The sequence below is a fragment of the Manis pentadactyla genome, chromosome 6, assembly GCF_030020395.1.
Source record: "Manis pentadactyla isolate mManPen7 chromosome 6, mManPen7.hap1, whole genome shotgun sequence".
NCBI classification, from domain to species: domain Eukaryota; kingdom Metazoa; phylum Chordata; class Mammalia; order Pholidota; family Manidae; genus Manis; species Manis pentadactyla.
Window position 1 is genome coordinate 154,137,889 of NC_080024.1, and position 144,179 is coordinate 154,282,067.

The window sequence follows — 144,179 nt, forward strand, 5'->3', positions numbered from 1 at the left end:
TTATGCTATGAAATCTTTTTTCATACACTGCGCTCTGCATACAAATCACTGCTGTTATCTTCTCCCGCTGCCCTTGTCCATGGTCATGATTTGAGTCCCGCTTCGTCCTGTCCTGTGACTGTTTACACATGTGAAAGGACAGCAGGCGCCTGGTCTCAGCAGCAGGAGTTGGGGCGGAAGCATGTGTGGGGAGAGCCGAGGCGTCCAGCTCGCAGCAGAAAGCTGCTGCTCTGTGCAGCTCCTGGTCTGTGCATAGCTGCAGGGACAGCACGGAAGTCAGTTATCACACAGCCTGCATTTCCACTCTTCCGAGAAGGAAGTCTGGGATCCTGAGGCACTGTACACATGAAGGGGGTCTTACACTATGATTTGAGCATGATTAATTATGGTCAGGTAGTTAGGGGCGCAGCTGTAGAGCTAGATAGAGCCAAGAATGATATCTTGGTTCTGCTCTTGACTTGGCTGGGTGACGTGGGTAATTCTACTTAACTTCTCTGAGCTTCCCTTTGTCTCCAGGTGACATGGAGATCAGGAAGTGGGAAGGCCACAGGGAACATATATTTCTAGCTGAGCGTGCTGGCTGGAACACAAGAAGCTCGTCTTCTTGCTAATTCTGTCTACTTGCTTTTGCTCAAAAATAATTATTTTTGTCAACAACATTGTAACACAACACATTTGTAACACATGTAACAACACATGTAAGACTAGAAGTTCTGGAATTAAATGCCATGTTTTCCTATATTGTGGAAATGCGTGACCACAAGAATTCAATTTTACTTTCCAGGGACAGTCTAATGCATGAAACTCAAGTAGGTAGTGTCAAAATGCAGAATAATAATGTGGAAATCAGAAACTGGGAAAAATCTTAGCAACACTACAACAGTATGTAACTTATTAAAGAAAAAGTGGGCCCTTCATCTCCCTCCTACTTTATCAGACAGCCTATGTTTTTAAATCTTGTTTTCTTATCATTTGCCTTCTATAAATGACCTTCCCACTAGTTAGTGAAAGCCATTTGTCCTGGTTTCTACTTGGAGACTAAAAAAAAAAAAAAACTTTTAATTATTTTTAATTGAAACTGTGAGCAAAATACTAATTTACAATAAGACACTATTTAGCAACCCTAAGCTCACTTCATAATTTACCCAAAGGGAATATACCATATAAGGGAAGCAACCCCATAATTTCCTTCCTCAATCAGCCAACAGCAGGACCCGGTGCTTCTCTTTCATTGCCATAAATTCTCAAATCACCATATTACAATATGGTAGAGAATTTTAGTCTGGACACTTACAAGAAGACCCTCTGACACAATGGAGTTGCTGGGAAGTGGGCCTGAATGGTGGTGGACAGACAGAGGGACAGAATGCAAGTGAGTTCCTACCAGACATGCGGGACTTAAGGGTCAGGCACGCTGGCATGCGGGGCAGGCCGCTGAATGTCCTGGACTTTGGCACCACTCGGGTCTGGAGACTTGCACCGTATGCCATTTGCTTGCACGCTCCAGGCGCCCAACGAGCTGAGAGAGCAGGAAGGGACGTCACAGTCTTACTCAGGGTGTGACTCTGGGTGCCAGGAATAGAGGCAAGCCTCCACACTGATCCTGCAGTGAGTTAAAACAGATTTTCTATGAAACCCCAACATTATGTTCACATGGAACCCCAAAATTCATGCTCATGTGGAACCTCAGAATGTGACCTTACTTGGAAAGAGGGGTTTTGTGGGCATAACTAAGGTCAGGCTAGATGAGATCGTGCTGGGTTTGGGGTAGGCCTGACACCCAGTGAGGGCATCCTTAGGAGAGACAGACTAACCCAGAGGCAGAGGGTAGGGGACACAGCCCCAAGCCACGGAAGGCCAAGGATCACCTGGAGCCCCCAGAGACTGCAAGAGGCATGGAAGGGCTGGGGTACAACCCTGCCATCACCTTGGTTGTGACTTCTGGTGTCCAGACCATGAGAGCATACTGCTCTGTTGTACAAGCCACCCAGTTTGCAGTAACGGGTTACGGGGGCTGCAGGCAACTGACCCAGACCCAAAGCAGGAGCAATCTCCAGGACGTGAAGGGAGCATGGCAGGTGCCTCGGGGCTGTGAGGGAGAAAACTGAGAGCAAGGACACTGGTGACCTTCACAGAAGGCTTCCACGGGCACAGGGGTTTATCAAGGGAACAGTGGATGCGACATTCACATCAAGAGAGGCGAGACTCCGCGCCCAGCAAGCAAGGCAACAGAAAGGAGGAACTGGGACGGACGGAACGGACTGGTTGGGGGAGTCAAGAAAGGCATCTTCGGGTAGAGAAGGCCTGTATTTAAAGCTGGAAAGGACACATGTTGACTCTGAGTTTTCGCAATCACGGAATTGGGGGTGAGACCACATCTCACTGAAGCAAAGATCGACTTTCCCTTGACCACTGTAACACAAATTCTGTGCTTCATGGGACCAAGAACTCAGCCGCCGAAGGGGCACATGTAGTCCAGGTTCCTGAAGAGTCCTTTATAAGCTGCTGACTCTCACACCGGGGTACGCTTCCCAGCAAGTGTGAGTGGTCCTTTTCCACCTGTGGTTGATGGCATTTAATGCAGCATTGTTCCTGCAAGTTTCAGGATGTCTTCTAACACAGTCATGTGACCCTAGATGCTCCCGTTTTGAATAAGACATGACAAGGTGAAATTCCATGAGCTAGCACATGATTCTGATTCAAGGAAATACGGTCCCGTTATTGCAAAATCAAATCAGTGTGGAGAAAGAAAAGCCATTCATTGTGACCTGACAAGGTAGGCATCTCCTCAAGTGGGTGTAGAGGGGAAGAACGGGGGCCAGAGCTGGTGACTAGGAGGCCTCCAGGGGGGCTGCAGCCTGGCCGGGGTCAGAGCCTGAGTGAGAGAAGGGTGCCACGGGAGTGAGGGGGCGCAGGGATGTGAGAGCCCCGGGGGGAGGTGGGTACAGGGCTGTGCAGCCTGGTTGGGTGAGGAAGGAGGGCCACTCGAACAGGCCTGTGGGAGAGAAACAGGAGCTCATGTGGGCAAGGAAGGGTCACGTGAGGGGACCGAGGGGAGTGTGGCACAGCTGGGGACAGTGATCCAATAGGCAGCCCACACCTGGTTCTAGCTACCCGGTCCCACTAAGAGGAACCAGGGTTCTCTGGAGAAATGGGAGACCCAGGCAAGGAACGAAGTAAGCCTAGAACATCCACCCAACCAGGGAAGCGCGTGAAGACGAGGTGCCCAGACGCCAGGCCGAGGGCCGCCCACCACCCCACCGACCTGGGACAGTTTGCACATCACAGTCACTAGCGGTAGGGTGCAGCCCCCCGAGTACAATGGGGAAACTGATGCACACTGAAATGCAGAGAGGAACGGAGAGCTCCATGAGTGGGTGCTTCTGTCGTCTTGAAATGCCCCCCCACAGAACACAGGATTTATTCATTGCAAAGTAGGAAAGAGCCACTCTCCAGGGGAGGAGCCTGGCAGACACCTCCTCACGGGACGGCTGCAGGGACAGTGCCAGGAAAGGGCCACACCCGTCCTCTGTGACAGCCCTGCAGCAAGGCCTTACGCACACCCAGACTGAGGGGCGTTCTCCCAGTCAACTGCCTTGTGATGGCCAAAGGTATCGAGGTCACGAAAGCCAAGGAAAAAATTAAACCTGAGACACTGACTCAGACTGAAAGAGACTAAAGAGGCGAGCCAGAAGCAGCCCACGACCCCGAGCTCACGGCTCCGTGTCCACAGACAACGGCAGGTGGTGGCTGGACGGAAGGGGTCTGGGGGTCAGAGGGTGCTTCCTGCTTCTCGCGCCACACCATGCTTGTCCCTGTGGCGGGGCAGGTGTGCGGTGGCTGGGGACACAGCAAAGAGAAGGTATTGTCTCAGTCCTGGAGCCTAGCAGCCCCCTTCGAGGCGTCAGCAGGATCGGTTCCTTCTGAGGCCCCCTCCTGGGCTGTGATGGCCACCTTCCACCTGTCCTCACCTGCACTTCCTGCCGTGTGTCCGTCCGGATCCCCTCTTCTGATAGGGACACCAGACAGACCAGATTAGGCCCCACTCACATGAACTCACTTAAACTTCATTACCTCTTTAAGGACCTTCTCTCCCAATAAGGTCCCATTCTGAGGTTCTGGGGGTTAGGACTTCAACTATGAATTTTAAGGGGACACAATTCAGTCCATAAAAGCAGAAGAATATCCTCATCTCTAGGAAATGTACACTCAAGGACCTAGAAGTGATGTGCCATCTGTCAGCAGCTTATTCTCTGATGGTGTAAGAATAAAAGAGGTCTTTTACTATACTTCCTTGCAACTGCTCAGTAAGGTGAAGATTGTTTTTAAGAAACTGCTGAAGAAAAATGATCAGGAGGGACATTGAAAGTTTTGTTAATAGGCATGTAGTCCACCAGAATGAATTAAATGACGCCATGACACCTCTAAACCCCAGCTCGGAATGTATTCAAGCTTCCCTCCTATCCCTTGCCAAGATAAATGTTTGACTAACCGAAGTGTTCTTCAGATAACCCATTATCCAATGTTGGCATGAACTCTTAATATTCGGAAAGAAAATGATCCTGGAAAGTATAAAATATTTACAACCTTCTGTTCTTCCTCACTTGAGGACATTTCTCATCTGTATACAAATGCTCTTCAGCTTTTAGGAACAGATGGTTCAGAGTCATAAAAAGACTGAAAAAATGAGAAAGCAGGAATTGGAATGTGCCGCCCGGCAGAGAGAGGCTGTCCCCGCGGGGTGAGGATGTCTCTGTGCTGATAAAGGACTTGAGCTGGCACTGAGGTTTTAGGCCATCAGACTCTGCCCGTTACTCCTCTTAGCTTTATCAAATCTCCCCTCTGCCCTCTAAAGGTGTGTTATGCCTCAGCAGAAACGCCTGGCCTCACACCGGCAGTACCATTCCCGGGGCCGCCAGGCAGGACTGTTCCACCGCATCATCCCCTCGCCTCTGCAGGACGGCCGACTTCAGTGAAGAGACCACACATGCATCCCCCCGTCGGTGGTCCATCCAAGTCACTGCCACCTCCTTCCCTCACCTTCCCTCTTCTAGGAATAACCAGCGGTCCCCACACCAAAGCCTTCTCCCTGTGACTTCCTTTAGGTCCACCTGACCCAGTAACAATATTGTAATCTCGATCAAAATATGCTGTCAAGAGACTCCAGCCTGACATACTAAGCCTCACATCCATTCCCCAGGGCTACGCTGTGCAACAGGAATTCATCGGTGCTGCACAGATATGGACCTAAAGGGAATACCCGCACACATGCACATACGATGTCCCCTCCTTTTCAATGTCTTGCCAGAGGGTTTCAGCCCCGGACAAGTTCACTATGGATTCAATGAGACCAGAGAAATGACAATGGAACATTCTTGGGGTGAAAGGGTTTATACCCAATTTTATTCCCATGGTGGCAGGTCAATCACTAGAATCCTGTCCACTCAGAGCCAGTCTGAGTGCAGCAAGCCGGTCTCTGCCTCTGGGCTTCTCCACCCCCACAGCCGTCTCTGTCTCTGTCCTGGGCGCTGCCCCCACTCCAGCCTCTGCTCTCCTGCAGCCATGCAGCCGTGCAGCAGCCCTGTGGCCATGCCATTGCATCATCCAGAGCACTGGGCAGAGCTCTTTATATAGTCAAACAACGTATTGCCCACAGGTGTGCAGTGAGCTAGCCAGCCAGGGCCAGGTGGGAATCCCGGCCGCAGGAGCCTTCCCTTTATCCACACCCCACCCCTCCAGGATTCTCGCCTCCCAATCTGTGAGCCCTCAGTCCTCTGCCCTGGTCCCTGTGTGAGGAAGCTGGGACATCATAACCAAATTCCATAATAACATAGTACAATATACAAATAACAAATTACGACAAATTAAAATAACCCTCAAGCCTGAGGAGATCCATTGCCACCAAGTGGTCATCCCGGCTGTATTCAAACCAGTTCTGCTCACATGAGTTAACCAAAAGGACCACGGGTGGGCATCACAGTACCCACCTTCTCCAGCCTCTCCAGCAGAAAGTCCTGCAGACGCACAGGCCCATCTTGTTGCTTTGTCTCTGCCTCTGCGTCGTCCTCAGCAGCTGGAACTGCGGCTCCAGTCTCAGTTGCTGCCGCAGCTCCAGTGAAATTCTGTTTGATTTTCCATCCACCTGCTCTGTCACTCCTGCCTTGATCAGATCAGCCTACACCTGGGTCCTCGTAACCTTCACGGGGCCCTTTAAATTCCTCCTTCGAGAAGCAGACCTATTTCCTTTTGTACTCTGATTGCTTGAGCCTGAGGACAGGAGCAGAGCACAGGGTGCTCCATGACCTGGGGAGGAGGCGCACCCCTCCTGGAGGAGCCGCGGTGGCCGAGTCCTTCCGGCTCTCCACCAGCTTTCAACCAGGCGCGGTTTCAACCGAGGAGGGCTTATGCCTGCGGCACCTGCAGGGCCTCCACCCCCACCTGTTCTTCGTCAAACCTCTGCTCCTCCACTTCTGGTACTGACGGCTCCACTGCACCCTCCACCTGCCCCACGGCACCTGGTGCCCTGTGCTCTCGGGCTGCTCCTTCTCAGGCTGCTTCCTCTCGGGCTACCATGACACCCTTTACCATTTCCACAGCACCTCGTAGTGACACCATTTCAGTCACCAACATTTTTACCTCCTCAACAAAACCTCGCTGTTCATCTTCTCATGCTGCCTCTTCTCGTGTTTCTGGCAGGAGGGCGTCTCTCTCCCTGACAGCCTTTCTCAATATTGTGAGAGGAAACTGACTATCACCAATTGTCAGCCCCAGACAAGTTCACTATGGATTCAATGAGACCAAAGAAATGACAGTGGAACATTCTTCGGGTGAAAGGGTTTATACCCAACTTTATTTCCACGGTGGCAGGTCAGTCACTAGAATCCCGTCCACTTAGAGTGGGGCTGCAGGCAGCAAGTCGGTCTCTGCCTCTGGGCACCCAAGACGAGTACAAGTCAAATGTGCCCAGTGACATCCCCAATACTTTTTGCTGCATTTGATACTAACTTTTCTTTCCTGAGCATCATTACAAATTCACAGACCTTCAAAAACCTATTTTGTTTGAATTTACGGTATTATTTTCTCTCGGATGCCCACATTGTTAGAACTAGATTAGTAGAAAGTGCCCTTGTCCTGATGTCACTGAGACCCCACAGATGGACTGCATCACCTTTGAAGGAGCCCTGGCTTGTGTGGGGACATATCAGAGGCTGTACTCTGGGCCGTGGGTGCACGCGTGGAAGTGGGTGGGCAGAAGTGGTGCTCCTAAGACCCTTATGGGCCACTTTTATGATGAAACTGAAGGAAATATTTCAAGGTCATAATTTTAGATTAAACTAATCGAAATTTATTCTAAATTTAATCAATTATCTATAGGTCAGAACCACAACTGACAATCTTCAAGAAGGAAAATCTGGTTATATGTACCAAAGCCCTTAACAATGTGATTTTTAATATTTATAATCATTTTCTGGCAGATGGCAGTAAAATGTCTTATTTTAACAAAAATGAATGCACTATGACAACTTTTAAGGATAGAAATGAAGTATATTACTCTAACAAGATATACATATAGGTAATGAATTTTACTTCAATTTACAAAAGAGGACTACATTTGATCAATGAAATTAGACTGTTGTTCTAGCTGATCAACTGATTAGTAAATACTTTAAAGTTTAAAAAGAACCCCCTATTGGTATGATATTGGTGGGTAGCTATAATGTTTCACATCACACTGACAAGTATCTACTCTGCCCAAATGGTATTGCTGAGTTGCCAACTTAAGACTTCTAATACTTTCCTTGTGACATGTTCTTAAGCAGTAACACACCCACTTGCTATGACAGCCCACAAGGCAAGGATTACATATAAATAAGTTAGATATATTATATGATATGCACTAATTATGGCAGTTATTTATTGTTGTGAATTTTTATCAATATAATTAAATGCTGTTAAAATTTAGAAGCATGTGACATATTGTTATAATGTGACCACTTCTGGGATAAAAATACTTCTCAGGATCAGGAAATAAAACTTAGGATCAGAAAAACAGAAAACCAAACACCATTAGAGAAGAAAATGAAAATATGGTACTACTGAATATTTGGAGATAATACATGAAAAGTCAGAAAAAGCTCATGTCATATAGTTATCACAACAAAGCACGAGGTTGAACTTAGTATCATCTACTTGGTCACTATAATCAACAAATTTCACAAAATGTTAGAAAAGGGAAAATAGATAAGGATACATACATTAAGCTAATAGCATACTCTGCTGACTGAGTTCCTAATTATTTTGACTCATTTGTTATTCATAACTGGGTTCTACAACTTGATTTCTATCATTTGCATAGAACAACTTCACATTTTTAAATTGTTATTGTTTAGAAAAAACAGTCTCCCAATTTAAGCTTTTTAATTGAAAAAGGGTCTCTTCTAATTCTCATGTGCTTTGTGGGCTGGCTAGGGGGTGGCCAGGAGCGATGGCAGGGGGCAAGCTGTGGTGGCTCTCGGGCTCTCATCACAGATGCATACATCAGGTGCATACTACTGTTAGTTTGGCTTCTAATGGGCACGTAAGATAAACTGAAGGCTCTATTTTCTTCAGCTTTTCACAAAAAGAAATCTTAGCACCTGGGGATAGCAAAATAAAGAGCAACAGCTGTTCATTACATGAATATTACATACCCACATCAGGCATGGTGTTCTATGCCAAATTTATATGTAATAAAAATGTGAAAAGCAGAGAGTATTGTTTTAAAAACTTTGAAGTTTTCAGCGACTTAGAATCTCCTGCTGCCTTGGTAGACATTTAAAGGACATATGAGGATCTAGAGCAAGGACCCCCAAATCGGGTGAGGGGATGGGGTGGGAACAGAGCAGAGCAAATGTCCCTCGGGTGCAAAGGCCACAGGAGTGTGCAGTGTGCAGGAAGTCCTCGCTTACCGCGCGGCCCCCTTACCGGCCCCACCCCACTTCTCTTCATCCTTATGGTGTTTTATGAAATGCGAGCATGCATGTATTCCATCTTGTCCTTCACCCACGGGTTTGCCCTTTTTATTATGTTTCTCTTGATTGTCATAGGGGGCTGTCCACCTGAGTACCCATGGGCCCTTTTGTTCTGCTCACCAGCCACATACGAGTCCTCTGTCCGAATAGTTCAGTGTGTGCACACGGAGGTTCCCATCAGAGTCCTTGTCAGCCCAGGAGTGGGTCAGGCTTCAGCTCGAGTGGATCCGAGAGTCCAACCTCAACAGAGACCCAGTGTTTTTCCTGTCTCTCCACTCAGCTCCACAAGGTGTCAGCTTGATGTCAGGTCTGGTCTTCCTACACTGAAAGACGCTTCCCACAGCACCAGAGGTGCCTGCCACCTCGTTTCCATCTCTTTCCTCAACCATAGCTTCATTCCCACTGCGTCCACTTAGGTCATGCAATCTCCTGAATCACTGTGGCTGGAGCAAGCACGGCCCTGAATGGTTTAGGGAGACATTGGGGCTGCTTCCTGAGCCAATCACTGTGTCATCAGTGCCCACGACCCAGGTGGGTTTGGGTCTCTATGGACCCAAAGAGCATGAACAGCATGGCTACTGGGTCATGGATCTTAGGGAGGCAACTACGATTTGCCAATTTTCCCATCCAGTCGTTTTTCCACTGAGTCCTGGGGACAGATGTGGGGTCTACAGTCTTTTATCTTGACTTTGTGGGCCGCGATCAAAAAGTTTAAGAACCATGCAAGGCTTGGAGATATGACAGGTTCCAAGACCACCAGGTTCCACCATTTGGAAACTGTAGCATTTTTTTATGGCTACCATGACCTTAATAGCTTAAAACAACATAAATTTGTTATCTTACAGCTCTGTAGGCCTTTAGCCTGACACGGGTCTCACCAGATTAAAATCAAGGGGTCAGCAGGGCTGTGCTCCCTCTGTGGGCCCTGGAGGAGGGTGTTTCCTGCTCGTTTGGGTCCCTGGCGGGTGAGGGACCAAAGTTCAATGCGTTCTTGCCCTCTGGGCACCACGCCCCTTTCTCCATCTTCAAAGCCAGCAACGGTGAGCCAAGCCCTCCTCCTCCTTCCCTCTCTCACCTGGCCCAGCTGGGAACGAGTCCCTACTTTTAAGGGCTCACATGATGAACTCTGCCTGGGGTCAGGGCCTAGTGGCAGCACCAGGTTTGCAACAGGCATTTCGGCTGCAAGGCTGGGCCTTCACGGCTCCAAGATCCTGCTTTCCCAGCAAGACTCACTTCGGGTCAGGAGACCACAGCACCGTGTTGGGCCACAGAAGACCTGGGGCAAAAAGAAAACTCAGTTCTACTGATCCTGTCTTTACTTCAAATGACAGTGTTTTGTGTATCATGGCTATTTTGCATTCATTTTGATTTTTAATGACATTTCATCAAGCTGTCACTTACCTGGAGGGCGGTGTTTTGGCAGACCCTCAGGTGTGTTCCTGCAGTGGAGGGCCCGCTGGCCTTACCCCGGGGCCCTGAGGGACGAGAGCACAGGGCTGACCGGCCCTTTGTGGAATCCAGGTGCACAGACAACTTCCCTGGATGCAGATCTGCAGCTGCTTAAAACACAGCGATTCCGCAGGATGGAAAACGGGATCCCAACCTGTGCACGCTGTTCTTAGCTTTATATTCTCCGCTGATCCTAAGGCGAGACGAGCAGTGGAGGCAAAGACAGGACTCGTTCTGCTCCTCACGGCCTGCGCCCAATGCGCGGGAGGCGGCCCTGGACACCGTCTGCACACCGTAGTCACAGGACGGGTCTAGTGTTCACTTCCCCAGACTAAGGCTGTAGGGTTTCCTCTTCGTTTTGTAAACAGAAGACCAGCATTAAAGACTCTCTATAAAAGGCCAGGTAACCATTTGAGTTGATCACACCGTTGCTGTCTGAAACACGTCATCTGCCTTCTGCCCGTCTCTGAATGCTGCAGCCACCCTGAGGTCGGGATTTGCCGAGCCTAGAACTAATGCTTTAACCCCCTGGGGCCACCAGAGGGCCCCTGACATCCACTGCCATGAATTTCAGATTCATAAAGTTTAGCAAATTGGCAATCATTTACCCTATGAAGTCACCGTTTTAGGAGAACCCTTTCTTTAGGATAGTCTTTCAAAGATATGCATTTCTAAGGTATTTATTTGCTATAGTATTCATTTAAATTTCAAGATCCCCTAGTAAATGCAGTTATATTTAAGGCGAGACATTATTCACATAGCCTCCATGTAGTCCAGATATTTACATGTTGCAGCCCACTTTCTATGCTGTAAGAGTCTGCTGGACACTGAGGCCACAAAATTGAGATTCAACCGTGTGATCAAGAACAGACGCATGAGAGGCAACAATAAATCATTCACTACTGGACGCAACATCAGCATCCCTCTGCACAGGAAGGCAGTGCCAGTGAGACGGGGCTCAGCTCCTGGGGAGCGAGGCTCAGCTACACACAGGCACAAAAGGAGGGGACCAGGATGTAACCGCCACAACCTCTATGTTCTTCATGGCTTTATCAGACTTAGGAAGTCCGAAATCACCCCACGCTCTCCCAAGAGATCACGTCCACCACTGGGTGCACCAGAGAACACAAACCGGAATGGGGCATAGTCAGAATAGGAGGCATGTGTCACGGTTCTGCGCTCGAGGACGATGGAGGCGGCCCCGGAGGGAGGCCAGCTGGGGAGACCTCCAGGCCCAGCACTTAGGCCTAAACCCTGGGGTCCAAGGGAGAGGGCCTGGGGGGGTGTTTTCTCAGACAAGCTGGCAGTGTGAGACAGCAGGTCAGGCAGACAGAAAGGACACCTGCCCGCCTCCACTGAGCCAGCCCAGCAGCCCTGCAGGGAGCACCAGCCGCAGCCCAGGGGGCCTGGGGGCAGTGAGAGCTTAGCCCCTCCCAGTGGGGAGACAACCTGGCAGGAAGTGGCTCCCTGCAGACAGGGGCTGGAGATGCAGGTGACATTCCACCAACAGACAGTCAGGAGGACATGGACTGGAGAGGAGGTCAGCAGTGGGCCCCCCATGAAGTACCACCGGCTGAGAGATGGCCTTGGCCTTGACCACCAGAGCCTGCAGCCTGACTCCAGGCTCTGGTGGGGGCGGGGACACATTAGAGGGGGCAGGGGCAGGGGCAGGAAGGGGGCCAGGACGCCTGGGCGACTGAATCCTAGGGACAGAAACTGAAGGCTCCTTGAGGCGGGCTCCCAGCGCTGCCTTTGTGCCCCTTCGGTGCTTTCACAGCTAGCCGGCCACGTGCTCTTCTGCAGGCAGGTCCTGGCAGGAGGCCCGTGGGCCTGGCAGCCATGGGCCAGGGAGATGGCTGGGACAGCAGACGGTGGGAGGTCTGCCACCAAGCAAAGACGCGCTCAGGGAGTAAAGTCAACAAGATTTGGTTTCTGAATGACCACGAGGGTTGAAGTGAAAGTAGATTTGAAAATGTCAGCAAGGTTTTGAATTTGGATAACAAGGGACAAGCTGTCAATGAAGAGTTCAATTTGGAAGATATTGAATACAAGGGGTAGGAAATGAGCTGATATGAAGAGTTTAGGTAGAAAATAATCTATGGCAAGTACATATCAAATGTGACCACTGTCAATGACATGTAAGTAAAATTGGTCTATGCTTCCCAGTAAAGTCCCAGGGGGCTCGAGCTGATGACTATGTAAGACTGATCAGCCAGTGGCATGCCAGTGATGAATCATGCTCCTGACACACTTCAGGGCACTTAGAAACTTGCATTGGTCACATCAGTGTTCAGACACCTTCGGAAGTGTGTTGATACCATTAACCTGCTCTGTTATGCGCAGAAGGGTCCAGAGGAAAGTTCAGTTTAGCTCGCCTACATCTGACTGGGCTCCCAAACGCTGACTTTACTGTCTCATGGAAATGTGAAGGCCACCAGAGAATAAAACGGTCGTGGAACTGGAGGCTGAAAGGGATGTTTGGATTTTACTTTCCAAGTTTAAGGTTTCCTTATTCCTCTAAACATAGGATCTTTGTTCTTGTGGTATTTTTAAATTTTGGATTTCATCTATTTCTTCTCCATTTTGGTGCAATTGAGTCCCAAGAAAAGGTTCATAACATCCAAATATTTCAGAGTACAACTGGACCGGCCTTGTGTCAAGTGTGGGGCACCTTTCAGAAGGCTTTCCAGTCTCCTGCTGAGCACCACTGATCCACTGGCCATGGCCCTTCCTAAATAGCCCCTCCCTCTGGATTGTTCCTTCAGCTGTCCATGCTGAAGATTTTGTCTGGGGCAAGGATCAGAGGACAGAAGGAAACACATTTTCAAAGCCTGGGGTGTCCTGGAGACGGCAGACTCGTCTGGTACACCATTCTGGGAAGTTACGGAAATGTCCTAAAACTTCACTTGTGGTTATTTTACCTTGGATGATAGGAAAAAGAGACAAGTTGTCACCTTGCATGCTGGGAAATTTCCTACCTAAGCAGCCTTGTGGCTGTTAGAAGCATGGAGCCTGGAGTTACTGGAGGCTTGGAATGAGTTCCTCAATCTCTTGGTAGCTGTTTCCTTGTCTATAAACCAGGCATATTTCTGGCCCTGTCCTCAAAATCTGAGTGGGAGGATAAAAATGAGCTGATCCACAGCACTCGAACGGTGCCTGGCACACAGCAACTGTTACCAACAATGGTAAGTCATTTTCTTCACATTGGAAAGAAAAGAGAGTCATACCAGCCACATGTTGTGTGCAATGAATGACTTTACAACAGCCAGCATATTTAGACAAGAAAAGTAGCGTTGGGATAATAATCTTACTTTATGACAATCACATTTTGTGCCAATAGTCCTGAGGTTGAGATGAGCCCCTGCCCTGGGAGAGATGTGAGCATCAGATCCTGCTCTGTGGACGGAGGAGGCGGCGGCGGCGGCAGCCCCGTAAAAAGGCGGAGAGTCAGCAGTGGGGAGGAGCCTGCCTGGTCCAGCGGGAGCCGCGGGCCATCAGCCGCCTTCCACCGGGCACGTGGCCCCTGGCACAGGGGCCCGTTTCTACCCATGTTCACAAAATTCAAATGCATAGACCTCTTTATTTTTCTTCCTAAACACCTGGCATAAAAAGTGCTCAATTTAGCCAAAAACCACAGGAAAATAATTAAAAAAAATTTTTAAACTTGAAATGCAGAGTCTGTAAATGACTCAGATTACCAACAGGAGGACCGGGCAAGGCAGGGGGAGCTGCAGCTGAAAAGCTCCGCTTCTTTTTGAGAGTGAGGACCTGCTCCACTGGCCACCTTTCCGGGGGGCCCAGCCAGAAAAACTCAGGGCATCTGTTTGCTGAGGTTATTCGTTAAGTAAGTCAAATCAATTACCCTTCTTCGTGTTCCTCTCCTCGTTTCCCTTTTATTCCTTCTCACAGTTTGTGTTTCAAGAAACTAAAATGGTCCTGAAAGGCTGGGTGAGGGGACCGGACGATGCTGGTGCAGACCAGGGTCCCGTTTATTCTCTGCTCCCGAAGGTGGGTCCCAAGTCCCCCGCCCACAAGCCCTTGGCCAGGGTCCCCAGCATGCGGCCAGGGCTGCTCCCACCCACCGCCGCTCACTGCATTCGCACTTGGGTTTTGCGTTCCCCCAGAGCCCGCTTACGTACTTTCCATTAAAAGCAAAACACTGTGCATATGACCCTAACCACTTGGAGAACCACTGATGCACGCCCCACAGGGGTGCAGGGGGATGGGTGCGCACCTAGGACAGAATTGGCTTTGAATCCTGGCTCTGCCTTAAAACGTGTAAATGGACTTAGCTGCCCTGAACCTGGGCTTCATCACCTGTAAAATTAGCTGTTGGAGGTCAGTTGTGTTCCCAAAAGACTTGTGAACGTGGCCTTATTTGGAAAGTGTCTTTGCAGAGATAACTACTATCTAAGTTACAGTAGACATACAGGGTTAGGTAAGACCCTGTGTCCGTACGAGGACACAGGAGCCTCAGGAAGGACGGCGAGGCGACGACGCCTCCTCCACCAGCCAACAGGCGCCGAGGACGGCTGGTGACACCCGTTGCCAGAAGAGGCAGGAGGGAACCCTGAGCCCTCAACGGAGGCATGGCCCGCTGACACCTCGGTTTGGGACATGCAGCCTCCAGAACAGTGAGAGGACAGATCTCTTGTTTTAAGCCACCCAGCCTGGGACACCTTAATACGCCCACCCGGAGAAACCCGTAGGGTAAGGAGACCTGGCTCACAGCTGTTTGTGAGGATTAGAGCTTATGTAAGTAAATGCTCGTGAAGTGTTAGATAATCATCCTCTTTCCTCTTCCAGGGGGATTGGGAGTAGAAGGAATTCAGGAAGGTTTTGCAAGCCCTCCTGTCACCTGAGAACTCAAAGTTGAGCTGCACTGGGCTTGATGAATCTGACGTAAAATTCACAGCCGGTTTACACACAGCCGCGGCCTGGCGGCCCCTGCATCTTGCCTTCCGGGAACGATTCTGAGCTGGTGACTGGATGCTTCAGCTGGCCACGTCTCGGCCAGCTTGGCCCCGGATGTTTGCTGATGAGCAGAAAGCAGCTGCCATGCTGACTGCCCACATCTGTGGCGGCAGAGGGACCTCGGCCTGCCCCCTCCCAGGTCTGCAGTGACTGGCACAGGCCGGGTGATCTCTAAGTCCCTTCAAGCTCTGGCTGCCCAAATTTCAAGACCCGAGGGGCCAGGTCCCTAGAGACCAACCCCCAAAATGGTGGCACCTTCAAGCTGTGCTATTCCAACCGCAAGATCTCAAAACCCTGTGTGTGTTTGACACCCACTTACAGCAAATCCTCTCACTTGTGAGAGCTTTTCATTTGCTGAAATCCATTCACTGTGGAAGATTCACTAGCCTTGAGGCTCTGGTCCACCAGAAAAAAGTCAAACGTTTGAATCCGATAGAGGGACACAGCCTTGATAAAGCCCCCGCTTCCCTCCTGCAGCCTGGAAGCCGAGCAAGAGACTGGCCAGTTGCCAGGCCGACCCAGCCTGAGCACGACCCTGGACTGACATGGGGTCTGGCCATGGGAGGAAAGGAGATGCCCCCTGAGGAAGGACCCCTGAGAGGGAAGAGCAGGGGCAGCAAAATCAGTCCAAAGGCAACAGGCCACCGTGGAGTTGGGCTGGGGTGCCTGGCACCAGTTGCAGGTTCAACTGTGTCCCCCTGCCCCTAAAATTCAATAAAGGAGGATGTTACACTAAGAAATGTGTACAGGAGGGCAGTGAGCTGCAGACTCCAGAGAACCAAATTGGAAAAAATTTGTCAGCTTGTGCTCTGCAGGCACGAGTGACCCCAGGGTCAGAAGGTGCACTTGAGGGTAGGCACGGCTTCAGCACCCGTGCAGCACCGAGAACTCTTCTCCTGGACATCTGCTCCCCTTCTAACCGCTGATTCAGTGTCTCTGGTCAAACACAACAGATAGGTATGTCTGGATGCTGTGCAGGAATAAGCTGACATTGTGCCTAACAACTAATCTCTTGGAAGTCAGGCCTTCTTAGCTTCAAGTGTCAGAAACCAGCTCGAGCAAGTTAGGCATAAAAGAAACTTAACAGCTCCTAGAATCCCAAACAGCCAAACGTTACGAAGGTCACAGAGGCACTTGGGCCTTGGGGACATCTGGAGCCACTGCCGTCTCCGTTCTTAGGCTTCATCACGCCCAGCACAGCTGGCTTCCTTCGCTGCCCAGAAACAGCTCCAAGGCTCTGGCCTCATGGCCCACAGCCTTCTGCAAATCCTCTCACTTGCAGATACCACTCCTGACCACCCACTGTGCTCTTGGTGGGAGCCCGGCAGGTCCCCCAGTTCCCCCAGAGCCATGCGGCTGCAATCAGCAGCGCAAGGGAAGAGGAGCCATGCCCCAAAGAGACAAGTTGTTGGTGGGGGCCAGAGAGGAGAGGGGATGGTTCTCACCCAGCAGCACACAGACATCCCTCTCGGAAGGTGCAGGGGGCAGGTGCCACTTCCCCAAGGCCTTGTCAGCTCCCAAGAAGCCAACTAGTGAAGTGCCTTAGGTGCTAAAAATCTAGACCCTGATAAGGGTAAAACAGGCAGGGAATTTTGTCACAAGTCTGTCTAAAACAGCTTTGAGTCTTGCCGGACACATTATACCCAAAATAGGATCATGTCCTACCCGTTTCACTTCAGCAGCAAAAACATGAGAAGCTCTGCTTTTATTCAGTGACCAAGTGACGAGTCAGTAAGCTGATCTGGGATGTTCTTGGGGTCTGAACAGCCATAACACAGTCTTCTACACCTTTTTAATGAAGACTAGTCTATGCTGAGATGGGCTATTCAGACACATCTTCGCTCCAGCACTGACTGAAGGCACACCAAGCATCTCTCAGGTGTTAGCATAAGGGCTAAGGGTCGAGGTCAACCTGGTCCTTCTCAAACTGTCATCAAGCCAGGCACACGGCCTCTTAGAACCTCAGTTTCATCATCAGTAAATTGCCACCCACCATCCCCGCAGTGTGATGAGGAGACAGAGCTCCACCACCCTCTAAGGCATCCAAGATAGGTTATGCTCTACTCACTTGATATTAAACATATGATTTATTTTCATTTTGGGAATCCAATTATGGCAAATATTTTTACCTTCAATTTTCCACCATGCTAGATTTATAATTGTTATAAATTCAAATAATGTTGGTAATGTGGCTGATAGTTTGGGATGATTTCTAATTAATTGTTCCTCAAAAATATGTGTCGATTATCTTGAAAAAATTAGAGCTTATAGTAATAGCAGACAAGAAAAATTAAGTCTTGGGAAATGAAGTTAAAGAGTTTTAAAATAGTAAAATATTTTCAAGTTTTTTAATATGAATAATGTCACTCAAGAATAAGAAACTCTAAGGTGCAATGAGGTAGACTTGGACCTTATCGATATATTTGTGTGAAAACTTAATTTGTCATGGTCATAAGGTCTTTAGAATATTTTCTTAATGTCTTGGAGATTAAAAGCTGCCGCGCTTAAATGGCCTGGGAGTAAGCAACTCACTTTCCCTTAGAGCCATGAGATTAGGAGGAATTTTGTCTTTCACTGGCTCTGACTGAGCACCAGGGAATTCCTGCTAGAATATTCTACTGTATGGGGAGCAGCAGTGGTGGACAGGGGTTGGGGACGAGAGTAGCAGGCAGCGGACAGCAGTGTGTCACGCAGACATTTATACCAGGGTAATGCCAGCAGGAGTCAAGTTGTAAGACATTTAGTTCCTCTTCCAAAGGGCAAATGTTGTAAGATCTTGAGGACTGTCAACCAAACATGAATCAGTAGAGAAGAATGAGAAGTTCTTCTACCAAAAAAACCAATTGTATTATTTGTGTGACATGCGAATGTGGTTCCCAAGTCCAGGACACAGTCAAGAGAGGACACCACGGCGCTCTAACAGCAGAAAGCAAGAAGCCTGGAGGAGACAAGGCCCGTCAGTGTTTGGTTCGGTGAACAGCAGGCACTGGAATTGCTCCCGCTCATGCCGCTCCAACCAACCCGGTGCACAAGCAGCTTAAGAAAATGAATGCCCACATTTGATAATAAAAGTGCCGAGTGTTTACCAATAATTTTACTTGGTCTCTTGTGAATGTTCATCAGTAAAGTAATATAATTTTATTATGCTGCATGCACTCAAAATTAAAGATCTTCATGGGAGAGACATAAGCCAAAATAACAGAATTACAAAATGTTTACTCTGAGCTACTGCCTGTTGTGCACCTCATATTATATATGAAAATGCAATTGTATATCAAAATAACCAGACATAATTTTAACTGTGGGAAATGACATAAAAGAAACCCTATTTTTAGATCTGCATGTCCAATAATTGTCTTACATTTCAATTTTGGACAGTATTCCAAATTTAGAATATTTTCCATTCTCAAAATAGAGCATGTATTGGTATGTGAATTATATACCTCAATAAAGCTCTTAAAAAAATAGGCCATGTACAGTCCCAGGTAGCGCACGCATACCTTCCAGGAGTGTTAACTATGACTCACTATTTAGGTCTCATCAGTCCAAACACAGTACGATTCTGGCAGTGGTCTCCAAATGCAGCACTCAGCAGCGCAGCCCCGGAACTGGGCACCACATGCCTGAGCTTATGGAGGCCCGCTGGTGGACCTCTGGCCACGTGCCACATAAAGATGCCATGGAAAGGCGCAGAACTGGAAGTCAGGTTAAAAGACCCTGGAATAACATAGCTGTAAAATATCGTGGCTGTCCCACAGGGCCACGGGGACACCTTCCCACACTCCCATCACTGACATCTATGGCGAAGGGCACTCCACGGACTTCCAGGGCCGACACAGGTCAGGGCCCCTCGCAGAGTGATTTCAGACCAGGGACTCAGGAGCCATGTGGAGCAAGGCGGGGCTGGGGCCAGGTAGGCCCAAGCACAGGCAGGCGGGGCCAGAGGGCTCCGGCTGCACCGCCCCCCTCCAGGGCTGCCCGGGCCTTTCCCAGTCTGTCCCCAGTCCCAGCAAGTGGAGTCACCAAGTCACTCCACACATCCTCGGCATCACAGTTCTCCCCAAAGATGGGGCCGGCTCCCACGTCCTGCTGTGTGGCTGTCCTGGATGGAAACTTTGCCTAGAGAGGTGACCTGCTAGGACCCTGAGAGATCCCTAACCAGCCCCAAGCCTCCCTCAGAATCGTAACAAAGAACATGAATCAATGCAACGGCTTCCTCCCCCTTCTGCCCCAATGTCCTATGGCACCTGAACTATTGCTTTCTCTTTCAACATTCAAATATTTTCATGCTGAGATTTATTAAGTTTACCTAATTTTAACCCTTCCCCGAAGTGGTCAAAACGTGGTGTTACCCTACCTTCAAAGCTTCTTGGTTGCCAAAAAGGTAGATTAGAAAGTTTGACGTAACTGCTTATGCAATAAAAGGTTCAAGAGGGCAGCAAAATGAACTCCCAAAGCCTGAGTTTGGGGATTCGTCCAATGTGGCTGTGATCTCAGCCGTCCGCACAGGAATTATCCCATTGGCAATCCGGAAGACTACATATCACAGACAGACCACAAAAATCAGCTGTCTGGCCAGCGGAATTTAACAAAGTGCTCTTTTTGCTACTTCTACAGATTTGATTTAAAACACACATCAACAAAAAGGAAACCCCTTTTCTTCTAGGTTTACTTCTGATCTCTTGCTCGGACGCTTTGATTTAGTAACTCTCTTTCCTCTTTTATAAACAGTGATGCAATTGTAAATACTTAACTATTTTTGGCCCTTAAATTGATTTCTCGTATCTTAACCAAACAGAGAGCAAAAAGAAATAAAAAGATAGACTTCTAAGGAGCATCATAGTTTTTGTTAGAGCCATTGCTGAATGGTCTGTTCAGTGAAGGAGTAATTTCAAAAAACGTTAAGTTGGAATGATTTGTTTAAATTAGGGATAACATACAGGATGCTCAGCTTAATTTGAATTTCAGGTAGACAACATATTTTAGTCAAAGCATGTCCAGTGAGTAATACCCTCAGAATCTATCCCCACAGGAATCTCCCTGGGTTAGAAATCAGTAAACTCTGCTGTAGAAGTTGTCTGCTCAGGAAGCAAACCTGAACTCCCTCACACCCTGCCTTAACCCTGTGGAAAATGCCAGACGCCGCTCTGGTTAGGTCTGGAGGCAAAGGCAGATGGTCATGACAGCCCCAAGGGCACAGGACCCGCTTCCCTCAGACGGAGACATCTACCCAGGCAGGCTCAGGCCTGGGGGCAGGGTCACCAAGGCCCTGGGCCGGTCCACTCGAGCATCTCCTGCCCAAGCCCCTGGGTCCCACCTCCTCCCCACTAACGCTGGGAACTACAATCAGGGACCGGAGTGCTGTCCCTTCTGCCTCCCACACAGTTACATGCTGGGCCTGACCCTCAGCCACACCTGCCTCCTGGCTATGAGAAATGAACAGCTCCAAGGCTGACCTCTGGAGGTATCTGTGCTTGATCCAAGATTTCCACCTTGGGTCTGACCTCCACGGTCCTTTTGAAAACTCACTGGCACCGTCCTGTGACCACTACTGACGCTCAGCAGGACGCAGCCTTCGTTCACTGTCCCAGAGCCTTGAACCCAACCAGCTCTCCAACTCAAAGGTAATGGCTTAGGCAATTGTGACACAACTCCATGTCACAGGTGAGCGATTCCCCTCCTCCCTCCGCAGGAAGGGCACCCTCTGCACTCAGACAGGTACGCAGCCCAGGATCCTGTCCTGAAGATCTGATTCCTGCACCCCTTCAGGGACCAAGAATTCGTCGGTCAGGGCCAACGGGAAAAACAGAGCTCACCCAGATTTACATCACAGGGAATCTGGGGAAAGGGAATCGCATACACAGGCGACGAAAGGGCAGGAGACCAAATCAAGGACAGAGGCACAGGGGGGCCACCAGGAAGGCACCGCCGTGCCAGGCTGGAGGGAGGACGTGGGAACCACACCCAAGCCCGGGTGGCAGAGAAAGCGCCTGAGACAGGGAAGGGACCCCAGTGGCTTTCCCCTTCCTCCTGCTGCCCGGCCTCCCACCACTGTTGCCACTGGCTGAATCAGCCTTCCTGAGTGAGAAATGGAGCCCACAAGGGTCACCTCTGAGTGACACAGAAGGGAACATGAGAGGAACACATCTGATTGTAAAAACTCCCTGCATGGCAGCCTTGGGGTCCCTAAACCCAGGTATGTAAAGCAGGCTCTGCTCAAAAAGACGACCTCTGGTGCATACGGGGCCTCAGGACTCAGGGCAATGCTTTTGAATGAACTCTTGTGACCTGTAAATAGAACTACTGAATGTGAATAAACAAGAAGAAAGAAAATCTGATGTAGGAAAAATCAAACAAGCAAATATTTATGCCGGTTAAGGAGTTCATTATTCCCAGTGTGGTGTTCTGGCTGCAGCGGTCTGGATCCCGTGCGTGTATGACAGAAACGCGCACAGACTCGCTCTGTGCAGCTGGGAACTGGCCCCTCACCCGTGCACCCACCTGACACACCTGCAAGTCCACAGGTAGATTCAGAGCCACACAAGGCTAAACGCAGGTCAGACTTAAAAACCTCCTTTGCAACCCTGTACATATCATTTTCAAGACATATCAAGTACCTCAAAGATGACAGATTAAACCCCAGCTATGAGCTGAGGCTAGAAGAGGGGCAGCCAGACTTGCAGCGCAGCAAGAGGCCTTAGAGAGGAACCCGTCAGATCACAAGCCACCTGCACATAGCACCCTAACTTCAGGAGAAATCCCTGGTCCTGCATTCAAAGGCAGGCCCAGGACTGCAATTCCTGACTGAGAGTTACCACTGCTTCTCCTTTGCAAAAGGAGACGACCTGTCAGCCAGGTTTTCCTTAAACTGGCTCTAGTGCAGCAAAATGTTGCTCATTACCAGTCTATTATTTTACAACTGAAGTAATTTGGACCCAAAGAATTTCAGTGACTTAGTTCCCCAAGGTCAAAATCCATTAACTTTAAACCCAGATTTAAAACCTAGTTCTCCCAACTCCTAGTCGACTGCTGCTCCTGTTTCAACCACCACGGTTGTGAAGAACAAAAGCTGTGTTCGCACTTGTAGCCCAGAAGATAAAATGAAGCAACAGAGGTTACCTTCTAGAATGTCCGTGAGTTCAGCCAGACCTGCTGACAACTGCACCCAGCTAAGCTCTGCTGCAAGAGAGCTGGAAATATCAACTAAAATCGCAACAAACTGTACTTCAAATAAAAAATTTGTTAAAGGCCAGACTTTGGACAACACTAGCTCTCATTTGGAAAGAAAGCATATCATGTTTCAAATTCTACATTTCAAGCCCATATACTTCATCTCGGCTGCCTCTCACTCTGGGCCCTCCTAGGGCCTGGGGCGAACATCGGTCACAGCACACACCCGCCTCCTGCGCGAGGGGATGGCCGCTCAGGACCTCCAGTACCAAACAGGCCCCACACACACAGTAACACTTGATGAACATTTGCCCAATAAATTGATGTGTGAATGGATGGGAGGTAATGGCCAATTGCTGCTCCTTCTGGACGCTGGCAACGCCACCCTGTACAGGTTCATGTGTACATATTTTGCTGGTATTGTCCATCAACCAGGCAATATATGTGAAGCTGTAACAAATCAGATCAGAAGCCCACAACATAGATTTCTAACCCCCTAAGAGGTGACACATATAATCCCTAAAGTATCTGTTGGAAGAAGAATAGTTACAGGAGGCTCGTTATCATACAGTGATGTTATAGGCCGTGCACATGCAGAAGTCCTTGCTTCCAACTCGGACTTTTCTGAAGTATTTAACATCCCCTGCTATCTTGTTCTTAAATGTATTCCAATTTTATTGAGTGATTCATTTAGAAAAGTATTTCTAAAGGAAACTCTGAGAGCACTGGCTATCCTACAGACCTGACAGAGGCCGAGAGGCAGACATACAGGAGGCAGCAGCCCCCATGACAGCTGGCCTGACGTGACTCCCCGGGTGGGCCGGGAGGGCACGGGGACACTGGCAGTACCCACTCTGCTGGAGCGAGACCCAAGGGCCCTGAGCACTAGACTAACTGAGGGGTCATCCGCCCTCCCAGCAGGCGAGCATCAGCTGCAGCTCCGGGTCATGCCCCCGAACTTCAAGGCCTGCGCTTCCCTGAATGCTCTGCCCACCCAGTGAGCTGTGGTCCAGGAATGATAGTGCTTTCGATATACTATATTTTCATTAATGAAAACACAAACACATTCTAATTAGACAAATTTCTCTATTGGAAATGCCATTTCAGAAACAGAAATGTTTTGAGAATACAGACAACAAAAGTAGAGCATCATACTTAAAAAAAAAAAAAAAAAACACAAGGGAAGCTATTCGTCAACTACTCGGTAAAATAAAGTCAAATGTACCAGAAACTGTCCTTTAGCTCACCACTTGGCAGCCCGCCCCTGCGGCCCTCCAGGGAAGCCTGGCTGGCTCCGGTGGGGACGGGGGGAGAGGGGAGGCCTCGTGGGCACACCCGCGCAGGTCCCCCCAGGAGGCTCCTGGACAGGCATGTGCAGCGGACACACCACGGTCATCGTGAGAAACGCCCGTCCCTTCCCATCGCCACACCCAGTGAGGGCCCTGTCCTGCTCCAACTGTGCGCACTGACCCAGGTACTCGTTGCCACGTTCTCCCGTGTGGTGTCACCGCCACGGATCCTACACTGCGCCCATTTGTCCCGGCTGTCACCTTTACTCTAGAACACTCTTACGGCCTTTATCACTTATGACACTGCATTGCTGAAGAACAGCCCCCTCCTCTTTTTAACAGCATTGCCCTCTTTTAGGGGGGTGATGCAGTCCCCGCCACTAAACCACACAAGCGACGCTGTTACCCTCTCAGGGCACCCTGCCTGAGACATGTGGTGCCCATGGCCCCTCCCTGGGGGCAGATCTCGAGCAGCCCATCAAAGCCTTACCCAGTTTCTCTGCCGCACAGTTTCTACTCCTTCGCTTGCAACGAGGAAGCTGTCTTCAGGGAGATGCACGAGGGCCACACACACATGCTGGCCCTCAGCATCCACCCACGGCTCTGGCCGGAACCTGTCTTTACTGCAATGGCTGCAAATGGTTTTCCATCTCTGCTGCTCCCCCCACATTACCAGTCAACATGCAGCACTCCTATGAGCAGATCCCTCCCTTCCTATTGATTTATCCTTTAATTATCACTGTAGAATCAAGGACTCCTATTTTTTCCAATGGTTTACAAGTCATTACTGTACTTAACTGTATAGCTGCTCGAATCAGGCCAGACTTGGCCATGGGAATGCTGCCAAGCTGGCTCTGCATCCTGACGTGCCCTATCTTTTTAAAAATCACTCCTTATTCTGTGGGAAAAGGTACTGCATGCTCATATACCTATACTGCCCTGGCCCCCAAATCAGACATTTTCTGAGGAGCCCTGGCTCCTTTCTGTGGGGACACCAAGGTCTAGGCACAAGTGTACCCTCTGCTGTGTGGTGACACAGGGCTCCACAATTTCTTGAATGACTAAACAAATGAGTGCCTTTTATCCTGGAGGTGTCCTTTCCAGGGGTCAGAGGTCACCTCAACCAGCATTATAAAACAAGAGTCTTGGTTTCTCCCTCAGGACCAAAGTACTCGAGGTGGGTTGGGAGAGGAAAATCAATACTGATGTTGTGGTGAAGCCTTGTGGCTGGCTGGGCAAAAGGGCCCTGCCGGGGGCGGCCCTCCACGCAAGAAGTCACCAAATCAGAGTCCCCACTCTGGACAAATTTGACCCCCAGCACCAGTCACATGGGTTTGCATGCTGACTCATAGTTTTGAGCAGCAAACCACTGGGTTGTTTTAACTGGAAAACATAGCACCAGGTTATGCTCGGGAACACCACGGAGAGCAGGGGGCACTCAACTCTCCATCTGCTGCCGTGTCCATTACATGAACTCAGCGACACACGAGTCTGGGCAGCAGCAACAGCAAACAGCACGTGGCTTTCTTCTTGAGACGCCACACTGCGAACATTTTCAGACACACAGCAGAAATGACAGAGCCGCATGCGGCCTCACCCACTTCTCACTCACCCCCACACCTTGCTCCCCAGGCTTTTTGGAAAGAAAATTTTAAAGCAAACTGCAAACACACTTCAATATGCATCTCTAGCAGTGAAGAACAACATCTTAACGATCTAATGACCAGACCACCGAGCAGCACCCAGTCCCTGCTTAGTCCTCTCCAAATGCCCCAAAAATGTCTTTGCACACTTTTATATTAAGACCTGAACAAACAACGCCCACATGTTATACTTGGTGGCTATTATCTCCTAAGAGTATTTTAACCCATAATAGTTCTTTTTTACTGGCATTTACTTGCTGAAGAAACCAGATTCTTACAGAATTTCCTACATCCTGGATGTGGCTGATTGTCAAATTACTTCTTTATGTCTGAGGAAACTGCCCTAACGAGAGACCACAAGCAGATGGCTGAAAACAGAAAGGTATTCTGCAGCCCGGGGGTCCTGAGTCCAAATCCGAGGTGCCGGCTGGGCTGTGCTCTCTCTGGAACCCGCCCCTCCATCCTCGCTCATTCCCTGGCTTAGAGCTGTGCCACTCCTGTCTCTCCTTCATCCCAGGCCTTCTCCCTGGTGTCTGACTTTACGTGGTTGCCTTCTTCTAAGGACACCAGTCACACTGGACTAGGGGTACACCCTGCCTCACTTGACTGAACACATCAGCAGCAACCCTGTATCTGAATAAAGCCCAGTTCTCAAGTACTAGGGGTCTGGACTTCAACACATCTTTTGGGGACATGTAATTCAACCCATAACATTCCTCTCATGAGTTCAATGTAACTTCAGCACACATGCAGCCCCAAAGTACAGACTATCAACCTCTCCAAAAATAATCTATCTGCCTCATCCAGACTGAGACAGGAAATTCCACAGGCCACCAGTATCTCGGGGGCTTGCACAGTGCCACGACCCTGGGGAGTAGCGCATAAACATTCATTTACCTGGACAAAATCATCATATGAGCTCCTGTAGGGCTGGAGGAGGGGCAGTCAGGGAGGAGCGTGAAGACGCTGGCACCAGAGGGAAACACAAATGCAGAAAGAGGGCCGGGCCCCTGAAGCTGCACCTGTGAGAGGCCAGAGCGCTGGTGGAAGGATCAGACCCGCTTGGGTCACCGCACCGACCATGTGCTGAGCGGCCTTCCACAGATTACTGAACTTTGCTGAATTTAACTTGTGAATCTGCCAATCAGACAGACGATCACTCATCTGTAGGGTCACTGCAGGGGTAAAGTGCATGCTTAAAATGCAATGCACAGGACACAGTAGGGATTGCCACCTGCCCCAAGATTCTGTAGGTTTTTAAGAAGTTAGGGACCAATATCTGAAACATGAGAAAAGATGTAATCATTCTTTGGAAGAAAGTAACTTGTATTCATATGTACAAGACAGGGCAGTTATAGACTCTCAGCCCTATCAGACCCCACACCTACCTTTTGATAACTCATGCTTTGTAATACCATCTTAATCTGCAATAAGATTCTTAGCTGAGTTAAACTGTACATACTTTTAAAAATAATCATAATGACCTAAGTCTAATGTAAAGGAAAACTAAAATGAACATAATTTATAATGTTTATTTCAATACCTAGATGTTTGAGTACAGTTATGCCAGGAGGCAAAAAGGTCTCAGTTCGCTTCCAGAACACCCCACCGACAAGCACCAAGTCTGCACTGGGACCTGGGCCACTGACTGGGCCCCAGAGATCCCCACCCAGGCGGGCTCTTCCCTGGGATGCAGCAGGCCCAGCTCACTAGAGAAGGCACGGCATACCAGCCAGCCGGAGGCAAAGAGAAGGGGGGTGGGGGGGAGCAAACTTGCTAGGGAAGTAGCATCTCATGAAAGCAGTGTGTTAGACTGTTAATTCTGTCACAAACTCAATACAGAGGTGGGGGGGGGGGATACAACACTGCATCCACTGCAAATGCCCCTTCCTCCCAGGTACAGATGAAAACCTGTGGTTAGACTAGTGAGCTTAGGGGTGGAGCTGCCTGACACGCACCTGTACACACACCTGCAGGGGAGAGGTGCCTGGGAGGCCTGGCTGCATTCTGCCCTTTAGCCTCAAAGCACCTTTGGCAAAGCTCCCAGGTAGGTGCTGAGTCATCTGCATGCAAACTGCCAAGCAGGTAAGAGGCTTGCAATTTTGGAAACAGAGCGCAGTGAAACTGCCTGTAGCCCATGACGGACGACGGGACCCACAACAGAGATGTGTGGGCTTCTGCTCCGGGTTCTATTAGGCCAGGTTCAGGAGCTTCCCAATTTGCAAAACACACCTGATCCGGGCTCCCGCCCTGTGACCGTGTCCATTCCCCTTGCTCTGCCTCTGTGCCTCCTTGTTCTGGGCTCACCTGGGCTTTGTGAGGACACCTAGGCCCAGATGGGGCCCAAGGAGCTGGTGGCCCGCAGAGGCACCTGCCCTAAGCAGCTCCACACACCACACACCCCTCCACAGCACACAGGCCGGCGGGCTCCAGGATGCTGTCACAGTGCCAGGCTCCTGGAATAGAGAAACATCCGTCTGGATCTACTGGTTATTTCGTTTTGTTTTTCTTTCCCCCAATGAGTGGAATAGCTGATTTCTGGCACAGTACTTTTCTGCTTTAAAAATTAAATTTCTTAAAATGCACCCTGGGCCACATTCCCCCCAGAATTTTGACCCAATATTAGGTTTACTTATTGTTAGGGGTTGAACTGCTTTCCCACAAATTCCTGTGTGGAAGTCCCAACCCCCAATACCTCAGAATGCAATCTTATTTAGAAATAGGGTCATTTCAGATGTAGTGAGTTAAGATAGAGTCCCCTTAGAGTTAGGTGGGTCCTAATTCAATATGACTGGTGTCCTTAAAAAATGGCCACATGAAGACAGACACAGGAGATGCCACATTTAAGGCACAGATCCGGGGGAAGTGTCCACAGGCCAAGGAGCCAGACTGCCAGCAGCCAGCCTCCAGAGGCCGGGCACAGCTCCAGAACTGGGGGTCAATGAAGTTGTTAGTGAAGCCACCCAGTCCACGGTATTTCAGAACAGCAGCCCTAGCAAACGAATACACTTCCATTGATTTTTGAATGTAAATTGGCCATCTAACAAATAGGTATTTAATATATAAAATCCAGATTCTGGGTCATTTCTCATCAATTTTTGACAGTTCTTAGAAGAGACAAATGCCTTGTCCAGTGGAAACTCCACCTGCGGACCCTGCTCTTTAGAATCTCTTTTCCAGGAATATCCCTGGCATCGCAATATGCCCACTTGGTGTATGTTGGACAGAAGTGACTGGATTAGGGGTCTACGCTGTTCCACTTGCCTAGACGTCTTGACACTCTATCCCCAGCGCTCTCTACAAAAGCTGACATGAAAACTTCTTGGTGTGCTGAGTGGATGGTCCCTGCTTAAGAGCTTCAGAATGAGAGTAGGGTCATGAGATGCTACTTTTAAGTCCTAATAATAGCTGATTTCCTCCAAGTAGTATGAAAAGAGCAGAGGGCACAAGACAGCCTCGTCCTCTGCAGGCCTCCTGGCCAGCCCGCTTCTCCATCTCTGGGGCACAAGAATCTTCCTTCAGCAAACTCGCTGCCACCACTGGTCTGCAGATCACACGCTGAGCAGCCAGGGTGTCGGCCTAATTTCCTTTAAAAATGGGCTCATGTATGTTTTACCATAGTAAAAAATACTAGTAATAGATTATATTCAATAATGTAGACTTAGCAAAAATATGTCCATGTTAAAACAGCTATTTATTGAGTGAAAAACAGTCTTTTCGATGTGATTCCACTTTTCTAAAGGAAGAGAATTCTGGAAGTATATACTGAAATGTTGATCATAGTCATTTTAGAAATAGTTTCAGAAAATTTTTATGTATTTGCCTTCATTTTTTGTTAATATAATTGAAAAATGCCCATTTTGAAAAGTCTAAATACATAAAAACATATTTATAAATATATGACTTTATTCCAAAACTTAGGCACTTGTTTTTGGCCACCCCTAGTCTATAACCTCCAAAGGGATCCCCCTCTAAATGTAAATCATACCATGGCTACTGAAGCCAGGCTGGCCTGCTTGGTTCTTTGAATATGCCAGGCACAGCACTGCCTCAGGGCCTTTGCACCTGCTGTCCCCACCCTCAGGGAATGCTTTTTATCAGCTATTCACAGGGCTTATTGCCTCACTTCATACAGGATTCCACCAGATGTCTCCAAATCAGATTTCCTAACCACCCTGGTTAAAATCTCATTCCTTTACACCCTGCACCTCACTTTAATCTCCCCACAGTGCTACTCAGTGACTGGTGCCCTAATACGTGTCCCACTATGTGCAGTTCCCCCAGGTAGGCACTGGGGCATCCTGTTCAGGGTGTATCCCCAAGCAGAGATGGCTCCTGGGTCAGAGCAGACATTCAAGGTACATTGGGGGATGAGTTTTAGAAACAGTAATGAACCAAAATTCAATTTTTCCTTCATCCTTACAACTAGCAGTTCTTGATGCGTGGGGAATAACATGCCCCTTAAGAATTTAAGAAAAGCTACTAATACTAATACCATTCTCAGAAAAATATGCCTATGAACAAAATGTCTCAATTTCTGGGGGTCTAAGGACCCCTGGAGCTGCTTTTTGAAGTGAAAACTGGCAGCCCCAACCTTCAGGAGCCACTCATTTAAGCCTAATTGCTATTCAGACTGCACCAGAAAGATCTTCGGGCTCCTCCCACTGATCACTACTGCTGTCACAGAAGGGCATTTGTGAGAATGCACATAACATCAACACAAATTATAAACGGAAACTTATACTCATCTTGAGATGGGTGAGAAATCAACAGTGCAGAATCAGCAGTACACATAGCAGGAGCTCTATCCACCCATCTCTGCTTCATCTAGTCACTGGCTTAGCCGCTTCTCTCCGTGTCCCCTGACATGCACAGCCGACCAGCAAGCTGACACAGTAGAGGCTGCCTTCCGAGTGCCCACACCCCCCAGTTCTGACCAGCTGACTCTAGGCTTCTTATCTGCTTATATTGGCTATATCTGAAACAGCAATTACGTGAGCTGAGTTGTTACGTGACTTAAAAAAAAAAATATGGTGCAAAAGGAGGATGTTTCTATAAAGACCACACAGACTAAGCTGAATGCTTTTTGGAGGTTTGCATAAAGGAGCTGTCAGAAGGGCTACTCAGGGGTAGACAAGACAGCTACAAAAGGCCAGATGAAAATTCTGAATCTCTAGGAACGCCACAGCTGCAGCTTCCGAGGTCCTCATTGTATGTGATGCATTACTGATGCTGTTAATAGACCCACACTCAAAAGCTCTTGACAAATGAACACCTGAATGAACTTAGTAAAGCAATGATGATTTTCCACTTTACCTGACTAATCAGCTATCCACCCACACAGTAAGGGGGCTTCTACTATATCCTCAAACACAGAGGAGACAGCCAACCTGAAATCATGAAAGAATGGAAATCCTGTAGCATTATGAAATTAATTTTATAAAGATGTAATGTATCAGATCAGCTTTTTCTCCTGGCATAACTTAGCAAACGGATGAAGAATAGGCCTGCAATCCTTGAGGAGCTTTAAACCACGAGGAGCACAGGAGAAGAGGGTGTGCCACGGGCCACGCACTTGGTCTGGAGAGGACAGTGAGCACAGGAGGGGAGGGTGTGCCACGGGCCACACACTTGGTCTGGAGAGGACAGTGAGCACAGGAGAAGAGGGTGTGCCACGGGCCACACACTTGGTCTGGAGAGGACAGTGAGCACAGGAGAGGAGGGTGTGCCACGGGCCACGCACTTGGTCTGGAGAGGACAGTGAGCACAGGAGAGGAGGGTGTGCCACGGGCCACGCACTTGGTCTGGAGAGGACAGCACAGGAGAAGAGGGTGTGCCACGGGCCACACACTTGGTCTGGAGAGGACAGTGAGCACAGGAGAGGAGCGTGTGCCATGGGCCACGCACTTGGTCTGGAGAGGACAGCACAGGAGAAGAGGGTGTGCCATGGGCCACACACTTGGTCTGGTGAGGACAGCACAGGAGAAGAGGGTGTGCCACGGGCCACGCACTTGGTCTGGTGAGGACAGCTTCAGAGGAGAAGCAAAAGGCTATGAAGTCCAACTTAAATCTGAAAAATACAGGGAGCAGCCAAGAAGGGGGGTAATGCTGAGCGGAGCCAATTCTGGAAGGTAAGCGGTGAAGAGCACTGGAGGGGAGGGCAAAGGTCTACTCCATGACTCCCTAAACAGATTTTGTTTTTGCTAATATATGAACACTTTGGCCCAAAATAATGGAGTTGCTCCAAATTCTTATCTCTGAATTCTCCTGCGAACTATTCAGTCTAGGGACAAATGAGTAACCAATCTCACACCAACAGGAAAGAGAGAAATGCATTCTAGTTATTGCTAGGCCTTCGTGGCAAGTCTTGAATGCTGAAATAATCACCAAGAGGAGTGTGTCACTGAGGCCCCCCAAATCAACAGGTTTTAGTTAAAAGGCAGGCCTTGAGGTACTGGGCTTACTGCCAAGTAAACTTTGCCAGCTTGGAGAGCCTACAGCCCCAGGTCTGGGGCAGGTTGCTGAAGTTATGAGATAGTGCAGCTCAGCAGAGATAACGAGTAACTTGGCGTATGGTAATCAGACTCAGGTCCAAGAGCACAGAACTTTTCTGACCTGAGATGTAGCAAGCCTTGCCCTTCCTCATGTTTGCCACTGATAACCCTCAACCCTCCCACTGCCCTAAATTTTTTGGACAGGTTCCAAGGTCTAGGCACTAACACAGCCTCCCATAGGGTCTCACCAGCCAACAGGATCTGTCGAGCCAGGAATGGCAGCTTTGCCAGCCAACGCTTTTCTCTGCCTCGTACCATGCAGAGAAGCTGCCGGACTCTAAACGCACCTGTGCTGCAGTATACACAGCTCAGACTGCCTTCCAGCTGCAGTTCTTACAACTCACTATCCTTTAAGGCTAAGGAGTTTGTGGGGCCCCTTCAGGCTGCATTAGACTTGGCGTTACCACCAAGGCTCTGGGGTCAAGAGTGACTTCAGTTATCTTATTAGGAAGTGACCTAGGTATTCAATGACTATTAACTAGCAAAATCTTAAGGTTTCAGGTTACCAAAAAGATTGGGGGAAACTGTTCTTAAAATTCACCTTTTATCCCACTTACACATATTTCATTCACTTGTTCTCAACAATTATGTTCATCATACTAAGTTATTTTCCTTGCCAACAAATTCTGTAACAGATACAACATCAATTTATTTGACCAATAAACCCAGGTAGAATAAAAGTTGTGTCTGCATTATATTTAATGTTAATTCTAAAGACATGTCTATTTTAATTAAACCAACAGCTTTAACACCAAATATTTTCCCACATAACAAGAACCCGAAAAGCATGTGTTTCTATTATATTTGAATATAAGTGCTTAATTGCCTTTAGACCAACTAAAAAGCTTTCACAAATTAATTTTGGAAATAACCATCTGGAGGTAGAAAATACCACACATGTACAATACATATACAGACACATAAACATACAGACCAGCACAGAGACCTTATCGCTTTCATTTCACAATTTTAGCCCTGAGACAAGTAGAATATACAAAAGCTCACTAATTTATGAAAGAACGGTGGGATCCAAATCATGTTTCTGGCAGATGAAGTAAGCTAAGGCTTTATCTGCTCAAATAGCTACAACTTTATACTAGTATTTGTGGAGGAGTCACTTTATATTCTTCATTCATCTAGTTCCCCAAATCTTTCTTTTCTTTGAGGAATTACTCCCTAAAGTTGGCATTTTAAACAGATGGCCTGGACAAGAGTTCCTGCAGACGCCCAGGTAGAACACTGGCATCTCAAAGGCACAGGGAAGGCAGGCAGGAAGGGTCTTTGTTTCCAAGGGTGAGGATTTTGACACTTATAAGCCTTCTGAGACAAACTGGGAGGTTTGGGGATTGGTCAAAGGAAATGGTGGACTTTGAGGTGTTTCTAGGGCTGCATTTCTAGTTTAAAGTACAGAGCATAGCTCCAGTATATACCAGAATCTGGCAAGGTTTTCCTTTATTTTAATTTTAGTTTCTTGGCTGTTTAAGAGAATGACATAGAAGTTCGGCAGCAAATTCCTCAGAGTCCCATCAACCCCAGGAAGGGCCTACACAGGAGCCCCCCTTTGGGGGTGCATATGGGGGCATCTTTAAGGCCACTAACTTGGCAGCTCAGTTCACTGTCCTATTTCCATGTCCTTTTAATAGTGCTCAACTATGGTTATGAGTTCAGTCAGACCAGGGGCCTTCCATCCTTTTTTTTTTTTGTCTTTTGTTCAATCCACTAATCTCAGAGCTTATTTACAAATAGGGAAGCTAGAGCAGGTTGGGAAATCTCATCTACTGTGTGTAACGAACCTGGGGTGCTACGGGAGGAGAGCTTCCAGATGGGCCAGATTCACCCACATTCTGTTTGCATGTTAAAAAAAAGACCAGTCAGCACAGGCAGGGAAAACTCTAGGAGTGCCTTGAAAAGATTGACCATTATTTTGTGATCTTTTCCTGTTCCATGGAAAAACCACGTCGGAGATCAAGGATTTCAAATTCCCTCTTGGGACCGCGCATTCTGCTTCTCCGCTCTGCCGGGGGCTCTCCTGGCAGGCATAGAATGTGCACAAGCTAACAGATCTAGCATCCAGGGTCAAAGGCCCTGATTGTGATTCTGAATTCTTCAGAAAACTTTTGGGGCTCCTCCCTGGGTTTGGATATTCTTCAAGTATGGCCCTTGGTTCAGTTCCTGCCCAAGGAGAATCACCCGCAGCCTGGGGGACCCATCTTTGCTCCATCTGGGAGCCCTTCCTTTCAAGTGCACTTGCGGATTTTGTCTAATTGGAACTCTCCTCATAATGGCTATCGTGATTCTAGGCTGTATGTAGTAAGATTCTGCCATTTCTGTACACATCTACAGCTTCCAGGACCACAGTTCTTAGACACAAAATAAACAGGTGTGATGAAAGGTGGTGACTCAACTCTTTAGATTTTAAGGACTTTTTTTTTTTTAGCCAAGCTTTTAAGTCTTTCAGAGTCAAACACCGAAGGGAACGTGCCACTGGGCTGGGTGGGGATAGCATGGTGCTTTACAGTGTACCCCACTGCACAGAAATTCTGAGGCTGGCACATGACCTACTGTCAATCTGACATGCTCCATGACCAACTTATCCTCACATGGGAGCCCTGGCATTAGGTGGCAAGGGCTTACCAGCTTTTAAGTATTTGCCCCTTGCTCACCCATTCTGGGGCTTTGGGTGCCCAAGATTCCCCTGAGCAAGAGACTTTCCTACAAAACACACTGGACCCACCCCACCCTGGCAAGTAACCACCTGGGACTGGAGACCACAGGGGCCAAACAAACAGGGAAGCAGGGACTCAACCACCAGTAGTTCCCAGCAAGGAACTAGGGATTCCAACAGGGGAACTATGGGAAGTCAGTCAGACTGGGAGGCTCAAGGCAGAGAGCACATGGCTCAGAACCCAGAGGAACTCACCAACAGCCCTCAGAGATGGCGAGAGAGGCAGAGAACTCAGGGGGTTTGTGGGTAGCAAGCCTGTGTTTCCCGTTGTCCCCGAAGCCATCAGAAGTTTCCTTTGGATCCCATCACTTCATCAAATCTGTGAAAAAAAACCAATTCATCGAAAAAAATTTTGAAGATCTTATTGGCTTTATTCAGTAATTTGTGAATTAGGCATCATCCCATTTGCAAATAGAAAGGGGCTTCAGAGAGGGGTACAAAACGAAAGGCTTTTATAAGCAAAAGGAAGTGGACAAGGAAGTTATTCTAGCAAAGAGCTGTTTCAGGCAAGGTTATGTTCTTCTGGGGGACCAAGGAGTCCAGCAGGTGGATTACCATCCCTCTAGCACTAACCAGGTGATTCCAGACTGACTCGTGTCCAGATTCCACTCCCAGGAGAGACTGAAATTGCAATTAGATCAGGCATTAAGTCTGGGTTTGGTGAATGAGGCTTAGCACAAGTGACTCCATTTTGAGCCCGTTGCCTTTTTTAGTTACAGTCTGCAGTAATAAAAACACCTTTCCAGTCCTCTTTAGTTACTCCTAAAGAACTCCACTGCCCCTTAGGCAGCATGCCAATGGAGACTTGCTGTCACGGGCTAACTGCAAGATCCTCAATTTGTGTTGACAAATTAAGGAATCAACTTTCCCTTATAGTACATAAACAGATTTTGCCCCTGGATGAGGAATTTTTTAAACTTTAGAACCTACATACATGAGATCAATTGGGAAGATTTTTAAGCTGAGAGAAGGGTCATGATATCCTCTCATGGTTCATGGGTTTTTATGGTGCCGGTATTTTTTTTTAATCAAAGATGAGATGGAGTCTCATTGGTCCTCCAGGCCACTTTCTATCATCTATTCCAAGTAGAACAATTGTTAGAAGTCTTTAATTTCTGGACCTCCATTTCCTTGAAATAGAAACATTGGAAACGTGCAGTACTGAGGGATTCTATTCGGTCTGAAGCAGCACAGCGGAGAGCCAACGCTTCTCCCCTCCCACGGCACATGGGCGATGTGGGTCTGAATAATTAGCACATTAAGTGACTGTGAGATAATCAGGTTCTAAATGTTAATGACAATGATATACCAAATTGGCAAACATGGTACATTTTAAAAGCCAGGTATATTTTTAAAAGATCATGCCTACAGTAAGTAAATCATGTAGTGACGGAACATCAGAACAAAGCTGATGAATAAGATGGCAAAAGTTCAGGAGTAAAAAGAACAGGACAGTTCTTTTTGTTTCTAATGTGGGAGGAAAGGGAAACAGGTGTATGAAAATTATTTTTCAGATGAAGGTTTCTGTCCGTTGGAACAGCTGACACTGGCTTCCTTCTCCCTGGTCCAAAGCAGCCTTTTCTTTCTCTGGCTCCCGAGGATGTATTTAGTCTTCTGCCATGTAGAGGCGATACATCAGGGCGACGGCCAGTGCGGAGATGGCTGGGATCATCCAGTTGGTCCACCAGCTGGAAAAAAAAAACAATGCTTACATGGTAGTAGAGGCAGGGGACTTAAAACTTTCAGTCTTTTTAATCATAAAAATCACTATGGCATGTTTTATACCTATTGGAAGAAAATAGCAACTCTCATTTTGGGAGAGCCATCAGCCAGCTCTACAGCCAAGGACCAACCACATCCCCTGAGCTGCAGAGTAAGGGTTCGAAGCACATGGTTACTAAGGTTGCTGCTAGAACCACAGTTGTACATTCTGTGATTCTGTTCTGAAAATCTCTTTACATGTGTATAGTAGGTTTACTGTGTTAAGAAACAGTACATCCAAACTACTTAATCCATGGCCCATTGGCATAAATTCAGGGAACAGCCCTAATTTATACATTATTCAGTTCTGATGCATAGGAATAAGTGACAGATTACAGATCAAATCAGGGACAGAGCTAGGAAGATCTTCAATTTAGATTTGAACCTATAATTTCTTAGCAAAGAGAAATTAATGTATAGGTTGTACACTCTGAATAAAGCCAGATAACACCTCTGTATATATATATTTTCTGTCAAACTTTCTATCCTTTAGATCTTCACACATCAACCCATTCAAGGATCAACTCAATAGAAGGATTTCAATTACAAAAGGATCACACGTGCCCCTTTCATCTTGGCGGGGTTCTCAGTTTCCAATCAGGAGACTGGCCTGTCAGTGAGAAGTAAGGCGAGTACAGCCCAAAGGCAAGAATGTGCCAGAACACCAACAGACCGGGGCAGGAGGCAATGAAAGAGACATGCATGTGTGGGTTTGAGCTCGAGCCCAAAGGAAAAATACATGGGATAGTAATTATGCAAGTCAATATGGCAGAGCTGCCAGAAGTGTTCGTGGGAGCCTGGGACTGTACCAAAGGAATGTGGTCCCGAGAATGAGCGAGTCCTGCTGCACTTGGATCACTGGGTCCAGTTCTAGGGCCAGCTTATGGAAAGGGACAAAGGAACACTGAGCAATGCTTAGGGAGATGGAATCACTGCAGGGTAAGAAACCAACCATGTTTCAAACGTATCAATGAGGAAGGAAAAGTTTGCCTGGAGAGTAAGATTGCACAGGCCACGGGGCTACCGTGAGGCAGGAGGGCTCGATGTACTTTGTAGGTTCCCTGGGGCAGGTGCAGCTGGAGGGCGAGATCTGGGGTCACTCTGAAGAGCGCCCACTGAGCTCAGGCCACACTGAGTGAGCAGGGAATGCCCAGAGCAGCCTAGAGCAAAGGGGAGATGACCCCCGGCTGTCCCATGGGAGGGGGCACGGTGGAAGCCTGAGCATCAGAGAGGCGCCCCAGCGGGGAGAGGCCCCTAGTCCAACTCTGACCCCATGAGCCTTCTGATGACAATACTGTTTTAGAATAAAACTAACACATACCTGTAATCAGACTCAACAGTAGTAATAAGAGTCTCCTGAAACACAAGAGGAAAAAGAAAGTTGAAGGGAATATCTGACCTTAATTGTCTAAAAACCCGTTTTAAAATAAGATCACAGTATTTTATTGAATGCCTTCTTCAAAACGCATTGAAAGGGAAACTTACATCAAGCTTTCCACTAAAATGCCTAATTTCACCTTTTTCAGATTTTAATGATCTATATCTAAATTACTTACAAACATAACTTAGATAATTTGAAAGAAAATGCTAAAAATTAATGGGCTACATAAAATATCATCCATACAATACACATCTAAATACTTCATGTAGAAACTGAAATCAGGTCTCATTATCTGTACACACGACCTCATCCTTACCTTTAGGAGGAGCAGTTTAATTCTTCAAAGGCATGAATGAAACATTCCATGAAAACATCGGCTATTGCATTCAAATCTTATAGGTAGTAAAAACGGATCCACATTAAAAGGACATGACCTGTGACAAGGACCTGACAGTGCCACCCGCCAAGAACCTCCATGTAAGGATGCCCTCAGTGCCAGGCCCTTTCAGTCTAGGCCCACCTGATCTTCCAGCACCTGTTGACAGGCTTTCCCACCAGTGCCATGAAAGGGGACTGACACCACCTCTGGAAAATGTGTACTTCCTCAAACAGCAAAATAACTGAGGTCTCAGGATATATGAACTTTTGTGCTTGATAACGTGTTAAGAACCATTTTTTTGAAATTCCACACCAGCCAAAGTATTAGTGCCTCAGAGGAAGAAAGCCATAAATAAGGCAGCTCTATGCGTTCAACCTCTGCAGTTTCCCAAAGCACAGGTAAGACCCATGGCAATACACTCAGCAGTCTGCAGGGAGGCAAAGCTACACCCAGCTGGGCATGTTAGGAAAGCCCCACGAAAAGGCAGAAACGTTTAGGGAAGAGCAAGCAAAGCGGTTAGGAGACCCACCAACCTGGAAACGTGGCCTTCAAGATTCCTGACACAGTAGGGGGAAAAACAAATCATTTAAAAAGAAAATCTCACATTTATTACCTTTTTAAGCAATGTTAAATATTAGACACAACATAAAGTATTCATAGCTCCTGCAAGCAAATAAGCTTGCGTATGTGAATAAAATTAACAAGGATTGCTAGTAATGACTGGGATATGCAAAAATAGTATTTAGCTGTTAGAAGAAACAGTTCTGAAACTGAAGCACAACAGTTCATTCAAAGCATTATCGTTACACTAGAAAGTTAAGCCTGAACTGGTAAACAAAAAGGCAAAAAGATCTGTTACTTTGTTACACCTTGCGGGAGCATCTCACCACACTTGTGGAGGGCTCTGTGCAGACAGCTGGCCTGCCCCGCCACCCCCACCCCACCGCCCTGAGTGCAGACGCTGCTCGGACAGCACACCACCACCAGCCAGGGAGCCGAGCACCTTCCAGAGCTGAACTTTCAGAGGCGTATACAGTTTGACAGCTTAGTTTCTGTTACGCATTCAACCAGGGATGCCTGAGAGTTAAATCAAGTTTGCATCACCACCCAGCGCTGTGGGGAAAAGGTACCTCTTCCCCATCAGTGCTGAGGGACCTAAGCTGGGTTTGGGTGCATAATGAACATGTCAACAAACGGAGAAAAGGCTATGGCTTTTATTACAGACTCAGACACCGGCTCACACATGGCCTTGACAGGTTCAGTTTCAAGTAGGCAAGGGCTAACAATTAGATTGGTACATGATAAGCTACTTACAGCGACATGCAAAGCCAACAAGCTTTTCCTAATCAAGGTCATCTCATTTCTAAGTTCGTGCAACTAAGCCCATTTCTTAATGGGAAGGCTTTCCTATCACACTGACAGCGATGCCTTTCCTGTGACATGCAGAGCCTTCATAGGAAGCTGGGGACTGCCACTGCCAGGCCTGAAATGGGTGCTAGCGTGGGTGTGTGACCTTGAACAAGGTCAAATATGGAACAAGGTCTCAGCTTCATTGTTTTCACCTTCAGGATCCCTTCAGGACATCGTGAGGGTCAAATAAGGTCATTTACATGGCAATGCTTCAAAAACACCAACAAGGAAAGGTGTCTCCATAAATATCCTCCATATAAGCTAATCTGATAGATACAGATTTGTTTAATTAAAAATGTATCATTTCTATGCCCACAAAAACCTTAATTCAGCAACTTACCATGCTTTCCTTGGGCAGGTTCGAGCTAATAATCTTTGATGCATCTCATTTCATAATTCAACTAGGTATTCTAGGCAGAGAACATTTAGGAAATTCACACCAGGGCACACATTTATCAGTGTGGAGAAAGATGGACAGATATACAGATCGACAAGCAAATACAACAAAACAAGTATCTAAGGACACTCTCCTCTGGTAAACGAGAGGCACAAGAAAGATAAATCTACAAAAGTTGCCATGCATTTTCTTTCAATGCATTTGCTCTGGCCTCTAAGAAAAACACCAAGTTCTTGTTCCACGTTCCTCCAGCTCATTCCTAATGAAAGCAAAGTCACGGATGTCCTCACAGAGGAAAAGTCTGTCTTCCAGAAGGAAAGCAGTATTTCAGGAGACAATCAGAACTGCCATCTGAGCCCTAACTAATGCTCTCTCCTCATAGGCACTGGAATCCAGGCCATGACTGGCCTTACCTTAGACCTAAGTTTCACATGCTGACCCTGATCGGATTCTTGTTTTACTATAGTTGAATGATTTGCACCAAGATTATTAACACACTGAACATGTAACAGGAAAAAATATACTTTTCCTGACAGACTTTGGAGAAAAAGCAGAAACCACGTGCATCACAGAACTACACTATCCAGAGAATAGCCTCAAGAAAGGTGAAATTGTATGAACAGCATGGATTCTAAACAACAGTTAAAAAGGCAATACAACTACTAAAGTCCATTCTTTATCTCCCCAAAGTCCTCAGATCACCAACATTGAACTTAAGCCTTTGAATAGGGAAAGGAGTATAAATGAAATTGCTCCATACTAAAGCATGATACAGGACTTTAATTCTACCATCTGGGGCACAGAGGAAATGTGGCCTTTATGCTCTATTGGATTGACTGCTTTGATTATGTGTGAAGACAATGCCTTGTCAGCAACAGCTAGTAAATGAGTTCCCAGTTCTTAACACAAGGCTGTGGAGTCTTCTGTGTGCTCTAAGAAAACCAAGAGCATAACCCCAAACAGAAATTTTCTTTCTCTCATTCGTTTTAAGTACAACTTTTTCCCTTAGTTATTTAATTACAGGCCAATACCTATTGTTTGCTTGTACTTTTCATCAATTTCTATTATGGATTTATCCTCATATGTAAGTGAGATTAGCTCAGAGAGGAGGGCTAGTGAACCAGGGTGTAAAATTAGTAGTACTAGATTTTCCTTTCCTAAGGAAAAGTGCATCAAACACTTATAAACATTAAATTCATCCAACAAACATTTGTGTAACACCATGTCCCAGAGAAGTGTAAAGGGAGACAACACAAAGTATCCTCAAAGGTTTCAGTATGAAAACTGCTGCTCAGATTTTAAATCTCTGAAAATAAGGCTTGTCTCAAATCTTTCAGATCAGCACAGTGCTACTTACAAAAAGGGGCTTTTCAAAAGGCATCTATTGACAATTGTGATGGAAAAGTTATCTTAGGTATGTGTGTCTTGCAAAGAGAACAAGCAAGCCATCCTAATGAAACATCGTGACTGGTCTGTACAGATCTTGCTGCATGAAGGTTACATACTCATCCAACCCAGAAAGACTTGTGCTGGCCACAGTCAAGCAAGACCTTTGCCCTCCAGCCTGCGAGGTACAAAACACAGTGATAACCACAGCCCGATACACAAGATGGTCACACTTACCGAAGGCTTAGTTAGCTTTGCTCTATCATCCTGCAATAAAAAAATAAGGCGGGTTACAGAATGCAAACACACCTGCTGCGAAAGGGTCAAGTCCAAAGGGCTCACTTTCACTGAACTACTTTTTTAAAAACCACAGTCCAAACCACAGTCCAAAATAGAGTACATCTGAGAGCTGAGCCCAGGAGGCAGGTAAGGCAGGTAAGGCAGGAATGCTGCAGGCACACCTGAAACCCACAGCCTGGCACCCAGCAGCTGAGGCTGGGAGGACTCAGGGCAGGAGGGCTGATTCTAAGGGCTGGCCTCTGTGATTCCAACACGACTTTACCGTGGTGAAGGTGAATACAGGAATACAGGTGGGCAAGTAAACTTTACAAAGCACCATCTCCTAGCACCAAACACACACCTCCCCACTCACAGGAATTTCTCTAAGCAGATTTCCTATTTTAGGCCTTCCTGCTCTGCCTCATCAGTACGGCCATTAGGAGCAGCCGCTGACACCGCACCCCACCCTGTGCACAGCCACCCTCGGTGTTTCTCAGCACGCAGGTGGAGGCCGGGCGCCTGGTCTTCTGGTTGGAGCTCGCCCCTCTGGCAGCGCCCCAACCCCCTGGAACTGTGAGCAGCGGAGGCAGGGCACTGCAAAAGGCCCGATGCACCCTGGAGGCAGGGGGCAGCCCCCTGCCCAGCACCTGCCTGGCTCACCAGCCCCCATTGCCCTCCCCATTCAGCTGCGCACCGGGTGGCAGACTGCAAAGTCACAGGGTCATTTAAAATGGCCTCTGTAGGGCCCACATTGTCAGTACAGCCCTGGGCTTACAGAAAAGCTGAACTGGGCTGGTGTTTCCCCACAGTCAGCCCATGGATTGGTACCAAAGGCGACAGTCCCAAAGGTCTGGGAGAAAGTGCCAAGAATGAGGAAATTGTGTGGGTTTTACAAAAAGGTTTTACATCCTTTGGGAATGTTCTCTTTGCTTCTCCATGAATTCATATAACAGAAATTTTTTAAAAATTTTAAGTCATCACTTAAAATGAAAATATCCCCAAGTCAACGAAAATAGGAGGGAGTTTAAGAAAAAGACTTTAGTGAAAATATAAAAAAAAGTATGCTGGGCCAATACCCCATCCCTACCTGCTAAATTGTGTTGCTCTGTGACATTCCAGGGTCTGAGAGGCACTGTGCCCTGGACATGACCCCCAGTTAGAGGGTTCTAAGTGCAAGTAAAAATGCAGACAGGGAAATGCAAAGTCGTCTCAGGTCAATTTGTTCACAACAAAAATGGTGCCCTACAATCAGGAGAAATTATTTTACTCCTTTGTTAACTTTTATTATATGCAGGTCTACAGATCTGAGTAAGGTCTACCACAGCCTCAAAGAGAAATAAGCAAAGGCCCGCAGAACGGCACTTACTGGGTGAAGCTCCCCAATGATGTACGTTTTGGACAATTCTCGAGCATCGGTAGAGTGCCCGATATCCTCAAAGTTTTCAGTAGCATCCCCTCCTGCTTGTTCTCGGAGGACCTCTTCCCCACCAGGATGCTGTTCAAAAGATGAATACAAGAAATAAATATTTTTCTATGCAATTGAGTTAAAAGGAAGTGGCCAGTTTAACCAAACAGGCTGCTTCAGAAGTCATGATGATAATGTGTGCATATAGCTCATTCACATTGTGGATGAAAACAACATACTCCTTTGTATTCAGTTTCCTTCTTCAAGGTGCAGTAGAATCCTTCTCAAAAAAAAAAGATGTCATTTATATGGCACTAAAAGCATTAGGCACATATTATTCATCCTTTGGGAATGTTCTCTTGGCTTTTCCATGAATTCAGCTCTCCCAGTTCTAAATCGTTACCATTTTTGAGTCCTGGACCTGGACCTTTGACTTTCAGTCTAAGTGTGGAGTCGGCCATTATTAGATGATAATAATGTTAGGATGATTATTCACCTTTGAAAAGACTAACAGCCTGTTAGGCAAGCAAGCCTCTTGCGGGACTTATTTTCTAGCAGGAAGAAAAAGAAAAGCAGGAAGAAGGGGACTTGCTCAAGATGCTGCCATGGGCATATCTTATTGACAGGAAACAATGGAGGCAAAGAAGGAAGAGTTCAGTTCCACACTGGGGAAGGGGAGGGAGCCTTCTGTGGAATAAAAGCACTTTACAGCTCTCAGCTGCTTTAATTAGTAAAACAAAGGATGATCACAAAGCAGGGAGTGAGGCTGACAGCAGGCCCAGCTAGGGACAGACAGGAAGACTTCCTGGTATTCTCAGGCAAGGGTAGCAGTTCTCGGTCAGGTAAAAAGAAAGTGTTTGGTTATATCCCCCAAACACTTCGTAGGGGAAAAGACTTCAGTTAATCTTAGATCAAATTCACACTGCCCTTGAACAAATCACCTTTAAGTGTCCAATAACTGAACAGAATTCTCCCTTGCATAACAGACTGCAGTTGATTAATTTTTCCCAATAATGGAAGGCACAGCCATGCGGCATTTCAGAAAGGTACACAAGTATTCCGTGTTGAAACCTATTTCTCCTCCTCCTATGTTTAAACATACCTAGTGCTAAAGTCATCTACTTTCTCTACTGTTTGTAAGTTACCCATCTACATTATAGAAAAACTGGAAAGCACAAATTAAAAAATCACCTAAATCACCCATGATCTGCCATCTAGGGAGAGCTGGATATACATATATGTGTATTTTATGTGTGAATGATTTTTGAAAGAAAATTGTGTTCATTACCTTACGCATGCCATTAGATACAAACTAGATTGACAACACACGGTACAGAGACATCGCCTAGTGGTCACTACTGCAGGAACTTTGGAAAGTGGTATTTGCCTCATAGTTTTTGATGCATTAGTATATGTCCAGCATATAACATATGATCAGTAAGTTTTGTCCAGAATTTTCATTAAATATTTTCCAATGTCATTAAGTATCTTTCCTTGATATGACTTTTTTAAATGGCTACATAATGCTACATCCTTCAGAAATTTCCAAATGTAAGATTTCACTTTAATCTGAAGAGTACTCAGGGCAGGTGGAGTTCAAGGGCTCTTGGGATTGCTTCCTTCAGCAGAAAGACCAACCACCTTGTCAAGGCTTGTCAGGGTCACCCCCAACTCAGCCACCCCTCGGAGACCACACACACTCATAAGTTCCAAGAACCTCACTGATAAGATGTGGCCTGTGTGACACTACAGAAGCTTGAGGGTTTGACCTCTGTCACTGCAAAGAACATGTCCCAAATCTGATGGGCAAGACTCCCAAGGTCATTGCTGTCACAGAACTGCAGCAACATTCAAGCAGTGGCAGCCAGTCCTCAGAGGGCTTCCAGCAGCCCTGGCCCCCAGAGGGTCTCTGCTCCAGGAGTAACAAGCAGAGAGAAACCACCTACCACACACAGTGCCCCCTACAGCACAACTCTACTCGAACTCCACTAGTTCCCATACACAGGGGGGGAAAAAAAAAAAAAAAAAAAAGGTACAATAGCAGAGGGGCTTTTATACCAGGGCAAACGGCAAATGCAGAGCCAGGTTCGGGTGACGGCAGTCAACGAAGGAAAGGCCTTGGGTTACCTTTGTATGTTCAGAGGCCAAGAACGAGAAATCATACTGAAAGTGATGCCGCAAATCCTTTTCATTTAGAATGAGGCCACAGAGAAATGCTGACTAAAGGAATAAATACATTACTAGAGAGGCCATGGTATCCAGGGATTTTTTTTTTTAGTTTCAGGAAAATTCTATTTCACAAATAATTTAAAGTGTATCACTACACATTAAAAATGGATCTATAAAAACTGGCAAGATAAAACTCAGATACGACTCGATACAGATGTTCAGTAAATAGGAAGGCAATAATCTTAATGAGAAAAATATTTTAAGTAAAATCAAAGTCACTCCAGATTCAGATGCACAATGTACAACTACTAGTAATTCAGAAACGGATTATCAAGTAAAAACACTCTTCAGCCCTATTCTTCACTCCTACTTTTTGTTTCCATGGTCATTTTATAGTTCCTTATATTCTCTAACCAGAAAAAGGTAATTCCAAAAATGTAATTTCTACTTATCTTTGCTAGTTAATACAAATAACAAATGAAATAGTCTTAGGCGTGACCCAATAGTTTTGCGTAGTCTTTGACCTTAACATTCTGTACTTTAATAAAATTTCTACATTTTAGTGGCTTTGGAACAAGTTATAAAATTGCAGTCAGAGGTTAAGAAAGTCTTGTTCACGTGACAGAAAAGCCTCACGCTCTTGTGAATAAAACCGAAGCGCTTCTTGAGTTCATGGTTTCAGCCACCTGGCTGGTCTTCCCCTGTCCAGCCCCTCCTCACCCATGCTAATCCATCTTTACTAGAATATTCATCCTCAAGTACCATTTTGACCATTGCATGTGCCCTACTCAAAATCTACGGTGAAATTTCTGCAGGCAAATCAAATGCCTCCTGAATATCTCAACAAAGTTTCAACCTCTGCACAGCACAGAAAGGGCCCTCAGTAGCAGGACACAGCCGCTGGGGAAAAGACTGCTCACTGATCCTTTCCCCACTTACTTTCATCTGGGAAACAGTTACTTAGAAGAGATATTCCCAGCCTCTCTTGCAGCTGAAACCTCACACGATTAAATCCCAACTAACGGAACATAGGTGTCTGGAGAAGCTTCCAGAAGCCTTCACTGTGGAGTGGTGTGCTCACTTTGCCCTCCTCATCCTGCCGTCTGCAGTGGGGATGGTGCCTTTGAACCTGAGGGTGAGGACCACACTGGGGGAGACTGAGAACAGCCCCCAAGAGCTTAATGAACAGCCTGCACACTAGACCTGGGCCGTGAAGCTCATTTCTTCCTGACAGCTGAGTACACCTCCACGCTGTTGGAGCAGTTATTTGGAGTTCTTCTGAGCTTAATTCTGACTACTACAGAGATCGTTTTCCCAAGAAATACCACCCTCCAGGCACTACCCAAATCCTGACGCACAAAAGGGATGTGACCACAGTTCTGGGTGTCAAAAAACTTGAACCAAATTAGGACAATGGTTGGCACAGACATTAAACAGAGACATTTTAAGGGACCAGCCTGACTGTTGACCTGAACAGAGAAGTCTAAAAAGGTAGAAGCTTTTAAAAAGCAGTTTAGGCCCCTCTAGTAGGGTGAGAATTTGAGTGAACAGAGTAGATGCAGCAGCCCCAGAGAGCATGAGCACGGAGGGGGGCTCCAGGCCGAAGTGCGTGTGGCAAGCCGGCCAAGGGAGGGCGCAGGTCTGAGTAAAGCAAACTATGTGAGCCGTGTGAGGGGCCCCAGGTGCCCCGCCTGACCAGGCCCAGGGAGCCCGGGTTAAACCCTATTCCCGGGCATGTCCTGGGAGGGTGTTTCTGCATGAGGTTAGCATTCCAACAGGTGGACTCAAGAGTGCCTTCCGCAGTGTGGCTGGGCATCGTTCAGCCCACCGAGGGCTTGAACAGGACAAGAGGCAGAGCAGGGAGGGATCTGCACCTTCCCCCTGCGTCGTCATTGGGTTTGGGTGTGTCATCTCCTCCTGCCCTCAGACTGGGATTCACAGCCCCTGCTCTCAGGCCCACCAGCTAGGACTGAGTCACACCACCCGCTCTCCAGTGCCTCTGGCCTGGAGACAGCAGATGTTGGCACTCCTCAGGTTTCCTCACCATAAATCTCTATCTATATACACAGGTGTATCCAGTGTATTAGGTCTCCTGATGGTTCCGTTTCTCTGGAGAACCCTGATACAGGCCGATGGTCAGAATGGACCCAGTCATGTAGGGCTTGAATCAGTGGGAGGGTCATGGCGTTCCTGCAGAACCAAAGGATGACAGAATGTTGCCCGAACCTGTCAGGGTCAGCACAGAGGGGCGCAGAGCAGCCACGGGCATGCAGGGAGGGGGCTGGCCTACAGGGACGCCACAGCCATGGAGGCCTCCCGAAGCCCTCCGCCCATCCCATGCTCCATTCTCAGTAATGAACTGCCCTCAGCTTCCTGAAAGTCCAGCCTCCCCCACACCTAATCTGTGAGCCTGGCATCAAAAGCATAAAACTGAGCTGGAAATCTCACTTCAAAAGGGCAGACTGAATAGCCCAGAAGGTCAGAGTTTAAAAGAACTTCAGAGCCTGACATTCTTAATTCACAGATGGAGAAACTGAGGCCCAACATCTCACTGACCGTCGTCAGAGAAGGCAGGACCAGAGCTGGTCTGGGACTTCTAGGTCAGCCCTCCTTCCTGCCTCCTGAGAACACACAAATTAAATGACCATTTTTATGTTTCTGAGCAAAGCAACTTCAGATATGATACCTTCAAAATAAGGTTTCTTTGGAAATTTCCCTTTCTGGAGTCTGAGGGGATATCCTTCTAGACCCCAAGAAATTTTGTCATTTGTCCTGCATTCCTGGACTTTACTAAACAAGGTTCAAAGGCCACACGCACATACTACCTCAGGGCTCCATACGGCTACAAGGCTGCCCCTATAAAAACCCCAGACGGACATGCAGACCTATACTAAAGCAGCATAAGTCAAAGTCACGTCCCCCAACGGCTTAACCAGGCAAAACAACAATGAAAACCCCCAAGCCGCTTAAATGTAACCTTCTGTGAACCTGAAGTCTACCAGTTCTGGAGTTTTACTTAAGATCTCCCAATCCAAACACTTAACACTGCCAAAAAAGGTGGAGGTAAACAGACTGTCCACAAAAAGTTTTCACAAACAATGACTAGGCAAAAAAAAAAAAAAAAAAGATTACCTGCAATAGTTAAACAAAAAGAGATTTCAAAGAGACCAATTTATACAAGGTTTAGAAAAAATAACAACATAGCCCAACTAAATGTTTTCTATCATTTCTAGATTTCTGAGAAGGTGAAGGGTGATGGCCTCAAAACGGACCGTGTCCCTGACTTCAAGCCCGCTCTGCCGGGGCCCCACGAGGGAGCTGGTGTCTGCACACCCAGGCCTACACCCGCACTCACGCTGGACCTTCAAAGCCAAGGGACCAGAGGGCCACGGGCATCAGAATTACTTCTCCGTTCCACTCTGAGGATTGTGGGATGAAACTTAAAACAAGGCCCATCCACGCATTCACCCAGCTGGGCTGAGTTCACACATCTGCTAAAGGCCATGCTACACTCTGCTGTTTCCAAGACGGGTAGGTAGGTGATGCCCCCCCGGCATCAGGAAGTGACTACCTAGACAGCGAACAGACCTGGAGACAATAGCCGAGCACAGTAAGCAGAGGTATAGGAGCCATGGCCCAGCAGAGGGAGGGGTCTGCTCCCCAGGAGCTGGAGGTGAAGCAGGGGCCAGGGAGGGGTCACTAAGGACAGGACGCTTGGACCTGAGTGAGAGGTTCAAGAGTCACTCACCAAGTGAGGGGACTGACCGTTCTATGTGGAGGAAACGGACACCCAAAGGCCCAGAGGCAGAAACACGGTGGCGCCCTGGAACAGCAGCATGTCAATGATGGCTTCGTGGGTATACAGATGCACTGCCTGATTGCCTTTCCACTTGCTTTTGTTACTGGGATGGGGGAGGCAATTAGAACTAAGCACATATCACCTCCCAACTACTTGATCAATAACCTGTTCCCGTCTGTCTCATCAGACCTTCCACTAGAGCCCCCAGGAGCCACGGGTTCACTGCAAGCCCGCCCTCCATGTGAGGCACCTCCCTGACCTCAGCAGGCTCCAACATCTGCCCTACACTCCTCAGGACGTAGCATTCCAGAAGCCACGTCTTGCTCTCTGCTGTCAGGGCTTCTGTGTCCAGGCAGAATGGTGCTATGAAGAAGCACAGTTTGGAAGAAACCTGAATTCAAGATCCAGCTCTGCCCATCTTAGTGCAGAGACCCAAGAAGGTACTGGATCTTCGAGCTTTCCTTTCCCCATCACCAAACACCTCCCCATCCCCCGTCTTAAACTACAGAGAAGACTAGCTGACATAATTAGTAAAATGCCTGGCACATGAAAGGCAATTGAGTAACATCAACTTAGTTCCCTTTCTTCACTGCTCCGATCTGATCTTGCCACAAGGACCTTGGTAAAACGCCAAGGCCAGTTCTGGCCCCTGTAAACTTACGGCCAAGTCCAGCACCAAACCCCAAGGGACCCCCTTCTTTCAGCCCCACATTTCATCTTCAAGAGATTTCTGTGGATCAACTACCCTGATTCTACTAAACCACAGAATAAATGAAGAGTTCACAGAAACAGAGTGCAGCCCACGAACATTTCTTAAGTGAGACGTTCTGAAAGGTCGCTGGGCTGACGACAGAACGGTGGTACAGCTGTGCGCCTGTGTTCTCCCTGCAGAATGCCGTTAGTTTTCTGTCATTGCAAAAGAAGGAACATGATTTTAAGAGTTGAGATAAATGTTTGGCGTGAAAGGTACCATGAATCAAAGAGTGATTCTGCATTTAATTTTACACCCTGACCAGTGTTTTTAAGTCTTACCATTACTGAAGAGATCTCTTTAGGTAAAAGAAGTGAGGTAACTAGGACATAACTATTCCTCTGCTCTCTGATGAGAACATTAAGTCCCTGATCCTGAGGTCACGACCTTGGGTAGAGGGAAGAGACAGGGACAGGCCCGCTTCTGGGAGAAAAGAGCAGGGAACACAGAGTCGAAAGGAGTTAGAAAGCACACCACCTGCCCCAAGACCCGGCTCAACCTCACATTCCTCATGAGAAGGAGCCGAGCCACCCAAATCAAGGGCCTGGTGGCCAAGGGGTTATGTTGTAAGAGGGGTTCTTCCATCTACAACCCATCTGGAGTCAGAAGGCCAGACAGTGGGACGGCAGGACAGCCAATGTGCAGGACAAGGGCACACAATGAGGATTGGTGGAGGCAGTTCTGCCTTCTCCCTCTGCCAAGTCACTGGGCCTATTTTCCCTTTTACATCTCGTGTGAAGAATAACAAATTTGGATAAAACATGCACCTGAGAAATAGGAGAAGCTGTCAGGAAATCATTCAAGATAGTCCAAAAGTCATTCTGCATCAATTTCTAATATTTTATAGGCATAAATTACCCATTTGATAAGGGTTCACTGAGTCCTTTCCATGTGTTAAAGACTGTTTCACTTACTGGATGTATCGAGGAATAAAGTAGAAAAAGATGCCTGCACACAGAGCACACAGTCCGGCAGACACAGACAGAACAAGGCAATTATACAGTATATTAAGTGGTGACGTGTACAGGAAAAGAAAAATAGAGCAGGGTAGTGGGGTCAGGGGTGGTCAGGACAGGCCTCACTGAGGAGTGGGCCATGCAGGTATCTGGGAGGAAGAGCCTTCCCAGGCACAGGACTAAGGTGGGTGCATTCCTGGCACAATAGCAGAAGAGCAGGGCCATCAGTGCAACTGAAGCGGACACGCCAGAGAAAGGCAGTGGGGATCCAGCAGCAGACGGAAGACCCTGCAGCCACTACATAGGCTTTGGCTTTAACCATCAAAGAGATGGGCAGCCACTGGAGGTGTTTTAACCCTTCAACATAGTTACACTCACAAGTAGTTGTATGACATCTTTTGTAACCACAGCGTGTAATCAAAACCACTGGCATGATTCAGTTCTGCAGCCTGGTTTAGGCAGCTGTTGCGTGTGCTCGCTTTGTGCATCTGTGTCCTGGCCAAGGCCCTGTACTACATGTAGATTCACATCATGCAGAACCAATTCAACCCAACAAAGGGCTCCTCCTCCCACCCACCAGCCTCCCTCATCTGTCCCTCACCTCTGCAGCCTTGCCGATCCGTGGAGCCACACCGTCTGCGATCTAAGATTGCCTTTCTCACTTAGCATAATGGTCCTCAGGTCAGAGCTGTAGTTCATGCTATACATGCACCACTCAAGCCCTAACTCACTGATATGAGCCATTTCCAGTTTGGGGCTATTATAAAAACAAAACTGCTAGCCCAACAGCCATTCTATATCAACTTTCTAACATTTTACACTTTTAAACTTTTAATTACTCATTCGATAAATATAATCCTATGTGCCAGCATTGTTCCACTTGCTGGGATTTGTGTACAAGCTTTTATGTGGACCTAGGTTTTCATTTCTCGGACAGACGGCCAGGAGTGCAATTGCTGGGTCACATGGTAAATGTTTAACTTTTGAAAATGGATAGGTTGATTCCCAGATGAAACATTCTACCTCCACACCAGCAACATGTCACAGACTTGACGTGTCCACATCCTCACCGGCATCTGAGTTACCTTTTCCCAGCAGAGCCATTCTAACCGGTGCCCTCACTGTGGTTTTAATTTGCAGTCCCCTGGTAGCTAATGTTGGACATACTTCATGTGTTTACTTGCCACACAAATGTCTTTTTGGAAGCAAAATCTGCTCAAGTCTTTGTCCATTTCAATTTGGATTGTTTCCTCATTTAGAGAATTCTTTATATATTCTGGATATAAATCCTTGGTCAAGATAGTCCTTTAAAAGAATTTTGCTCCCAGTGGCATTTATCCTCCTCTTAACAAGATTTTAAAGAGTTTTCCTTCTCACAAAGTCAAATTTAGCCATTTTTTCTCTGAGACGTGACAGCAAAAGCAGGGATCCGTGTGAACTCCTTGGCTAATACTAAGACTCTTCAAAGAAGTTAAGATTTTATATTTAGATTTATGACCTACTATGGGTTAATTTTTGTTTGAAGTAGGAGGTTCAGGTCAAGATTTGACTACTGACGCCTACTTGTTGCAGAACCACCTGTTGAAAAGGCTGCCCTCCCTCCATTACAGCACTTTTTCATCTCGTCAGGTATCAGTTGGAAGGACCTGCCTGGGTCTATTTCTGGGCTGTCTGGTCCACTAAGCTAAGTATGTGATTACTGTAGCTACAGCCCAAGTCTTAAATCAGATGGTGTAATTAGCCACTGGAGGGCCTGGGGAGGAAAGTGAGGCTCTCTTATGTCTTAAAATGTGCTCTACCATGGTGACAGTTCCATCAGGGCTAAGGACACTGGTGAGAGGTGACAACACCCAGGCCAGGAAGATAGCAGTAAAGGTGGGCAGAACCAGGCAGGCACTGACTATGTTACAAGCTGAGCTCACAGGAGGTCCTGGTGGATTCAGAGCAGCTTCTGAGGGAAAGAGGCCAAGTATGACCCCAGGGCTTCCAACCTGAGCGAACAGGGGGAACTGTCATCAACTGAGATGGGGAAGGAGGACAGTGGAGCAAGTTCTGCAAGGGAAGTCAGTTCAGTTAACACGCTGGGTCTGAGAAGCCCGTTAGACTCCTAAGGGAGAAGTGAAACAGACTGAGGATTCAAGGATGCCAAGTTTAGGAGAGATCCATTTGCCCTGGAGATTAAAGCTCAGGACCTGTCAGCACACAAATCCTGATGCTAGGTGAGAATGCCAAATGAAAGGGGGCACTCGGAGGGCACTCCAACACTGACGCCAGAGGACACAGAACACATGAGCAGGGAGGCAGGAAGGAAACCAGGAGAACGGCAGCTGGAAGCCAAGTAAAAAAAAGCATTTTGCCTGGTGCCCGGTACGGGGGCACGGGTTGGGAACCTAGAAGCAGAGCACTGGAGACCTGCTCAAGAGCCGCCTGGTGAACCAGCACACTTCCTGCACACAGAACCACAGAGGGCCTCGAAGAGCCAGAGCAATTCTGAGAAAGACCAAAGCTAGGAGGGTTATGCTCCCTGACTTCAAGCTCTACTACAGAGCCACAGTAATCAAAACAGTATGGTACCAACACAAAAGCAGACCTGTAGGTCAATGGACCAGAGAGCCCAGATAGAAACCCACACACACATGGTCAAAATATACAAGAAAGGAGCCATGAACATACAATGGGGAAAGGAGAGTCTCTTGAATAACTGGTACTGGGAAAACTGGACAGCTACATGCAAGAGAATGAAACTGGATTACTAACTCCATACTAAAAAGTAAACTTGAAATGGATTAAAGATCTAAATGCAAGACATGAAACCATAAAACTCCTAGAAGAAAACATAGGCAAAAATCTCTTGAACATAAGCATGAGCAATATTTTTCTGGACACATCTCCTTAGGCAAAGGAAACAAAATAAAAAATGAACAAGTGGGACTACATCAAACCAAAAAGCTTCTATACAGCCAAGGACACCATCAAGTAAACAAAAAGCATCTTACAGTATGGGAGAATATATTCATAAATGATTTATCCAATAAGGGGTTAACATCTAAAAATATATAAAGAACTCATATGCCTCAACACCAAAAATAATCTTATTAAAAAGGAGCTGAGGACCCGAACATTCTTCCAAAGATGACATACAGATGGCCAACAGGCACATGAAAAGATGCTCCACACAGCTAATCAGCAGGGAAATGCATATCAAAACCACAATGAGATATCATGTCACACCAATCACTATCCAAAAAACAAGAAATAAGTGTTGGCAAGGACGTGGAGAAAAGGGAACCCTCCCACACTGTCAGTGGGAATGTCAACTGGTGCAGCCTGAAAATAGAACTACCATACAACCCAGTAATCGCACTTCTAGGAATTTACCCAGAGAAAACAAAATCCCTGATTTGGAAAGATATATGCACCCCTATGTTTATTACTGCACTATTTACAATAGCCAAGATATGGAAGCAACCAAAGTGTCCATCAGTACATGAATGGATGAAGATATGGTACATATACACAATGGAATATTATTCAGCCATAAAAAAGAAACCCTGTCATTTGTGACAACATGGATGGACCCAGATGGTATGCTAAGTGAAATAAGCCAGGCAGAAAAAGACAAATACCCTATTATTTTACTTATTTGTGCAATCTAAGAACAAAACAAAATGAACAAAAGAGCAAAATGAACCCAGACTGATGGTTACCATGCTGGAGGGGTTGGGGTGGGCAGGGAGTGTGAGGAGGATGAAGGGGCACAAAAATTCTCAACCATAAGTTGGTCACAGGGATGGAAGTGCAGCATGGAGAATATAGCCAATGATTCTGTGACATCTATTTCGACAGTAACTGCACTAGTGGGGGTGAGGATTTAACAATATGGGTAACTGTTGAACCACTGTATCATCTACTTGAAACCAATATAAGACTGTAAATCAACAATACTTCAAAAAATTAAACTGGCAGAATTTAAAACAGAATAGAGAAGATGCATGAAGACAGCAAGTTCAACAGCCACTTCTGTCGGCTTTCCCACACACAGGAGCAGAAACCAGGTGGCCCAGAGGGCAAGTCCGGAAGCTGTGTGAGCGTGCGGGTTAAGGAGGGAGAAAACAGCAAACGAACATTGAGTACCATCCGGTGGGGGCCTTGTTTATGTAGAAGAACAGTAGGAGGCTGAAGACAGGCCCCTAAGTGAGAACAAGGACAGGACCCCACATACAAGCAGGGGCCCTGGCTTCCAGCAGGACTACACAGCAAGGTGCAATCAGGAGTCCTCCCTGCCTCTCATACTTACATCAACGAACCTTGCTCTCTGCCATTCCTGGGTGCTGTGCTCTGAGGCTGTTATAATCCAAATGGTCATAATAAATTCTGCTAGTTTCTGAGTGGTGAATTCTCTGGAACAGAATTCTAGGCAAATTTCTATAGACCAAGAAGAGATCACATGCTTCAGCTACTATATGCCATTTGCACGGAAAAAAGAAAAATAGAGGACGGGTTTGTGTCTGCGTTCCTCCCATGGCCTCGCTCCTCGTCCACCCACTTAAGGAACACGGTGCATGGACGATGTGCCAGGGCATGGAGCAGCCAGCCAGCTGCGTGAGGGCCCGCTGCGTGGTGGAGAAAGGCAGCAAAGACGTCGGGAACACAGCAGAGATCCACACAAGGATTAGAGGCGTAAGGCAGGACAAGGCAGGGAGGTCCTCAGCTGTGATGTGACCAGGTGACCAAGGCTCTACTAGGCAGAGGAGAAACTAGTACAAAGGTTTTAAGGCAGAAACAGGCCTGACTTGAGAAACAGGGCCCAGTGGCAGGCCCAGAAGGCTGAGATGGGAGAGGGAGGCAGGGGCCAGCCACACAGAACTCACCGAGCAGGACAGAGATGTGCTTTTATTCTAAATGCAAAAGGGGAAGCCGCTGAAAGGAATCAAGCAGAGAAATGACAATCTGTTTCCACAAAATGAAGCTTTGTTTTCTCCTAGAAATTACATCCTTTAATGTAATAACAGCATACATTAGTTAAACTGGAAACTCATGCAGCAGTCACCCTTTGATGGGACCAGTGGAATCACACAGGACATGCGCTCTGACGAGCCCAGGACAGAACCACTGTGGTTGTGACAGGTGTACAGCAGGTGCTGAGATGAGACAGCAGCGTGAAAACGGGGTGTGAGCGTGAAGGAGGGAGGCTCCACAGGGGCACCCCTGGGGCGACTTTTAAGTAGGACGGTGACCCGGGCAGACGAGGGCAGGCAGGGTGTGTGGCCCACAGCTCAGAGGATGAGGAGCGAATCAGCGAGGGGTGGGAAGGGGCTGGCAGGGGGCTAGCAGACCCCGTGGCCGGACTACCAGAGCAGTGACCTCATCAGAGGTCCATACAGAACAATCCTCCCAGCAGTTATTTAAGAGACCTTTCCAAAACATCTGACCTCTTCACACAACATCTCTTGGTTAAAGACACTGATTCTTATGACCATCCAGATGTCACCTGTGTTAGGAACAGTCCTTGAAAACCCCATCAGGACTCTTAAAACACTTGCCTATGAGACTCTGGAACTTCCTTCACCTTCTGGAAGGCAACAGTACAATGAAAACAGGTGGAAGGAAAGACACATTCTCACCATTTAACTTTCCAAGGGCTCCCTTGTGTTCAGATCTGTTCATTCACAACTTCCCTCTGCTTTCTCCCAGGTTCCCATAGAGATCAGGGAAGGGGGGTGGTGGTTGGGGGGTGGAGGGGCAGTTTCAGAGCAAATAATATCCACTGTACCAACTGGACAGCTTTTCAAGTGTTCCTGGATATCTCAGGTCTCATGCCCCAGTCACAGAGTGACAGGATGGGGGTCCTGAGTCCTAGACTCAACCCTGGCATTGTTCCTCACTGGCTGTAGTGACTCAAGTCTGGACCTCCTAAGCCACATTTCTCTTACCTTTAAAAAGACCACCACCACCCAGAGAGCTGATAATTAAAAGTACAAACCAAAGGGTTTTGTGCATGAAAAGCATTTAGCTTGCTGTCTGGCACATACTGAATGTTGCTGTTCAGTAAGTGTCCACTACCCCCTTTACGAGTAGCCCACTGGGGCCTTCTACTGGGGGTAAGATGGAAAGGGGACAGCAGGCTGGATATATTTTGCATCCTGGCCAAATTTTGACACAGTGCAAAGCCTGCCAGTGATAAGCAACAGCAGGCACTCCAAGAAAACAGGTAGAAGCTGACACGCCAAAGGTCTGCCCCTCAGGAGAGGGCCCTTCCCCTCCTCCCAGCTCCAGGTCCTCCCCAGAGCTAGCTCAAGCCGTCGTTCTAGACATGATGAACTCATGGGCCTGAGTGGGACTCAATTCTATGGATGTAAGCAGGTGACCCCATGCCATCATCATCCATGAAACATAAGGTCTCACTAGCAACCAGACGTCACTGACCTACGGGCTGTGCAGACCAAATTCTAGTCACCCATCAGGAACGGAGCTCCACATCTTCTACTCACTCTCCTGGTCCCCCATGGGATAAGACACAAGAAGCCAGTCAGTAAATGCAAGTGGGCGTACCCGGGAGAACCAAGTTCTAAGATAATGGAGAAGAACAGCATAGTTTATTAAGACGCAGAGAATGGCTTTGAGCCCGTTATTTAAAACCTCACTCAGTCTGCTGCCACCTCTAGCCCCTCTGAGCGCTTTAAAAACTAGTGCTGATAAATGGCAATTTTAGGGGAAACCAGGTAATATTTATTGCAGCTGCACTTTTAAAAGAATTTAAACACTAAAGGGGCTAAAAAATGTCTCCATACATTTTTCCCTTCTGAGAGAAATACACACCCAAGGAATTCAGGGGAGGAGGTGGATCATCAACCAAGTCTCTCAGTTAACTAAAGAGAACTAAGACCTGAGGAAAACAGACTTGCTGGCGTTGAGGGGGGGCACCTCAACAGCAGGTCTCCCACTGGCTCTGGCTTTCTCAGGACTTTCCCAGGAGTGTCTAGTGGGACCAGGGCTGTTCAGACCCCATTATGTTAAAAGGTACTTATCGGTGGTCTTCTATATTTTGGAGACTTGTAGGATAGACATCCACACTACACAGATGTGAGTGGGACTTATTCCTTGGTTTACTCAAGCTGGCCTGCATAATCTGTTCTCTCTTATTTAGAATGTCCACTTATCTTAAAGATAAACAAAAAGCCAAAGTTAACAATCCCAAGGTTTGTTTTGAACTAGTAAAAAAAAAAAAACAACTTGGAACCTCTTCTCAAAAGCAAGGGAAAAAAACTGCCAAAAAAAAAAAAAAAGTGGGATGTGGCTCAGCCACATTTACCCAAAATGCCCACACCTTTACCACCAAAAATCCCAGAGTTTCCTCCTATGGATTTCATACTTATTTACCAAATTATGTGTTAGTAACATACCCATTTCACAAAGACATACTACTAAAAAGCTGTGGTTGCAAACATGAGATTACGAACTTCTCTGAAAAAAGCAAAGGGATTTAGGGTTTTAGCCCTAAATATGGTGGCCCTATCAAGCATAAAGATAGTGTCCTTAACTGTGAAAAACACAGGGCTGTGTAAGTGAAAGCATGCGCACTCTTGTCAGATCCCGGGGCACTGAGGTCCCCAGGCTCAGAACCACCCATCTCCACTAAGCAGGCGGCTGTGTACAAGGAAAATAACAAAAGGTCAGTCCCTACGGCAAAACCTGCAGTAAAGAACACTGCCTAAGCCTCCAAAAGGAAAAGTGAGTCGGCAGCCACCAACTTTGCAGGCAGAATGCCGTTAGGGACACCCGCGATGCACACAGGGAGCACCGGAATCCCAGGCTCGCCAGAAAATGTCCTACACAAACAGGTGCCCATTTGGACCAGGTAGAGGGGGCAACTTGGCACAGAGGCATGCTGCTTCACATTTTTCAGGAAGAGGTCTCTTTCACAAATTAAACATCTACTAACATGAACTGAAAGCAACTTAACGTAACGGTCATCAATTACACGATACTTTCTAAAACTGAATAAATGCTGCTGCTCAAATCACAGAAGGGGAAAAGCAAATCATTTCTTTTCCTGGCCTCAAATGCCGACATTTTCATTTCAAATAACTGTTTCTCAAAGCTCTATCATCTTTAACCCTACTAATAATAAAATCAAGTATGACAAGACCCAACTGAGGAATAAAAATTCAAAAACTATAACTCAGAATAGGGGGAAAGGGCTCAAAATACGTAGGCAACAAAGCTCATAATCTTACAGGTATTAGGTGGTAACTAAACACCTGCAGCTATTTAGCTAGCCATTAATGAGCTAGTCTCCCTCTCAGGTGTCTACCCTTTTCCTGAACAAAACAGCTTTATAAGGCCTTTACTTCAGAAGACAGAGCTCATTGCACAACTTACAAAACTCTTCTTTCCACATCACCTGCTAGATTTTCACCCTTATCTAAAGTCTGTTAGCACTCAGCTGTATATGAGGCTACAGAAAGCCACCTCCCCACCCTGACCCACGGACAGTTTACATTCACTGCACGTGGACCACATGCCTGCTACAGTGCTATGTTTAACCAGCACCACTTTGTACAGTTCTTTACCACCTCATGAAGAAGGCACTATGTCATCTTCCCATTTAGCCTTAAAATAAGGCATCTAAGGCATAGAGTATAGGTAACAGACCAGGAACCCCCTTCCACCCATCACACTATTTTTCTCAATATGAATGCAGACATGCATATAAATGTTCTGGAAAAAAGACAAAAATACTCAACCATGAAAAGACTTGCTGTCCATAAGGATGGGTGAATTCTTAGTATAGAAAGATCTAGCCCATAATGATTGAAAACTCATTTTAAAGGTAAGAAGGCCCTCACAAACCAACCTTTCCATACTTTGGTAAATTAGGGAAAACCGTATTCTTTAACATGTAAAGGCTTCGTGAATTTCTGGAGCTTTCAAATGGCAGAAGGGGACAGGGCAAAGGGGGAAGAAAAAAAATTCCAGGCTCCTATTCCCAAAGATACGAGATAAACAGCATGGCCTATAAAAGTAAGGGAAACAAAGGGTCTAGGAAAAGTAAAACATCTAGCTGAGTCTCCAACAGCAGCTCTCTGAATGAGAAGATGTGTTTAAGATGCCAGAAGCCACTGACAGGCATCCTAGGGCGGGGCATATCCCAGGGAGGCCCGGTCATCCCTCTAGTCCACTCAATTTCAAAGCACCAGCCACCTTCCTCGTCTACCTTAACCCATACCCCGCTCCGCGAGCCAATCTGTTCTCTCCACTCCTGCCCCGCCATTCAGTCCCCAGTGCTAGAGCCAGGACCAGCCACCTCACTCTGCCCTCGCGCTCTGCAGCCCAGCTTACTGTGCCATGATCGTGTCCACGGCATTGTTTGTGTTATTCCTGCTCTGAGAACAAAAATGTCTCCTCTCGGAGCCCAGTCTCTTGAGGGAGTTGACCAACAAGAGCTCACTCATACTGGACGGGTGATCAAAGGGCGAGCGTGAACGCCAGAGAGAACGCTGGCGCCCCAAACCGGCTTTAAGGGGAGCATTTTACCAAGTACTGATTGAGAAAAGTGGATAGGAACCTGTAAACTTGTTTTAGCTCGGTGTTAGTTATCAAACATTAGTGATAAACTCATAGCATTCACTTGAGGCACTTCCTCAAGCTACTTTGAGACGACTGAAAGCCCAGTGAGAAGGGAAAGGCATTTACTGTCAGCTTATCTACCCTCTGAAAAGCCTGTTTGCTTCTCTTTCAGTTTTATTCAAAAACATTGTGAAATGCCTTCTCCTGCTTGGTAAGAATGACCCGTAAAACTGCGTAAAGTTTTAATAATCTTCCTTAAGTTTACCCTTGAAAGTTATGCAAAATATATTTTAGGGCAGTGATTCCTGACTAGGGGTGATTTTTTGTCCCCATGGGGACACTGGCAGTATCTGTAGAGTTCCGGTTGTTACAGCTGGGCAAAGGGGTGCCGACACCTGGTTTGGGGGAGGTGGGGGACAGGGCACTCTGTACAACAGTGTACAGGACAGAACCCACAAAAAATAAAAAGTGGAGGCAAATGCTTCATAAAATACCCTATTCTTTTATAACTGCTTTTCTTTAATAGACAATGCACAACTGAAACTCCCATCACTTATCACCGCAAGGGGAAGGAAAAGTAAGTAGACATTCGGATAGTTAGATGGAATTATTATGAGACAGTATTGCTAGTTCAAGGAGCTCTCGTGGCAAATAACATCAAAGCTCAGCAGAAGGGGGTCAGGCCTGACTCTACCACAAACCACTCCTAACTAAATCAGGATGCTGTTTTATCTTCTGGCACACCACCAAATGACAAGAGGAAAATATCTTACTAATAATGCCAGTACTTTTTTTTTTAATGCTCTGCAAAAGTCCCTTGATGTAAATGTGCTCCAGCTAAAACCGGCCCAGATTTTCCTTTTCTCCTCCAACTATGTAAACAATTCCTGCCACAAAACACGCTCATTTATTGTCTGGGGACTGAAGGGTAAATGTTGCTTTGAGATTCAAACTCCCCCAGTGATAAAACACATCTAAAGATAGCAAAGAAAGCCCCTTAGAGTTTACTGCAAAAATTATAATCTAATGCAAAGAATTTTATCAAATGTTTTCCTTTAAGTTACGCAATTTTACCAACTCCAAAGGAAGGCTTAAGGATCAAGCACAACTGGCAGAGTACTAGTCTGTCCGTCTCCTTCCTTCCCACCTCATGGAAGCCTCACACACCGCGGGGTTAACTTCTCAGCCCCAAAAGGCCAGCGCTGTACCTTACTGCAAAGTCCGTGCTGGATACGCTTAGCAACCACCGTGCTCTGTCTAGACGGGCCTCTCGGTGCGGACCACCCGGACCTTATAGCTCAGGGTCCCTTCTCATGGGATCCCACAGCTCTCCGGAATCCACTCCAGAAATAACAGAAGCGGGCTAGCCTATACACACTCAAGGATAAAAGTGATCTTCCAAAACCCTTTCATAGCTGCGCCATCTCCTACAAAGGCAGCTCCGAACTCACTTTTGCTTCCCCCTAAGCTGGGGGCGATGCTCTTCTAACACGCCCGATAGCCAAGCAGCTCCGGCCCTGCAAGCTGCTAAAAAGGCTCGCCCACCCGCCGCTGGCCACGCGCCCAGGAGCGCTCCCTCGTGTGCACGCACAGGTACACAGACTCCGAGGGCGCACACGAGGGAAGCGCCCCCAGGTGTGGACGCACAAGTGTTTGTAGAGGCGGGACTATTCCCAAGTGTGCAGAGACAAGCGTGCACACTGAGGCGTGCGGAGCCGCGTGAGCACACTCAGGTGCGCAGACTGCCGCTCTGCAAACAGAGAATCCCGGCAGCGCCGCGCCTCACCGACTCACCTCCTCCAAAAATGAGGTCAAATCGTACACCTTGTGGTGCAGAATCACCCAGGTGCTCTTGCTGTGGTTGTGCTTCCGAATCTCTTCCAGGGTGTAGTACTTGACATCCTTATCCGACTGCTGGGCCATTTCGGAACACCGTGAGCCTCAGACACCAGGCGAGCTGGACGGAATCACGCTTTGCCTCTGCGACCCAGCCGGAACATTCCCGGCGTCCGGACCCGGCGCGAGACAGGGCGCCCGGCTCCGCTGAGGGGGCGTCCGCGCTGCACGGCTTCTGATGATTGGACAGAATTTGTGCCAGTCAAGGGGCCGGCCCTCAGTCGACAGCCCCCGCCAGCCCCCGCGGGTCCCCGCCTAGCGCGTGTCTTTTGATTGGCTGAAGAAGGTGTCTTTCCTGATCATCATTATCGGAGCGCGCGGAGGGAGGGGCCGCGGGGCGGGGCTTTCCTGTATCTGCGTAGAAGATGGTAGGGCGTGGGGCGCGTAGGGCGTGGAGTCGGGCGGGGAGCTCGGGGCACGGGGAGCGTGGAGCCGGACGGGGGCTCGGGGCACGGAGGAGCCTGGAGCCGGGTGGGGCCTCGGGGCACGGGGGCCGTGGAGCCGGCCGGGCCCTCGGGGCACGGGGGCTATGAAACTGGGCGGGGGCGGGGGGCACGGAGGGCGTGGAGCCGGGCGGGGGCACGGGGGCGCGTGGAGCCGGGCGGGGGGCAGAGGGGGAGCATCCGCTGAAGCTCTCCCACCAGTATCGCCGTGATTTTCCAGTCAGGTCAGATCAGTTAAACCTGGCCGTGAATTTGTAACAGAGTCATTCCGCTGCGGGTTTCAGGGATAAACTGTTTACGTGGCAGGAGACAACCTAGCCTCGTGGGCATCAGAACAGGCGGTCCCATCACTCAGGACAGACAGCTGTGTGCCCAGGACGGCCTCTCGTAATTTGCTTAACAAGTCTCCCTCACCCCCCATCGCCCAGCTCTCCTAGGAAAGAAACTCAGGGAGATTTTTGTATAAAAAGCAAAAACGCCCTAATTCTGCCTGTAACTCTGAAGTTACTTCCCCACTGACCACTGACTAGACGAGTCCTTGTATTAGTATCATCCTGGTTTTGTCCCAACAGTATATTGTTTAAGGTGAATCCTAAATGATTGATGGCACGCGTCTCAACAGTACCTCCCCAGCTGGGCGCTCAGAGGAAGATTTACAAATGTTTAAGGGAAAAACAAACAGAAACAAAACGGTAAAACTCCAGCATATTAAAAAGCCATCTGGTATTTGTCTAGGCCCTTTTCAGCAATGATAAATTCCGCAAACTACACAGCATTTGGCACATGTAGGGCATCGTTTGAGGGACTCAGCACAGTTCTTAGACATTAGGAGCCTCATGGATGTTAATTCCCTCCCCCTGCTCACAGCCCTGTAGGAGTGCATGCCATTGAGAAGAAAACATTTTTCCAAGCATTCCAAATATTGTTTAGCCTTTATGTATGATGGAATATGTTGATTTTTCAAATACTGAACCAACCTTGTATCTTTGGAATAAACCCCGCTTGTTCATAGTGTATAATTCTTTTTATGTATTGCCAAATTGTATTTTGTTAAAAATGTATCGTATGAGATACTGGTGTGTAGTTTTCTTTTTATGCATTGTATATGTCTGGTTGAGGTACTAGAGTAATACTGGCTTCATAAAATGAGTTGGAAGTACTCACTTTTCTTCAATTTTCCTGAAAGAGATTGTGTAGAATTGGTGTTATTCTTTAAAAGTTTGGTAGAATTCTCCAGTGAAACCATATGGCAGGACAGATTTCTTTTTCAGTAGTTTGTAGCTATGAATTTAATTTCTGTAACAGTTACAGAATTATTCAAGTTACCTGTTTCATACTGGGTAAGTTGTGATAGTTTGTGCTTTTTGAGGAATTGGTCCGTTTCATGTAAATTGTCAAAAAGAAATCTATGAAGAGATCTTCACAGCAGTCCTTCATTATCCTTTTGATGCCTGTAAGTTCTGCAGTGATATCCTCTTTAATTCCTGAGACCTGTTTAATAGTTTTATGACCTCTCATTTTTTTGTTGTCCGTCTTGCTAGAAATTTGTCAGTTTTATCTTTTCAAAGAGCCAGTATTGTCTCTTAATTTTCTCTGCTTTTAAATGTCATTGGTTTGGTTTTTGTTAGTTCCTTCTGCTTGCTTTCTGTTTACTTTTCCTTTTTTTCCCCTTATTTCTCGAGGTAGGGGTTTAGATTATTGATTCGAGGCTTTTCCTCTCTTCAAATGTATATATATAATGTCATAACTTTCTTCTACGTTTTAAAAATAGTAAACCAGATCATACTGTTTCCCTAATAGTTTCCACGAGTGCTGACTTTCCCAGGGAAGAGCAATGAGTCTCTTGAATGCATGGCTGCTTCTGTAGTACAATGTCAAGATTGTTTCAGGTTTCATTCCCAGTTCCAACTAACTCCAGAGGTGGTTAAAAACAAAACTTAGGCGCCAGTGACTGGAATCTATCCCTGTTTTAGTGACATCAGATGCATCACCATAAGCTACTCAGCTGTCCTAAGCCACTGCTTATAAAATGCTTAGCACAGGTTCTGGCACACAAAAAGCAATAAAATTTTAGCTAACGCTATTATTATTCAACAAGACTTCTTGTTCTAAAACACAAGTATGAGGAAACAGTATCTGGCAGGTGCTCCAAGGTGAAGTAAATCTAGGCAGATTTTTTACCTGTGTATATTTATAACACTAGAATATCAATCGGATTGCAGAGGCAGAAATAAGCAGACTGCAATGGATATTATGTGATCACAAAGCTAATGCAAACATCTTAAGTTCATTGCTAAGGTAGGGCAATTTGTTGTCTAATTGACAACAAATTAGATGTAGAACATTTTATTGTAAATATAGACTTAGGCATATTTTCATTGTATGTCCATCTTTAAGTAAGAGCAAGGAAATGAGAGTAAATGATTGTAGAACATGGTTGCAATATTAATTTAAAATCTGTTTCAAGTAAATAGAACAATAGTAAAGTGGTATGGATAAGGGAAATTCCAGATACCTCTCTAACTTTGTTATCCTTATTAACTTTCAAGGTTCCAGGCAGTTTTAAGAAATGCAGCTGCTGGTGTTATCAAGTCACCCAAGTCAGAAGCTTGGGAATATCTACATACTCAAAATTGAGTCTATCACCAAGTAAGTTCAACCAGTTTTTCCTCCTAAGTCTCTAATCAGTGCTTTCCTCTTTATGCCCAGTACTATTGCCCCAGATCTATCTGCCTTTCATGATTACCTGCCTACCTGGTTTCAGTAACTTCCTAACAGGTTGTTCTTGCCTCTAGTCTTGAACTTACCAGACCCATCTTCCCCAGGAGAGTCCAAAGTTAAAATCTGATCACATCACTACCTGCCTAAGACTTTCCAATGTTTCCCAGTAACTAAAGTTCAAGTCCCTTACCAGATCCAAGATCATTTAAAATCTGCCCCTCTACCTTCATCCTTTGTCATTTTGGCCTCAAACCCTGTAGCTTATCAACAGTGAGCTATTTTTGGATGGGAAACACAATGACCTTTTCTCACTTCCATGCCCTTGCTCAAGCCCTCTCCACCACATACCTGCCTTTTTCCCACTTTATCCTGGCCAAGTACTAGGGGCCCTTTTGGACTCAGCTTAGGAGTCAGCTCTAGAGGAGGCATATGCTAACCACTCCCTCTCCCCCACTAGTGCCCTCGGTACTCCATCATTCCCAGATCAAGGCATACAAAGTCATCAGTCCACATGTCTGACTTTCTCACTGGACCCAGTGTTCTGCAAGAGCAGGGACACATCCGTATCCCCACCACTTAGCACAGTGCCTGACACTCAGCACGCACCAATAAATATTAAATAAGGATATATATGTGATACAGACAATGGTGTCTAAGTGCTTGGAAAAATAATTTTCCTCTATCACACTAAAAAATTTAGATTAATTTATCTGCCACTAGTAAGAGTACTAGTCAAATCTCAGTCTCTAATAATATAACTTCTGGAACCTGATGAAATGTGAGGTTGAAAAGTAGCAAATCTTCTTTTAATAAAAATGTCCTGACATTGCACCCATGGGGTTCATCCTCATCTCCCTGAACTTACACTGGAGTCTCCCACAATTCAGTGTGAGGCCTTCTTTCTATTCTCAGGCTTTTGGAGCTCAGATCCCCCTCTTATGGTTTTAAATATCCTCTATTAATACAGATCCTTCCCCTCCTCCCTTCTCAATGTCAACATGTCCACAACTAAACTCCAGATCCTCATCCCCAAGCTTACTCCTCCCACAGTCTTCTCCTTGCCCATTAATGGCAATCCCAAATCCTTAATAGGCATTATGCTTGTCTCCTCTCTTAGAGCCCACATCAATCCATATCCAAAGCCTATTAGATTTAATTCAAAGTATCTTCACTGTCCAATTCCATTTCATCACCTCTCCTATCACCACCCAGACCCAAACCAAACCCTCTCTCCTGGGCCATTGCCATGCCTCCTGACCGCTCTCCTTCCTGTGCCTGTCTCCTTCTGGCCCCTCTCAGCAGAGAAGCCTGGGTGCACCTGTTAACAGCATACAGGCTTGTCAGGCCCAGTACTATTCCTCCCACTTTAACCGCTCTGGCCTCAAGTCGCTACTTCTCTTTCCAGCTCCACTGCAGCCAAGTGGTTGCCCTCCAGCCTTTGCAGTTACTTCACTTTTTAAATGTTTTCCCCTGACATCCATATGGTCACCCCCTCCCATCTCCTTCATGTCTCACAAACATGTCACCTTGTCCGTGAGGCCTTCTCACCTCTCCAACGGCCTCTCCCAATGCTCCCTGTCTCCCTGGTCGGCCTAATTTTTTCCAACTCACCTATCACCAACTACCACACTAATACTTTGCTCATTTGCCTCCCTGTCCCGCAACCCCCAAGTAAAGTGTTAGCTCCATAAGGGCAGATAATGTTTGCTTAGTGTTCCATCACTAAGTCCTAGAAAAGCACCAAGCACACAGCACATGCTTAACCAGTTGTCAAATGCACGAGAGATACCTGGCGTGCACTTGCATCAGGCTTTACTCCACACTCCCGTTGCAGGACGTTCCAGTCCTGGGTGATCAGGCCACCGCAGGTCTTTAGGGGGCGCAGTAGGCGGCCTTGTGTGATACCCAGCTGAGGCCACGCGGCGGGGTCAACGCGGAGCTTCGATGCCCGCGGCTCCCCACCAGCCACACTGCACAGAAGCAGTTTTCCTCTCCCCGGACGATGGCACGGGCTTGGTCCCAGGCCCAGCTCTTAAGGAGACGCCGGGCTGTCCAACCATATCAGCGTTAGCGGGAAAGCAGGGCACTCAAGGCGTTCGGGGGTGCAAGGGCGTCCCGGGCTGGGGGCGAGCCGGGCCGCAAGGTGCGCGGGGCATGCTGGGGGCAGCATCCGGGGACCGCCTCAGCGCCGTAGAAGCTCGGCCCCGCGCGGCCGGCGGAGGGTCCCTGAGAGGCGGGGGGCCAGCGGGACCGCCGCGGGACCGGCCGCCCACCGCTCCGCCTCCTCAGCCCGAGGGGCGGGCGCCAGCCGCAGCCTCGGGAGGTGACAGGTTTGAAGGCGTTGTTTTTAGGTTTTAAAAGCCCGGCAGGGGTCCCGCGTGGCGGGACGCGGGTGAGCGCGGGAGGGGCGGGCCCAGGGCGGTCTGGCCCGCGGGGGCCGCTCCCGCTCCGGCGGGAAGCGCCCAGGCCCGCCGTGCGGCTCCGGAGCTCCCAGCGCCACCATCCCCGCGAGGTGCGCACGCCGATTAAAGGCCTCTGGGGACTCCCCGAGCCCCGCGCTGCGAGGAGCCGAGGAGGCGCCGGCCCGGGACCCCAGGACCCCAGGACCCCCGGCCCCGCCGGGTGCGGTCGCCGCCCGGACACGTGGTGGCGCTGTTGTCCGGGCAGCCGCCAGGCTTGGCGCTCCGCGACCCAGCTCGCGCGCGGTGTAGGAACCGACAACAAACTCTTCATCTGCAGTCTTACCGGTTGTTACTACTAAAATTTTAAACGTATTGTAAATAATAAAAATAAATCCTTGCCTATTCCTGAATAGACCAATGATGCTTACGTACGCTGTTCTAATCTGTTTTTGAAGATTTGCGAAAGGAGTGGAGAAGGGCCCAGGGGACTCTGTTCCTGACTCTGCTGAAAGATATTTAAAGGGAAAACGAGGCAGAAGGGAATTTCAGTGGTAAATGTTTTAAAAATGAAAGTAACACGTGGCAAACTTTGCTTATGTCTTTGACCTGTTTTCTTTAAAATATGCACACTTGTACCTCTGAGCCCAAGCCGTAATTAATTCTTTGAGTTGTATTTTCATTATTGATGCCCTTTACTAGAGTGCCTCAGAGGAAGTGAATTTTAGGCAAAATCATGAAGTAAGGCGTGTCTGCCCTGGAGCTTTGTACTTTTTTAATTTTTCACAACAGTACGCACTGAAACAAAGGACAAAAGCAGAAGAAAGGAATGTTTTTATTTTTAATATCCTAAATCATCTCGATTCGGTCACTAACACCCTGGGTGAATTTGTGTTAACCATTCTAAAAATATTTCCACTTTAAAATATTTAGAGAACCGAGTGGTTCTCTAAAAGATGAGCATTTCAAACACTGTGGTCCTTGAGTAACAGATTCATGAGAGGCCATGGCATCCCCAGCATTCCTCAAATGACACAGGCGTTTGGTTCCTGAGATCAGATTTAGGAACCATCACACTCTATAGATTACTGGGCTGAGAGGTGAGTACTTTTCTTCTTACAGAAAATAGCTTGAGAAGTTTGAAGTACTAGAATCTGTTGCCTTTCCCTGCCTTATGTGCACGTTAAAGAAGTTGAGCTTTAATCAGCTGCTTTACTTTTACATTCCAGTATTTTTTCTGATACATAAGACTTCAAAGGTATGTCCTGTGAGTTATCAACAGTAAATGTGTCCCAAATAGAAGTTTTAAAGCCAGATAATTAGTGGAAATGGAAACTAGATAACAATTGAGAAATCTCCGAAAACCTTTGCTTCCGTGTGAAATGATGAAAAATATATTCCTCACCTTTAAAGGGCTTTACAGAGATAACTTGAAACAAAAGACTTTGCTATACTTTTTTATTTTTAAGAAATTATTATTGTCAAAGGAAAGATTTTGCTTTTCTGAAAACAAAATGAATCTTAACAATAGCCAGGAACTTAGAATTTATTAAATGCAATATGGCAGAAATATATCTAGTTTCTAGAGCAGAGAAGGCATTTGATCAAGTAGCTGATTTTCTGTATTTGTACTCAAATTATTCTATTTATGATACAGACTGTAGGCTTAAAATTCTAGATTATCTTTTTAGGCTGATGAAACTGTCTAAAATGTGTTATGGTTGCATAACTGAATATAGTAAAACCCATTGAATTACACAATTTAAATAGGTGAATTGTATGTTATTGGAATTACATCTTAATAGAACTTATACCAAAATATTCTAGATTGTAATTAGAAAACCTTAAAGGTAAAACGTTAATGATATTTAACTACTGAAGACTACTAATTCGTTTTTTTTTATCTTATTCCAACATAATATCAAATATATTCTGTGGTGGGTTGGTATTAAAACCCTGTTAATAAGATAATTTGCTACCATTATATCACTGTTTGTTTTTAAAGGCCTAATTGCTGAGATATTCAGTCGACAGGAAAATATGAATGATTCTAGGCAGCAGTCACTGTTCTTCATCACACTTCCAGATTTACACAAACTCTGTGCTGTCAGGATAATATTGAGTAATGGAATGGCAGACACTGAGATTCGGAGTACACAAATGAAGATGTGCAGGTAAAAAATACATTTTGTAACCAACATTTTTGAGACTTATAAGAGCTGTTTTAGAAGTATCTCCCTTAAAGTACTTTAAGGTGAAACTTCCTTTAAAGTAAAAGATGAGTATTCACTCAATCTTTATATGATTTTAAATTAAAGGAGTTCAGTTTTGTTCTGCCCAAGTATATTTAGGGAGGAACTTAAAATACTTGAGATAGAATATATCACTGTTGAATTTTTACATTTGTGATTTCTTGTGTGAACTTTTTAACATAAAATTTTTAGATATTGATGAATTAAATCAGGGTCTCAAAATCTTAGAGTTAATAAGTATTTGAGTACCAATTGTTTATGGGGCACTTTGAGATATTGTATACATTTTAGATTAATATAGTTTAATTTTCATGTCAATACAAGAGTGTTTCTCTAAAAGCTATCTTGAAATGTCTGACTGTTTCAAAGATAGGCTTTGATTACATTGTTTTTCAAAGACTAACACATAACTCATTGTTATGGAGGATCCACTATTAGTCCCTTAAATTGTTTGAGGTATTCAACAAAGGACTCATACATGGCAAGATTATATCCATAACTGAATCTCTTGGAGAGAAAGACTTAAAATATTAGTAGGGCTAGAAATAAGGAAGGCACTCTTGGGCTGGCCTCCATTTTGCCCTTACTTACCAAATTTTTTTCTTCCCCATTGTATATCTTCCTACCCAAGTGCATCCGGGAGTTTGTACCCCTCCTGCAAAGGTGTAATTTGGTATCTGTTGAGCGTTTTTGCTATGACTCCTTTTGGAAACAAATAGGTAGAAAACCTTAAGTGAGATTTTCTGCTGTTTGCCCCAGATTGAAGGCGGCCATGCCCACAGAGCCTTGGGTGTGTTGGCTCACTGCACTAGTAGCTGGCAGAGGCTGGAATAGATTGAGCGGACACCTGGCTATGTCAGAAAAAAGGCCTTGCAAAACCAAGGACCTGCTGCACCAGGGTTCTGACAAACATGAGGCCACCAGGAACAGGCTGGCCCATCGTTTTGAGGTCACACCCCACACCACCACCACCACACACACACAATCACTCATGGGGTTTTTTTGTTTCCTTGATGCTTATTACTTTTGAAAATTTTCATATTTCTGGTTCTGTTCTCTTTTGTGCTTCTCCCACCTTTTCCTTGACCTTTGAAACAAAATTATTGGTAGTGATTTGAATTGTGATTTGGCAAAATCATCACACTTTGCTTAATTAAACTAAAACCACTACCCATTTCATTCTCACTTGGAAAGGGAATTTCCATTTTGAAGGAAAAGAATATAGTCAAAATTTCTAAGTCGAAACAATTGATAACTTCACTGATAGATGAATTCTTAAGACTCTAGCCTGCAGGAACGCCTGACCACCACTTAAAAAAAGGATAATGGAAGAAACGGGAGTTAAAAAAGCTGAATTTTTTACAGTGTTTTGACTTCAGGTATATACGTAGGACAGAGATGGAATTTTAAGAGGGATTCGCAGATCAAACAGGTTGGAAAGTTCAGACGCAGGAGCAAGTTTTCATATTAATATCAATATGTAAAACTTTTGTAATTATCTTAATTGAAATTTTGGCTCTGTGCCTACAGTGTTGAAAGTACCATAGTAAGTGTGGGGAGAGATATAGAAGAAATCTAGTATAATACTTTCCTAGAAGGACCTTAAACTTTTTTAATTTTATGATAGAGTAAAATCAGACAATGGAAAAGTTCACTTTAAAATGAATGTATTTCATCTCTACAGACAGTTGCTGTTTTTGCACCAAGATATTCTTGCATCACCTGTACCAGGAATATTAAGCCAAATTTGGGTAGTGATGACGGTTAGTATTTAAACGTTTTATGAAGTATTATTACTGGTTATTGGGAACAAGATAGATAATTATTCAGGTATTATAGCACAAATAAAGATGGTCTATGAAGACAAATTAGACTTATAGTTTGACTTAACCATTTTCAGATGTTAACTTTGATAGACCATGTTTAAAATCTTTGTGGTTCCAATTTAATACTTGTTTTCTCTGTCATAAATGCCAAGATAAAGACTATTAATAAAATGTAGCATAAATTTTTAAGAAAGTATGGGCTTAATTCTTATGTTTATTCTTTGGAATTACACTTGATATAAAGAACTTACCATTTCTCCAGTTTTTAAAGAACTTAGATCAACATTTTTTTATTTGGAAATTTTATTTTAAAACATTTTCTACACTCAATAAAATTAGAATGAGAAACATATTTCCCAGTGCTTTATGTATCTGGGAATGGTAATAAAGTACCAAAAAGCTTTATAAAAATTACATTATCCTGAGTTCGTTTTGTCAAAAAATTTTCTGAAAATCCTCTGATTCTGAGATATTAATTCCTCAGGATCCAGTGGAATGAACATTTATTAACAGTGCTAATTATCCACCCCAAACTGTCAGTTTTTATTTTTCTTCTAGGTTCTATGGTTATATGCCCATCTTTTATCTTCTCGTTCTTAATACTGTTTTTAAGAAAGACTCCTTAACAAGTAGATCCTAATACCTCTTCTTTTCTACCAGAGAATCTTTATGGAACAAGTAGGACATTGTTTTAGAGTTCTCATAAATTCAAGTATCCTAATCTTACTATAGGTATAATAAGAGGAAAGTAGCGGTCTAAAAATATGTTTTGCTTTCTTACAAAGATTCTACATGCTGTACAAAAATTTACAAAAATACTTAAATAGAAAATGGAATTATTATACATACTATTTTGAAACTTGCCTTTCATTTTTCCTTGAATGGCCTCTCATGGATATTGTTCTTCATCAGTATATTTATTTTTAGGGCTGTGAAATATTTCATTGTATGGGTGTTTAATTAACACTTTCTAATGCACATCTGAGTTTCTAGTGCTGTTACAACAGTGCTTCAGAAAGCAGTGCTGAAATTATTTTTATTTGGTAGTTTCTATGGGTTCAGTTCCTAGAAATGGGATTACAGTTCATTTTAAACTTTAAAGTAATTATTGCTTAAATTGCTCTCTGAAAAGCTTGTACTAGGTTACATTGCAATAAATGGTGTATGAGAAAACCTGTATTTCCACATCCTCGTAAAACTGGATGTTAGCAAACTTCACATATCTACCAATCTGTTAGGTAAAAATACTATATTTTAATTTGTTTCTCATTGGTGAAGTGGAGCACCTTGGCCTTTTGAACTTTCTTAATCTCCCATTTTTGTCCATTTTCCTTATTCATGTCTAGAACCTTGTATACTAAGAAAGGTGTTAACTATTTATATATGACATTTATTGGCCTTTTCCTTTTTATGGTTTCTGTGTTCACATTAGTCCCAGAAAGGCTTTCCTCACCTTGAGAATGTACCCACAGATGATATTTTGGGGCAGGAATGATCAGTCATTTGCTTCTCTAAGGCATAGAAGCTGTTAGGGTGATGGCCTGATTGCTGTGCCCTTTACTATAGAATGTTTAAATTCTTTATGTACTGCAGTATTTAATAACATATTTGTCATTTTAATAAATGGATTTTTGTTATAGATACCATTTTATACAGCTGGAAAACTTAATTCCTATATTGAAAAATATGGAGCTAAGGTAAGTTTAAAAAAAAATAATTCCAGATGCTGCTTATATTGATTTTGTTTTGTCAGCTAACAAAATTGGAGTGTCTTTCTTATAAGGTATTGCTATGCATGTGAAAGAACCCAACAATTTTTTCCCAAATAATTATTTTGTTCACATTTAGTAGATAAAGAGAGTAAGAGACTTAATTTTTGTTGAGTACTTAATTGCAGGCATTTTATGTGGCATAATCTCCTTTACCATGTGTATCTTCCAAGAAGTGAATATCCCCATTTTTACAGATGAAGAAAACGAAACCTAGAGAGATATTAATATTGTCCACCATCATGTAGGTAACAAGTGGAGGAGCAAAACAGTATAGACTGCATTCTCCATGATGCTGAATGTCTGATCTTGGTGAGGAAAATGAATAAGTGGGGTTAAGTACCTCTCTCTTACTCACGTCATGGAGGCATTGCTGGAGCTCCCTTTGTGTCTCTGCATGTACCTGAGTCACTGTATCCTTGGTTTTCTAGCAGCCTGTGCAGGCATCACTGTTGACTTCCATTCCAAGATCTAGTGGGGTTCAGGATAATGAGGTTTCTGGTCATCTCCAAGATGAGATGCTTTCTTTCGGTTCTAGGAGGAGGATGAGGCTCAGCAATGCCTAGGGGTGTTTTGCAGTTCCCTAAGAAATCTTTGAATAACCTGGTTTGAAAGCTAGTTTCAACCATCATTCGTAATCTGTGGGAAAGCAGTATTCTTTAGGAGCAAAGAAGTATTTTAGTTAAATCCTTTTGCTGGGAGTAGTCTGTCGCCCCCTAAGGAATCTAGGTGTCCTAAGAAGGCCATGTGTGAACTAGGAGAATCAAATTTATAGTATATTATTTATTGAGAACTAGAATCTAGGTCTTCTAGACATCCCTACAAAATTTTGTCCTCTATTATGGAAAGTATCTTATGGTTTAGCAGAGACCCTTTTGCTGTCTTTTGAACTTCTTTGGAGAATTTAATCTTATTAATATATTGACTTAAAGGTCAAAATTATTTTTTGAAAAAAATACAGTATAATTTTAGAGATGAATTCTAAAGATTCAGTTATTTTCTGAACATAACAATAGATATTTATACCAAGTACCATGTTTTATATATATATATATATATCTTAAGATTATAAGAAATAATGAAAAATTAAGAAAGATATCACCCATAGTCCTTATACATTAATAAAAAACACTTTGTGATGTAATTACTTCTAGATTTTTCATTTTCACATTTTGTATCACAAGGTATCTCATATCCAAAATATTAGTAGACCTTTTGTTTACAATCATATCCTTTTCCCACTTCTCCCAGTTCCTCATTCCTACTAAATAAACAGATTTTGTCCCCTTCACCAGACTTCCAAATCCTGAGTTCTTTGTTGGTCATGAGCTTTCTTCCAGCCTAATTTGCTTTCCTACCCCAGTTGAACCTTCATGATCATGCTCAATTTTTCTTTGTCTTGATACTTTGTATGTAATAGTAATCACAGCAGGTATTTATAGAACATCTGCAATATATAGAGCACTCTGCTTGTTTCTGGAGAGAAACCTCTGAACCAAATAAACTCCCTGCCTCAGGAATCATATATTAGGAAAAAAATCCCTCCTTTTTAAGTTTTTGGAGTTTGTGTAGAATTTTTATTAGTTCTTCCATAAAATTCAAATTATCTGGGCCTGGAGTTTTATGTATGAGAAGTTTTTAAACTACAATTTAAATTTCTTTAATGGATAGTAGTCATTCAAGTTGTCTTTTTCAAGGAATATATCCATTTCATCTAAGTTGTCATATTTATTGTCAAAATTATAATATTCCCTATTTCCCCTTGTAGACTGTGTAGTGATGTCACCTCTCTCATTCCTGATATTGGTAATGCATGTCTTTTTTTCCCCTCTCCCTAGTCTTGCTAGATATTTAGCAGTCTTACTGATTTCAAAGAACAGGTTTTGGGTTTTGTTGATTTTTCTCTTACTTTACTGTTTTGTGTCTTACTGATTTTCATTTGGACCTTATGCTTTTTTGGGTTACTTTGCTTTTTTTTTCTAGTTTCTTAAGGTGGGAGCTGAGTTTGTTGATTTGAGAATTTCTTTTCTAGTATAGACAGTGCTATAAATTTCCTCTTAAGTATATGTTTTGTTATGTTTTCCTCAGTTCAAAATATTTTCTAATTCCCCTTTGATTTCTCCTTAGATCTATGGGTTGAAATTGTGTTACGTAGCTTCCACATATTTGGGGATTTTCCAGGGATCTTTCTGTTACTGCTTTCTAATTTAATTGTGGCTAGAGAAGATGTTTAAACAAGTTCATCTTTTTAAATTTGAGACTTGTTTTATGACCCAGAATATGGTCTTACTAAATGTTTCATGTCCACTTGAGAAGAACGTGTATTCTATTGTTGTATCAAGTAGTCTATCGATGTTCATTGGGTCACATATTCAATAGCTTTGTTAAACTACTATATTCTTAGGTTCTGTCAACCTATTTTATCAATTGAGAAATAATTTGTACCAGACTTGTCCCTGAGTTTAGCTGAAGTGACTAATGATGCCATCTTTGCCCTGGAAGGAATCCAGGTCACCAGTCAGGATAGTTATGGATGGTGAGATTGGGGCAGACTTCCAGTCTGCGTGGCAAGGCTGAGTGCGTGCTGATATGTCCTGCTGTATCTGAGTTAATCCCCTGGGCCAGTGAGAAAGGCAATAGAGAATCAAGGAGAAAGCCAGTTGGTTTCTAAGGTAGATTCTGATAGTTTGTGGGACTTGTTCAGTTGGATGGGGCCGAGACCCTGAAGGGATGGTTGAGGTAAACATTGCAGGTTGACCTCATTCTGTTGCTTGAAGTTCTATTGACAGTAGCCTTAATTAAATTTTCCATGAGACAAATTGAATGAATCTGGTCTTGTGCCCTGCCAACAGACTAATTACTTGTATCTTGGGAAAATTTACCAGAAGCCAAAATGGTCCAAAATCGATGGGTGGATAATGTTGCAAGAGAATTCCCCTTGGTGCTCTCACTTCTATGTATCTTGCTAGCAGAAGCAATGACAAAGTTTTCTTTACTGTATTTGTAAGGATGTTTATGTAGCAGTTTTTTTCCCCAGCTCTGGGCAGTTTCTTGACGTGTGTGCTAATCCTTACTTAGCTAAGCACCTGAGAGGGACTCTTCTGACATCATAGTTTGCTTTCTGTGTACTGTCTCCTCTCTAGCACTTTACCTCCAAAACTGTAACTTCCTTGGCCTCCCTGGACTTTTAGCTCTGTCTTCCCACCCCAGGGAACCCACTGTCTCTTCCAGGATTCCTCCTCTCTAATCAGTAGGCTGGGGTAATCATACATTTCTAATCACTTAGGGATTGCTCTTTGTTGCTTGATGTCCCACGTCTTGTGAACTACTGTTGCATAAAACTTGCTGAGTTTTTTGGTTATTTCAAGTGAGAGGATAAAAATGGATCCTATTATTTCTTACTGGTCAGAGGTAAATGCCCTGGTTTTTAAAAATTCTATGCAAGTAGAAATACTCTGCTGGTTGCATGTGTGCCATGTAAGTATTTAATTTTTCTCTGATGTTGAACTAGAGTAAAACTAATGAACAATATTATAATACAGTCTGGTCAGATTTCCTCTGTAGAGCAGAATACAAAATAAATTTAAGATTCTATACAGAAGCTCCAAAAGTTTAGGCTTATTGGGTCAGGATAAGCAAGTAGAATCTGGCCAATATAGCATGACAATAGTCATTATTTCAAAGTAAATATTTCAACACTTCTTTAACATTAGAACGAAATAGAAATAGCTATAGGGATGAGTAGAACATATCCAGAATAACCCAGTTTGTTGGGTGGTGATCTAAACACACATTTTCTGTGAGTTTACAGGGACATGCCAACTGCTATATATTTGCCCATGTTTTGTCCTTTAATATTTTTAGGTGGAGCCTCCACAAAGAGTAATTCCTGTAATTCTTCAAAACTGCCTTTCATATTCACTCACAGCTAGACTTGCTCCAGCCTGGAATAAAACTGGCCATGTCTTAGTGAAAGGTGACTTGACCTCTTTCAGTCATTGGGGCTTTCTCAACTAGATTACTTCTATTAGGCGCATCTGTTTTTACAGTACAGCCTGAACCAAGCACTCTCCAGTAAGCCCACAGCAACATCAATAGCATCTCCCTACTTTAGGATTATGTCCAGAGGCTTGCTGATGTTTCTTTAAAGAAAAAAAATTTTTATATAATATTTGATGCTTAGAAGGGAATAAATATAAATTATTGCGCATTATAATACAATGAACATAGATTATCAATATTGTTGTAACCAAAGGCTATTCTGAATTTTGTGTTGAGGTCTGACCCTTTTGTAAATACTTTATGCTAGGAAGAAAGTATTCAAATTAAGAATTGGGTATTTCTGTCCCTTTAATTGAAGAAGTACTTTTTGAATGATTATATTTTTTCTCTGAGCTGTCATCAGACATTCCTATATATAAAACTGCATTTTAAAGCATTTTCCTTAGCTTTGATAATTTGATATAAAAATTGTAATTATCAAGCATTTTTTGAGTTATAATAATATGGCATATCTTATGACTTTTTTAAGGAAGAGAGTTTCTTTCTCAGATGGGAAAGCAAAGTGCTATTGGTAAGTAAAAATGCATAAGTCAATAGATAAAATATTAAGTTTAAAAAACAGTGCTAGCAACTGTTGGGGTGTTATAATTTTGATGATGAGGTTCTAGAAGAATTTAATCAGATACTACAATAATTACAATTTCACCCAGGAAATCACCTCTGGTTCAGAACACACTAGCCCTATGAGAAAACATCCACTTACCTTCATTGGAATAAAAGCTGTATTTTTCATTTCTCTACTTAAGGAAAATTATGAGTGTGAAAGATTTTAATTCTGCAGGCATTTATAATGTATAGCTTCCAGAATCATATCATCAAATCTTTTTTATTAAAAGATTTATAAGACTTATAAAGATGTCTAAAGAGACAAAGATCTAACATAGTTTGACATAATGTAAGCATTTCATTGATGTGCATGGCAATATTGTAGGTATTCATATTCCTAAACATTAGTGCCGAGAGAGCAGACAGGTGGAAATCATGAGCCCAACTAGACTTTATTAATCGATCATGGCAGCTTTCAGCACTATTTGCGCATAGCCTTAAATCCTGGGCTAGCATCTGCACCCACAGCTGTTCCGTCTGAGTTTATTTTCAAGCTGAAGCCTATTTGCCCTGCTTGCACTAGTTTTATGTTTAAATTGGTTAGTGGCAGTCACTGTGCTCTAACTCTGGATGAATGGATTCATTACTGAAATTCAGTTTCATCCCAAGCACCGTCAGACTACAACTGTTGGAGATTAAAGATAACAGTTTGAGGAGAACAAATTTCCCCATTCCTGTTAGAATTTTTTTAGTTTTACCAAATATTCCACAGCAAAACTGGATATATACTTCAAATATATAGTTCATTGGATTTTCACAAACTAAACATATCCTTATAACCAATTCTGAGATCAAAAACAACATTGCCAGTACCTCCGAAGCCCCCTTATCCTTTCTTCCAGGTACCTCCCCTTCCCAAGATAACCACTAGCTGCCTTGTGTTAAGTAATTTTAATTATGAGAAAGCAAGGTGCAAGCCTTGAAGCTCTGTGAGACCTGGAACAAATCAGTATGTTTGAGGACGTTTGTTAGTGAAAGACTGCTGATGTCAGAAGCATGTCATGACTACTTCTGATTTAGGAAGAAGACAGCCTCAATTTTTCACGTGTAATAGATGTCAGACTTGTACAAGGTGTTAGTTGAGTTTTCCTCATTAGAAAAATGTCTCATTTCTTATTGCAATCCTATCCTATGAACCCCTGACCACATTCATACCCATGTGTATATATCCATGTGGTTTCTATCCTCGCCATCTTTTACCCATGTCTCCTCTTCAGGCTGTCAAATATTATATAGTGTTATTTGAATTTTACCTACCATGTGTGAAAAAAGTGTTCTTAACTGAGTTTCTCACTTGAATAAATTAATATCTTTTGTTACTAAAATACTCATTTTGTTAAGATGGAGTAATAATTCCAGACTGTTGACAGTTAAATATTTCATTTCCAGTATTAGACATCAATGTAACAGAAACTCAAGTTTGTCTAAGCATAGAAGCTTACACAGTCAGACTGCCACCACCTGAGGTACCTCATATTTTGATTTCTATAATTAACTTTACTACATTTACTATATACTTACTACATTTATTATTATTGCCAATATGCTAGTAAGTTTTAATATTTAACAAGAAGGATAAGGTTTTTTAAGATCCATATTATTAAATGTTTGATACATTAATATTCTAAATCTGTTTAACTAATCTAAATATCCTATCAGTTTAACACAGATCTAATCATGTTATTCCTTGCTCAAAAATCCTTTAATGTGACACTCAAGGCTCCAAAACCCTCCTCTGCCTCAGCACCCCCTTTTTGCCTCTTTTTCTACCAATATTGAAAGCACTATGTCAGCTCACACTAAATGTAATATTGCCCCTTTAGCATTCTGGTAGCATTGTTTTTACATCAATTTTTTACATAATATCTAAGAAGGCCAAAAGGTTATCTTTTATTTTGCTAATTTTCATAGCACCCAGAATAGACTTACGGATTAATGGTAACCCAATAAATGTTATTTTTCTTCTATGTCAGTGGTTCACAGTAGAGTGAATGGAAGGGAAAATGAGTGATTTTGTTCCCCACAAGACATTTTTTAATGTCTGGAGAAAATTTTGGTTATTGCAAAGTGAAAGGGGGTGAATTGCTACTGGCACTTAGTGGATGGAAGCCAGGGATGTTGCTAAATACCCTCTAGGACCCAGGACAACAACCCCACTGCCATCCCAACAAAGACTTGTCCAACCTCAAGTGTCCATAGTGTCCTGGTTGAGAAACATCAGACATAGGAAAGGTGATTCTTCCTTTGCTTAGAGTGCCTCTGATTGGTCTACCCATCTTGTTCTTCCTTTAAGGGCCAGCTCAGATGCTCCACTCATAGTTCTCTTTAATTTTCTGATTACCTGTTACATTGAGGCAACAGACAAAGATAAATAGGATCTACTTTCTGGCCTTTAAGAATTAAGTAAGCCAGTAGGGAGCTGACATGCATATAAATAATTGGAATGGGTAGTAGGGCATGAATACCTTATAGTGATGAAGAACTTTTTCCCATCCTCTTTTAAAGCTTTGGACTGTTTTACACCATACTTACATTCTTGTTTGTATTTTTAGTTACACTCATTTTATGTGCCCAATTTACTTTATAATCTTCTTAGAGACTAATGTTGTATCTTACTGCCTTTTGAATTTTCTTCCGGTGGTATGTGTTATATACCTGACTTTTGAACCAATTATGGAGGTAAAGAAGATTGACATATAGAGATCACAATATCACTTATACTAGGATGAGAATATAATTGTCCAAAATGGACACTTGAGAGTGAAAAGGACACTCACCTAATGGGATAGTGGCCCAAAATGCATCAACTGTGATACATTCAAATCAAATCATGTCAGCTAAAATTGTATTGAGTTTATCGTGCACAGAAGAACAGTTCATAAGCCAGGAGTCTTCAGACCAACAGTGGCATGAAGCTCAGAGCATTGTCACTGGGCAACATATATAGTGAAAATGCAGAAGCTCTGTAACCTTTATAATGATTGGTTATAGCCCTGGGGTTTTCCAAATGACAGGGTTAAAAGTGTTTATCTTATGCTATTTTTAAAAACAATTTAAACTTAATTTGTAATTTTTGGAAGCATTTATAAGAAATCTAAGTTAAATTTTGCTTGTGTTGCAGAATAAAGTAGATTAGATTTCACTTATTTGGCTTAATGGTTTTGTCTGCTTAAGGAATTTTCAAGTTTGGTTTCCATTTTATTTGAACAGATATAAGATCGCATGTGTATTACTGAAACAAACTGTTGGAGAATGTGGCCTGTCTAAACCTTAGTATTAAGTAGAGTGACCTACCTATTTAGGGCAGTAGTGGAAACCCACAGGCTCCCTTGAGAGATCAGGGACCATTCCCAGTATGACAGAGAGTGCAGAACACCAGTCTTTGTCCGCAGGCCAGTTACCAAGAGCAAAAGGAAGGAGTTGTCCCTATTTTACCAACTAGATAAGCACCTGACCTAGGCAGGAATGAATGAAGGGTAGAATGACAGCAGGAGTATGTGTTTGAGCTAACACGGCAGGAAGCAAACGCCAGAAGTGGGGAGACGCACTCCTCTTTTCTGCTCAACGCATACTTGCTCAGTTCGTTTAAATTGAATCCCTACATTATAATTGACTATCAGCTTCTCTAAATCTCACTTCACTTACATGTTCGATATGGCATTTCTCACATCCCAACTGCTACAAAAATTAGTTTTGTACTTGTCTGTGTTCCTAGTAAGTTGTAATCTCTGAAAGTCCAAGTCCTGCCTTATTTATCTTTGTTCCCATGTAGACTAAAGTTAATTGGATTGAATTTGACTTTTATCAAAACTTAGTATTGCTTATAGGTCAGGTAGGAGGAATAAACTGAGGAGGAGGATATTTACCATCTCTCTCCTTTCCAACTTACCCCTTATACTTTCATTCCCCTTATTTAAAAAAGTCTGCCATGGTTTCCATAATCTATAAGATGAAATCTCAGCTCTTTAGCATGATATACAAGGTCTTCAGCAAGTGAACCCAAGCCTCCCTTACGTATAACCTCATTTCCTCTTTTCTCCAAGTAGCCAAACTACCAATTGCTTCTCAAAGATAATGTGGTCTCCCACACTCCAGCGTGTGTGCTCATCCTGCCGAGTCTGTAACGCCCTTTCTCTGGCTCATCTGCCCACTCGTCTGCGAAGGCTTATTTCAGATACCACCGCCCTGTGAAGGCTTCCACAATTCCCAAAGCTTAGCGCGCTCTGAGCTCCCTGGCTGTGCATATCACATATTCTTGTCTACATAAATGTCTCATTAAACGTAGAAGTCTTAGAAGGAAAGGACTGTGTCTTATTAATCTATCAGAGCCTACAATAGTGCCTGTCAGTATTTTGAATGATCAGAAGGTTGAGTGAAGTGGAAAACTAATTTACATATTGAAGTAGGTAAATTTGTTTCTAAATTCTGTTTAATCCTTGTGGAGTACAAATTGGAGTAGTTTTTTAAGTTCTGATCTTTGATTCTATCTAAGCAAGTTTTAAGATATTCATCATAATTCATGATGAGAAATGTGATTTTAGTCCTTTGGAATTTAAGTGGGCATCAAAATGAAGTATTTGAAAGAAAATTTACTTATCAAATTGTAGACTGTGTTAAACTTTAATACTTTCTTAGAAATCCAGTTGTTTAGAAAGGAATTTATATGCATAAACCCATTTTGTTCATTGGTACATTAAGATTATAACTGAATCCACAGTTACAAGAGGGATATATTGTACCAAAAATGTTATATAATCTTAAAACTATATGCCTTGAAGATTTAATTACATGGCATATCTGGGAAATGGGCACCTTGAAACAAACTTGTTTTTATTGCATAAATAGCTATGCACTGAGTTGTCATTACATATATGTAGAAGTTGCTGGTAGAAAACTTACAGAAGTTTTATTTTTGTCAGAAAAGAAGGCATGTACACAAAACTTACCAGGAGAAAGAAACATTTACTGAGCACTGGTTAAATACATACCCAAAAAATTCAGTGTAGGCTTAGAATCACATTAAAATCCCCAGTTCTGCACTTATTAGCAGTGCCTCTTTGGGCATGATATTTAATCTTCCTGGATCTCAGTTGGTATTGTAAACTTTGGATAATGGTACCTATCTCATAATGTTGGGGGGGTTAATGGGATAGAGTACACTAGGTGTTCAAACAGGATAGCTGCTATTTTGTAAGTAAACTGAGACAGAGTTTAAGTAATTTCCTCTAGGTCACAGAGGTAGTGAGAGATTCAGAATTTAAAGTTTGGCCATCAACCCTGATCATTCTGCTACATTACTTATTCCTCCTTCACCTAGCCTTAGGTTCTTTGGCTCAGATTTGTATGTCTCATAGCATCTTACAGAAGTAGATACCTAATATGTCTGGGAAAAACAGAGCAATCAATGGGGTTTGGCAATATAGTGTTCAAAATAAGTGTTATAGGAACTATATTACTTTAGATGTTCAGAGAAAAAGATGTCTGAGGTAATTCACATTTGAAACCTTTGGAATTTTGACACTGCTTTCTACCCTTTCCTTGAAATCATTTTTTTGGATTTCTCTGAAACTGCTTTTCTCAGAATCTCCTTTCCTTCAGTCATGGTATTCACTGTTCTTCTTTCTCTTACTATTCTTCTAATGTTGCTGTTCCCTGTGGTTCCATTTTCAGCCCACTGTTCCTTCCCTTGGCAGCTCTCCCGTTCCAGTGGTGAGCGTACATGCTGACACGTCCCAAATATTCTTGTATGGTTGCAGCTTCTCTGTCCTCTCTAGCATGCTTTCACATGTATGTACTTATGATACTCAGACTCAGTTATGTCTGAAACTTATTTGTCACCCTCCCCAGCCCCAACTCTGCTCTTTTGCTTTTGTGTTTTTGGTTACTAGCAGCAACAGCCAAAGTTGCCCAGCCAGAGACTTCAGGGTCATCCGTGGCTTTTCCCCCCTATCCCCACTCAGTCTCCAATAGCCTGCCTTGTCTCTGAAATCTCCTCTGTGTCCCCATTTCTGCTGTTCTAATTAGACTCCCTTCTTTTGCTTGAACTATTAAAATGGTCTCCATATTAGCCTTCTTGTTTAAAACCTTCCTCTTTATTTATTCTCTATTTCTTCCTCACAGTGACAACAGAACCTCTTTCTAAAACAGCAGCCCCCAACTAAACATCTAGTATCTCAACATTGCTTAGAGAAAATAAAGTCTGAATTTTTTAGATTGGCTATAATTATAAGGAGGAAATGATATCAGGCACCTTATCACTACAGGTTTGTTCAAGTAAGGACACATTATGAATATTAAGTAAATAAATTCAAGTCGTTAACAGTCTCTTGGGGCATATGGTGAATAGTTGGGTAGTTTGCCAGTCTCTAGAAAACTGTTGAGAAAGACCAATATATTTAAGTGCTGGTACCATGGAGATCCTGCAGCCATTGGCTTGAGTCTTTTAATACTGTGGGAAATACCCAGAAGGATACAGACTCCAACAGTATAAGTAGGTGTATGTGAGAACCCATAAACTGTGTGAGCCTTTGAATCTGAGACCTACCTTCTTTGACTTCAATTTTAGGTTCTGTGTTCATTCAAATAATCTACTTATCCACCTGCAGGCAGTTTTTTCTGATGTTCATTGCTATCCTGCAGTGACCATCCTTTCTTATCACATAGCTTAGGCCACTTATCTCTTAAGCACAGTACATCACAGCACAATATTTACCTCCATTGAACAGGACAACACCTAGCCTTGCTCATTCTTAGCATCCTTGCTCTCTGACTTCACAACATAACCAACACTTCATCTTCCTACAATCTTTTCTACCCTACCCTACTCCCCCATTTCCATTACCCTTAGTGTTATAGGAATTCAGAGAAGGATTAGTTGCTGAACATAAAGGAGATGGATCCCTATCTAGGGTAGAACACGGATAAATCAGAATGGAGGCAGTGCTTTAAGCAAATGTGTTGTTAAAATGCTTATTACTTGCCCAGGAAATTTAAAAATTGGCCAGTTTAGCAGTTCATTGAAAAGCAATAAGCAATGAAGTTAGAACATTCTTCCCCAAAAACTGTATGATGATTGGTTCATAAACTTTCATCCCCCCTTTTAACCTTTCTAATCCTAGCACAGTGTTCTCTCAGCCATTAAGAAAGACTTTATTCTTCACTTCACTTGAGGTCTCTCTGTATCTTTGACTCACAAAAACATGCCCCAGGGGATGAGAAAACTGTAAGTGGCAAATTGCTGTCGGTTATCTACAAGCTTTGATACCCTGGACGTCTAGGGCACCTGAGGACCAGAGGAAAAAGCTTCCCAGGGGGTGGAAGAGATGCAGAAGGAAAGCTGGGGATACTGGCTCTTCTCCAAAAGGCCAGATTGTGGTGTGACTTTTGAACTCATCCTCCTGTTAAAAAATCACAAAATTTAGTTAACATGCTATTCTTATAAAATGAGAATACTTCCTTTGGAAGGGATTCAATTTCCTAGGAATTAATGCAATCAAACTGAAAACCAGGTGAAGTATGTATAACACAGGAGTTTAGGTTTGGAAGATAAGAAAAGCCCGAAATGCCGGCCATACCACACAGAGGAGAAACGCGGTGGGCTGACATTCTGATTATGTCACGCCAGGTGGCTGTGCATGACGCAGTGGGACTTAAGTTTTTAAAACTATGTGTGTATGTAATAAACTAATATTTTTCTTTGCAAATTCTTTTGAGGATTTATGCATTGCAATCTTATTTCCATTAAAAGCTAAGAGAATTTGATATTTCTCAGAGTATTATAAAGGATTTTGATATTACCAAGGATGCTGTCATTAAGGGACATTCGATTTTAAGCAGCTGGTGCCATGTTTTGCCAAGGTAAGATTTCAAATTTTAGTATCTAAGGTGGGTTCAAGATATAGTAGTTCGTATTTGGCTTCGACATTGATATGTGCATAAGTATAGTCCATTTTTATGAATTTTTGAAACTGGTAACTTAGAAAAAGTATTGAAATATTGTCATACAGAAGCCATTAATTTCCTTTATCAAATTACTTTATTATACATTTACATTTTTGTTAGATCTAATTTTTAAAAATTTCTAGGTATCTTATGAAATTATAAGTATTGTAATATTAAAACCGTATAAACTTATACATATAATTAATGACTCATCTTTTGATGATGATATGAGCTAAGTTTTAAGTTTGTACTATATTTAGAAGAAATGGCTTTAGTAATAAGACTATTGGGATGAAATCTTAGGAACAAGAACTTAAGCAGCCAATAATTTAATCACTGAAGCAGAGAAGGAAGTAGATAGGGAACATAGATTTAACTGATTCATTCAGCCTGACATTTACCAGGCATCTCGGTGTGGCAATGTTTTATTAGCCATTATTTTGTGTTTATAGTTGGCACATTGTTTGCATCAGTTCTGTCTAGTTTTTCCTAATAATTCTAGCTAAGATTGAATACAATGTGTATTTGAAACTAGGAGCAGCTGCCTAGTTATTACTTATGTGCTGATAGTTGCTGACTCTTTTGGAACACTTCCTAAATCACACAGTTAACTAAAACTATATACAAGCATTGGCTATAAAGTTTTACCAACTCTTATTTTTTATAGTATGAAAATGGGGCAAATAATAAGTATTCTTCACACCATACCCCCTGACTGTCCTTTTCACTCATATGAAGATTTGCAGATGCACTGGGATGACCTGGTAAGGGGTAGAAATATACATTATGGTATAAGTTAGTTATTTGATTTTGCTTCTTAGAATTTAGCTTAGCTTCCTCTCAAGAATTTCAACTTTGTTCTTAATTTTTAGTATGGCTATAAACTTCCAGAAGATGATGGAAATATTAAAACATACTGCACCATCTACTTCAAAATGCTAGAAGGAAGGACCTTCACGTATCCTTTATGCACACTTGTAACATGCTCTCTGCCCACCTTATGATCTAGCTGTACTTTGCCCTTGATTTCATCATCATTTTCAATCTTCTGTTTGTCTAAATGAAACTACTTTCCCCTCTACTCCTTTCCCCTCTACTCCTTTTTATCAGCTTGAGCGTTTGTTTTCCTTAGAATTTTCCTATGTTTATTTGAGGGTGAGCCTCATGATGGTAATTTTTCCTCGAATATTACTGCAATATTAGACAGCAAAAGGAACTTTTAGACAGAAAAAAAAATGTCCACATGATTCCTGGTAGAAAGAATCAGGGTTCTCCTTAGCTGAGGGCTCCCTCCAGTGGCATTTTGGATGTTAATGAAAGGGTGGAATTTTTAAAGAATTAGTCATTTAACAAAGATGTTTCTTTTTGGAAGATTATTTAATTTTACAGGCAAAGCTTAGAGGATTTGACTTGCACTTATATACTCCATTAACATTTTTTAAAATCCACACAAGAAAAGCACCCTAGTGCTAAGGTGAAACTCCAGTCTTAACTAGTACTGATTTCACCATTTGCATCTCTGTATTCTCAACAGCTGTTTCAGAATGGAAGAAGGAACAGCCATAATGTTCTTTCTTCATATTCCATGTTTCCTAACCCAAATCTTAGTGTGGAATTGAGATTGACAGGCATCAGCCATTCCTTTTGATTAGGTGCCAAGATATTATTCCAAGTCTTCAGAATATTTTCTCAAACAACTGCCTTTAGCAGATGGATAGAATTGATATGTATTGTTTGTACTGAGATTTTACTGCTTTTGGAGATGAAACCTGGTGATTACTATAAACACTTATTTTTATAATTTATAAAGGTCATAATGTCTGTCTTATAAATCATTTTTGGAAGATCTTGGTTTGCCAGTCTGTATAGAAATCCCTGTAAGGACACAGTGCATTGTCTTGGATCCCTGTGAGAAAACATGATTTTTAGCTTTGGATAATATGAAATAAGCAATATCTAAAACACTTAGGATTTAGTTATGGGTGCCTTTTTGACAGTTACTATTTTAATAGTTTAGTTCCATAGAACTTGCTATCTTATATGTACAAAAATGTTCCATTGTTCTTTAACATCGTTCAGATACCCTCTCAGCTGCATCAGAAGTCAGCCCATACAGTTCTTCCCAAGGGTAGACTTGGAAGGTGTGTTGAGAAGTTTTCTTTCAGACTTAAAATCTAAGCTGCCGCACATTTGTGGATTTCCCATAAAGATGACAACTAAACCATGCTACTACACACACGACCTAATTAAGCCTCACGTGCAGGTAAGAGACTGCATGTCCTGTGGAGTTCTCCGAGATGCTCTACACCCGTCTTCTTGCATCTCTTGCCTTCTGTGACGGACTGCCTAACCCATTTGCTGTAACTCTTGTCTCTCAGCTCAGTGTTTCCCTAATACTATGTGTTGTTATTGTACCTAACATTTGTCACTGCCATTTGTTACTATTAATGTATTTAACTTGACATTATGGTTGTTTATGGGTCTGTTTTTTCTAACTTGGCATGAGCTCTCAGAGGGCAGAGATCATATGCATCTTATGTCAAGTGTCTGCTATATAATTGGTGTTGATTAATTTTTTTAATGAATAAATGATCTCACAGTTTGGAAACATTTGCCTCATAGAAATCCAAGTTCACTTTGAAATTCTGCTACTTCATTTGAGTCTGATTGATCAAAAAGCCTTTGAATAATTCCCTTTATAGAAATTGAATTAATGACGTTTTTGCTGTATATACTAAGTGGAATGTATATACTAAGATGAATCACTAAGTGGAATCTTATTTATGAACAAAAGTAGCAAGTAAGCAAAACTGATGAAGAAAATATGTTGGCCCATCCTCTACACTCACTAGAACAAGATTTCTTTGTAAAACAAAACAAAACAAAACCCCACACAAAATTTAAAGGAAAGTTTCTGAAAAACCTAAGAAAATTTAATAAAATTTTTCAATGATCTTTCTTTTAAATGACAATTATGCATTATATAAAAAGGAAAGACAAAAATTTGAACAATTTGAAAAGTTTAAAATACACTGTGAATTATCTATTTCTGTGTCAGCTCCATCTCCTTCCTTGATTTACGAGTGCCCTCTGCTTATCGCGGTTTCCACTTCTCCACTGATGACCATTTTCACGTGGGGTTGATTTGCTGTGGTTCAAATGCTGTGCTTCATGGTATTTTTTCAGCTTTATCCACCATGCTAATAGTCTCACTTTCTTTTAATCCTCAACTAAAATCCACCAGAACCTGTATCTGTCTGACCCCAGGTCACATCATCTGTCAATCACCAGCTTGTGGGTTCACTCTCCATGGGTCAGGGACCAACACCTTGTATACATGATATACATGGTAGCCTAGATGTCAGGGCATAGGCAAGCCATTTGCTTAGAAGGGAGTGTGGGTGGACAAACACTGGTTGACAGCTTTATGATAATAAATCTTACAGCTTTGCCCAGACATAAAATTTTTTAAAGTTTAGTTGCTGGCCAACTCCAAATCTGAGGAATTTAAAAGAAGATACATCATTGCATCATGCATTTTTATTGGGTATATTTATTGAATATTGAATATTTCCAGCCCATGTCTGTTTTAGAAATCATGCATCTGGACAGTATGCTTGTGAAAGTTTGTTTCTTAAATGTAAAGTAATGCTTAATTAAAAATTCTGGTCTTTATATTGCTCCTGACATTTGAGAGCCTGGCAATAAGAATTTATCCTGCTCAGTTTTATTGCATGCCCTCTTTGTGCCAGCTGCTTTTATGTGCATTATCTCATTTAATCATCAGGCTCTTGGAATAAAGAATTTCTTTCACAATTGCTGTGTCCTTCACACTACTTCACAGAAGTTTTGTGTTTGGTTTTAGGATTAGGTAATACTTAGAACAGTTCTTTGTACTGAGTGAACTTTCAATAAATGGTAGGTCCTATTCTATAAGTTAGCTATAACATCCATGCAGTGCTAAAATGCATACTTTTAAAAAGTGAAAAATATATTGATGAGGCTATGTGATAAAATTCAGCTGACTTTAAAAAATTAGCAGGAGTACTTGGCCAATCTAGTTTCCCCTTTAAGCTTGTGGAAATTCTTAAAGATAAAAAGAAATTAGGCATATGAAAGTTCATTATACTATCATTGAACTCGAGACGTTTTTCTGAGTTGGGGGATACACTGGAATATTTTTAAACAAATCCAAGAGAGGTTATTTCATCCATAAAGGCTTTAATGTGCGTCACTATCTGATAAGAGCTTGTTGAACAACTATTTCACAGTAATTTCTTAGTATCTAATAGTAGTTCATACTCCCATTCCTTATTTATCTCAAAGATTTATTTTAGAAGTTTTATTTAAATTAGAATCCAAGCAAGGCCCACATAATTTTGGTTGTTATCTCTCTTAGGTCTCTTAATCTGTAACATTCCAAACTCTTCCCTTTTGTTTATGCCAGTTACTTGCTGAAAAAATTGGACCATTTGCTGTGGAGAATGTCCCATATTTTGGATTTGACTGGGTCCTTCCTTGTGTCATGCCATTTAAAGTCAATATCCTTCTGAACTCCATATTTCCTGTAAATGTGGTTAGATCTAAGCTTAAATGAACTGTCAACTTTAAACCAGAAACACAATGCACAGAACCAGCTTTTAATAGATAAGACAAATTTGATCAGTAATCTTAGTCCTCAAATTTCATCTTCTAGGCCTCCACTAGATATCCATTCATATCTGAATATAGATTAAAGCTTTTGTTTGTCCTTTATAATTTTATGTTTACATGCAACTTATGTAATTTTGTATATAAAGTTCTAGGAACTAAAGGTAAACCAACATTTGACAGTGACACCTGGCAGAATAATGGTAATAATGTAGCAAAGCATGTGTTTTTTGTTGGGTTATGAATTCATAAAGCTTTAGTTTGTTAACCATTAAGTATTTTAAGATTTGTGAATTATTTATGATCTCATCTGCTGTTTACCTAGACCCTTTTTATAGTCTTTATAAATTTGAATATAAACCAAGAGGTTTTCCCCTTTGGGTTATTTACTATATTTTAGAAACCAGAAGAATTAGTAAATAATACATTGACAGGCTAGGGGGCAAAACAAGCTCTTGGAAATTATATTCATGGGATGTGTATTTCTGAGAGATGAAGATGAAATGATGTGAATGTAAACATTTCAGGCACATATTCCAAATGAATTTTATGTCAGCATACACATAATCTATTCCAATAGGAACTGCCTACAACAAGTGTGTATGTTGTTGACAAGTTACTATTAGTACATGAGAGCCAAGGATCCCTCAAAATGGCTGTTCTTTGGTTTGAATTTAGTTCTTGTACCCTTTTTTTTCAAATGGAAAAACATTCAGTGTAGAACTTCAAGATGACCCAGTCACTTGTGACAAATTATCCCTTTGAGGTAGAATTTCATTCAGATTTAAGAAGCGTTCTCGGTGTGACAGCATCTGTGAGCAGGGGAAAGCTGGGGTAGCATAGTGGGTGGCGGGCATCAGGCGGTGTGGACCACGTCAGCAGAGTGACCCCTGAGCTTTGTTTCTGGACACCCTCAGAGCAGTGCCTTCCTGGGCAGCTGCTAACTTTGTAACTGAAACACCAAACGCATTCGTGATTCAGCTTTTCAGCCGACTTTGCAGAAATATGACTACCACACTTCTTCCTGCCAAATACTGTGTGAGTGTATCTGGTTTGTTGACCCTAAAAGTGTCCTGAACCCCAGCTGCAAAGGAGAAGATGACCATTTTCGGTTTCCAGCACTAGCTCAGGAAGGAGCACTAGGAGGGGGCTGAAGTGAGTGTCAACCCCCAGACCACGCCTCCCATTGCCCGGTCACAGCTGGGTAACGGGGGTGGTCACTTCTTGACCTGGGTCGGTCTGATGTTGGCTGTGTCTGCTCATAAGGTGTTTGGTGAAGACGGTGTACGAGGTTTTCTCTTAGCTCCCTTGTGGAGAGGGTTTTCAGAAGCACAGCTGCATCCCTTCCTCAGTCTCTCCAGAGGTACATGTCAAACCCTATTATGGGTTGAACTGTGTCCCCCTTTCCAGACTCACGTTGAAATCCTAAGCCTCAGTATCTCAGGATGTGACCTCATTTGAAATAGAGTCATAGCATCTATAATTAAGATGAGGTCATCCTGGAGCCCCTAATCCAACATGACCAGTATTCCTATGAAGGGAGATCGGAGACACACATGCAGGGGGAATACCATGTGAGGATGGCTGCCAACAGCCGAGGGGCCAGGCCTCACCAGGTCCCTTCCTCATGGCCCTGACTCTGCTCCTTGCACTGGGTGCCTTGTCCTTCAGGCTGGCCATCTCCGGGGGCAACCAGCCAGCTCATTCCTCAGGGAACCTTTGCATCCCTTCGCTCAAGCTCATGAAACCCAGCGGGGGCCTCTTCTGTGCCCTCTGAAAATTGGGGGGGAAGGAAAGAGAAAGGTCATTTTGCCCTACTGATGTGGATAAGCCTCCAGCTCCAGAAACCTACAGACAAGAAGTGACCCTCAGTCGCCTCTTTTCAGCATCACCCCAGACCTCACCCAAGAATTTTTGGGGGTCTCCCTATTTCTCCCAAGAATAGTCAAGGGGGGGAGGAGTATTCTCTGTGGTGACTTTGTATGATGTCAGCTTGAGTATGCTGAAATACGCTTCCCTGAACTCCTTTCTCCGTACGGTCCTGGCATAGCAGGAGCACGTGATGGGGAGGCACAGCGAAGCAGGGCCATGTTCACACTTGGAAAGCCTGTGTGAGGCCAGTGGGGCCCTCAGACTCTGGGCACGCACGTTAGCAGCCCGCTTGTGTGAAGTAGGAGCTGGGCTGTGACTCCTCCACCTCCCACAGCCTCTCTGAGCCCTGTTGAGGTTTGTGTGTGGCTCCATTACAGGGAACTCCAGCCCTTCCCTCGGCACCTAGACGATGACATTAGGGGCTGGGAGGTGACTGGCATGGGTTCTGGCTGGAGACGGACTGTACTCGGGATCCACAGGCCCTTCTGACCAGTGGCAGCACTCCTTTTGCCATATGCAGTCTGTTCCTCCTCTTGGGTCCAGGAGGGCCTGCGATGGAAGTGGTGCTGTGTGGCTTCCAAGGCCAGGTTACTGGGGTGAAAACAGCTTCTCCCTCTCTCTTGGGAGGCTTGGCCCTAGAGCCCACATGGTACGTGGGAGGGTTGCCTGGCCCCACGAGGAGGCTCCCAGCATTCCAGTTTGCAGCCAGCACCAGTCGTCACAGTGTTGCCAGCCCAGAGCCCTCCACCTCAGCTGCCCCAGAGACTCTGAGCTGAGTCATGTCAGCGCCCGGGTCAGGAGAGAGAAAACATGACTACTGTTGTTTTAAGCCACTAAGTTTTAGTGTGGTTTATTTTGCCTAATAGCCAACTGGATCACTCTCTTACTTTTCTTCTGCCTATTTACAGCTCTTATCTCCCAACACCTGTCCTACTCTCTGTTCAGTTCCACTCAACAAATGAATCTCTAATACTGGAAAGAAAAACCAGTTGTCCTGGTTTGCATATTATTCCTAGCAATTTTAAAAATTTTACTGCAAGTTGTGAATCTGTTTTTGATGTGGGAAGGGAACTTTGAGGGAAAAGAACTTTGTGTGCCGTGTTTCAGATTATTGTCATGTTAGTCACAGACTCTAAAACTCAATGGGTCTGTACTTTAAAAGACTATAAACACCTCCCATCACCAGGTGGGTGGATAAGCAAATGTATATCCATGCAGTAGAATATCATTCAGTCTTACAAGGAAAGGAAATTCTGACGCACATTACAGTGTGGATGAACCTTGAAAACTCTATGCTAAGTGAAGTCAGTTGGTCACAGAAGACATACAGTATGATCCCCCTGATATGGGATACCTAGAGTGGGCCACTTGAGAGACAGGAGGTGGGTTAGATCACTAAGGGGCTGCAGGGAGAGGGAAGTGGGGTCACTACTTCGGCCACAAAGTTTCTTTGGGATGAAGAAGAGGTTTTGGAAATGGGGGTGATGGTTACACAACAGAAGTACTTAATGCCACTGAATTGTGTACTTAAAAATGGTGTAAAATTGATAAATCTTGTGTTTTATACATATTACCTTAATTCTTCTAAAAGTCTACAAACACTTTCTGCAACGTGTCTGACAAGTCAGTGTGAGTCCCACTCGCCGAACTGCTCGCAGGCCAGTGCTCTGGTAGGCAGTGAGAACGCAAAAGATGAAGGCATAGCCAGCCTCTGCTGTACAGGCAAAACCCCGTTTAGGCTTGAAGGCCCAGTGTCGATGCAGCCGCCGCCTCCATTAATTTACTTTCTTTAAACAGGTATTTTGTAGTAAATGGGTGACATTTAAGGATGTGAAAGATAGAAGAATGGGTCATGGTTCCTATTCTCAAAGAATCTAGAATCCACGTAGGGCAATGCAACATGCAAGCTAAAGTAGAAGAGGGCTACTTTTTACTATTTTTTGGTGATAAACAAATACTGATAGCAGGTCCTTGCGAAGCTGAGGGGAAAAGCTATGGCAAGAGGGGAAGATGTCCTGAGCAGGAGAGCGGCACGGCACGGCTGGCGGGCACTCGGTAGCTGACCTCAGCCTTTACAGGTGATTTAGGCACAGCTTAGCACATATCTTTTTTTTTCTTGGTATCATTAATGTACAGTCACATGAGCAACATTATGGTTACTAGACTCCCCCCATTATCAAGTCCCCCCACATACCCCATTACAGTCACTGCCCATCAGCGTAGTAAGATGCTATAGAATCACTACTTGTCTTCTCTGTGCTATACTGCCCTCCCCATGCCCCCCCTACATTATGTGCGCTAATTGTAATGCCCATTATTCCCCTTCTCCCTCCCTTCCCACCCACCCTCCCCAGTCCCTTTCCCTTCAGTAAGTGTCAGTCCATTCTTGGGTTCTGTGAGTCTGCTGCTGTTTTGTTCCTTCAGTTTTTGCTTTGTTCTTATGCTCCACAGATGAGTGAAATCATTTGATACTTGTCTTTCTCTGCCTGACTTATTATAACATCTTTATCTTAAAATACTATCTTGAAGGGATTGTTTCTAAAGAAGGGTACAAACCTTAAGAAATGTACATGTTTCCTCAAGAACACTCATTTGATTTTTGTTTTTCTTTACTTGTCAGATATTGTAGTGTTACTTTATATTCTTATTTTTATGATATTTTATGTTTTCCTTCTTTTCTATCAAGGGCATTATTACATTTTTAAAATATCTTAATCTCTCTCCTTTCAGGTAAACAAAGTCAAGCCACCCAATCTGACCACTAAACAAATGTTCAGGTCCTCTCTGACTGAAGCCGCTTCCACAAGACCTGCCCTGGCTCAGCTTCTCACGCCGTGTTCAGCAGCCATTAGCCACACGGTGGAGCTTTCAGTCAGCCGCCCAAAGCCCTGTGTGTCCTCAGCCCTGCAGCTCCAGCCACAGTCCATTCGGAGCAGAAGGAAACCCGGGTCTGACAGGGCACCACCAGTAGCTCTGGGGGCACCAAAGCCCAGCAGAGGAAACCCTCAAGTTCAGGACACAGCCTTTAGCTCTCAAAATAATACTGCCCCTAAAGTCATACCAGTTTTCAAAAACTGGTCATTACAAGTGAACAAAAATATCTTAGAACCTGGCAACCTGAAAAGAAAACAGCATGTTGTTGCAGAATCTAAGTTGTCTTCACTTAAAACTAGTGTGATCCAGGGTGACAAACGGAACTCAGATCGAGGTGTGAAAAAAAGACCTAATCATAAAATTCAGATGAATGCCAGAAATTTGAATCAGAAGACATCTAGACCTCTGCAAGAAAAAAACACTGAGCCCTGTGAAAGTATGACAAAATGTCCCCCTTCTAATGGAAAACCATTGACCATGAGTTTAAATGAAAGTACACGACTATCTAGTCATTCGGTATCTCAGATGTCAGCCAGCAATTTAGGCGTAATGAAGAATGCTGTTGATTTCCAAGTAGGCGGAAAAGAAAATTTAGCAGGCAAATATATAGCACAGATTTTAGGGAGAGGCCACAGTCCCCTCACAGAGAAGAGACAACCACACATATTTGAATCAGACACAGAAACAGAAGACGCCCAACTAGTACAGAAACAGTCAGCAAAAGAAACCAAAGAAACTGGTGTGAGTGACTTCAGGCTGGAAATAAGCGGAACAGCCCACAGGCCTAAAAGGTAACTACGTCAGGAATTTTCAGACACTTCAGAGGCCTCATTCCAATACTGTCCGTTTTGAATAATCCAGTTCTAGAAGCCAGGTAAAAATTGTTATCTGGAGATGTGTATCACATGATAGACCTTTAAAACCACTAAATAAAGATTTAAATTATTTGCTCAAGTTCATCTAGAAACACATTAAGAAACAGAATACCCTAACCAACTGCAAGTATATATGGTTAATTTATAGCAAAATGTGATTCCTTAATATGATTACAGATACATGATGACAAATCAAAACCCAAGACTCTCTTATCATCCCTAAAGTTTAGGATGTGGATGTGAAAGAAGAAATGTTCACCAGGTAACTCAGTTGATACCTTTTTATTTTTTGTTAATTATCCAAATTGGAATTGCTAGGTTTAGGGGTCCGCAATGTCTTGGTAAGCAGGAGCTACTTTTAAATTCCTTGAAGCTTAAAATCAGCAAGGAATTAGGAGATGTTGGGAGTAACACAGCCCTTGAATAAGGACTGTACACAGCAACCATCATGTATAGTAAGGGCCCCCAGAGAGGAGGAGGTGGAGAGAGGTCCCACTGCACTTCCTCCCACTCTGCTCCAGGGTGTGTGCAGACCAAGGAGAGGGCCCAGCACAGACTACCTACCGAAAGATGTCAGATTCCACGGCCACTAGAACACATACCCAAGATAATTAACCTTACAATATGTTTCAAAGGTTAATAAGTTAAAATTTACTCCAAACACTGTTGGAGTACTGGCTAAAGTTAAACTTGAGATTTAGCTGATAATGCTAAGTCCACAGCACTGGATTCACAAAACCATGCATCTGGAAATTACATTTTATTCCATTCTGTTTGACAGTATCCCATCTGTTTTATACTAAGAAAAATCATATTACTAAAACATCCAAAAATACTTTTTTGCACAGAATTATTGGAATATTTTCAATTAAAATTCCTTATGAACAAACTAGAAAACATTTTGTTTTCTCCTTCAAATGCTTTTCTTTCTATAATTAATAGAATTTTCAGCCTGATTTGAATTAACAGAAAGGTACTTGCTACTCCTATTTATTTTGTAATGTTCTGTTTCATGTCATTTTTGACATAATTTAATGTAGTCAGGTGGTTGAGAAAAAATATTGTGTTAGGATGCCTTAAAAGTTTTCATTTTTAAAAATCTATTTCAGATTTCATAATCTTTTAGAAGTATAGCACTTTCCCACTTTAAATTAAGACCTAAAACAGTTACTAAATTAAAAAGCTATTCCATCACCTAGAAAGAATACATAAAGAGAAAAACTATAAGATGTTACTATGGAAAATAACACCCCTCCAAACATGAAATTAACATATGCCCCTATAAAAAAGTGGTACAAAACATTTTCAAGAGAAAAGTAACAAGAAAAAACAACTGACAAGAGTGTATATCAATAATACCTTAATAAAAAATTAAAATAAAAAATGTAAAAAGCACACTACAAGACAACAAACAATAAGAAAAAAGAAAAAAAAATATCTGCAATTGCTCTTTGCAGAGATAACCACTCTGACCAGTGGACACACACTCACACCCATGGCTGTGAACATGGAACCAGGCTCCACACATTTTCATTTGACAGTTTTATTTGTCATGGCTGCATAGTATTCCACAGCATGTGGGTTCCTGGGTGCACTGTTCCTGTGGATTGACACTTCAGTTTTCCCAGGTTTTCACTATGGTAACAATATTGTATATAGTCTTGTACAGATCTTTGCAAAATATCCAACTATATAGTTAGATAACATCCTTATTTTGCCTTAACTTTTTATTAAAATTCATTCGAATTATTTTTAGTAAACTTTTGAAACTATACAAAGTACAGAAAATAGTATAAAGAACATCTAAGTAGCTATCACCCAGCTTCAACAATTATTAGTATTTTACCACTGTTTTGTATATTTCCCACAGATATACTTTTTTTAACCATTTTAAAGCAAATACATCATATAATTTCACCCATGAACACTTTAGTATATATTCCACCAGATAAAGGGATAGCATATTTTTAAAGAAAAATAATGTGTATATATACATTTCATTTGTTTATATTACATTACATACATTACCATATCTTTATTGACCTAAATTTCACTTTAGTTTTAACATGCCAACAGGAAGCCCTCAGTAAATGTAGAACCTATTTCACAGAACTAGAGCTTTCAGTTATTTACCAAAATACTGGAGTGGAGATTTATGTGTTCAGCCACATTCATCAAGCATCCGCCTCCTGCCATCAGTGGGCTCAGCACTGGGCTTCTGAAACAACCAGACTGCCGTTGGCCATGTCACCTTGGTCCTGGCAGAGATGTGGGAATCAACACTGAAGGATATGTCAACATGGACCTTTGGTCCACATTATGAATAAATTAACATATATAAAAAGAAACCGAAGTGAGCTGCTCACCTAACTAGTATCATTCTGACTTTCAAACGTTTTAGATGTTTAATTTACAAAATATGTAATTGTGTAACAAAATAAATAAAAATCTACATTAATATTCCAGTGAAATAAAGACCCAGCAGAGAACCCAATATAAGCTGAACTTTGATTTTTTAATGTAATTTGATGTTTGTGAAACTTCACTAAACCATTGCAGTTAAAGGCAAAAATGAGCACAGCTCTACTTCAAAACTGTAAATACAATTCTTGCTCTTGAAATTGTGCCTAGTAATTAACTTACTATAGATCTTCCTTGTAAGCCCTTCTGTTGTTCAGAATTATCTCAATAATTTTTTTACCATTTTTAAATGGAAATACATCTGGCTTAAAGCCCATTTTGAGTGTACCTTTCTCATTCTAAAGCTAATATGGTAGACAATTAGTGGACTGCATTTTGTAAGCCTCTGATAAAAATACTTGTTTATGAAAGTGCTGTTAATAAAGGCATATATACCTGGTCGCCCAGTTGTCAGCAGCATGTCCTCATCCTTGAAGCCAGTCCACCCCTCTTCTCCGTGTATTCCTAGGCCTTCTGCTACTGTCCCGTAATCAGGCCATAGGGAACGAAGACTTATTATTAGACTAAGCAAAATACTTAAAAAGATAAATCCACTGCTTAAGTGATGTACATTATCTTCCAATTCTTCATATAAATGATCTGGCTAGCTCCTCCTCCACTGTTACTGTCTAGACCTTACCGGTTGTAGGATTGCATATTCATTCTAAATAACCTACATGGTGACTCCTGCTTATGTTAGGTGCAGTCTACTTTCTGGTCTAAAGTAGGTTTATTTTTCATCTTAAAACATTCATCCTAGTGGAAGTTCACCCCCCAAAATATATATACATATAAATGTGTGTGTGTGTGTGTGTATATATATATATATATATGACTTACTACAGAGATAACATAGGTTGTTTATTTACTATTCTATGTTCAGAGAAGAGGTTCCAGACCAAATTGCTGGGTTCAAATTCACTGGAGAAATCAATGAAGATTTTGGTTCATTTTGAAGCTTGTAATTTTGGATTCCAGGATGACTCCAGTTTTATTAGGGAAAGCTCTATTTCCTTAAGCATTTGGTGATTTATACACATTGTGGACCATGCCCCTACCTTGCCCCCAAATCATTGTTCACATTCCAGTCGTGTGTTAGTTTTAAAACCATTATAATTTTAAAACCATTTAAGTAAAATAAAAAAATGATTTTATTTTAGGATTCTATATCCAGAATCCTAAAAGATCAGCTATTGCATTTGAAAACCTATGGCAATATGTCAGAATTAATGCTAAAAATCATTTTCATAGAGATGTAAACATGCTTCTGTTGCTCACTGTATTTGTCTATTATGTACTACTATAATTATTTGTATTTGTTGCTCACTGTAGCAAATAGGTTAAAAATATGGGTTTGTCAATGATTTTTGACAAAAATCAAAAAATTTAGATTTTATTTGACTAATCAGTTCACTAATCATTTTTTTGCTCTTTTTTAAAATTGTCCATCATCTAGTATTCTGGTGGAACTGACAGTATATTGGGTATGTTGATACTTAAGAATGCTCAATATTTATAAATGTTTAAAAATATCATGGTCATTGTTTACTGACGCTTAAAATGTCAATGTTGTATCCTATGTCGTATATTATTTTAAATGTAAAAAAGGTATTTCAAATATGTGTATCTTTCACATGTCAGAATGACTGTATAGGTCTGGAAGGCCTTAGATAAACTACCAGTTATTTTACGTCTGTGGCTCCATGTCTTGAGCTGCTTTTGCTGCCGGGCCCGTGTAAACCAGCGAAGGGCTCACCACTCCACAGTTTGTTCTCAGAAGGCCTTCGCTCTTCCACCTGACAGAAGCTTCGTGCCTGGCGCTAGGGTAGATACTTGGGGTTTGTCAGCGCTGCCCTCACATTCTAGAGTGTATTAGCGAGTGACAAGTTTAGGAAAAAGGAAACCCAGAGCCACCCGAGACAGAATGAAGGTCGGCTTCCTCCGCGGGGACGTGAAGGAGTCAGCTGCGTGGACAGCTGAAGGGTGGCCTCTCCCGGCCTGAGGGCCAGGCTCTCGCCCAAGAGAACGTCGGGGCGCCCGGAGGGGCTGGGGTGCAGTGAGCCAGAGCAGAGAGACTAAGAGGAGACCTCGTGCCGGGCCTGTGGGCGCAGCGCGGGCAGTGACCTTTACACTGAGCGAAGAGGGACTGGAGCCAGAGCTGGCCTAGGACTCGGCAGGGTCATTGTGACCGCTGCGCTGAGAATGGACGGGGCAGGGGACAGTGAGAGAGGGGACGGAAGCAGCGAGGAGGCCGCGGCAAAGATGGAGTGGCCGGTGCCGCCGCGGTGGCGGCAGAGGAGATGGGAGGTGGCAGTTCTGGGCATATTGTGATATTTGAGGAAAGAGGGGTACTGAGGGCGATTCCAAGGCGCTGGGCTGGGTCACGCGGGAGGAGGGAGTTACTGCCCACCGGGTGGAGGGAGCCGGCTGTGGCCGCCCAGGAGGCTGGGAGTCCACGCCTGGATCTCCCGCCGCGGGCGTTGAGGACCCTGAGCAGCAGTGTCCGCGCCGTGATGGAGCCGCGCGGCTAGTGGATTCGAGGGGCGGGATCGGAAGCGATGGGCGGGGCGGCTCTCCTGATCCCTACTTTCATTTACCTGTTAACAGTACTGTTCTTTGATGATCCCCTTCCTGGAAAGAGGATTCTGCCCTGGCCCCTTAGTCGTCTCCCTAGGGACACGATTTTCCTGTTGCCTGCAGACGGGCATTGAGTGCCCCAGGACCCTGAAGGGTGGGACGCCCAAGGAATGGGAAGAGGGCATTCCAGAAAGAAGAAACGGAACGGGCAGAGGGCCCTGTGTTGAGAGCAGAGAGAGAACCGATTCTGGGGCGTTTGGGCATGTGCTTCGTGGGGGGCCCGAGGGACTGCAGGCCCGGCCGTCCGCAGCGGTGAGGGAGTTCTGTGCAGGCGGTGAAACCCCCTGGAGACCGTCCCAGAAACAGGACGGAGAGAATGCCAGCCGAGGAACGACCTGTCGGGACCACGGCTGTAGGTGGCGCCTTACCGGGCGCCGAGGTCCTGGGTGAAGTGGATGTTCAGTCTTGAACTGTTGCAAGAAGAATGTTGCTTTTTAAAAATGCAGAAGGTGGAAGAGTGGTGGGGACAACATAGCAAGAAGACGGCTGATTCCATTCATCCTGGGCCGGGTTGGCTTGCTTGGAAGGTCCAGGTGAAGACAGCCCAGAGATAGGGCGGTACAGTCTGGGCAGCCGTGCACGCAGGAATGTTAGTTGAAGGTGCGTGTGAGGGCACAGGGGTCGAAGAGAGGAACACAAATGACAGTCCTGAGTGCATGAGATGCACACGGAGAGACTGGTGAGAAGGAGAAGGTGTGGAGGCTGGAGGTGCAGTCAGGTAAGGTCAGAAAGCAGAGATTTCTGAGTCCGAGCCCAGGACAGGATGGCAAGGTTAGTGTCAGTAAAACATCCAGGAGAAGGAGGCCTGGGGGAAGCAGGCTTTGGTCTCAGAGGTCTGTGGTGGCGGCTGCAATTCGAGGCAGATGCAGCAGAGACGGCAGGAGTGCAGCACGCAAGCCCAGAGCCCTCCTCAAACATCCGCGTGTGGTGGGAGCGGGGACGTTGGAAGGGACAGTGAGGTCGCAGGGACATCGGTGATCTGGGCAGAAGGACACCACCATTCAATACAACCAGGAAATAAATACCTGGGGAGAGTATATCTAATGGGAATAGGATATTTCAACCCTAAGCTCTTGCTCTGTGAGTTTTTTAATTTCTAGAAACTGCTATCACTAAACATTAACAGAAAAACAGTTGGTCATCTTAGCTTATCAGCTTTTTTTTTTAAGATGAAAGCTTGTGATTGATTTTTAAAATACTACATATATCTTTCACTCTCTTTCCTGTCAGGGAAAATTTTCCCAGTCTCCATAAAAAAATAAAATGCATTAATGTTTATTATATTCCACAAAGATCACCCTGGCTACTACTGTATACTCATTATTAAATTTCTGAGCTTAAGTATTCAAAGAATGTTTTGCTATTGACATTCAGAGATAAAATAAATTACATGTAGTATGTGTATAATATATTTTTGTTCCACTAGTTTTTTCCAGAGTGATAGGATTTCTAACTGGTATCCTGTGTCCCTGTATAAAAAGTAAAAATCTGCAGACTTATTCAAGGAGATATTTGGCAAATCATAATTGGTTCTGTGGTTTATTATATATCTACTTATCTTACCACTAAAATAATTTAGGGATAAAATATTTAAATCTCTGAAGAACATGAGTTAAGCTGCCTTGAAATAAAATTCTGGGTCTGTACTTATGGGGAACATATGTCAATATAATCATTTAGCTAAAATGAATATGGGACTTTCTTGAGACAAACAGAGTCTCCCTCACCTCCTTTTCCCTTCAGTTCTGAACTTGGTGAATGCTTGTTTGGGTCTGAATTGGACTTTAAAATCTAGCTACTGTGTTGGAGCTCCTGTTTTTAATAATGGCAGACTAGGTTATTCAACCTCCTTACAGAAAACAAGAATGTTTGGACAAATATTTCTATGTTTCTATGGACAAAGTTCATAGAAACATCCAAGAACCAAAATGACATAAGGAATTACCAGTATAAACCCTGAAAAAAAACCAGAAATGTAAACATAATTTAAAATCACTTTTGCTCTCAAGCTGTTTGATAACCCAGACTTGAAACAAAGCCTCATTTTGATGATGTTGAGTCAGCGAAGCAGAAATGGAGAAGCCCAGGGCCTGATGAGGGCAGGATCCTACCCGGGATGCCCACCTCACCCTGCACCTCTCACATGATTCAGTGGGACCCTAGGGCTGTGCCCTATGGTAAAGGTAAGCCATCAGTAACTGCCCCATCCCTCCCCCAAGGGACTGTGGGGTGTCCTGCTTGAGTGTGATAAGAGTAGGGGCAAAATCCCTGAAAAGGGTCCCCCATGCATCTCTGCCCAGATTAGCCAAGGTGATCCAAGAAACCCAATCCAAGAATTTAGTTTATAATACCAAAAATAATAAAAGTATCAGAAGCGTTGTCAAAAGCTTTAGGGAGAAATATCAAAGTACATGGAGAGCTATACCATGTTCACTCAATAATGGGAAGATTCAATGCGATTTTGATCCCAATTTCAACTTGTTTATTTTTAGAACTTGATAAGCCTATTCTAAAATTGATATAGGAATGCAGAAGTCAAGAATAAACAGACTTTTAAAAATAAGAGAGGAGGACTTGCTCTTCAGAAAGCAAAATTAATACATAACTATCATAAAATACATGGTATTGGCGTCCAGACTGACAAAGCACTGGGACAGAATAGAGTCCAGAAATAGATGCACACATCTAAGATTTCAGGCTGTTACTGTTCACAATGGCTCAGACATACTAAATGGCCCTTATGAACCTTACAAATAATAAGATGCAAAACATGCATGAGTTTCCATTCATGGGAAGCTCAAAACCAGGAAAAATTCAACCATATTATTTAAGAATTTTTTTTTGCATTAAATATTTTATTTTTCCTATTGGTACTGTTTAAAGCTTCCAACACTGTAGACAAAGAAATCTTTGATAACATAAGTGTCAGTTCACTGGAGAAACCACATGATTCTTTAAAACTGCATAAACATTTCTATACACAAGATTGAGGTTTCTGCAGCCTATATATGCCTCCTTTGGGAAAAAAGGAAAAACAATGTATTGACAGCAATCCAATTGCTTTTTAAATTCCTTAATGGTTTTCTTACCAAATTTGAATGTACTGTAAATGAACCTATCTGTTAGAGCGGTTCCAGTGTACTGTGGAAAATGAACCAAAGACCAAAAACAAGAAACCATGTGAGTTCTGAGAAAAGCAATAGTTTATACTTTCTGCTTCAAACTTAGTTTAATTCAATACTTACCACATAATAAGAATGTTAAGAGATAGGCCTTTGGAGTCCCCTGACAAGCTACTTGTGACCAATATCAATCTAAGGTATTATTTTATAACTTCAACCACCTGCTTCAGGGTTAAGTGCTTAAAGAACAATAGTGCATCAGAAAGTATTCCTTTATTAATGTGAAAAGCAAATACGAGTACTTAAGTGTGCAATAGGAAGGTTATTAAGAAATGGCTGGCTCCCAGCATATCATATACACTTGAAAGAGAGAGGAGTGAAATCCCCTCGTGCACCCCAAATAATCCAGAGAAACAGGAAATAGTTACCAAAAAGCTGAACTGTTTGAGAAAGATGGGAACAGAACTCGCAGTCATGTTGGTATTGCGCATGGGAAGAGGAGAATGATTGGGGAACGGAACTCAGCCCGTGTTTTAGGCATGTTGCCGGGAGCTCCCAGGGATGCCCACCTCCTGTCCATGCCTGTATGGCCTCTTCCCACAGCCAGGCCACGAGCAAGGCTTCCAGAGTCTATCTGTGCCAGCACACATCCCTGCTGATCCTCCGCAGACCAGGCAGTTGCTGTGTAGACAGCAAAGTCATGGGGCAGCCAGAGGCACCAGTGCTCCCTGTAGCCGTGCGATCTGCCTCCTCGGGAGCTCAGCAGGCTTGTTCGGGCCCAGGGTAACTATAAAGTCAGTGATTATGACCTAGACTTTCATGGTATATCTATAAACAAAGACCTTTTATGTGTAATAAAACAGAGCAAGCTCTGTTTCCAAGAGCACAAAATTCAGCCTGCCTTTTTCTTCCTAAGAACTCATTTTTAGACTTCATAAAATTAAAGTAAGCCACACTGTATATGGAGCTACTGAGATGAAACAAACGAAGTATATTTTAGTCCTATGTCTCTTTAACCAGATTTACTGCATTGCATTACTGTGCTGCTTACTATTGCTCTGTGGTCCCTAAGGAAATAATGGCATGAGGTTGAGAATAAAAACATCATAAAGTAGGATACTCAATACCCCAGATGGCATGTATGCAGTCAGGTCATTCAACAATGATTAAATTTAGCTCTAGTCAACCTGATTTCAAGTGCAGATCAACTTGGGGGGTTAGGAGAAATTGAATGCTTGTTCTACATTAGCAGAAAATACGTATATGGAAGCATATGGTTTTGAGTTTCCCTGCCATCTAAAAACATTAACTCACAACAGGCAGGTTCTCCTTTGAGAGACCACTGAAAATTGTATTTGTACTTTCACCTTGGCAAGAAGGGCCAAGGAGAGCGGGAGCCCCCTTCCTGGAAGCTCCCCCTCCAGACGCCCCTTCGGCTCCCTGCTGCTGCTCTGCCCTGCTGTGCTGTGGGGGGATGGGGTTCCATCGGGGTGCTGGGACCGTGACATTTCTGGCAGGAGCTCCCAGAACTTTTCAACTTTGAGTGCATTGTCTCATTGTCAGAGAAGAGGCCCCAAAGTATAGAGCATCTGTGAAAGTCAGAAGAAAGAATTTTTCAGACATACAGGGTTGAGTCTATAACAAGGCTGTGTAATTTCTTCCGGGGAAAGGGAGAGTGGGATTCCCAGATCAAATTGGTTCCTTTTTGCCGGGGCTGGTTTTAATTAACTGGCAATTCTTCTGGAAAGCATGGAGATAGACCAGATGTGCTCTCAAGGTTCCTGCAGACCTGCCTGCTCTTTGCTGGGTGACAGAACATAGAACAAAAAGATCTCAGCCAGCAAATCCAGTGCCTTCATTCACGGCAAGGGACCCGAGATACTCGGAGTCAAGGTAGATCACATTCTTTTTATGATTATGAGGAAAAACAGTTATGCTGCTGTGTAGTCCCATCCTGTTAAAAAACTTTTTATCGTGAAAAATATGGATTCAAAAGAGTTTATAAAGTATATATATGCAATTTAAGCATAAAAATGTAGCAAAGTCTTTGCCATCCCAGTTGAGAGGCACCCCGCCACCAGGACCTCCACTTCCGTTAGCGCCTCCTGATCCCATTCCCATCCTGCCCACGCTCTTGAATACTTGGTTAATCTTGTCTTTAGAGTTTTATCACTTATGTGCATGGATGTTCTTATACAGTATGTTTATGCATAAATTAACTCACTATCCTACGTGTTCTGTGACTCTCAGTCAGTGTTATTTCTGGAAGTCTGACCACGCTGACGCTCTCGGTGTAGCGGTCGTTACCCCCTCCCTCCGCTGTCCTACTTCACTGTGCAATTAATACCACTGTCGGTGGGCTTTGGATGTTTTCAGTTGGCATTTTTGTTTATTTGTATTTGTTTTTGGGTGATTACATATATGTGCGAGTTTCTCAGACTCTGGAGTTGATACATGAAGGGAGAGCCAACTTTTAACTGGAGAAGTGGCCTGTGAGCTGAGTCCTGGACGGTAAGGAGGCTGTCATGTGCTGAAGGGGAGAAGAATGTTCCGAGGAGAAGGGACGGCGAGCGCGGAGGCTCTTGGGCGGGAACTCTTGGCGTGCTCGGGGGAGAGCAAGAGGCCCGGGGGGCCGAGCGCTAGGAGCCCCTGGGAGAGCCGCCGGCGGCGGGATGGAAAAGGCAGTGCAAGGCGGGCCTTTACACACGTGCAAGTCCAGGGCGCCGGTGAGGCGGGCACTCCGGGTGACGTGTGGAGGATGGGCTGTACAGGGACGCGGCGCAAAGCCTGGAGGGCAGTGGGTTAGGCTGCTGAGGTCGTGCGGCCAAGACGTGGGGGAGGCTTAGGAAAGAAAAGGGTCCTGGAGGCGTAGAGACACGACCGAACCCAGAAATGTTTTGTAGACAGAGAAATGGACCTCGTGGCGGGTTGGATACGAAGGCAAGAAAAAGAGGAATGCAGCCCGAGTCCTACACGTCTGCCCTGCAGAACCAGGGGGCTCGCCGTGGTGGTTACTCGCAGAAGGCTGCCGGAAGGGCAGAGGACAGGGGCGCTCGGGAGGGCAAGTAAGGGCTTTTGTTGGAGCGGCGCTAGGTGTGAGATGCCCGAAGACGTCCAGGGAATACCAGGTGGGCAGGCAGATCTGTGAGCCTGGACAAAGGCCTGGCCTGAAGAGGGAGTAAGTTTGAGTCACCAGCGCACCCCTGGTAGTGCCGGTCCTGGGAGAGAACAGGAGGAGCAGAGAAGGTGCCGACGGGCGGAGGCCCGAGACCTGGGGACAGGCCGAGGACGAGGGGCCAGAAAGGATGTGGGAGGAGGAGGAGAACCGCGAAGGGCCGCATCCTGGAAGCTGGGAGAGGGGACTTTCTGGAAGGAAGGTGCGCCCCGCTGAGCGCTGCCAGGTCGGAGGGGATGAGGACGGAGAAGGGGGCGGGCGGGCAGAGGCGGAGGGCAACCTTGGAGAGGGCTCTTTTGCCTGGGGAGTGGGGACGATGCCCAACGGAGCCCTGCGAGCGGTAGAGAAGGAAGGGGGGGGCTGTCGCCAAGGTCAAATGAAGGGGAAAAGATCAATGCAGGGAAGTGGAGAAAGGGAGGGGCCGGCACGGGGAGTGTGAGAGGGGCTCTTGTTTGTTCAGGATGGAGGGGAGAGGGGGAGTTCCTCTGTGTGTGCCCCAGGGAGGCGGGCTGCGCCCAGGGGCCTCCTCCAGGAAGGAGGGCAGGGTCCCGACGCGGAGCGGTGCCTGGGAGGCAGGAGAGGCGCGCAGAGACGCGCTCATGCAGGGGCTCCCCCGGTCAGTCAGGACTTGGAAACCTACATGTCCCAACAGCAGAAAAATAGTTTCTTAAAAGTTACAGCATATCCACAACATGGAAAGTTATTTAAAAAGTCATGTATGTGAACAAAAATAATATACAAAAAACGTACCTTTGAATTTTGAACAGGAAAACATGCCTCTGTGTTACGTGTACAAAAATATCTGAAAGGAAATGCATCCGAACATGACCGATGGCTACTTTGCGTATTGTTTTGGGTGATCCCTTTGCTTTATATAGTTTTTAAATGTCCAAATTGTCCATAATGAACATGAATTATTTGTATTATTGGGAAAAAGAATTCATGCAATTTTTTAAAATAGATGAAGCAAGACACAGCATTTCCTCTTTTGGTCAGACAGCCAGTTTCTTTTCCTTGATTCAAGCAGAACTATCGCAGGACTGGTGCTGCTTAGATTTAGATAAATTCCACTTTGTTTTCCTTTTTTCATGCGCATCTGTTTCATGTCCTCGCCATGTTAGGCATGTTTCACTCACACTTGTGCCAAGTTACTGCTTTTGCTCGTCGGGCACTGGGCAAGCACCCAGATCCTTTGCAAGAGTCCCACCAGAAAAGCCTGGCAGATTCACTGCCAGAGAGCTGCCCCAGCACCTTCCGTGATGGGACGATGACGAAACGGGAGGCCCTGGAGCCTCGCAGGGAATCCCAATAACCCTCGCGATGGAGGAACCGCGGTCTCAAGCAGCTGAAGCCACGAGAGCAGATGAGCTTTCTCAGTGTGGGTATTTAAGTAACTATGGGAGCCAGCGTAAGTATGTGCTCCCCAGGAGCCACACGGGTCCCCAGATGGAATTCAGGGCTGTTGTTAAGCTGAAAGAGCGATTGGATGCTGGGAAGTGACCAGTGTTGACCAAAGTCAGGAATGCATGGAGGACGGTGGAGCAGCAGGTGCAGGTGGACAGAAGGACTGAGATGTGGAGTTGGAGGAAAACAGGACTGGAGACGGGGGGTTGGTTAGGAGGCTGCGGTACAACAACAGAGAAAAGTAAACCAATTTAAGACATATTTAGGAAGTAGAACTGACAGGGCCTTGTGATTAGCTGATATGGTGAAAGCTTAGATGCCTGACATTAGATCTCCCCTTTTCTTAATACAGGCATTTAGTATAAATGTTCTTGCAATTTTGACACACTTTATTTTCATCTTTATTCAGTTTAAAATACTTTCAAGCTCCTCTTTAGAAGCTTTTTATTTCATTTCCAAATATTTGTGGCTTTTCTAGATTGCTTTCTGTTATCACTTTCTAGTTTAATTCCACTGTGGTCATTCATTTTAAATTTGCTGAGACCCGTTTACTGAGTCCAGTACATGTCTCTGGGCCTCTCAGCTAGGCCACCCCAAGCCCAGGCATCCCACCCCTTTTGAATCTGGCCCTACCTTGCTTCCTGACTTTTTTGTCTTTATCAGTGGCCTCCCCTTCCATGCAGAGAAGTGAAGGCCAGGCCTGCACGGATTTCCTGTAGTTTATAGACCGTTTCTCGACACCACCTGTAAGGAAATATGCACCAACTCCACAAAAATTTGTAAGAAATAAAATATTGGCACATTGTAGCCTAAAACCATATTTGGGAAAGAAAATTAAAGAATCACAATATGCAGAGATGTGACTCTGACCACAAAAATTACAGCCTTTACATTATTATGCAAAAGAGTTTAACTCCCTGCAGCCGGAGCCCAATGGTCTCAAATATCTCCTTCCCAGAGAGGGTCGGTTCCCACCGGGGTGGCTTCCCAGAAGACTTTTGGCCTCAAAGATAAACTCAACCTCTTATCTCTTAAGAGGCAGGAAATTGCAGAAACTTTAAAATTACAACCTTTTTCCATCCTCTCTTCATTAAGGACATAGACATCTGAGCTGGGAGTTGTAGACCCTGCTTTTCCTAAGTCACTGGAATATAGCATAAGTTCTGAATCCCCACTGGTGCCTACTGATCTCTAATGCAACTCCTAACCCTCTGCCTTCTAGGTCCCCACCCTGTGAACAAATAATCAAAGGAACAGGCAGTAAAAATGAGTGAAGAAATTCTGGGGTCGGTAGTTTGAATTCCTGTTAAGTCCTTTCAAATTCATAGTAGTATTTAAAGGAAAGAAAACAAAGATGCTTTTTCCCCATCATTCAGAATGTTGTGCTTTGAAAGAGCAAGTGGGATAGAGAAAGAGCCACAGAGTGGGTTAAGAAGCTATGGGGTGACCTGAAACACCTTCAGTATAGAAGAGCGTGAGGGCACTTCGCATTCTCTTGACTGTTGCTCCCTCCTGGGGTCAGAACACTGTACTGTCTGCCCACACATTGTCCCACGTCTGCGCTGATCGCGTCCTGCCGCCATCGGCTTCTCAGTAAGTTGTGCTGTAGCCATCACCCTCACATTTTATTCTCTTTCTCCATGGGGCTCCAGTTTTGAATTCCACACGTCCTGGCCTAACCTCAGCCCGACGAGGGGAGAAGTCATGATTTCTCTCTCTCTAACTGATAGACGTCTCCACATCTCACACGGCTGCCAAGCCAGGACAATAGCTCGGCTTCTCTCCAAATGAGTATGTCACCCTCCTTACACTACTGGCCTGGCAGCCGGTCACCACAGCCCCACGACAATCACAGGGAACTTTTACTCAAGTTTTCTAAAGATCGTTACCTAAATGTCACTGTCAACTACACTCAAGTTCAGAGTTCTTAGTCTTTATCTGCATTTGTACCTTAGAAGTTTCTGTTGGCTGCTGTCGAGCAATCCTTAGCTCTCCAGGTGGATTTGGTAGCTTCTGTCGGGATGTAAGATACGATGGGAGCTCCACAGTTTATTCTAAGGTGGCTCCACAGAAGAAATCCAGAAGAGACTATGTTTTTAAGAAAGCAATGGTGGAAAATCCTGGATAGGATTGGGGTCTATGAAGGCATGCCACCGAGGTTATTTTCCTCAGCCCCTGATGACAGTCACCACCCACATGCTCATAGTGCTAAGGTCGAGGACCCTGGCCTAGGGAGACCCAGGTGTGCCCTCTGACCAGCCTCTCCCAGGGGTTACAGTGTTGCAAGAGTTACGTTTCTCTAACCCAAAGTTAAGGAAAACTAGGACCTGTATCCCAGGATCTACTCACATGGGAACAACTCTGAGACGGAGCATACCTACTGAACACCTGCGTGGGGTGCAGACAATAGGGACTCTAGGAATTCAGAGGGCAGAGACTCCTCCTGGGACCTGCCTTCTCTCCGGGTACTTAGAGAAGCCCCCTCTGAACTCGAGACCTGAGGAAAGCCATGGGAAATGGGTGGGAGAAGCCAAGCAAGGACATTTCCAAGCACAGTGTTGGAAGGTCACAAACGGGTTTGCAGCCGATGTAGACCAGGTGGAAGACGAGGAAGAGACGACGCCTGCGGCCCTCAGGCCTGCCCTGGCAGAGTCACGCGCCCTCCCCTCCCGGGGCTGAAGGCAGGTGCCGCCGCCTGTGGGAGCAGAGCCCGGGGAAGCTGGGCACCTGGCGCAGCAGGGCCGCACCTGCCCTCCTCAGGCCCCCACCTGCCCCCAGGAACCTCAGGGCAGCGAATGAGATTACATGTATTACACTATTATGTATTCCATACGTTGTATATAACATGCAAGAGTCTATTTGTACATAGTCACACAGAATGATATGATGCATATAACACATGTAGCCCTTCCTGTCCACGTTCCTGCTGCCGCCTGACTGCTGGCTCATCGCCTTTTACCTGGATTCCTGCTACAATGCTCAGACTGGCTCCTTACCTCCACTCCGGCCCCGCCGGGAGCCATTCTTGTGCTGGGGGCTGATTTCCTGTGTCCATTTCCCAGACCAATGAGCATGTGATCCCTCCAGAGCTCTCAGGACATCACTCGGAGCTCCTGGCCGCACTGCTCGCCTCACTTCCCCCGACTCCCCGATTGCCGGCGGCCCTTGATTCCGGCTGCAGCAGAGGCCTGCTTGCCTGTTGCTCTAGTAGGTTTGTGGGCCTCTCCCTTGGCCAGAGGTGAGTCTCTCCAAGCTGCTTCGCTTGAAATCCAGGCGTGGAGCCTCCCCACTGCCCCCCCCAGGGCTGGAGGCTCTGCCGTCACTCCGGCTCACTCAGGCCTACTGACCCTCTCAGGCCAGCAACTCCTGGGGGCTGATTCGGGTCTTATTGATCTTTTTGCCCCCAGCATCTAAGGAAATGTCTAAAGAACTTCAGAAGTTGTACAATGAGCCACTTTTTTTAAGCTATGTTGGTTATTATTTGTGTTAATCAACTGCTGCATGGGTGAGCAGACGCCTCCTTTACTGTCGGGGCTGGGCCACCGCAGGCCTATCTGCAGAATGAGCAGACGTGGCGGGGCCCGAAATGCGCGTCTCCCACAGGGCAGCCCCGCGAGGGACAAACGCAGACGGTAGCCCTCTCCCCGCGTGCACGCTGTGTCCTGCCTGTATCAGTATGTTTCATAGTAATCAGGATTATAAATTAGATGTGAGATAAATATTAGGCGATCACAAGGTGGTGCCAGTAAATGCCAATCAGTGACAGAGAGCGAGAGGCTGGGCAGGCTTTCAAGCTCCTGCTTGGAGAGCAACCAGTCGTCCTCACCAGTCCTTGCATCTGCCTGGAACCGGACTGCACAGCGGGGCCATCGTGCCTGCGAGGACAGGTTGGGGTGTAATAAATGGAGGAGTGGATGCAAAAGAGATTTGGAATCTGGAAAACCCGAGCAGCGCTGGGGGCAGTGGTTGGTTAACACATTACCTTGCAGAACGTGACGTGTGCATTGCACAAATTGAGGGGCATTATGCCATTTAGCTCCATCTCGGGTGGTGGTGGCCGGAGGACACCAGGCGAGTGCCCAGCTCCACCCATGTGGACAGTGCAGTCCGGAGAGGGCGGGCGGAAAGGCCTTCCAGCCGCCGCTGGGGAATGTGTCCACTTGGGGCTGGGCATCGAGGCCCCTCATGATGGAGGTTCCCCGACCAGCTCTGGCCCCTCAGTCCCGCTCTTTGCATGACCTGGAGCTCCGCGAAGGGCCTGCGGGCTCCCTCGCAAGGGCTCCAGCACAGTGTCAGGAGCACGGGCGCTGGGACCACCGTCCCCTTCTCGGCGGCAAGACCACGGCGCTCCCATCTGTTCTCAGGCCGAGTGTGGGGCTGCCGGCCGGTCGGTGACACTTAGCATCCTTCCCTGCCCTTCACCGCCACAGGGTGAACCCTGGCAGGACATGAAGGACCTGTGAATGTCACACTTCCTTGGGATTTCATTGGTGTTGAGGTCTGTTCCCATAGCAAAATGGCTCTTTTCAAGAAGTCTGCTCAGCTTCTTGGAAGAAAATTGAGTTTCTTCTCATCTTCATTCATCACCCGATAACCACGAGCAAACTCTCCCGTCATTTGTCACCTTCCCGCCTGGGCCCCCCAGTGATTAATGTTTCACCCTACAGGCTTCCCCAGACCGAGGAGGGAAGGAGTCCCAGGGCCTCCTGCCTGCCTGCCGTTGGAAGGGCCCAGGGCTGCATTTCTGGGCTGGGGCCAGGGAGCTGCTGCGTAGAGCCACCCAGTAGTCTGGCCAGGCCCCAGACTGGGAGCCTGGGAGCCCAGCCACCGAAGGGCAGGAGGGCTGCTCGCCTGCTCCCCACAGAGCACCCTGGTGCGCGGGCCACGAGCCTCTAGGTCACCGCGTGTCCCAACTGCTCCTCTAATCGGGCACAAAAAATTACAAACTGCATTTGGGGTTGGTTTGCTCTGATTTCTAAATAAAACCACCAGAGGATTATCTAAAGGAACAATGTAGGCATTAGAACAAGGATCCAACACAGTTTCTGTAAATATTTATTGAGTGAATATGTGTTTTGTGTAAAATACTATAAAAGTCACATTATAGTAAGTTTGGAAAACAAATAGGAAAAAATTACTCATAACCCTCCACCATAACACAGCTACAGTGGTTTTGTGGTTTTCTTTATTATTCATGTGCGTGTTATATTGTGCTCCTCATCACGGTCCAGCAGTCTTGCTTTTTCCCAACTTAACTTTATACCATGTCAGCCTCCCGTGTTACCCATATAAGCTACATAATTATCATTCTGATGACTGAGCACAGTTCTCAGATCATGGGGATGCTGTTCCGTTATGAACTCATATTTGTCTAATGTTGGGCACTTATGGTACTTCCAGTTCTTGCCATTTTACATAACGCTGTGAGGAACATCTTACTGCATATAGCTTGGTTAATGATTTGTATTAAAAATTTTATACAGCCAAAGAAAATCTGGGTTTTATAATACTTGTCATTCTGACAACAAGCTCTTAGGCTATATATTAAAGAGAGAAAAAGACATTTCAAATGACAGTAAATCAATAAAAACTCTCGTGTTTAACGGATTGAATTCAGATGAACTGGGGGGAGCTGAGGCTAAATTAGTGCATCTAATCTGGAGACTGTTTTATTATTTTTAATTACACAGAAATGCAAGTTCAGTTTTTCCAAACAGAAATCCTTCAGGATTTTTAAGTACTATTTAATTCAAGAGGCTCATTTATGACTTTCAAACTGACAGCAAATGGATACTAACAAACTGTTTACAAAGAAGTTGATTTAATCAAGAGGCAACATGATTTTTAAATCTGGAAAATGTATAGACAGTTGACAAATGACTCAGCATGTCGGGGAAGGAGCAAGATGAACCGAGGCAGTAAAATACATGGGTTTGTCTCTAAGCAAGCCCCTATCTGTCCCTATTTTGCTATCCAGGTGACCTAACACTCTCCTCCCCGGGAAGGGCTGAGGTTCCCTGCTCTGCGGAGTGTGACCCGGCCCACCTGCGAGACATCACACACAGTGAGAGCAGGACCACCAGGCTGAAGAGAAAACTAAAGGCCAAGAACAATCAACTAGCTGCTCAATAGTGACTGAATTAATTATTGGTTATTGATGAATTACAGCCTAATCAGATAGGGTGGCTGTGGTAGTTTGTCTTATGTGTCAGCTTGGCTCAGCCATAGACCCCAGATAATTAATCAAAGCCTAAGTGTAGGCGAAGGTATTTTGTAGATGTGGAGAACATCTACCGTCAGGCCTCATCCAATCAGCTGGAGGCCTTAGGAGCAAAGCTGAGGTTTCCCAGAAAAAAAGGCAATTCTGCTCCAAGACTGTAACATCAACTCCTGCCTGAGTCGCCAGCCTGCCAGCCTGCCCTATGGATTTCAGAAGTGCCGGGTCCATAATCACATAAGCCAATTCCTTAAAACGCCTTTCTACACATGTACATGCTACTGGCTCTGCTTCTCAGGAGAGCCCTGGCAGACACAGAGACCCTCAGCTTTCTTCCCCCACGCTGCTCCCACACCTCCAGCACCTGGCCTGAGGCCTCCAGGCAAGAGACTGAAAGACACTTTTCTTGGGAAGCTGACCAGCTTAAGAGTAATTCCTAAACATGAACACTGGCCTCCCATTTACAGAGCTCAGCAGATCTCCCCACCGTGAACCCTGCTTCCGCAAAGCCCACCCACATCCTCAGAGTGTCTAGGCAGCTTCTTAGTCCCCAGTACTCTAACTTAAGGGCCAGCTGATATGAAATGAAAGTGCCTCTCTGACATGAAAGACAGAAACCAACCCAGACCGGAACAGCCAAGCGAAGGGGCAGGCACTGCAGGGGAAAGAACACTTCAGAAATGCCATCATTAGAATTCTCAGAGAGATAAGGGGAAGTATTTTAACTATGAGCAAGATACTGTTTTTCAACAAAGGAAAACTCAGAGAATAACAATAAAAGAACTCTTGGATATTAAAAGATGACAGCAAAATGGAAAACTCAGTAGAAGAATTCGAAGGCAAAAGTGAGGAAATTTCCAGAAGAGAGCTACAAAAATATGGAAAAGAGGAAGAAAAGATAATACAGCAGAGAATAAGTTCAGAAGGCCTAATATAAAAGGAAATACAAATACTATCTATAAGGGCAGAAATCACCAAAGAACTAATTCAAGAAAATGTCCTGCAAGTAAAGGACGTAAGTTTCCTGACCAAAAGGACCCACTGAGTACCCAACATGGTGGAAGAAATGTTAGAACATTGGAGGCAAAGAAAACATCTTTAAAACGTCCAGAAAGAAAAATGAGCAGGTATCAGAAAAGCTTCATAATTTAACAGCAGACACTAAAACGCGATGGAACCCCATTCTCCAGTATTCTGAAGGAAAACTAAATGTCCGATTTAGAAGTCTATGTCCAGCCAAACTGTTAACCATGGGTCACAGAAAGAGAGATCCAAGATATTTCAGACAGGCAAGCTCTAAAATAAATCAACTCCCATGCTCCCCTTTTTAAAAAGCTACTGGAAAATGTGCTCCCCCAAAACAAGAAAGCAGATGTGGGCTACAGGAAGTAAGATCCAGCTCAGAAAGGAGGTGAGAAAGCACAGTCCCAGGCGCTGCTGCCCACCTGACCCCGAGGCCACCGTCAGATTGGAACCGAGTGGGGGGTGGGTCCCAAAGAGACACACTCAGGAAAACAAAATTGATGCTTCCAGATGTCTTGAGAGGAGATTTGGGCAAACAGAACAGTTTGATGATGCATTCATAATAAAAACATGAAAGCTAAGCAAAGAAAAAAGATTATCATGAAGTTCAGGGGAAAACACTTTGTACAGCAAATGGCTCACGGCTCATCTGTGAGTGATCTTTAGTCATAATAATGTGATATTACACACTGACCTAAACAAAACCGTAGTCGAAGAGGACTGGGGAGGTACACACAGGTAGATCCCGCAAGCACGTGCGCCTCCTCTAGACCAACCAGGGACGGGATGGAGCGTCCCAACCTGTGTGAGTGAAGGAGAGAAAAGCGCTTCACCCCTCTAGCACACGTGGGACCCTCACATTTCTTAGATTCGGAAAACATTTGCCCTGGTCCAGGTCTCTGGCGCCATCTGAAGGAGCACAGCTCCTTATGTCTGTTGGGAGAGCTCCCAGCCAGAGCACGGTCCAGTACTTAGGATTCCAATTTGTGTATTGTGGTCTCATGTTTCCCAACTTGAAATACCACAGTTAATATATCAACAGTAAAAATGCAGCACTCAAGGTAGTTGTTAATGTTTAACTCAATCTCACATTTCTCTGGCACCTGAATAAATTAGAAACCTGGGAAAAATAGTGACTAGCAAGCATTTGCACCTTAGAACACCCTGCAATTGCAAAAAAGCACTTTTAAATGCTTTTTAAGACACTTATTTCTCAGCACCTCTCCTGCTGAGAAGGTGGCTCTACTCCAGAAAAGTTAGGCTAGGTGATTTCCACGAAGCCATTGTACATATGTGAAGGATTCTCAATCCAGGTTCATCTGTCTGTGCAAAATTTGTGAAGGGGCACTTCTTCAGCTCAAGGCTGGGTATAAACATGGTATTAAGTGGTTATCCTTTGTGACTTTCCACCCCCTTAGTGACAAAAGGAGGAGACCCTTCACCCTGGTATACTTTCATATGTACAATGTACAACTCACTTGTATTATTTTTCTCTGAAGTGGTGAATCCCAGTTTCCTGATAGTTTTTCATCTCATTCCATAACATTAAGACAGTATTGTTTAGAAGGCCAATGCTTTAAAATGATCCTATGTGTCCCACGTGGAGCTGTGACTCTTTCTCTTCAGTTGTGCAATGAAAGCAGCTGCCGGCCTGAGTGCCACGGGCAGGCCGGAGGAACAGCAGAGCAGAAGTGACAATGTTTCTCAGTCTCCCCTGTTTTTAAAGGGAAGGTAATGCTTCACATAAAAGGAATGCATTGCAAATTGTGGAATTTCATGTGCCCACGGGCTTGGGGGAAGGTGGGCAGAGGGGTCTGTTCCTGAGTCTCTCAGCTCAGAGGGGAAGCTGGCCCTGGAGAAGACCTGGGCTCCTCGTGCTGTCGGGGGTGGTTCTCGATGTGTCAGTCTGGGCTGGGACTGCCTTTCTGCCACGTTGCCCAGTGGTACTTCCAGAGCTGGGAGAAGCACCCCTGGCCTTGCCCAGGACCCCTGAGGCAGTAGGCCTGGCTTCCCTCGCTCCTGCCAAGCGCTGGATTGGAGCCCCAGGTGCACTGCAATTCCCACCCCACTCCCACATTTTCTGTCTACTGTATTTAAAGTGATTACATGAAATCATTTAAGGGGGGAGAAGGTTTTAAGGTACAAAAAATAGAAATGATGAACTGCTTTGGATTTTGTTTTTAAAGAGAATTCCTAGGCTTTGAAACTATCACCTTAAGACAGAATAATGGCCATACGTTCCTGTTGAGAATCTCCAGCTACCCAAGCCATGCGTTCTCTTTCTGTTTCCTACTCTGAAAATTCACATTTCCTAACAACCGCTGAGCTGAGCTTGTCTTTCCAACCACAGATTACGTGAGGGCTGTCATTTTTGTAAAGAAAGTACAGAGGACCATTAAAGAACCCAGGCTAAAAGAGGAAAGAGCCAGCAGATGCAGAAATGATTTGCAGTTCTAGCACACGCTGTGCTTAAAATAATCCAGGTCCAGAGAGCCCACTTGCCCCGAATGGACCTCCCGACCCCAGCCTCGGTGGCACTGGGGCACAGGGCCCGAAGAACACTGCTCCTTGGGAGCGGCCCTTCTCTCCCCGCTCCTTTGTAAGTTCAGAAGTTTCTCATGCAATCAACAAACACGAAAGGAGGCGGACGCTGGTAACAGAAGTCAGGATAAAAACCAAAGAAGGTGAAGGGAGGGACACGGGCTCTCTGAAGATAGTGTGTCTGCCACCCTGCAGGGAAAGTCAGCCCTCAAGGGAAGCTGTCACTGGGCTCCGTCCTCTGCCCTTGACTAGCCATCTGGGGCTTGTGCCGGAATTCATGGGGAGTGTGGAGAGACCGAAACTGCAGAGGTCAACACAGGCCTTGCCTGCAGGGTCTCCAGTGCCCAGGGGGGCAAGCAGGATGCCAGCCCCACGAAGACGCCCGTCCCGATCCCCAGAAACCCTGGCCCTGAGTGTGTTACCTTCTGCGGCATAAAGCACCCTGCAGATTAAAGTACGGGTCTTGAGAAGAGGACACTATCTTGGAACACGTGGGTGAGCCCAAGGTCGTTATGAGGGTCCTTCTTAAGGAAAGGAGGTGGGAGAGCCAAAGAAGACGTGAGGAGGGAGCAGAGGAGGGAGAGGTCAGGGGATGGCACGTTTCTGGCTTCGAAGACGGGAAGGAGCCACAGGCCAAGGAGCTGGCGGCCTTGGATGCTGGAGACAGCGGCGGGGCACACCCTCCCTGGAGCCTCCAGGACCCCCACACCTCGAGTTCAGCCGTCGGCCCCGAGGCAGACTTTTCTAGAGCTGTACAGTCGGTGATCTCTGTTGTTGCAAGCATTTTGTGGTGATTTGCTGCAGCAGCAAAAGGTAACCTATACGGGGGAAACAGAACTAGAGGGAAAACACAGCAGAGCCGGAGCGCCCCACCCCCAGCACAGCCCAGACCAGGGCCTGAGCACAGTGACCCGGCCCTTTCTGCAGCGGGGATGCTGACCTGGGTTTGCATTTGCAGCGGGAGGAATGCCGCCCAGGGGCTTTCTTCACCCTCAGAACGTGTGGTTGGCCCACTTCCACTCTTGTCCACAAATCTTCAGAGACTCCCAAGGCCTGATGCTAATCTGGTAGATCAAATGCTGTGGGGATTCTAGGATAGTCCTTTTCAGAGCCTCCCCCACTGTGGAAACGTCGCCTGAGAAACGGTTCCTCTTCCGGAGAAGGCGCACAGGGTCCCTCCCTGCCCAGCTAGGGAGACAGGCCACATGCGGCTCCCAGGAGGAGAGAGCTGGGCTAGGGACAGAAAGATTTATTAACAAGACACTTTCCAATAATACTGTAAGAACTGCATGTGGACAAGCCCTATATTAAGCATTTGGAACAGGAGAAATTGATTTAAAGCCATTCGCAGAATGAGCCAAAAATAATTGCCCAAGAGGCTTGGGATAAAGCCAATGAAAGCCCAGAGAAAGCCCTAGACGCACATTCGCTGCGCAATCTGTAGCTTGCAGGACAGCTGAAGTTGGTCTGCCCTGTCCCTCACCCAGTTAGCAGGGAGCCGAAATGGAGGTAACATACAGCCCCCCAAGTTCAGGTCAAGGGGAGTGAAGAACTCCAGCAGCCCAGAGCATAACCTTGGTGCGGCCAGATTCTGCCTGTGGTAAAGATCTCAGACTTCATTTACTCTCTGCAAGAACGACAGGTGCAGCAGGACAGAGGACCCCTCATACTGCAAGGGTGCCAGATACTCCTCTGGGCGCTGGGCAGCTCTGTGCACTGCAGGACTCCCCCCACACAAGGTCAGGGGCAGAAGTGAGTGGCTAGAGAGATGCGGTAATTGGTCATAATCTCAAATGCAGGAGAAGGACCTGAGGCTCCCTGGAGACACACTGCGTGAGCAACTGGAGGTCCTGCCGTGCTCGGCTGACAGCTGGGCCAGTGCACAGGTTGATAAAACTGAGGGCAGTCTGGGAAGCAAGTGGCTGGTTAAGTTCAGTTCTAAAGATTTGGAGGGGGTGGGAGAGGGAATAGGGATGAGATAGCTACTACAGGAAAAGAACATCAAAGAAAGAACAGAATTGTTTTAAAGGGGATCTTAGGAATCACATGATTTGTGATATAATGTCTTTCTCCAGCATTCAGGAAAATGACATTACTCATCCATGCTTTTGGAGTTTTGGGGGGAGTTTCACGGTTCAAGAATATGCAAGTGTGTCACTTAGCATTCAATTTGGGCTGGATATAACAGAAAAATCCAAAATGATAGTGGCTTAAAAGACACGTATGTGTATTCCTCTCTCATGAAAAGGAAATCCATAGGCAGTGCAATGCTGGTGTGGGAGGTCTGTGATTATAATATCCAGGTTCCTTTAAGTTTTTTGCTCCACTGTCCAAGTGGTGGCATTCATACGCAAGAACACCTTATTATCCAAGAGGGTTGCTGGAGCTCCAGTCATCACATCTGTCTTCCAGGCAGCTGGAACTAGGAAGGGGGAAGGGCAAAAGGGGTATATCAACTCTATTAATAAAATTAGGGTGCTGTTATTAAGGAAGAAGAGAATGGCCATTGAGGGTCAGCTATGTTGTCTCTGATGCACTTCGTCTGGCCTCAAGGTGGGGTTGGAGTGAAAGCAAGAAGGGCAGCCCCAGAATCCCCATGTGCTTCTAACATGACCAGGTGCACTGGTGCCACTCCCCATCCCCCTACCACTGGCCACCTCTGGCTGCTTTCTGTCTCTATGGACTTGCCAACTCTGGACATGTCCCTTGAGAGGAATCACACGATGTGTGGCCTTTGGTATCTGGCTTCTCTCATGGAGCACCATGTTTCCAGGTTCATCCCCATGGTGGCGTGTGTCAGTGCCTCTGTCCTTCCCATGGCTGTATAACAGACCAGTGGGTAGATGCACCACATTGTGTTTATCTCGTCATCCATTCAGGGACATTTCCAGTGTTTCTGCCTCCTGGCTGCTGGGAACAATGCCATGATGACCATCCATGTACAAGTACTTGTTTGAGCGATGCTTTCTGTTTTTTTCAGGATAGACGTAGGAGTGGAATTGCTGGATCATGCAGTCATTCTGTCTCACTTTTTGAGGACCTGCCAAACCGTTTTCCACAGCGGCTGCATCATTCTACATTCCCAGCAGCAGTGTATGCGGGTTCCAGTTTCTCTACATCTTTGTCAACACTTGTACTTTTCCACTGTTTTTTATGACAGCCACCCTCATGCATGTGGAGTGGTGTTTCACTGTGGTTTTGACTAGCTGACGATTTCCTGCTGATTGGTGGTGTTAAGTGTCTCTCCATGTGGTTGTTGGCCATTTATAGTCTAGTCAGCAATTTTTAAAAAGTTGCTATTTGGTCATATTTGACGGTCAACTGGAGCCAAATTAACCTGTGCCACTAGTTTTCTTTTTCTTTTTCCTGTTCTTCTCTAAAAGATATGAAGTGAGGTCCTCTCATTTTGAGGACTTTTCCTCAAATCAAATGCAAGTGCACATTTATCATCAGCAAAAGGAAAGGTGAGAGAGTGACTTCCATTGAGAAGCTGTCAGTGTTGCAATAATCCTGGGCTTTTTACCACATGAACAATTGACTAAACATTTTCTCGGTTACCAGCAATCGAAGGGAGAGGCTTGCTTCTGTCTGGTTGTTTTCCTGCATGCAGGACCCTTGCCGGCAAAGAGAGAGTGATCTGGAGACCCGCAGAGCGAGAATTAGTGTGCATCGTGCTCACCACTCCCCTTCTAAAAGCGTCCCTGCCATTTTCTCTCCAGCTGCTTCACGCGCGCATGTTCTCTGTTTCCCAAGGCAGGAAATAAATGCACAATTTTAGATTACATAATAATAGAGCAAACCAAGAAGGTAAGTAGGCTGTGTAGGTTTACAACACACAGACATGCATTCGTACTGAAAAGTGAGAGAGAAAAAAAAAACAAACCATGGAGAGATCACAGCACGAATAAACACCAGTGGACAAACCTCTCATCACCACATATATGTGAGTGATTCGAATGGAACATTCTCTTTTACTCTCTAGGACCACTTCATTTTTCTTTGAACAACATACATGTGTTATTGGTGGTAATAGGAACATTCTTGCACCATGAAGACCCAGAATTTTCTAAACCGGGATCAAATGTCAGGTGCATACTCCCGCTCAGCACCTGGAGCATCCCACGGGCAGGAGCTCAAAGCGATGCAGAGACCAGGGGCCACCCTCGAGGGAAGGTGTCACCTTGATCTTCCTGACTCATGGAGGGAGGACCATCGTCACTGTGAGCTTCCCCAACTGTAATGTTCAGAGTCTGTGAGCATGAACTTGGTTCGTTTTTAATGCCTCCAAATTCAGAGTGTTTTTATACACAGCAGTAGCCACTAGGAGAGAAAATGGACGTATTTATATTGTCTTTGAATACATGATCTTTGTAGCCTTTATGCTATGTCTCCTTTATGGCCTTGCTTAAAATTATGTAATTTTCTTCAAAAATAGTGTACACATCTTTTATTAGATTTATTGGTAAATATTTTAGTTTGTTGCTGTTTTTCCTATTACTAATAGCATCTATATCCATTACATCTCCTAATCATTTGTTGCCTCTAGCAAAATGGATACATTTTATATTAATGACAATTTGTGATTGATACTTTTTATTCTTTAATTCTTTTGCACTTTCTAAGTAATAAATTCTTTCCATATGATCTGAAAAATAATGACAGCTTTCTTTCTCCCAGTTCTTATCACAATCTACAGACAGCACCTCTAATTCTTGTAACTTTTTGATGTTTTCAACCCCCCTTAAAAAATTTGGGACTGGGACCCAGGCAGAGATTAGTCACTTGTCCAAGTTCACACAACTAGAAAATGGCAAAGTTGGGAATTCTGCCTGAGGTCTGAGTCCAGGGTCCCTGTTTTTGTCACTCTGTAGGTCCCTGTACCTCTGGGACCTTCCAATCGTCTGCTGAACAAAAATCAGTGATCAAGTAAGATCAGTGGGCAGAAGCTACATGGAAACTGATTTTGACTCATGCAAGGAATTTTTATACCAATTAAAATGTCCAAATGGGCGCCCTGGGAGGATGAGTTCCTGGCCCTTAGAAGAGTTCAGGTGTTGGCTGGATACCTGGCGACGACTTGGAGAGGGAATTCCACCACCTGACAGTGAGCAGTTCGACTGGCTGTCTGGCTGTGCTTTCCACCCCAGGACTCGGGGGCTCGGGGACTCCAGCAGAAGCTGTTTTCTCATCTGTTCAGAGCCTGCCACTCACGGGACTACAATGCCGTGTTTGAGCTGCTGCCCCAAATAGCTCTAGGCTCCGGGGTGCCCACCCACTAGGCAGGGCATCCAGTTCCTGGAGATGCTCTCTGCACAGCGGGCACTGCATGGTGGCCCTGTGGTAGGATAAAGGAGCCCTTTGGCTGTTGGGTCCCAGCCTGTCCCCATGTGACACCCTCACAACCTTGCCAGGGAGCAGAGGGGAGTAGAACCAAGGAGAGGAGACAAGAGAAGAAAGGGGAGAAGGGCTGGGGGCCCAGGCAGGAGAGAGCCAGCCTTTTGAAAGTGTTTTCCACCCTTGATTTTGATTGCCTCCCACCTGCACCTCTGCAGAAGGGCGCTCAGGGCTCAGGTGACAGTATTGAGGCCCAGTTTTGCCCCCGTCCAAGAACAGTGATTAGCTCCCTGCTCGGGTGTCCCCAAGGCAGGATGTGCTAGTCACCAGGGTGAGGGGGGCAAAGCCCCCAGGGTGAACATCCCCAGGCTTCCTGCAGAGCAGGGCTGCCAGCTCCAGCTCCAGCTCCGTGGATTTTTGCGCTGTTCACTGTGTTCCACACCCTGTGTCTGAGCCCTGGGGGTCCCGGGGCTGCGACGCATGGGACAGGGAGCCGCCTCACCCACCCCACCTGCTCCACACGCAGTGCCTTCACCCCCACAGCCCTGCCTCCCCAGAGGCCCTGGTCTCTGTCTTTACCCCACTGTAGAGCAAATGGAAGTTCCATGACCAGGATTCTCACCTGACCCTGGTCTGCTCGCCCACTGAGCACATGTAGTGCTCACAGGCGCAGGCGTGCACACGTGTGGGCAGTGAGCTGTTATCGACTCTATAGAAAGAACTCTGCCCAGTGCCCTGGGGCTGCCAGGTGGTGAAAGGGCCTGGGGACAGTGACCAGCTTGCTGTGTGCAGACTGCCCTGGAGGCCGACGTGATTCTAGCGCTTGACCAGCCAGCACCTAATAACGCTGGGCATCAACGCTTTTACCTGCAATGCTCCGTTGCCTTCTATCAGTCTCACCAGATCCAGAGTGAACTTGCCCAGGGCTCAACTCTCAGGCGAGACACCCACCCAGCAGCGCCTGGACGCTGGGAATGTGCTCCTCACGCCCCCTCAGGACCCCCATCTTAGCGGGGCCCCCATGATATGGGCACCCCCAAGGGGACAGTGGGTGAAGAACAAGTGAAAAGCAGCAACAACAGGTAACAGCGCCGAAAAGCCTCTTTTGCTGATTATCCATAAAGGCAATGACTAGAATTAACAAAGCAGTCGCAGTTGTTTTCCTGCCAAAAAGCAGGAAATACCTGCTCTCACCCTGCTTTCAGCCTGCCCTGGTGAGGCCTCCTGGAGAGCCCAGGACACCCGGCTGCCCGCCCGCCCTCCCGCCCCCGAGCCAGGCCAGCTGCCAGGGGAGGGCGGTGACCAGCACGGGGGTTCTGACCCAGGAGGCTGTCCTGCGCAGGACGGAAGCTTCGGACCCACATTTTAAGGAGCATCTGCTATGGCCTGAAAGTCTGTTCAATCCGCAAAATTCACAAGCCAAAACCTGCGGTCGCCCAGGGATGGTATCGAGAGGTGGGGCCTTCGGGGTGACCAGGGTCATGGAGGGGACCCGTGTCCTTAGGAAAGGGACCCCGCCCCCGAGCTCGCTTGCCCTCCTCCAGAGGACGCGGGAGGAGGCCTCTGGGACCCGGAGGAGCGCCCTCCCTGCGCCCCGAAGCAGCCCGGGCCTGGGACTTGCAGCCTCCAAACCGCACTCGTGTCTTCCAGGGGGACCCGCTCGGGGAGGACCCCCACAGCGCCGCTGCGGTTTTGTAGGTGGGACTCGCGGTGATCCTGCGAGGACCCTGCGGGCTCTGCGGCAGGGACTCGGCCCCCAGGACCCAGGGAAACGCCTGTGAGCGGACAGGGGGCCCCCGTCCTCGAATTCCCCCGGGGCTCTCGGGGCCCCTGAACCCGCCTCCACTTCTCCGGCTGCCGTTTGAGTTGGACACGGGCCGGACCCCAGAGCCTCTGCTGATGTTGTCGTTGGTGGCCAGCGGGCATCTCTGAGCCAAAGGCCCCCGAGCGGAGCCAGGACGTGGACGGCCCCAGTCAAGTCTCTTCCCAGGGAGGCAAGGATCTCGGTGCTCCAGCCTGGGAGCCACGGCAGCTTTGCCTCCAGCCAAGGGCCCCTTGGGGGACTGCAGGGCAGCCCCCGACCAGAGCCGCAGGCGGTGGCAGGCAAGGGGAGGAGGGACCCCAGTGTCAGGGCCCCATCAGCTGGCATCCCCCACCATGACCGCATTGCTGACTTTGGGGTGAATAATGACCCCTGTGTTGTCATGTTGTGTGAGAGAAACAGCCTTCCGTGTCGCCAGGAAGCAGGGAGAGCGGCCATGCCCAAGCAGGAAGCCAAGTGCCCGGCTGTTGGCAGTCAGCCCGGCTGCAGGCCCAGCTCCTCCCCTCAGTCACAGAGCCTCTGGTTTGGGAAACACTGTCCCGGCCACTCGGCTAACAGTCCTCTGTGCACCAGCTCCATGCCAGGCTGAATAGTGCCCAGTGCAGGCAGTAACAGGCGCTCAAAGCCCTGGCTGTCATCAGGGGTGACAGCATTGATCTCAGATGGGGAAACTGAGGCACACACGTGTGGGGTGACATGATTTGAATCCATGTGCATGCTTCAGCACTAGGCTTTACTGCCTTCAGACCCCTATGACATTTGGGGGCACTGGATTCTGCCTTAAGCAAACAAAAACAAGGCTGAGAAAGAGTCGGTGTTTCATGGTTACCCACCCAGGTGGTCTGGGTGCTGGGCTTCAGAGCCCCAGGCCAGTCCAGGACTGGCATGCTGGCCACTGTGCTTCCTGCTGTGACATGAGGTGAATCTTCTTTTGCAAGCAGGCTGGAAGTGCTAGTGGTGGGCAGACTGTCTTCCACGGGAAGTCACACATTCATCATACCAGCACCTTCCTCCAGGATACAGATGTAAGAGGTTCCTTCTGGCCCCTCCCCACTCTCCCGGGGCCCTGGTGGGTGGTCTCCCTGGGACCCTCCTCTCGGCTTCACGCGGCTCCACAGCCCCCTTCCCTATGGGAAGCTTGCAAGAGAACATGTTCCCACACACTCCAACCAGGCCCAGGAACACTGGTTTCTAAGTCAGTTCCAAGCGTTAGCAGCTCAAAGGAATCTAAAATGACTTTATTTGGTGTCAAAGACAAAAACATTATTACTCAGTTATTGCTTTAAGGAGAAGAATGTCTCTCTTTTTAATAGTTATCTAAGTTGAGTGACTTTCTATTCATAATCTTGAGGTGCTTTGAAAAAATATTCCCTTCCTTTCAACCTCCCCAAAAAGGCCTTGTCGAAAGGCTCTTGGTGATTTGTACGCCGTGAATCTCCATTCTAGTATTTGTAGCTGTTGTGCTTAGAAACGCTCTGGTTCATGCAGTAAAATCTTGCTTCAGAGAAGAATGAAGTTTCTCAGAGCTGTGTGGCTTTAGGTGAAAAGGACAAAATAAAGTGAAAATCTAGTATTTCCGTTTGGAAACGTGATAGCTCAGCATAGAACCAGTCCTCATTATTCTGAAGCAATGACGATAATAACCAACATGCGGCCAAACCTCTCGGCTTCCTGCCATCCTCGCAGTCAGGCACAGCGGTCAGCAGAGACATTCCCAGCACTGGCCTTTTCCCGGCCACGTCCCTGTGGAAGCAGGTGCCACCTGCCCCTTGCACTCTCCTGCCCTTGTCTCCCCAGTACCCCCGGGCTCCTCTCCGTCAGACCCAGGCAGCCTCGGCTGGGCGTGCAGCGCACAGTCGCCCCTCGGCTGGGCTGCTGCCTTCTCATCAAGCAAACTGCTCATCACTCCAAGCAGCTGATTTTAGTTGCTGAGGAGGTGAGTGAACCTGTCAAATGCCTGCGTTTGTTTCTTCATCTAGACTGCTGACCCCTCGATGTCCATGCTCTAATCCCTGGAAGCTTTAATGACAAGAGGGACTTGGCAGGTGTGATCACATTAAGGGCCTTGAGGTGGAGAGAGGATCCTGGGCCACCTAGTGGCCCTACACGAAATCCCAAGTGTCCTTTAAGAGGAGGAGGTGGTGTGACCACGCAGAGGTGGGAGTCACACGACCCCAGGCCCAGGAACACAGCGGCCCCAGAAGCAGGATGGAGTGAGGAACAGGACTGTCCCCGGGGGCCTCAGGAGGAGCCGGCCCCCTGCCAACACCCTGACGCCAGCCAGGAGGAGCAGATGTTGGCCCTCTAGCCTCCAGGACTGCAGGGCAATAAGTTTGTGTCTTTTTAAGCCGCTAAGGTAGCGCTACTTTGTTACAGCAGCCCCAGGGACTAACGCAGGGGGACCTCAGGCTGGCTCCGCCTTCCTGAAATGCAGTCTTTGCTTCTGTAGAGAACATCCTTGAAACTGGAAATCCATGAGCAGGTTGAGGACAGTTCAGCAGATTGGTGAGGGGCCCCCCTTCATGGCTTTCGGGAGCCCTGGCCTCAGCTTATAGTGTCAAGGCGGCCCCCAGCCTCCACAAAGAACTACTCCAAAGACACTTTAAATACATTAGTGTTAGTTTTTATTCCAAATGGTGGTATAAAAATATAATCAAGTGGTACATCTTTACAAAAACAATTCAACACACATTTTGTGAGTCCTAGAAATGCAGGGTATCCAGTGAGTAAACAGTTTCTTGAATATTATCTGGTTAGGAAAGCAGTGCTGTGCAGTTAGCTATAAAAACGGAGGCAGGCCTAGCGGAAGACAATGAACACGGTTCAGTGATCCCCAAGCTGGCTGAGGACAAGCCTCCCAGGAGCACAGATGGAAGACTCCACCCCAAGCCTAAGTCAGGATCTCGGGGTAACTCTGGACTCCACTTTTTTTTTTACCCTGATGTAGATGATGGACTTTGAGGGTAGTGTCAGTGCTGGCTCATCAGTGATCCCAGATGCACTGCTCTTGGGAGTGGGGATGCTGAATGTTTGGGGGCAGGGAGTATATGGGAACTACCTTCTGCTCAATTTTTCTGCGAACGTAAAACTGCTCTAAAAAGTTTTTTTGTTTTTAAGGACATGGCTTTGTGCAGAGCTACGATGATTCAATTCAACACAGCTACTCTGAATACTCACAATACTCTAGCCAGCATTTGGACTTTTCTCTAGTCAATAGGGATTTTAAAGCAGAAAAATGGTGAGGGCTTTAGTGGGTTTTAGGAAGCTGGCGTCGCTGCATTCACATTGTCTCTGTCTCCTTTGCTGCCTTAATCTTTGGGTCAAAAAACTTCTCAGACCTCTGCCCTGCACACAGGCTTGTTAAGCATCAAAAGGAATTTTTCTTACAGCTTAAGATGATGCAAACAGCCCCTTATCTGAAACTCGCCTCTTCCAGGAGATAAGGAGGCATGAACAAAAATGATGACTGGATTGTCAAGGACTTACAAGAACATCATGGCCAAACTCATGTCAACAAAATGACTGGAGTCAACTGGTCAGGGACAAGGAGTTCCACCCTCTCCTCAGGCCCTTGCTGATACCCAGGATGTGTGAGGTCAGTCAAGCCCTCCTGACTTCTATCCACTCCTGTTCCTCTCCTTCCCTAATATAAAAGAAGCTTGAAATCAACCTTAAGTTTAGATGACAGTTTGGGACATTAGTCCACCATCTTCTTGGACTGCTGGTTTTCCCAATAAAGTGCTTCCCTTGCCCTGACACCTTGTCTCTTACAGGCATGTCATGTAGTGAGTGGAAGACCTTGGACTCTGTGACAACTCCCAAATTATCTTCCTTTTTAAGGCCAGAGCAGCAAAATACTTCATGGCCCACGGATAGCTCCAATCTACCTTCTTTTGTCACTAAATGTTGCCGTGACAGATTCTTGGCATCCCTTTCCTGAGAGTGGGAGATGAAGCTCCCGGGACCGGGCTAACACGAGGATGAGCTCCGCCCGTGAGTCACCGAACTCCACCGACAAGCCCCTGCGGAGCACCGCCGTGCACGCCCGCAGCACCACCCACGGCTGTCCGGGATTTTGTCTTCCCCTGATGAATGACTGATAAATCCTCCTGTCATCTCTCTGAGGGTCCCCCCCAACACTGCAGCTAGTAGGAGTGGTATCAGTATTACTTGTGGATACTCTTTTCCACTCAAATGTGTCTCCACCATTTTTCATTTATTTTTAATATTTTTCTTTCCCAACCAATTTCTTTGTTTAGGCCCCAACGAGTCTTATTTTACTGATTCCCATTTATTCCTTTCAAGGAATCAGAAGGCTTAATGTCAATTTCAATTTCCAAAGCAGGTAGCAATTGAGGAAAGTGCTTTCTTCAGATCAATACTTCCTCCTGACTTGACATTGAGCTATTAATAATTTCTTGGCTTATGATTTCACTGGTAAAAATACAGGAGCCAACAGAGCTTTAGGACATGGATGTAAAACTAGCTGATTCTCTCTGAGACGGGGTTTATGGGGAGGCCACAAAGGCTCAACAGAAGCAGAGAGAGACCCTAGACTCTGCGGCCCCAGTGTCCACCAAAGCTGATTTTCACATGTCCAGAGATTAGGCCCATCTGGCAACAATCCCTTCACTGATTTGTTCTGCTGAGTCTGTCTGAACACCTCGTCTTCCTCTCCATGATTTCAAATGGGTGTATTTTCTGCCTTCAGTAATTCACTCAGCCTTGTAAGTTGTGGACGGTCGTTAACTGACTAGCTGGGGTGCCCCTCAGCCGGCGGCCCCAAGCTAAGTGTGAGCGTGGTCACCCCACGGGGGCGGCCTGGGTCTGCGTCGCTCCTCAAAGGTGCCCCTCCTCCCAGGCTTCTCTGAAGAACCCCAGTCCCAGCCTTGGGGACCCCAGGTGCTCCTCTCCCAGGCAAAGCCGAGGGTGACAGCGGCTACTGCCCCGGCTCCCCACGCCAGCACAGGCAGCTGCAGGGGACTCCCCCCCAGGCTTAGAACAACTTAGGGGACTTACGAGGCAGAAGAGGGAGACTGAACCACAGGACAAAGAGAGCACCCCCTCCAAGGTCCCAGAGGAAGAGCAGGAAGAGCACTACAAAGGCTACGCCCTTCGCCGGCCCCACGCCTCCCCCGCCAGCCCGCAGCAGAACGGGCGCTGAGCCCAGCGGCCCCTGGGCCCCTGCAGGACTGCGCTTCAGATCGTGCCCTGAGGGCGCTGGAGGGCTGGGCTGGGGGGGCTCCCTGCAGTAGGCCCCTCGAGGTCTCCTCATCCTTTTCTTCTAAACACTGAGCTGGTACCAACCGGTGCAACACACACGATCATACATGCACACATGCTCACACGTGCACAAAGGTGCAAGCGCACGCTCCCGTGTTAACCTCAATGAGCAGCAACAGAGTCAAATCCCAAAGGAGGAATGCATATACTTTCCTCAGAACTCCACAGACGGCAGGGTCCTGGTGCCGACGAAGCAGTGCCCCTCAGGCACAGGGCATCACTCACCCAGCAACAGAAGCATTTCAGGTTATGCCTCCTTGGGCCTGCCGAGAATAAGAAACGGGCACATTTCTGAGGCAGACCCTATTACCCAGTCCAAGTTGTGCCACTCCCCACATGGCATGCCAGTAAGTCAAGTCAAGGTGTTGGGACAAAACGATTTTATTTGGAAAGCCAACAGATGGAGAAGATGGAGGACTAATGTCCCCAGGCTTCATCTTAGGTTGATTTCAAGCTCCTTTGATATTAGGGAAGGAGGGGAACAGGAGAGGGTGGAGGTCAGGAGGTGATGACCGGCCTCAGACATCCGGGCACCAGCAAGGGCCTGAGGAGGGGGTGAAACTCCTTGTCCCTGGCCAGCTGACTCCAGTCATTTTGTTGGCAAGTCTGGCTGTGACGTTCCTACATGGCCTTGACAACCCAGTCGTCACTTTTGTCCATACTTCCTTATCTCCTGGGGGAGGCGAGTCTTGGGTAAGGGGCTGTTTGCATCAATCTTAAGCCATGAGTAAAATTCCTTCTGACGCTTAACAAGCCTGTGTGCAGGGCCGCAGGGCTGAGCAGAAGCTTTTTGACCCAAAATAAAGGCAGCAAAGGAGACAAATACACTGTGAAAACAGAGGCGCCGAGTCTTTTCACTCCGTTATGCTCCCTAAGGCCCGCTGCCTTGACCTCATGGAGACCCAGCTACGGCTTTGAAAGGTATGTCTACAAAGGCCCAAGAGGCTGGGGCCCCGGGGCAGGAGGGAGGCCGGGGCAATGTGGTTCGTTGTTTCACGTGCACGTGGAGGGCTTGTGTCTCATCAGAAAACCCCCGCGGTGGGGAGTGGGGTCGGGGAGGACTTCACCCCAGTCCCCTGCCTCCTCAGTGTCTCACCTCCCGGCACCGGGTGTTCTGCCAACTTCCGGCTGATGGGCTCCACCAGTGTATTGATGAAGGCTCGGCACCCAGACTGTGGGAAGCTCCCAAGTCCCGTGCTAGTCTATGGCATTTATACTTTCAGCATCTCCATGGACGCTATTTCCCAAAAATAGTACCATCTTACTTAATACTTTCTTTTCAACTCTTGTGGAGTTATCTCTTTTTTAAAGAAATACTATCATAAAAAAATTGATGATTGATGATGGATAGATAGACAGACAGACATAGATGGTGGATGGATGGAAGGATAACTGAAACAATAGCTTCTCTCTCCAATCCTAACATACTCCAGATCTTTCCTTAGAGCATCTAAACCTTCTGGCTGTTTTCCAGCTGGAACTGGGTCTCCTGCTTTAGTGTTCAGACTCAGCTGCTGAGTCAAGCTGCAGAGACGCCTGCACTGACGGCTTCAGGAAGCATCTCAGACCTCTGTGTCCCAAGGAAAACCCACATTAGAATGCATCACGAGCCCACATGGACCCTGGGAATGGCTGTCTTCTGAGGCCCGTGCCAACTGACCTGAAAAGTAGTTGCACCATTGACTTCAAGTAGAAAGTTTTTCACCCACCCACCCTGCCATGAACTTTCCAAGTCACCATCTGGTGCTTCCTGTCCTCCCGTGAGCCCCTCCCATTACAGTCCCCCTGGGGGGAGGTTCCAGCCCCATGAAACTTTGGAAAACAGTTGCAAAGATGGATCCAAGAGCAAAGGTCTGGCCAAGACCAGATGTACTTGTGCGCATTTCCAACAAACTCCAGCGCCTCCAGCTCATGCTGGGCCCAAGCAGAGGAGCTTCGCCGGCCCTCTACTCCGTCCGAAGGGCTGTAGGTGGGTCACGACAGCTTTGGCCCTGGCTTGGGAGTAAATACATTTTCTCAGTGTCCTCAAGCAGGAAAATCAGAAGCCAAACTAAGAGTATCAAAGACCCTAAACATACTTTCAGTGAGTTACCGTCACAAGACTTACAAACCCGCTCTCTTGGCCTGCTATTTTTGTTTTTCATTACCTGTATCTTGAAAGTCTTAAGGAAAGGCTTCATGACTCCAGTGGCCTTGACCAGTTACACTGTAACGACATTCCACAAACATGCCCCAGGTCTTTGGAGAAAGACAGGGACTCTAAAGACATGTCATTTGTCTCTATTTATATTTAGGTATATTGCCTACTTATCATAAAAAAAATAGATTAATTACTTCATAAAATTACAAAACAAGAAAAGGCAACATCAGAAGTAAAGTCAAATTCCATCCAGTCAACGTATTTGGGTAAATAGTGCCTTGAATTTTAAGGCATTCTAAGAACAAGCAGTAGGCTCAAATAATGCAGTTTTCTCTCAAAATGAGCATAGCCTATCAGAGCAGCTGTGTTTATGTGGGGTCATATTCACAAATACAAATTCTGGTTTCAGAAAACACGAGATCAAGCCTCTTACACTTAGATGAAATGTTGTTTCTGATGTTATTCTAAGATAGGTAGCACATAATTTTGAGTGTTGAGAGCAGAATCACTTTGTTTCCCAACCCACAGAACAGCTCCATACTAAGGATTTCGGCAAAAATAACCTTGATTTTTATAGACTTATATTTTCTTCCAAGGTCTTGGCCCATAATCTTATTAAATTTGACAGTTCAAAATAAGTTTCCCTGGGAAAGTTTAAAAACTGACTCTTAGAAAACTCTGCAAACATTGACTTTTAAAATATATATTATTAATTTTCAATTACTACAAATGATTATTACAAAGAATCAGAACTATTCAATGCACAAGAATATAATTTATGAGGTAAATATCCATCCTTCCCACCCTCTCTCAGATAATCACCATCAGTTGTTGTGTATGTATGTATACTTTCAGAGTTTTATATAAATTAGAACATGCATGTTCTAAATGACTGTGGTGTCCCGTGCTAATGAGCTAGAGGGCATTAACTTTCTTGCAAAGGAGGCATCTCCCCCAGAATCAGACAGGGCTTCAGCTGCGTGACATCCCTTCCAGTTCTTCAGACTCAGTCAGTGCCCAGACCCGCAGGGCCGTCGGGGTGGGGAGGGCCTCCATTGTGTTTCCACAGCTACCCTGCCCGGCTCCTGTTCCCACCCACCGTCTAGGAGCATCTTTCAGAACCTGCTCCAGTGACGATGCATCTCTGTCCCAGCAGGATGCACTGGCACCCCAACCCCATGCCACCACTGTCCTCCGGAGCTCCACGGTGTGGGTCACATCCATCCTGGCTCTGGAACCGCATGCTGCAGCTCCCAGCTGAGCCTCATCCTCATCCCACCGCAAGCTCCCAAGACCCCAGCCACATCTTCCTGGCCTGGTCCCTGGACCACAGTGTCTAACTGCATCGTGTCCACATGCTCTCCACCTCAGGTGGCAGGGCCTGAGGCCACCAAGGACACAGGAGGTGAGGGAGCACAGCGCCTCCACGGAGCACGGGAGGCAGGCACCGAGAGCGCCGGCTTCTGTGCGGCCCAGGCCGCAGCCCCCACGGTGACCCACACTGCCTGGTTTCTTCCTGCCGACGAGACTGGAGAGCAAACACCACCTGCGCTACAGGCCTCAGGCTTTGCTGGATGCTGAACAATTCCGCAGGAGTGTGGGCCAGGCACCTGAGGGGCCTGGCATCCCTTTGCTTGCTAACGCCAACTTTGAAGCCCCAGTTTGGAAGCAGCATCTGGTGGTTATTGCTACTCTGGCCCTGAGAGCTTTGGAGCCAGACAGCCCTGGGCCCCACAGCAGGTGCGAGCTGGGTGGGTACAGCTATGGGCCCTCCTCATATACGTGCTGGTGGTCCATCCCTGTGACAGACGACATGGCACCATGGGTGCCCGATAGGCGGTGCCCAGGCAATGTCAGGCACTGTTACTACTACAGCCTGTTCTTCCATCTAGCAGGCTCGACACTGTGTGTGAGATGCCGAGAACTTGGTAGGTGCAGACGGGGTACAAAGGGCATGAGTTAGCATGGTCCTCACAGCCCTGCTAAGATGCCAGATCAGTGCAGGGGCTGGGTACCCTACACATATATCGCCTGGGTCATTGTGCTGGGCTGTTCCAAGGTCTTTACTGTTAGCCAGCCTGCTCCTGGCACGGCCTGGTGGTTGTCCTGAGCTTGCTTCCCAGGTCTTCTAGGAGTTTGGATCCACCAGCAGCGCTCCTGACACACTGGGTGCCAAACACGAGCTTGAGCCCGAAGAGAGGTTACCGCAGCTCTGTCATGCCGACACGCTGGGACGCCCATGGAGGCCCCCAGGTAAGCGTTTATCACCAGTTGGCATAGAGGTCCCCGAGCTCTCTAAGTACTGCCATCAGCCACAGATGGCCCCACACAGGACACGTAGGTGGACTTCAGTGAAGCATTTCATCTCAGCGCACTGGAGGCGAAGGTCCAAGCTGGGCTTGGGAGTCTGAATCTACTAGTTATATTCTGTTTCCAGTATGAGCGAGTTCCAGCCTCAGGGTGTGAGGGGAAGTAAATGAGTCATGTTTGTGAAGCACCTGGACAGCGCGTGATCCTGCATTACAGCAGGTGGCCAGGAGGTGGTGACAGGCACCACTGTTGTGTGCCGAACCCCCCTCTGGGCGGCGACTGCACGTGAGCAGACAGCAGCCCTGAGGGCAGCGCAGTCCCCAGCCTGCACACCAGCAGGCTGGGCGCCTTAGTCGGTTCCTGTGCACGCCACCGGGGGCCAGTAGGGACAGGCCGGACAGATGGAGGCCCTTATCTTCCTCCCGTGCTGTCTAGGGCCCCACCCCTCGTTTAGGGTCACCAGCACTTGACTTCTGGAGGAAAGCAACTTGACAGCTAGAAAGACAAGGTTTTTTCTTTTTGGTTTCCTCTTTGACTAAGTTATTAATTACATGTGTTTGAAACAGAATACATGCATGCATAGGTACAAATTAAGTAGTGACTCAGCAATTCACCCAAGTGTCAGTGTGACTGAGTCATGAGTAGGGTGAACGGCAGGGACAACCCTTTGGAGTCCTCCCTGGCTGTCACCCTGCCCGTCTGTTACCAGCTCTCATTCCTTCACCTCATGGGCTTTTGCTCTTGTCACCTATAAAGACAGATTGAAACACTTGCTCCCTAATTTCTTAATTCTTATGATGTTTCCATGGCATTAATGTCTAGTGCAATTAATCATAGGCAATAATGTGAGTTCTTTGTCCCTTTCTCTCTTTCTATTCTCAGGGAAACTTCCCTCCACCTTCCACCTGTGTGTGTGTGCCTGTCTGTGCATGTGTGTGTCTGTGCACGTGTGTGTGTGCCTGTGTGCACATGCACATATGTGAAACAGACTTGGCCTGCCCTGCCCACTGCACTGACAGGCAATCCTGGCCTGGATGTTGAAAGTCTTTCCAGTACTTTCTCTCACTGCCTGAGATACTGGTCAGGCGGCACGGCCTCTCATCATGGTGCTGAGTTCTCAGTACAAGCTTCCGTCCTAAAGGACTTCCTACTAACCTGGAAGAAGATGTTTACTTCACCCTAAGCCCTGACCTCTCCTTTCCTGGGTGACAGAAGGCTCTCCCTGTACCTCTCTGCCTTTTGCGCTGTTTGGATCCCGTCCACCCGGGTGTGCACAGCCCTTCCGGCTCAGGAGATGCTGCTGGCCTTTGCAGCCCCCTGCCAGTTGCACCTTTCCTCCCGGCTCTCTCTCACTGTGAGGCCCAGCACCTCACCCAGCTGTCTTCAGGGTCCCCAAATACTGCTCCCAACCCAGAGCAAACCTGCCACCGCACTGCCGGCGTCCCCTTCAATGTGACTCAAGTACACGCCCCCTTCTCCACCTGCCAGACACCAGTAGACTGTCAGAGGCCCCCTGGACCTGTGTCTTCTCTGGCCTGTCTTCCCTCGGGTCAGAGGGTCTCTGTCACAGTCAGATCAGCGATGCTGCTGGAGGGCATCAGCCCGCTGGACCCCAGCCTCCCGCTGGCTCCTTCTCCAGCTGCCATGGTCCCTCATCATCCTACCTCTCTCGTGACTCTTAAGGGCACAGATCCCAGGGTTTGGGCCCCACCCTCATAACCTCATGACCTCCCCAAGGCCCCACTTCCTACCCCCATCATATGGGGTTTAGGTTTCTGCAAACATGCCATCCTAACAGAGGCTCTCTACCAGCTTCCAGACCTGCGATGTGCCGGTTCCCCTGGATACGAGGCAGGATGTGACCCCCTTGGCTCAGGAGCAGTATTAGGACTGGCCTGTGTGACATGACCGCAGGAGCTAGGGACTGGGGACTGGGGACACAGCATCAGAACCTGGGACAAAGGTGAGAAGGAGCCTTTAGGGGCCCAGGATAAAGAGGTGGGCAAGGGAAGCAGGAGGGATTACGTCCTCCATGGAGGCCAGTCTTGGCATCACTGATAAATAAGAAGATTTAGAGCTCTCGAGGTGTGCCCACACACCATGCACTGTCCCATTAGTCCTCACAAATGTCCTTATCTAGACAAGGAATTACAGCCACCAATATGTGTACAGATGGGGAAGCTAAGGCACAGAGAAGTGAGGTGACTTGCCTGATGTCACAAAGCTGATCAGTGATCAATAGTGTCACTGTGATAGAGCTTCAGACTGTCTGATCTCAGAGGCCAAGCCTTGAACTGCTAGTCCAGGGGGGCCACTAGTCCAGAGGAACCACTAGTCCAGGGGGGCTGCTAGTCCAGGGGGGCCGCTAGTCCAGAGGGGCTGCTAGTCCAGGGGGGCTGGCAGCTTTTCAAGAGAAGAGAGGGGGCTGGACCCCGTGTGCCCCAAGGAAGAGGCAGAGAAGGGTGGGCATGTTTCTGAAGTTCAGAGGCATCTCCTAAAGACAGGAAGGAAACTCCCAGACTCCTGACATCTGTTGCCCCCCCAAGAACCTCAGAGTAGGCCGGCAGCACCCGCTCTGCTCTTGACATTTTCCTGTAGGATTTCTCATGAAGCTTCACCTCGGCAGTCATGTGACATCATAAACATACTCCACTGGAAAATGCATGGGTGAGGCCAACATCAGGTACCAAAGGCTTCAATACGGGTCTCAGCATCCAAAAGGTGGGACAGATCCCATATGTTATGAGCCAGGGTGGCATTTTTTTACCAACTGTCAGGTGCAAGCACAGTAAATAAACTGTAAATGGCCACTGGTTTCAGAATTTCCAGCCAGAGTTCTCCACTCGCAGCTACTAAAAAACAGCCTCTAAATCAAGTTTTAAAAATAGCTGCTCTTCCAATAATTTCACACCCTGGGCATTCATCCTGAGCAGACAGGTGCTGAGCAAGGGGCAGGACCCATGGGAGGCAAGCCAAGAGGCCTTCCTGGTGGTGGCACATACATGAACTGCTTGCTACTCACTTCCTGTGAGGAGGAGAACATTGAGAGGAGGGTCTGGCAGTGTTCGTAGCCGTGTGATGCTGCTGGGACGTCCAGTCAGGCACCGCCCAGGTGCTCAATGACACATGGCCCGAATGCTTCCAACTTCTGTGTAGTTAAGGTTTGTCAGCTGGAGTCCAGCAGGGCATAAAATCTGGAATTGCTTCATCAAAAGATATTTTTAACTAAAATTTATTAAGATAAATTGTGAAAATTAACTTCTGATGAGGGACTGGAGGTGAATAAAGCACTCTTTGTTTTAATTTGGATAAAACTTGAGAAGGACTAGCCTGTGCTTGGTGATCTCTCAGAGTGTTTTGTCTACTCTGCAAGTTATTAAAACAAAACATAGAAATCATTTAGGTAGAAGCATTCATCTCCAAGCAGGGTGGGTGCTCAATCAGATAAGCAAGGAACACCTCACTTGTCCCATTAACAAACAATACAACAGTGTTTGTTTATTGTATTATTTAAAAGTATTATTTTGTAAGGGTTTGAAATAAAAAAACAAAACAAAACCTGGACTTCATCACAGATAGTTTAAGAGACACTGCAGTAAATGCAATCTCCAGGCCGGATGAGAAAGGGGTGTGTGTGTGTGTGTGTGTGTGTGTGTCGGGGGTGTGTGTGTATGGGGTGGTCAAACAAGGGTGAGGAAGGGATAAAGCTGCTTCTTTGCAACAATAAAAGCACTATTGTTTTGGGTAATTACATATTGCACAGTCTCCAGGATAAACAAAAAAACATTTGTTTCCATTTTGGTGGAAATGAAAATGAACTTTTTTTCCGCCAGCCAGCTCTGCTGCCAGGCCAGTTAGCTCAGAGCCAGCGCTAATGAGGCTTTGTAATCCCTGGGTCAGCCCACAGGAGACCCATTTGCCCTCATGATGCAAAAGCCAACAGTTCTAAGGGCACAGACCACAAAACCTCTGTTGCTCCCTGCCTCTGCTTCTATCTCACACCCATCTTCAGGGAAACCTTTTGCTCATAAAGATGGTCCATGTGTTTGGGGAGCCTTGCACAACCGCAGAAAACAAGCTCATAGGGCACACAGCTCTGGAGAAACAGGAGCCTCCACTCAGTACACGGAAGCCAATTCTCTTCTTTCAGAATCTACTAGTCCAAGGCCTGCATCAATCTGTGGTTTTAATTAACTTGGCTGCAGAATGACTGACGCGGTGCTTTCTTCCTGCCAAAGAATGCAAATGCAGAGTGACTCATAAGTATGGGAGAGAAGACCCCGAGGGATTTCAGTCACTTGGAAAAATGCCGGAGGTGTTGGATGAGGGATTGGGAATAGCAGATAGCCATGCGCCTCCAAACAAACGTGTGTAGGAGCCGCAGAGTTCAGAAGCCCTGGGCCTTCGGTTATCTTCTTCCTCCCGCGTGATTCCTCGGTGGGCCTGGCGCTGACCCGGGGGCCGGGCTGGAGCAATGCATCCTAACGAGCATCAGCAGGAATTCCCCTTGATCTGATCAGAAGGGGTTTGAGTAAGGAAACGAGAAAGACCTTGGAATTTGTCAATTTGTGATTTTTTTTTAAACTTCAGATTAATTTATCTTTTCTGAGTTGTAAACTGCCAACAGATTTTCCTTATTCTCTCGCAGCGTCCTCCTCGGCCCACCAGTAAGGTGACCAGCCGAGGGTTTGCTGAGCACTGCCCGTCCCCTGGACGAGGTCTCTCCAGGCTGTGCCTGGGGGCCCGGGGTTTCGCCGCCTGTCCCTCCCGGGAGTGACCAGAATGCGTCTCCTCCGGCTTGAGCCTCCCACACCAGCGCTCCACCAGGAGCTCCACTGAAAGTGAGTCCACAAAGTGTGAGGCGGTGCCAGGGCTGCTCTGCATTCAACAGGCACACGGGTGCTGGCCTCCCTCCTGCCTGTGCCGTAGTCAGTGGTCGCGTGGGACCCACTCTCCTTCCAGGTCCCGAGGGGCCAGACCCCCTGGCACTGGGCGAACCTGTGTTGGGCGCTGAGGGCTCCCTGCAGTGGTAAGTGCTCCCGGACGCACGGACACCTCAAAACAGGAACCGTGAGAAGCTGCCCTTCACACGCTCTCCAGCCAAATTACATTTTCCGAAGTTGCAGCTCTTTCTCTCCATTGTCTTTAACTCGCTCTCCTCGGCTAGCTGGGTGAGCTGTCCCGGAGGACACGCTAGGGAGCCCAGCACACACACGCCACACGCTCACTTGCTCACGTAGGTGTGCACACACACCCCATACCTACAACTCACACACCTGTACAACATGCACGCTCACCCACACATGTGCACGCTCACACACTCACACACGGTCACAGGTGTCAAAGGAGAGACGGGCCTTTCCTGTGGTCAAGCAAGTGGGGCCTGGAGAGGAGCCGGAGGAGGGCGGCTAACGTGCCCTGAGACGGCTTGAAGCGATGTCACACTTCAGGCCGCAGTGGTGTCTTAGAGACAGTTCATTTGCATAGTGAAAATGTCTCTTTACAACGCGCAAGCATCTCAGCTGAAGGTCACCTCCCAGCAAGCATCTTGAAGGCCAGGTGTGACTACTTCTCCGCCTCCTGCAGTTCCCTCAGCGAGGCTTGGAGGAGGCGCTGAAGCTTCCAGAACACGGCAGGGGCTGGTCCCCGAGGGCTCCCAGCAGGGCCTCCTGGGTCCGCACATTCCTCTGCTGCCTCTTGGAGCTGCAGCTGCAGCTGGAAGGAAATGGCAGAGCTCTTGAGAGTTGAGGAAAACCAATGGCGGAAAATTTTGTCACAGATGACCTGAGAGGAAGGAAAGTGAGCGTCAGTTCAGGGCAGCACACCTCCCGTGCAAGCTTCCGGCAACTGGTCCTCACACAGACCTTTGCTGTTCTCCCACATCCCCCGTTCCTTCAGGGAGGGTACCTCAGAGATGGAGCCTAAAAAGTGCTGCCCTCCCAGAGCTTAATCTACTCGGTTCCATGAACAAACTGTGCCAAAGAGGAGCACACCACCTCCGTGTGAAGTAGAAAATTCCATTTCCAGGCTCAGAGCAGAGGAAGTCCTGGGTGGCACCTCGGAAAGGACTGAATACATTTCTGAAGAGAAAAGGGAGACTGTGCCACAGGCAGGAACTGCTGCATAAGGAGCGGCTCCTGGGCAGATCTGAGGGCAGCCGGCCTCGCTTGGTCACCCCATCCACAAGCTGGTCACAGTAACAGGGTTGTCCCGAGGGCCCCAAGACGTGTTGGTGAGAAGTCAGATGCTTCGGGGGGGAAGGATCTTGTAAGGGGCCTTCAAAATGCTTTATTTCAGGAGCAGGAGAAGCCCCCACCTCACAGCCTTTCATTCTAACAGGGTAGGGGATTCACTGATGCTGAAGCTCTTCAAATTCTCAATTTAAACATGCTGTTATTTTACTGCTTTCATGGTTTCCTGCCTGTTGGGAGAGCCTCATAATTAATAGTGCTTTATTTTTCTATATCACACAATATTGGGCTCATTTAACACATGCCCCCACTTCACAGAGGACAGGTGACTTAACTCTCCTCTTCCCATCCCCTGCAGGGATGAGGACTCTTTTTAAAAACAAGTCATCTTATTCCTTCTTTGAATTGGTACTACATTTTCATGCACAAAATTTAAAATGTTCCAAAAGTCAGACTATGATCTTAGTCTCCATCCCACTCCTGACAGCCAGACACTCAGCTCAGCTCCGAGCGGCAACCACTTCCTTGGATTCTGGAGGGAGCTATGCATACAGCCTGTACATGCATTTCCTTCTCTTTAAATTCCTTGTTCCTGTTACAGCCTCCGAGCTTTGTTCATACTTTGAAAGGCCTTCCTTACTCTAGGGTAATATTTGAAATTTTTCCAGTTTTTTTCTGGTACACTTAGAACTTCATTTCTTACTTGTCAGTATTGAACCATCGGGAATGCAGTTTGATGTAAGGTGTGAAATAGGAGTTAACTTGCTCATTTGTTGTGTCCAGCTACCCATTCGCTGGCGCCATGCACTACGTAACACGGCTTCTCCCGCACTGGCCTGAAGGCTGCCTGTGTCACCTGCAACTCTGTGAGGTTATTAGGCCCCAGTGTGATTAGGTCTATTTCTGAAATTTTAGAAAACTCAATTCTTTCCATCTCTCCATTTATGCAGGGCAGGGATTTTTTTTTTTTAAGTAAAATTTTAAGGTAGAACAGTAATCCAGAACCACCATAGAAAATTTATGAAGTGGAGAAAAGATGAAAATAAAAGGTATCTGAAATCTTGCTATCCACAGATAATTGCTTTTGACGTTTTGGTGTCTATCTTTCCAATCACATACTATTTAATAAAAACAGGATCCTATGGTAAATACTGATTTATAGCCTGCATTTCTCCACTTTATGAGTGGTTTATATTTTCTCATATCCTTAATGTATAATTTAATTTCTAGGATTCTATTCAAAGGCAATAATCAGGTATGTGTGCAAATCAAACTGCTCAGAGTGTGAATACTTCTAACAACCACATACCCTCCAAAGAGATGTAGAAATTTACAGTCACATTAACAATACAGATGTGTATCTATTTTCCTGACGCTTTTCCTATTAATAAATAGCATTTTAAAACAATTCCCAATGGTCAAAAATGAAAAATTATTACCATTGAGCTTTAATTTGCACGTCTTTGATTAAGATTAGATAATGTTCCAAGTTCTATGGCCCTGTGGATTTCATCCCTTGGGTAGTTGTTACATGTTTCTCTTGCCAGTTCTGCATGTATGTTCCTCTTGCCTCTCAAATGGGTCTGTAAGAGCCCTTGACCTGTTAAAGCTGGTAACCTTAGGCTCTCACTGTGCTGCGAAGGGCAGGTGTTAGTGCTTCCACTTGTGGGGTGAGACCACCAGATTGGCACCATAGCTGCCCCAGTCGCTGAGATCTGTGCTCCCTTACGGCATGAACCAGCACCAGGCTGTGGGCTGCTCTAAGTCCTTATCACGAGGTCCACATCGGGGTCACACTGGCCTTTCAGATTGTAGGATTGACTGTAGGGAGGAGTGGCCTACTGTGGAGGTGAGGAGAATGAAAGGGCAGGAATTG

General features: G+C 45.8%; 3 protein-coding genes across 28 annotated transcripts in view; 1 reads left to right on the forward strand and 2 right to left on the reverse strand.

Moving 5' to 3' along the window:
* Positions 1 to 36,141: 36,141 nt before the first annotated feature.
* On the reverse strand, positions 36,142 to 62,506 carry LOC118911707 (cytochrome b5). The gene is made up of 5 exons (XM_036884091.2): positions 62,253 to 62,506; positions 43,175 to 43,303; positions 41,767 to 41,796; positions 37,898 to 37,932; positions 36,142 to 36,503 (listed from the first exon to the last, which is right to left on the reverse strand). The coding sequence occupies exons 1-5, from the start codon at positions 62,379 to 62,381 to the stop codon at positions 36,422 to 36,424; spliced, it is 405 nt and encodes a 134-aa protein (XP_036739986.1). The 5' UTR covers positions 62,382 to 62,506; the 3' UTR covers positions 36,142 to 36,421.
* A 187-nt stretch (positions 62,507 to 62,693) lies between these two features.
* C6H18orf63 (chromosome 6 C18orf63 homolog) lies at positions 62,694 to 100,636 on the forward strand. Of its 26 annotated transcripts, none has more exons than XM_036884203.2 (15): positions 62,694 to 62,722; positions 65,347 to 65,446; positions 69,923 to 70,091; positions 71,854 to 71,932; positions 73,636 to 73,692; positions 77,629 to 77,740; positions 78,296 to 78,337; positions 79,822 to 79,898; positions 86,180 to 86,289; positions 87,041 to 87,137; positions 87,246 to 87,331; positions 88,453 to 88,636; positions 95,626 to 96,560; positions 96,822 to 96,906; positions 99,988 to 100,636. In XM_036884203.2, the coding sequence occupies exons 1-14, from the start codon at positions 62,720 to 62,722 to the stop codon at positions 96,865 to 96,867; spliced, it is 2,097 nt and encodes a 698-aa protein (XP_036740098.1). In that variant the 5' UTR covers positions 62,694 to 62,719; the 3' UTR covers positions 96,868 to 96,906; positions 99,988 to 100,636. The 26 variants fall into 26 exon arrangements, 25 of the variants coding, with proteins under 25 accessions (XP_036740098.1, XP_036740107.1, XP_057360274.1 ...); XM_057504270.1 differs by lacking the exon at positions 62,694 to 62,722 and adding an exon at positions 62,977 to 63,489; XM_057504272.1 differs by lacking the exons at positions 62,694 to 62,722; positions 99,988 to 100,636 and adding exons at positions 62,977 to 63,489; positions 98,704 to 99,916.
* A 37,863-nt stretch (positions 100,637 to 138,499) lies between these two features.
* Positions 138,500 to 144,179, reverse strand: part of DIPK1C (divergent protein kinase domain 1C) — a 65,196-nt gene continuing 59,516 nt past the window's right edge. Inside the window, exon 5 of the mRNA XM_057504343.1 lies at positions 138,500 to 141,896. Within this exon, the coding sequence (XP_057360326.1) occupies positions 141,678 to 141,896 (219 nt within the window). The 3' untranslated portion in view covers positions 138,500 to 141,677. The remainder of the gene's footprint in view (positions 141,897 to 144,179) is intronic.

What these genes read in the sequence shown, in the direction of transcription:
- LOC118911707 (XM_036884091.2), bottom strand. Translation starts at nt 62,381, where the DNA reads ATGGCCCAGCAGTCGGATAAGGATGTCAAGTACTACACCCTGGAAGAG. An exon ending in TCATTGGGGAGCTTCACCCA is followed by an intron (nt 41,797 to 43,174) that starts GTAAGTGCCGTT and finishes TTTTTATTGCAG; the next exon opens with GATGATAGAGCAAAGCTAAC. An exon ending in ACTGTTGAGTCTGATTACAG is followed by an intron (nt 36,504 to 37,897) that starts GTATGTGTTAGT and finishes TTTTTTTTCCAG; the next exon opens with CTGGTGGACCAACTGGATGA.
- C6H18orf63 (XM_057504270.1), top strand. Translation starts at nt 63,394, where the DNA reads ATGATTGATGGCACGCGTCTCAACAGTACCTCCCCAGCTGGGCGCTCA. An exon ending in ACACAAATGAAGATGTGCAG is followed by an intron (nt 70,092 to 71,853) that starts GTAAAAAATACA and finishes TCATCTCTACAG; the next exon opens with ACAGTTGCTGTTTTTGCACC. An exon ending in TAATTAAGCCTCACGTGCAG is followed by an intron (nt 88,637 to 95,625) that starts GTAAGAGACTGC and finishes CTCTCCTTTCAG; the next exon opens with GTAAACAAAGTCAAGCCACC.